The sequence below is a fragment of the Scleropages formosus genome, chromosome 10, assembly GCF_900964775.1.
Source record: "Scleropages formosus chromosome 10, fSclFor1.1, whole genome shotgun sequence".
NCBI classification, from domain to species: domain Eukaryota; kingdom Metazoa; phylum Chordata; class Actinopteri; order Osteoglossiformes; family Osteoglossidae; genus Scleropages; species Scleropages formosus.
Window position 1 is genome coordinate 12,692,808 of NC_041815.1, and position 140,166 is coordinate 12,832,973.

The window sequence follows — 140,166 nt, forward strand, 5'->3', positions numbered from 1 at the left end:
GCCAGCAGGAGGAGAACATGGGAGGAAAAGGAGGTGGAGGAGGGTATGGGCACGGGCGTTTTCACAGCTGTGATCCACCGGTAACGTCCGCTCAGCTCTCCTGCGATGCTCTCGGACGACCGTTTGCTTTGCGGCCTTCGTTGCAACTCTTACGACTGACGTAGTTTCATTACGAGAAACACCTATTTCGGTGTTAACCATCAACCCTAACCCTCTTCAGCAACGAAGGAATAACTGTCAACTCCTGTTATTTCATCCTGGGATGTGCGGGGTGGGGCACTGAACACCCACACAGGTCAACCAGCACATTAGAGACCAGCTCAGCCGTCGCTCCGGCAGCTTTTTCTAGTACATGCAAATTTCGCTGATAGCTACCAACGCCACTCTGGGGAGCCAGGCGGTCTTTCCGGAAATTTCTCTAAACTCCTTCATTCCACATCTAATCCAATTTTTCGAAAAATGCTGCTACTGGAAGAGTCACAATGGCTCGTTGTTGCTATTTAAAACGACCGCTTTTGTCTCATTTTAAATAGAAACAAACGCACACCTAAATATTTCTGAATCGTGACGTGAACATCATAATGAGGAAAACAGGTGGTTGCGATGTGCTGGTTCATACGTGTGACTTTCGTCACAAGAACGTTCTTTAGTCAACGTACGTTGCCCCACAGCTTCGTACTGTTTTATGTCCCTACTGCAGCACTGACTGTTTGCACGTGTGTTCTGCTTTCTGTTTTTTTTTTTTTTTTTTATTAAATTTTTTCCTTCTGCTTGCATCGTAAGATCCAGCTCCTGCTACGCAAAAGCCGGTGTCCCGTAGCTGTGCCTGCGTGCACCTGCTTTCGGTACATAGATCTCCCCCGCTGAAGGTCATCGTAGCCGTCGCCATTCAAAAATATCCCACTTGTATCTGCGTTATGTACACATCTCTCCGCACTTTGGGAAAATGTGAATCGTGAGTATATGCAGTTTCGTGGTGCATAGGAAAAAAGGAACGTATACTAATACAGACGGGACTTCATCGGGTGACATCATCCCTCCCCAGTGAGATATGCGAATACTGCTTCTCTATATACACAAAGGTAAACTCACATGGGAATAACGTGAAGTTAAATATGAGAAAAGGGGGGAGCATGATCACGCCCAACAGTTTGTAAAGCAAATGAAAATAAAATCCTTAGACTGACTTTGTCTCTTCACAATTGCATAGGTCTGACAAATCCTCTTTGAGGGAAGTAAACAGAAAATAATATGGCATTAATATCAAGATTAAAGCAAACACTTGTAATAATTAGAATCTTTCCAAAACACAATTTAAACACAATTAGTATAATAAGAACAAAATATCCACAGGTTTCAAACAGGACAGTTCCCCCCCCCCCCCCCCCCTCCTCCCCTTAGACAGAAGTAGAATAAACCTCCCTAATGCCCACCCTCGAGCCCCCATGGTCCTGTTACTTGGAATGGAGGAGAGAGAAGAACTTGGAAAAGGCGGAGGTGATGGTTGTGTGTGCAACGGTGTGGCTGTGGTCACGAAGGCACTAAAATGGTCCCTATCATGAAATGCGTAGGGTCCCGGGCATCGAGTTCGCTCTCCCAGGATTCCACTTCGGGCAATAACCGATCCGATCCGTTTGTCTCAAGAAACCTTACGTGGCACGAACTGCTTGCGACAATACCAAACATAAGTTGACAAACTCATGAATGAGTGCGCAACAGACTGACAGACATCTCAGTTTTTGTCACACCTCTGTGGGATGGGTGTGTCTGTCTGTCTGTCTCTCTGTGTGTGTGTGAGTGGGAGTGGGAGTGGGTGGGTGTGTATGTGTGCATGCACGCACGCATGCGCCTTGGCTTTTTGTGTACTGTTGTGTCCCCAGACTAATTGGAGAACAGTCCTGAGTTAGGTACCACTTTTACTCTGCTTTAAGAATCAGTCGCTCTGCTCTAACCCTATACTGAGCTGCTTTACTGCACAAACTGCGCAGCTGCGGCACATGCACTTTGCTGGCCCTCAGTCTGAGCCTCAGCTACACGTGTCCCCCGTCCGTTATTTGTTCCTCTCTTCACATTTGCCTTCCAGGCTGGAAGTGTGCTTCGGCCGTATTAGTGGTTATTAATTTCCCCTCTCAACTGGCTCCCTTTGTCTACCCTCTTCAGCAGGTTGCCATTTGGTTCCAGGGAGGTACAGCAGTGGAAGGTTTTTTTTTTTTTTTTTTGTTTTGTTTTCTACCCCAGACGTTAAACTTCTAGTCTGGTCCTCACCAATACGAGTTGCTTAGTTAAGCATCTCTGTTTTTTTCTCTTTTTTTTTTTTTTTTTTTTTAATGTAAATTATCACCACCTTGAAAAAGTTCCACTTAGGCTACGTGACTTTTTGGGGGAAATGTCCCTGCGTCCACGGCTCGTAAGAACTTATCTGCGTGTGATTGCTAAGCAGGGAAAAGGCCCTTGCAGGTCATAGGGCAGACCATCGTCGCTGTGGTTTACAGTACAGGGAGGCCAAGAAATCATAGCGGGAGTGAATTCACGTGGAAGTTCAGGTCTCCTTCCTACCGAGAACTGAAGCATATTTGTGGAGATTAGGGCGTGATGCAGGAATGAGGGTCCTGGGATACCGCACCTCTCTGGAACTGCGGATCTGGCTGTACGCTGGCTCCGAATTTGCGCCCGCGCATGCGAGTGTGCGTGGCCTCTGCAGGCGGCGGCGGTGCAGCCCGTGGGTCACGAGAGTGGCGGGGGGTGGACCGCGGCTGTGAAATCCTGGCTCAGGCCAGCAGGCGGTGTGAGCTGTCGGGCAAAACTGGGGATTTCACGGGGGATTAGCACTGCTCTGGACCAGCTGGGGCAGGCCTGCCTTTCCTATTAGCGGAGATGTCACATTAGCGGGTTCTCATGCGCGCGCCACTCACCCGGGGGGCAGCATCATTCCCGGGATCCACCGTGGCACAGGGACAACAGTGGCGGCAGCCCAGAGTTAATTCACACCTTTTCTATACTCTTTGGTACCATGAAATTGGTACAGAGAATATCAAGGCAATTGAACTACTTACAACCGCGATATTACGACAGTTAATTCACTGCTCAGTTCCCCCTCGTGATATCCGGCTGCAGTCTCAGCAGTCGTGCCGTATGCTATCGGTGTGGTCCCACCGCAAAGCAGGTCGAATCCCGTTCTACCGAAGTACACAGTATAGGTTAATAGTGCGTAACACTTGTGCCCAGGGCTCAGGGACATTTGTTTTACTTTTGTAACGATAATAAGAAGGCGCTTAAAAAAACACAATAAAAAGAGGAACAGCGGAAGGGTTTGGCAGAGTGGCCGTGTGACTGAGCAGTGATTGCCGTCGCTTCGTGTGAGCTTTGCCACACTCATCGCAAATCATTCATAAGAATGAATATAAAATAAATGCAGTGTTACCTAATTGCTGGAGTCAACAATTTTTCGCCCACAGTTTGCATTCCTGCGACCGATGAAGAGCTCAGTTTGGAGGCCGTGTGGGCGCAGGCCTATAGAATGGCGTACTCAGCATCCAGTACTCCGTAATGTCTTATCGTTTCATGAAGTCTTCCGATTACTGTAAACTCCAATGGCTGGCTTTTCCTTGTGTCCAAGTTCTCTTTTATTTCTGGTCAGAAACCCAGAATGAGATTTCTGTGTGCTTTTCCCCCTAACGTTAAACACAGTTACAGTTCTAGGCACACACGGTGGGACTTTGATTGCAACACCACATTATTTTCAGTCAATTTCTTTGGATTTCTGAACATGTTAAGAAGAAGAAGAAAAAAAATAATAAATTAAAAATAACTGTTTGGTATGTTTGTTTTTGGCTCGACAGCAAAACAAGTCTGTAGGATTTCTTCCCCCAAAATACGACTGCACTTTTGCTTTCTGTGTACAACAGCGCAGCATTCCTTTCAGGACGTTGTCATTTTAAAAAAGGCACAGAATCCAAGCTTCTGCGAAAAGGCACTTTTTTAGAAGAAGTCAGCATCGCTGATGATTTTCTCTCACTTTTAGGCACGGTTTCGCCGGCTCAAGAAAGGCGTGTGGAGGAAGGATGGAGCGGAGCGCAAAGAACTCGGCTCCGGTTGAACCGAGGAGTTGTCACGCTGCCTCTAGCTGGGGGAGTAGCGGTCGATGGTGCGAGACTCGGGGGGGAGCTGCTGGGACGAGAGCGGCGGGGCCTGGCTGAGAGTGTCCATCTTGTCATGACTGAGGCCCAGATGCTGGGCAGCCAGTTTAGACAGGGGGAACAAGCTATCTTCCTGCTTGAGGCCCAGCTGCTCGGCTGTGTATTTACTCAAGGGGAAGATGCCCTCGCCGAAGTCCATCTTCAGCTTGCTGTCAGGAGCCACTCCGCCCACTCCGACGCTGTGCATCTTCATGTGGCTGATGAGGTTGCGCTGCTGAGCAAACTTGCCGCCGCACACCTGGCACTCGTAGGGCTTCTCGCCCGAGTGGATGCGCATGTGTTCCGTCAGGCGATACTGGCGGGTGAATCGCATGCCGCAGGCGTCGCAGGCGAAGGGCTTGAGGCCCAGGTGGCTGCGCATATGACGGGTCATGGTGCCGCGCTGCGTGAACTTCTTGCCGCAGATGCTGCACGGGTAGGGCCGCGTGAGCCAGTGCGTCTTCTCGTGCTGCCGCAGCGTGGCTGGATCCTTGTAGGACTTCTCGCACGACGAGCAGCGGTACGGCCGAATCGTCTCTCCCAGCCCCGTCACCGATGGCAGGCTCTGACACGCTTTGCCCTCGGCGTAGGAGAGGTTGTTGACGCAGCTGTTGGCGCTGCCGTTCCCGTGGTTTCCGCCGCCGCTGCCGTTGTTGTTGTTGTTGTTGTTGCTGTTGGTGGTGGTGCTGTTGCTGCTGCCCACCTCGCCGCCCGAGTTGCTGTAGATCTCCTCCTCGGTGTGCGTCTCCACGTGGGCGTTGAGCTGCTCAGAGCTGGGGAAACCTTTATCGCAGGGGATGCACACGTAGAGGTTGTCCCCAAAGGTCTCGGGCTCATAAGGCAGGTGGAACCTCCCCGGGGGCGAGGGGCGCCCCTCGCTGCTCACGGACTCCTCGCTCCCCGTGCCGCTCTTGTCGTCCTCCCCTGCGCTCAGCCCCCCGTAGCCAGCGTCACCCGTTCCCAGCTTGTCCTCACTGCCCTTGTGGTGGTTGGAGTGCTGGTGCTGACTTTCCTTGTTCCTCTCGCCAGTTCCTTCTTCTTCTTCGTCCTCGTCTTCGTCATCCTCACCCACGTACGGTATCGGCTCATGTTTCACCCAGCGGTACACCTCATTCGCCGTCTGCCCCTGATCCACCATGTCTCCTGCCATGTCAGGGCTGGTCGAGCAGGGGTAAGGGTCTTGTCTGTGGGAGCGGTGCAGGGGTGGCAGGTGGGGGACAAGTGACTGGCTGAGGTGCGGGAAGGAGTGTGTGTTCAGGGCACTCATGTGTTCACCTGCCTCCATCTTACTGGGGAAGGTGGACTCCTTGTCAGCTGGATAGGGATCCCCGTTGGCGGTCACCATGGGGCTGTCGCGGCCGTTCAGCTCGCCCCCCTGCCCTTCCTCGTGGTGCGAAACAGCGTGGGCCAGATGGGGGTGTGCGGCAACCTGCTGGGACTGAGGGGTGGGACTCTTCTTGCTGAGGTCCAGGCCATAGATGGAGGAGCAGCCCTTCTCTGGGTGGGGTGGACGCAGACCAGGGGTGAGTGGCAGAGCTGAGCGTGTACTGTTGTAAATCGGGGGACCCTGAGAGGAGTGGGGAGCGTACAGCTCTCCCACATGTGTAGTCAGGTGAGGCAGCTCATCTGGTGGGGGAGCGCGAGAGGGGTGGGTGCTCACGAGTCCTCCGGGAAAGCAGGGCTGGATGACTGGAGTCGACACCTGAAACCTGCCCCCTCCGCTCAAGCCGACGTTGGCAGGACCAATCTTCCCATAGGGCATGAAGCCTGGCCGTAGGTGGTACTTCCCATTTCGTTTCAGCCTCTTCCTGCATAATGCCACTAGGTCCAGCAGCTGCAGGTAGCTTGCTGCCGCTAGCACTGCTGCTAGGTTGGGCTCGGTGCTGGATCCCGAGTCGCATTCGCCCAGTCGGCCTGTATAGATGTAGTCCAAGATGACCCGGAACACACCGGGGCTCACCATCTCGTGGTCCAGGTTGATCAGGTTGTCATGAACAACTAGGGATTTCAGGTAGAGGCTGCTGGCGGCCAAGATGTTCTTGTGGGCACGAAAGAGGGCGTTCTGCACCACGATGATGACATCACACAGGAAGCCCTTTGTGCGCTGTGAGTTGAGCTGCAGGAGGAGGTGTCTAGCGTGACTGGGGACTTCCATGGCATCCAGCGTCGTCTTCAGACCACCACCTGCAACAGGTGAGTTATCATCAGTATCTGTTCCAGGAAACACCACGCTGTATCAGAAACTGTTATTGTAATAAATAAAGGAACAGACCAGTCTAAATTGTATTTAACGGGGGGAAAAAAGTCAGACTTTAACTGCAGTTGACTAATGTATGACTCTGATGTTTGTGTACTGGAGCAGCAGTCGGTGCCAAGGTTGCTATTAGCATGCTGCGAGTGTCCTCCAGGCCTCAGCACTCAGTGTCTCCTAAATAAGCTTCAGAATCTCCGCCGCTTTCGACCCATGATGCACACAAACATATACACACACTTGATTACATATCATTGCAGGGACTTCACGCTGACTCCCAGTGTGATGCAAGAAATGATTCCTCACCCCACCCTATAAAAAGTTGGAAAAAAGTTGACAAAATGTTTTAGCACTTTTCGTTCTTTTTGAAAAAAGCTGACTGATATGAAAATTTCCACGTTGTGCCTCACGGGGAGGTCCCCAGACTTGTATTTTTCAGGTTTTTACTATTTTAAGCAAGTCTGCACAAGGTTCGTACAAAAAAGCGTTCACACACGCAGACAAGCCTTTCATTTACAGACCCACGACTCAAGAAGTGAGAAAATAATCTGATGAATTCCCTTTGCAAACAAAATAGTTTGAGAATGCAGGGAGGTGAGAGTAAATTCATGTAAACTGGTACTACAGAACTATTTTAAGAAGAAGCCACATTTGAATCAGGCAGTGCTTTTGTTTGTTAGAAGAGCAAGTGCCTATGTGCCTCCCAATATTCAACGTATGTGAAAGAGCCAAAAATGTAGGTGATGGGTCCTCATAACCCAGAGGCATGCTGGCAGTGTCTCTGCACAGTTTTATCATGTAACCTGGATCATTTTGCATGCATGACAAGTTACGTGTTCAAACCTGTAGAAAGAAACAAATCTGCTAAAACTACACTTGGCTTTCAACGCTGCTTTAACTTCCAACTAGAACAGGGAACTTTTTGCACATACCAAATAGTGTATAAATTAAGTTGCTAAACACAACTTGAGCTTTTCGTCAAAAGATGTGCCTGAAACTATTTTACAGCTCACTTCTGTGAATTAGCTTCTGGTATAGATAGTATGTGTAAAAGATGGGTTAAGTGGGATTTATTTTAGTGCAAGGATGCCTAAGAGCGACATATTCAACTTCCTATTGCGTATGAAGGCCAAACCACTGCTTAAGATCTTAAACAGAGAAGCAGATCAGCAGAAGTGTTGCAGTATTGAGCAAAAATGTCAGAAAACTAGATTCTGATTGAAAGGCTATAACCTTGGTTCCTGGCAGGGGATTCATGTAATGCTGTATTTAATCCAAATTTCTTTACTAAAAAATGTGTAACTGTGTAAAACGGTGAAATGTAACCGCGTAAGCTCATTAAAGCATGTGCTGAGTACTTTAATAAATTACAAAAAAAAAGCCTTCAGATAGACTGATAGTGAAAACCTGTCTTCTTTTATTTGTATTTATTGTTTTAAAGATGAACGAGCATGACTGACGTTGAACTGTCACATTTGTCCAACAGCCAGTGATTATTGTGCGCGGTTCCCCTTCGCTACCGACATTGTTCAGCAGTTTGCAGCAGGCTACATAAGCCAGATTTACACTGTCCTCTGCCTTGTCAAAGGGCTTTTCTCCCTTTTTTGGGACGGGTTTCGTAGTCTGTGCAAGCGCTGTTTGATTTGTGCTTGCGGTAACATCGTGCAGGGGCAACGGCTAGCCGTTGAAAGGACTCATATTTAATTTTGTGCTTAAACACGTCCAGAACATGCCCATCTGCAAATATCCAGATACGGATAGCAAACACCTTTTAAATATTCTTTCCCATAAAGATGAGCCCTCAAAAGCCTTGCGCACAGGCGCTTTAAATCAAAAATGTACACACGCACCAGGAGCGCGTTCGGAACTTTCGAGACACCGTTGTCAAATGTTTTTTCCAAATTAATCATGGGGGCTGGGGGGACTTTGTGCAACACTCAACTCAAATAACATGTGAAATTCTGCAGCTAGCGGGCTGGATATGGGTCAGATTTTATGGGGCTATGCAATCTGCCATGCAAGAACTTCTGCTGTTTCTGCGGGGGATTATCCAAAACAAAAAGTATTGTTTATGGGAACGGTCCTATCACGGCTCCCCTGAATTAGCGCACGAAGACAGTACTGCAAAATCTTTATAAACGCTTCTCAGTTTGTGACCTGTCCTTTCAAGAGCCAAGAAGGGCCTCGGCCACCCTTTCCATGATAAACTTACTTCTGTATACGGCTGCTTATCTTAACTATTACTTAAACGAAGAGAAGCTAGACCAAGTGAAGGCTCGAAGCAGCTAAACATAGGTGAAAATTAAGTGTCAACGAAACGTGTCCTCGGTGACGCAACACAGCAACACCTGGCCTCGTATATGAGCTCAGCTTCTGGAGAAAAATCCTCCAGAAGCTTCGGAAAACACGTCACCGCGCTGTGCGTCCGCTTACCAACAACATTCTCCCAAAGAAAACAAGGAGGGGGGGGGGGGGGAGCACATTTTAGATGTATTTTGAGTAGAACATCGACACTCTGTAAGACTGGGTGCGGGGGGCGTGCCGCTCGCACGCGTTCGGGAGAAGCCGGTCCACCTGAGCGGGCAGCGCGCGCGCCTCAAGGGCGCATGCGCGCAACGGCGCGCGGACCGCGCGCGGCCTGCCGCGCCCTTTCTAGCTTTTCCCCAGGGCACCGAAACAATTTTGTGGACAACTTAAATAAGCCAATGCGCTTAGCAGATATAATGCAGCGTGACGTTAAATCTAAAATGCATTTCGGCTTGTTTTGAAAGCGTCGACGTGCGCTCGTAAACACAATCGAACGACTTAAGAAAGTATAAAAAAAAGTGTTGAGAGGAAGGTGAGTGGTGCAGGCTGACGAGGGAGGGGGGCAGTGAGTCTGTCATTACTGCCACTGACTCTGCATCTCCTGTCCACAGGAGTCTCCGCGTCTGTCCCAGCGTTTCCACCTGACAGAAAGAAGCGCGTGTTCCCGTCCCCGTCCCCCCTCGCCTCGCTCAGGTGGGTGGCTGTTACTCCGCTGTTGACACTTGTAAGTTGTACACCTGAGCACGGACGCAGCAATGATGACCTCTTTTTGAGCCTCTCCTCTTCCCTGCTACCTGGAAGTGCAGACGTCACTAAAAGAAATGCTCACATGATATGTGTTTTATTGCGAACTGTTCCTCGAAAATTCATTATTTTAACATCGCCGCCCTAAACTCATTTATTTCACAGAAAAAAAAAAATTCGTTGCCTGAATGGGCTGTTCCTGTTTTTTTCGCTTAAACTTCGATACGGATGTTTTCCAGAATATTTTAGGGTGGGGGGAAAAATAAACAAAAGAAACTTAGTACTTTATGTCATTCACGTGTTGAACTTGGTGCGCGCGCCGCCACTCCTGTGTGCGTCCGCGTCTCCCCCTCTTTAAATGTGAGGTTTTTAAAAAAAAAAAAAAAAAAAAGAAGGAAGTGGTAACAGGACAGAATCGTGTTTTAAAATCCTTTGTTTAAACAACACGCGTACACAAACGATATCCTCTGGGGTGTGTCGTCGTTGAGAAGCCTAATAAAGTCCGCGCTCCAACACGTCCTCTGGTGCTTCACCGGGACTTGCCGTGAGACGCATGTGTTTCGTGCATTTACTGTATCGAATGGAAGGGAGGGCGGACGCGTTGTGTGTGGACCGCTTCTGTTCGGCTGCGTCGAGGCGCTGCGTGTCGCAGCCGTACCGCTGGCGAGCTCGCGGAGTCTTACCACGGCTTGGTGGCGCGCGGCGCTCCGATCTGCGCCTCGACTGCCCGCCTCCAGCGCCGCAGCGCGCGCGCGAACGAACGTACGAAAGGGACGGGTGTCCCGCTATCAACAGCATTTAGGAAGGATACGTGGAAAACACTACATGATCAGCACTGTTAGCGACAAGCTCCGTAAACACCATGGCATGATTCATACCGATGACTTGTTTTAATCGTCTCCCTGAACTTCTTCCCTCATTGTTATTCGATCACAGACTCGTCATTAGGCTGCAGTGAAGCTGGGAAGGTTCCGCCGTAGTTGTACTTGTCATCAGTGTTTACAGCCCTTATCTCGAGGAAGGGATTCCGAAGATTAGAATATCGCCTTAAAGTGCGCACTGATACGCTTACATTTGCATTGGAAGGGCATTTATAATTTCTGTGTTAATGTCGTGCTCATTACTGCCAAGTGAAATAAATTTTACAATAAAGAAAATTCAAAGGCATTTTAATCGCATTATAGGTTGGAACATAATTAAGGTGATTTGTAGTTTGAAATAACGGATTCTAAGTGGCATTAGTGCTCTTACACATTTGCTATATTTGGTATGGGAGAAAGGGCTCCTTTTGAGACATTCGGGCGTTCATTATCCCTGTGTTTTGTCTGCGGTGTCATTTCTCCGGTTTTTGGGGTGAGGGAGGGTTTAGATTCAGGGGGTCTGCATTAAGTAAAGCATTTCCCTCAGACTTCCTGTAAACCTCGCCTTTTAAACGGCCTCAGTTTCTCCCATCCCATGTGAACCAAAGATGGAACATTTACGGTCCTATTGAGGTACTTATATCTCGCGTATTTTTAACATGTCTATTTTTAAATCGTAAAGTAAGTGTTATTCGTCCATCTTCGACATCTCCTCACTACCAACAAAAACACTTCGTTACATGATTTTAAATCAGTACATTCTAAATGATTTTTTTTTTTTTTCCTTTTTCTCTATAAACATGGTTTATAGCGCTACATCTATCAAACATCTCACTGTCGGGATTTTAAAGGAATTAAACATCACTATTCGAGCTGGACACACAGTGGAAAACCGTTTATCTACGGAGGCTCAGTAAGTGTGTATATGCGTGCGCTGCGAAAGCCACCGCTGTGCTCTTATTTAGGGGTGTGTGTGTCCTCGAGAGGAGCCCCGCTTTGCATGCAATGCATGGCCGTTGTGCGAGCGGCCGTGCGCAGCCGGTTTCTGTGAATGGGATGTAGGAAAGCAGTTGAGCGTGAAACCTTATTTAATGAAAACCACTCGAGCTTCTAAAACGGGATGGAGTCCGAACTCGTGTCTATTCCAGGGCGAGTGTGTGTTGAGCTCCGGTTTTGATGGGTTCGCGTAAGACGCGCCTCGACTCACACGGAGCCGCTTATTCTATGGTGTTCTTCAGCCTCCTGTGTCATTCCTCACCTCACGCCGAAAGTTTTGGTGAGACAAATAAAAATAATACCTATGTGACGTGGCACATCGCCGCCTTGCACTGCGTGTCTGCTTAATAAAGCTTAATAATTCTACTGATTACAGTTCGCAGCCACAGTGTAATTACTGTAGGTGTAGAGTAGCGCAAAACGCTCTTTCTTTGTGCCTATTCCAGATGACGCTTCTATCTTCTATGCAGTGCTGTGTCACTACACCACAGCTCTCTCCTTCCTCAGTTGTCATTTCTGTATATAGACCCTCAGATTTCCATTCATAAATCCAGCCGTCAGCCATACGGAGCAGGGGGGTCAAACGGCATTACGGCAGCATCATGACCCCCTGCGGTGTGTTCAGCTCCTCAGCACAACGCCATCAGTGCTGGTACTTTTGTACCTTCGGCCTTTCGCAATCATAATAAGCTGCTATTATTATTTATTATATTTTTACATCCACGACAAATTGGTCTGTTCGTTTTATACAATTTTTGTCTATGACATGCCGCCCAAACGAAATATACCGATCAGTAAGTAGTGTTTAGGGGTGTTGCGCTGGAATCAGAAGGCTCTCGGTCTGAATCCCATTCCCACTGTATTATCCGTGGGCACGGTAATTACCCTGAACTGATACAGTAAGAACACCCTGCAGTATAAAACGGTAAATGACAGAAACCTAATTACCTAAGAGTGTACGTGGCCTTGAAGAAAGGCGTCAAGTAAATGAAGGACAGTGATGTTGTTCCAAGCGTGAAACAAGTGAAGGGCCATGGCTGTCAGTACAGGGATGTCTGCGAGAGGCAGCATTTTGACACCTTTGACACCTTTGACACCTTGTGCACAATCGCACTGACGATCCCAAGATGCAGGAGTCTATTTTCAGCACCAAACCCCGACGGAAGAGACGTATGAACTAATGAGCCCCCCACATTAATTTTGTTTCTTTTGGACTCTGCCTCGACACCTATATATGTCAAATCAGGCTTGAAACATCAACTGGCCATACAAGCTGTGGTAATTGTGCGACGTGGTACTCTCAGTACGACATAACTCATCTTTTATTATTCATATGCATACATCCGAAAAGACTTTTGCCTTTCCTTTTCTGCCCGTGTATTATATTTAATGAAAGATTTTAACCATAATGTTATGAGGTTTTTCTACATGAAAGCTTGTCGGCCTTCTCGAAAAAATTCCCCCACTTTTGACCCGAGAAATTAATAAAATTTGAAAAACGGTAAAAATCCGATGAACCTACATAGCTGAGTATTTGCACATCCCATCTTATTAAGCAAAATTACTTTTTACAAAAGGAAGCTCACGAAGGACGGATTCGTACCAGTAAAAAATGTGAATAATAAGCACTGAAATCGTTGCAATATTCACATTTAAAAAGTTTCGTTTTAATTCCCTCTTTCTGATAGCTTTATCAGTTAACATAAACATAACCAGAAACGCATTCGTCATATCATATGTGTCTCTGAAATGAACTGAAATCTCTTTCCCGGTGGAGGACTGTTAGGCTCTATGCTCAGCCTCAGGTAGGGAGCGCATCTGGGGCTCTGAACCTCGTGTCCTCCTATGATCTGCAGTCCCCGAACTATCGCTCTCCTTTGACAGCGTTTATCACATATAGGTCATCCACTTACCTTGTTGAAGCTTCGGCAGAATAATCCACTTATCTCTGTGACATTTTTTAAATCGGCTTCAAGTGAAAGACGAAAAACCGCATCTCCGATGCTTCGATGAAAAAAGGGCTTGTGAAAACGACAGCTCATAAATAGGCAATAAATGAATAAGCTAAACGAGAACGTATCGGTGAAAACGAAAAAAAAAAAAAAAAACTCCTGTCAATAATATATCTAATTTTTTTTTAAATCAAGCTGATTCCATGTTCACTGTAAACACATATATAAACTGTCATAAATCCGCAGCGTGACATAAAAGGGAAGGCGCTACAAAGTGTCGCTCTAATCCTGCGCTGTCATTTTGTCTAAGCATCGGCAACATTGTGAAAAGCTAAAGATCTGCAAGAGCAGGTTACCTGGATGCCCGAACTCTTCTGCCATCCCGTCTAGGTCTCCCTTAACGATCATCTCAACAGTCCACTGGAGTCATTTCTGACGTCTCAACTTTGAACTGCCAACCTCCAAAAACCATGCCAGTTTTCCGAGCTCTACTGCCAACTCTTTTTATTATTAATTGCTATGAATTTCTTTTTACTCTCTCTCTCCCCCTCCTCCCCTCCTCGTCCCTCCTCTCACTCTAAATCCCCCCACTCTCTTTCTCACCCCCTCCTATAAAATACGTGCTTAGCCCAGCATCAGTTTCCTCCTGTTTTTTTTTTTATTTTAGTAATTTCCTCGACTATTTTTGTGTCGAAGCTGTAACGCGCTAGGAGATGATAATGGGGGCTCTGTGCGGTGTAAGTGTTTTAGCGGCCCGTGTGATGTCAGTCTATAATAAAACTAAAAGGTAAAATCGAGGGCAGGAACTTGAAGTGACCCCGAGTTGAACCCTGCGGCACATCGCTGCTCCGTCTTAAAGAGACACACTCCCCATTGTATGTGACACAAGCGCCGAGGGGGGTGCCTTCGATTCTCGACACACTGGGACCTTTTTCTTCTTTCTTTCAGATATGACGAGGCGAAAAAGTAATGAGCAAAGATGCGTTCGTAGGATCGGACAATGTGTGGCTACATTTCTCAGTGAGCCACTTTGTTGTGAGGATAGCGTCCAGTTGATAAGCACCTTTCCACCAGCTGTCATGTCAGTGCTGGTGTGACATAGTCAGTGGTGTCTTGTGGAATGGTGGGCACTGATTTCCTGGGAGCCACTTATCCTGTTATAGTGGCATGCACCTATCAGTCTTCATGCACTTTCACTAACTTTTCTTTGCATCAAACTCATCTTCATGTCCATAGAATAACTGCGAGTGAAGTACGGGTTTGGATGCCTTAATTCCACCAGCCAGAATAAGGGGGCACCGCTGTCCAATTCTGAGTTTTAATGTTCTATTTATTCTGAGTTTTTCACATTCTTTACTGTCAGATTGCAAGTATTTTGCTACCAAGGACAGTTCTGTACTTTTAAAGCCCCAGAAGGACAGTAGAAAGTGGTGACTAATGCACAGTTTTCACTTGAATATGTGAGAAATTGTGAACGTGAAAAGTGCTTCCGTTTCCATAGCAATACATATCCACCATGAACAGTGCGAGGTTAATTTATATGAGAAATTATTACAGATCAAGATGTGGGTTTGATTAAGTGAAACATATTCAGTCAGTCTCTGTGATAATGTGCCTGTCGGTACCGCGGACACCGATATCGTCCAGTGTCAGGCCTGGGGGTCCGGAAGTAAAGGTGAGGAACGTTTAATACGGTCATCCGCAGTTCGCATTTATGCAAAGATGGATTTGAGACACGCGATTTTTTCAAAGGTGGATTTACACATTTACGGTCATTGATCATTTCTGAGGAACTTTCATCACCAGGCCTCATGCCTTTGTAAAGATGAAAGTGTGCATCAAAACTAAAAGATGACACTTTTTTTTTGGTGTCACTGATGAACAGACATTAATTTTAACACCTGCACCTTGTCTAAATAAATACAAATAAGCGTATTCGGGGCAACTGCTAGTGTAAGAGGTTAGAGCTGCTACCTTTGGATCCAGAGCTTGCAGGTTTGATCCCCACCTCTGGTTGTAGTACCCCTGAGCAAGGTACTTACCCTAAATTACTCCAGTAAAAAAAAAAAAAAAAAAAAAAAAAATTACCCAGCTATTCAAATAGGTAAGAAATTGTTAACTTGTAACTGTAATAATTGTAACCTTAACACTGTAAGTTGCTTTGGAGAAAAACATCAGCTAAATGTAATAAGTGGCCTTTAGGGCTAAAACAGTGTCAGTTTTCTCTTCCTGCAGCAATGTGCACATTTACTGTAAGGCAGTTTGTCTGACTGAATTTTCCGGTCTTAGGAGCCTTCATCCAAAAAAGTAACTACAAAGTGCATTTGTGTCTAAAGCAGTATTAATCTTCCCCCTCTTTTCTGATCAGTAGTGAATTCTTGATAAATATGTTAAATTTAAACAGAATATTGATACGGTCACACATAAACCAATCAGTAAGTAACCAGCCTATTATTCACTGTCCAATGAATGAATAAATCCCGGTTGGTGATTTAATCATCCCTTTCCACTGACATGTTATTCTTATATTTAAAATCGCACCAATATGAATTCTCTTGACGGCTAATCTAGTCGTCCTCTTATATTTCCCTCTTCGACTTCTTAATTTCAAATCTTTTCTTAAACTGTAAGGATGATAAACGTAGCATTAAATTAAAGTAACGAAAACAAAGTATAATGCGCGTCTTCTGGAGACCCGGCTTGTGGACTCAGTCCGCCGACCGGCCGAGGGTCCGACCGTGGGTCCGACAGTACCCACACACCGACAGAGAAAGAAATAAATAAATAGAGAGAGACGCGCGGACAGGCCGTCACAGCGCATGATCGGCAGCGGCAGCGGCAGCGCGAGTCGAACCCGCTACAACGTGAAGTGACTTTTCTGCGTGTGATACGCCCCCCTCCCCAGCACTGCGAACCTACCTGGGAGTCATGTCTGGTGTATTGGCCGTGTTTGGCGCTTCCTCCTTACGATTCCCCGTCTCAGCGCTCTCCCCGTCTCGCAAAAAAAGCCTATCCAGCTTCTCGCTTAGTTACTTGCGCCTTTTTGCGCCTTTTCCCCACTTGCCTCCCTGCGCTACGCGCCCTCCCGCTCCCTCTCTCTCTCTCCCACCCACGCGCAAAATTTTATTCCTCACGTGCAATTGAAGCCTAAATTAGACACCTCTACATTTTGTTTGGAACCGGTCGCGGGGGTTTTGCGTCTTTTTGACACAACTCTTGCGACACCTACCGGTCGACTTGCTGGGAGAAGGAGAAGAAGGAGGAGAAGAAGGAGAAGGAGAAGGAAAACGGAGAAGGGTGCAGGGCGCAGGGCGCACCCCCGCGTGCTCTAATGCCACTGGCCATAGACCGACCGCTCGTGTTCAAACAGGGTATTTTGTTGAACAAAGCATCGTTCCCACAGCGCCATATTGTTGTATATTATTGTATATTAAAGTTAACAGTTAAAGTGCATGTCACCGCTCTCTCTGTCTCTCTCCCTCTGTCTGAGTCATTACACTGTTCCCAGCTCGGCTGGAATCTGCTCAGTATTTCCAGTGTAAAATTCCAGCGTCCTGGCATTCGCCAACACGTTCTGGAAGCTGCTCTTCGATTTCTCAGCTAGAGTCCAGTTCCAAACCATTTAAAGGCTCCCAATACTTGTGTCTGTACGGTGGAGTAACCGTCGTTTGAATTGCGGTTGGGAGGTTGTTGGTTCGAGTCCCAGACCGTATTTGTACTACTCTTCTGTATACAGTCATGCGAGCCGGTGCGTTAAGTTGCCATTCCGTTTATTTAATGTACACTTCATTACACACACACACAGACACATTGTCTGAAGCCACTTGTCCCATGTGGGGTCGCGGCGAGCCAGAGCCTAACCCGGCAGCACAGGACACAAGGCTGGAGGGGGAGGGGACACACCCAGGACAGGACACCAGACCGTCGCAAGGCACCCTAAGCAGGACTCGAACCCCAGACCCACCAGAGAGCAGGTACAGCCAAACCCGCTGTGCCCCTGCACCCCCGACAGTTCATTACACTCCTGACAATTTCTGAATGCTATGGAAATCAAGCTCTCAGTTGTCAGTTAATATTTCTCTACAGAGTGGACAAAATAACAGGAACTGCACAAGAAAAGGAGTTCAACTTTAAGTGTCTGAAGTTGATTGCGATTAGCAGTATATATCAGCTGCGAAAACGTCTGACTATTAGTCAGACGTTTATATGTCCTTTTTCAAAGCAACATGAGGCTGCTAACAGAGTTCCAAAAAGTCCAAATTGTTGGTGCCCAATTTGCGAGTCATGGGTGACGAAAGCTGCAAAATTCTTTAATGTTTCAAAGGGAACGATATCAAACATATTGAGAGCATATGACAAACATTGACCAACTGCATTAAGAAGGAGGAATAATAGTTGCAAGTTGAAGATCACCAATAGGGACAGATAGACATTTCACAGGATAGTTGTTAAATGCCGCAAAAGTACACCCTCAAAAATGATCACAGAACTGAATCAGTAGCTCTGAGATCCAGTTTCGGTAAAAACTGCCCGTCTTGAGCGTCACAAAGCTGGAATCTATGGCAGGGCTCCTAAATCAGAATTGTGTATCCAAGGCCAAAGTAGGAGACATATAATCAGGTGTAAGGAGCACAAAACCTGGACCCCTGAACAATGGAAAAAAGGGATATGGCCTCTTTCGTACATCTGGACGAGTCTATGTTTGGAGAAACCCGAAGGAAGCCTTCAACCAACATTGTCTGTCGCCAGCTGTTAAACACGGTGGGTGGGTGGGGGGGGGGGGGGGGGTCTGTAATGGTACAGCCAGAAATCTCACAGGACTCATTAGGTCTGATGATTGCTCTGCTCAAGTTGTGTAACAAACAAAGCCCCTGGTAACAATATATAAGGAGTATGAGGGCATTTTAGAGGATCAGGTGCACCCTGTGATGAAGGTGCTGTTCCCTCATGATATTCTTGTATTCCAGGATGATATTGCCCCCATACGCATTGCTAAACGAATGCAACGCCTTCAGTGGCCTCCCCAATCACCAGATCTGAACATCACTGAACCTTTATATGGTGCACAGAATGAAAAGTAGATTTCCAACTCCTTTTCCTGATTTTATTACGTTGGGCACCGTAAATTATTATGATTTATATAAAACTGTAATACATTTTTATGCTTCCAAGGAACGGGTAAATCAACAAAACATTTTCTTATAATATGTTCATAGTATTGAACATGCAGCTGCTAGCAATGAATGTTAATTGGAATAATTGAATAGTTCTGTAATTTGAAACATTTAAACTGATATTACAATGAAATGTTCATTATAGAGTTTCAAAGACCGGTAGAGATTTATGACTTCCTTCTTTGTATTCCATATTCCATTATGAAAATTTAATTTAATACATTGAAACGTGTATTCACACTAATTTATTACTGTTCTTGTTAATATTAGATATATTTTCTAATTGTTTTACTTTAAGGTGCCAATGTCTAGAAGATACGATTATCCGCTACACCCCAACCAGACTGCTACGCTCTTCCACATCTGCCCACTCGGTGGTCCCACACACAAAAAGGCAGAGCACAAAGGTTCTCGGTTCTGCCTCCGTTGTGGTGGAACGACCTCTCCCCCTCACTCAGAACTGCTGAATCTCAGTCCACATTTAAAAAGGGTCTTAAAACTCATTTCTTCCAGACTCACTTCGCCCATGATCTCTTAAGTTCATGTAACGTGTACATTTTCTTGCACTATACCTTTGAGATCATGCCTGCTAAACAATGGATGAACTTTTTCGCAACTGCTCCTGTAATTTAACGTAAATGCTTATATATGTTTTAATAAAAAAAATGATTACTGAGAAGGTGACTAGGAATCGTTGATATTCAGATAAAGTTTAATGCAGCTGCTTGTGTTATGTACATTGGTTCAAATGGTGGAAAGAATGAACTAACTGCACTTAAAAATCACGCATCTGCATATGTCTGTCTTTCTGTCGATGTAATGCACACATTGCATTTTCTATGAGATGTTCGTCACTTTGGAAAAAAGCATCTGCTAAATGAATAAATGTACATGTAAATTCTGGACAGATATTAGCCGCATTTGCTTTTGGTTCTCTGAGTCACTTTTGTTTTTTTCCAAGGTAGTATTTCTTCACACTGGTTAATGACAGGAGTGACGCACTCAGACGTCACATAATAAAGTTTCACATCAATGTGTCAGTTGCTTATTTCAGTCATAGCTTTTAACCGAGGCACGCTGCACAAGCACAAGCCTAAAACTGCCTCTGATCTTCATGCAGGCATGGTGGCATTAATGGGAGACTCTCTGTATGTGTGCAGGGCAAGCTATCCAGGTGACATGCATCCTCTCTGGTGGAAAACAAAAGGAATGGCGAGGGTGGCCTCTTACCTTGCAGCATTCTGCTGGTGTCCAGGCTCCACATGTTGGGATTTCAGCTGGCTTTTACTGCACAGCCTCTGGAAAACCTGCATGCTTCTGCCTCATCACACATTTAGAGTCCTTGCGGTGGGTGGGTGGGTGGAGGGGTGAACCAGCTGATTGTCTTTCACTTCCACTTTCCCACCATGTACTTGCAGCCCCTGCGAACTGGAGCATTATGTGATGTTTTTTGGAAGAAACGTTGTCAGATGGTTTTACAGCTCTCGTTGCTTTGCCAACAGGTACGACAGACAGGACAAGTAATCACATTGTGGTCTGAGAAGGGTGGATGTGGCACCGAGTCGGAGCAGGGAGCGCAAGAGGGGAAACTTGTGTGTTCGCAACGTGTACATTGTATGAGGTAGTGGGGCTCTGCTTTTTCAGAGTGCCGTGAAAAAATTGCACCATACGTGCTTTTCAGCATGACCGTGCAACCGTGCGAAAATGGTGTACTTAAGCCCTGGTGTAGATTTGGTTTCAGAATGAACGTGTGAAGTTTCTTTGTGAGCAGCAAGCTCAGTCATGTCATCCCACTCTCACCCAACAGCTCTTTTCATGCTCATTTTTCCTCTCACTATGTATGTGCCTGGTATTGGCATAGGAGTTGAAATTCTGAATACTTTATTTCCATGACAAGTTGGGAAATGACAAAAGCAGTTTTGGAAACACTGAGAAACATAAGGCAATGTAGCTTGGTACAGTTCCTGTGGGAGGCTTCCAAGGAGGCTTCCAGTTTTCTAATGGCTCCTCTGAAGGAGGAGGAGCTCCACTCCAAGTGCCGTCCTGATTGCTGAGTCCCCATGCTTTCTGCAGTACGAGTCCTGGTACACCTTTAGAGGAATCTTGTGAGCACTGGATGGACATTTAGACTGAATGGTAAATCATGATCTTTGTCCAAGGACTCAGCTCATTCTTCACCACCACAGTTTTGTACAGTGTTTGCAATATTGCAGATTCCGCTGAGCCATTGTTCAGTTTCGTGATTCTGTCTCTTGTCATCACTTATGAAAAGGACCCTGAAGTTCTTAAACTCTTTCACCCAAGGCAGTTTTAAAAGTGCCAACCCTCAAAACTCTCGCTCTACGAATACAAGGACCAAATGTCGTGCAGAAGCAGTCTGGGCATTCCACACCTCCGCAGTACTTTCTGGGGATCACTATTATAGACCTTTTCCAGGTCAGCAAAGTTCTTTTATCCCTGAACAAGCGAAAAACTGAAACAAATTCACATCGTTGCTTCTGAATCTGAAGCTTGACAATGGGCAATGCCTCCTCTTGAGCACCCTGTGGTATAGGTTTTACAGGTGTGTGGTCCCCTGATAGTTTGATCACAATCTTTACACAGTCCCCCTTTCTGAATATGGGATCCACCCTTCCTGTCCACCACCCCAGCTTCCATGCACTACTGAAGGGACGTGTTAATCAAATCATCCCAATGACATCCAATCCTTTTAGCTTTTCCAAATGAATCTCTTCAACCTCTGCTGCCCTGCCACTGAGGAGTTGTCTAATCACTGCAGTTACCCGTACATGAGAGATGCACCCACGTTCACCAGAAACTTGTTTTACCATCTCCTAGAAGGAGGCTGTGCCTACACAGTTCAAGAGTTTCCCCAAAGTGTTCCTTCCACCTCCCCGACAGCGTACTGGCTTTAGGTCATCATAGCCCCGTCCTTGTTGAAAACCTTGGTTGACTTTCTGCTTGCCCCTCCTTTGTCTCCAGAAACTTAGCCTGAGCATCTTCTCTCAACTTTAGTCTTTTTCTTCTGCAACCACTGCTTTCCTAGCCTGCCAGTACTCATCTACCAATCTGCAGTTTTCTGTATAAGTAATACCCGGTTAGCCTCTTTCACCATTGGTGTTCACCAAAACATCTACCTTAGGTATTCAACAAAATGTGAATCTAAGATGGCTTAACTCTCCATCTCCTTGTGGATGAGCTGTCCCTTAGACCCTCAATGTTTGTCCGTCTCTTGAGCCAAACAATGGACTTTAGGTTTTGCTTGTCAAAACATCCTTTGACACATCCATTGTGAAGAAAAGTTTGGAACTCTTCATGAACTAACAACAGCTAAAGAGCTCCAAACTGACCGTTTAGGCAGTGATTGGATTAGAGGACATATAGCTGATCTGGAACACAAAGCAGGAGGCTGATCAGAGCTGCAGATAAGGGCGTCCTGGTGGGCAGGCTGTTAACAGCTGGCCGTCACCTCCCAAATCACGCAGTTCTTTTTTGTTTGTCTGTGGTTGTGTGTGTGTGTGTAAGCGTGTGTGTGTGTGGATTGAGTGGCTGGCTCACAACCAGCTGTGAATGAGTGATTGGGTGCAGATTGTTTGTTGCACTTGCAGAGTGTGCTGTCGGGGGTGGGGTCAGAATGGGGTGCAGAGAGCCAGGGGCTATGGTCATTACGGGGTGCAGGGGGGCCAACTGGCTCTGCTGCTCTGTGCGCCTCGTTTCAATTTGTGCTCCAAGTGACTAATAACATTCCAATCAACTTGTTATTACTCCATTATCGTCTGGCGGTGGGCCTGAAATCAAGATGGTGCAGAGCATGAACAAAGGACGGGGAGGAGGAGGCAGAGGGTCCCTGCAGGCCCCCTGGAAGCCTGGTCCACAACCCCACAACCCAGGCTTTGGTCAAACCCCCTCTTGGCTCACATGCTGCTCCTCAGCCTCTTTCCCTCTAAGTTTTTCTCTGTTTCCTTCTGTTTTGTCCTTTTTTTCCATTTCTCTAGAAAATTCATCAGGTCCCTCCATCATATCCCTTCGAAAACATATGGAATTTCTCCAGTTAAGGCAAGAGAAGTTTGTTGTTCACAGATACAGACACACCTGAATCGAATTTAATTGAAAATTCACAGCAATTATGCGTTCTGTTGTACACACACTAATCAGACGTGGCTTTGACAGTGAAGCATGGTTCATACTGCCAGTTTTATTTCTGAGCCCACCTGTTTGGAAAGGGAAGGGGGTGCGGTGGCACAGCAGGTTTGGCCAGGTCCTGCGCTCTGGTGGGTATGGGGTTCGAGTCCTGCTTGGGGTGCTTTGTGACAAACTGGCGTCCCCTCCTGGGTGTGTCCCCTCAGCCCTGCGCCCTGTGTTGCTGGACCAGGCTCTGGTCTGCCGCAACGCCGCTCAGGACAAGTGGTTTCAAACTGTGTGTGTGTGTTTGGAAAGGGATTATTTCAATGTTTCAATGTATGAAACAGGTCCATCACAGCTGCTGAAAATCCCACAAGAAAAGGATGTCTGATTTTCATTGTCCCCAAGAACCGATGAGAGATCTATTCAGTAGAGGGTGTATCAGTCAACAAACTGGGCTTGTGACCAAAAAAAAAAAAACAGTGTGATGAAGCTGGAGGATGTCACCTGCGCTGCCTAAATATAAATATTAAACTGTAGACGAGTGAACCAAATGAATGAAAGGAACTAAACAATGTGATAAGGGTGTGGAGATGAGGCACGTTGAGGATGAAGTGTGAGACAATGGGACGAGGACTTGTGTGTGTGTGTGATGATCACATACACCCACTCCCCACCACATGCCATACATGTGGAAAGAACAGCCCTCTTTTTTCCCCCCATGTCCTCTGCAACCCTTAGCACCCCCCCAGCCACCCTCTGTTTTCTTCTGTTCTTTACCAAGTAAATCTCTTTTCCGGCTTGATTCTCACTAAAAACCATATGGCGTGTGACATCATGAGGGCAGGAAACAGGGAGCAAGCGAACGGGAGAGAGATTGGACTGCCAGGTCTCTGCACAGTGATGTCAGCACATCAGCATTCTGGGAGTGAGGCCTGTTGGGGGTTTTGGTAACGGGGGGCATGCTGTTGCAGGGTGGAAGCAGTTGAGTTTTTGAGATTTCACTCCCACCTGGATAATCAGGGGAAAAGAGGGCGGGAAACATGGAAGTAGCTGCAAAAGTGTGTGTGTGTCCAGTGGGCTCGTGCACTTTGTGCGAACTGCTTTCCTTTCAGGAAATGTCCCTGTGCTGTAGCGACTGCAGTGTGTGCCTTGTTTTTAAAACTCACATGTATTTCAGCCTGCCTTTCCTGCTCGCGCTACTTTACACGGGTCATCATCGCGGGTGAAACGCGCAGACGCCGGCTACACGTAGCCCCGATTGCGTACAGCACCCTGCACCTCGCTCTCGTACGCTGTTTCGGGACGTGACCCTGAGAACTGACAGCGCCTTCACTGGATCTTTGAGCTCCGTCCTCGCTTCGTGGCCTTCTCACCGCACCGCACCTAACCCTCCTCGCTGTCTCCGTCTCCCTCTGTGAGCCTCAGGTCAGCTCACCTCCTCCCGCACGACACGCTTTTGTCCGTGTTAGACGTCCTTTGTCTGTCAGATGTTTTCACTCGCTCCTGTTGTCGCTCGCTGGGTGAACTTCTCAGCTTTGCTGGGAGGTCCTGGTTTCCATACCACCAGCGCCCCCCCCCACCCACCCACCCCAAAACGCCATATCAACACACACACACACACACACACACACACAGAAAAACAGCTCTCTTTCTTTCTCTTTCTGATTAATGGCAGAGGTTGGGGTGTGTGCCAGGCCATTTCCCTGCAAAGGGAAGACTGCCGCAGCTGCGCTGCTCATGGCCTGTCTCTGAGCCCCCTTTCCCCCCTCTTGCTGCCCCTCCTTGGTGGCTCCTTCTGGGACATTCACCTTGGCCCGGGCCCAGGAATCAGGAAGTCAGCACCACGCTGAAAGGGAAGGGAGGTCCAAGACGGGGATTGGATACCGCTGAAGGGCCTCTAAAAGCTAAAGGAAGAGCAAAAGGGTAAGATGTGAAAAAATGAGTGCCTGTGTGTGGTTGTGGAGGGATGCGGATGTGCTTCTGCATGATTGTTGGTGGTTTTGGACAAATACAGATTGACTTGCTGAGAAAGTGACAGGGACATATGAGAAGTGAAATGGGTATGTGTGACTGAGCTGTGACTTGGGGGGGGGGTCTGTGTCTGGCTGAAGCTGTTGCTGACACTGAGTGTGAAATGGTGACGTATGTGATGTGTTCTGTAACGTTTACATGAACACGTGAAGAACATGCAAATTCCCCACAGCGTGCAGGCATCGAACCCTCGTCCTGTGGCACCATCCGGGCGCTGCGAGCCAATAGCACTACCCGCTGCACCACCGTGCCCTGATTTCGCACATGAAAATCACTCCGGTTTCCTTCCTCGTTGCAAAGACAAGCAGTTTGGGTGAAGCGGTGACCCCGAAGTGCCCGGTTGATTTCGGTGTGGACTGCGGCGACCCCGACCGCGGCGAGCGTTACTCACAGCGACTTTGCGTTTGTTTACCTATAATAGAATTTGATGTGTTGATTATGGGACCAGCAAATACCAGGTGTAAAGACTCAGTTTGTACAATAGTGGGTTCAAACACCTTAACCCTCCTGTACTGAGCTCAGCATTTTGTGAAGTACCTATCGCTGGTGCTCAGGGAAGGACTGAACTAGACGCCAAGCTTTCTCCATTTCCTTTCTGAGTCAGTCATGTGGCATGTTACCTGAGTCCGGGACTGCTCTCCTCTAGCAAAATACTTCAACCTTGTCCAACTTGTCAGGGTCTCCTGTGCATTGTGTTTTCTGTCATTTTATGTCCTTCTAGCACATCGCTCATACAATTCCTCTTAAATATGTTTGTAGAAAGACTATTTTACGTGTCATTAACTTATTCTAAACAAAATTAATGTTATAACTCAAAATCTGGCATAAGTAATTTGGTTTTACTGTTATTGTGGGTGGGGGGTTCAGCTGGTGCCTGCTGTGTGGCGGGTCTGGGGTTCGAGTCTTGCTTGGGGTGCCCTGTGACGGACTGGCGTCCCGTTCTGGGTGTGTCTCCTCCCCCTCCGGCCTTGCGTCCTGCGTTGCCGGGTTAGGCTCCGCTCCGCCGCGACCCCGCTTGGGACAAGCGGTTGTTGATGATGGATTGATGGATGTTACTGTGGGCCATAACTTTGTTCACAGGGAATTTGTTCTCCAGCGTAACGAATGTCAGCGTGATAAAAAATTTGCATTTTGAAATTGCTGAATTCCTGCCATAGTGTCCTGGAGTTGGAGTTAAGCTTGTGATCTTGACGTCTGGTCATTACTGATTGACTGAAGGGGCTGGGATGTGGCAAATATGGGTTCTGTTTTTGTTTTTCCTTCCTCGGGAGACCTTCTCATGTTTCTATGTTTGAGATTCTTGTACAATTTGGGATCAAGATGCTACTCAGAAACTGCCATTACACAGTTTTTTTTCCTACCAAAAATGTCTCCATCTTGGAGTGGAGTGCAGCGCTTCACAGCGTCTTTGGATAAACAGGAAAAACACTTGACGCCGGGCTCAAAGTCAAATCTGTTTTCCCTCCACATTCTTGACTTGTGCCATCCAGTGCTGGTTTTGCTTAGCATGGAAAAGGAAGCAGGATTGATTGCATGTCATACGTTTCCCACCCTGCTGCAGGTTTGCCAGAACCGCTGGGATGCGTCTTCAGTTCTGCAAGCGCGTCGGGCAGTTTCCCCTCTGCACCAGGGAAGACCTTCGTCACATTGTGAGTTAACGTTGCAGTTTTGTCAGCAGGGGTGGCGCATAGGGGGCGCACAGGGTGGCACCGGTACCTTCCAGATGCTGGGCTCTGGTTTTGGGCACGAGATTGAATATGCCTTAGTCGGTGGGGAGTTTGCATGTCGTCCCTGTATTCGCATGGGTTTCCTCCCACAGTCTGAAAATGTGCCTCGGGAGCTGGGAAATCTAAATTGCCCTTAGTGTGTGTATGTGTGAATGAAGGACAATGTGTGGTTGTCCTGTGACGGACTGGCATCTCACCCAGGGTGCTCCCTGTCTTTCTAGGGTCCAGGCCTCCAGCAACGATAGACACGTATGCCTGCTGATGTCTTCCACGTCCACAATTCATCATACCTTCATGAGCACTATGTGGGACGACGGAAGGACGGCTCTAGGAATATTTCTGTACGCGATCCGTCTGTCGCTGGTTGAGCCTTTCCTCTCTGTGCCCGGCTTCGAGGTCCGCATGCCCCCCACCCTGCAACTTTGTGCATTTTACGGGCTGTGTGCTGCGGTGCACTGACCTCCCACTCACCCCGGTGCCACCCAGGCGCGCCCAGCCCTGCCAAAACCCCACAGCGCCACATCTGCTATCCATAAACGCTTGCCGCTCCCGCTCCCCCTGGCCCGCGCTCTGTCGGCTGCCTCTCTCTCCTCCCTCCCTTCTCCTCTTCCTCAGTCTTTTCTTCTCCACCTCTCTCGTTCACATTATCTGACTAGATAAGCTCTTTCCTTATTTTTCCTGTCGCTTCAGTGGAGCAAAATGTTGTGCTGTACATTCTGTCCAGCCTCCTATCTCTTCCTCACCCCCCAGGACCCTACGTTCCCATCCAACGGAAAAATCTCTCACCCATTATATATGCAGCACAAGCCAGCTGAATGCGATGGCAGTGAACTGGGAACCACAGGACATTCCTGATCCAAACGGGCCCAAACCACTATCTTTAACTCCTCCTTTTCCTTGCTGTACCAAGATGAACCTCAAAAATACTGTGGGAAGCATCACTTAAAAGCTGTTTTCTCAATAACTGCTTGTTTTGCAGCATGCCTTTCGTATATCTTGCTTAACATTTAGATATATCTCCACGATGGGCACGTCAGCTTCCCTCCTTGTAGTCATGCCTGCTTTCTTAAGATCTAAGCCGCTTGTCTCCTAGTGACAAGCACATCCCTTCAGCATGAGACTGAGAAGTTCCACTGTTAAGTGTCTCTCTCACACACTCACACAGGTTCACGTCCTCCAGGCAAAAAAAAAAAAAAAAAAATTTCAGTGTTGCAGAGAAACTGGCCAGATTTTAGCTTGCCCCCCTGACAATAAAGCCATATTAGAGTTGTATTATTATTTTATCATTATTTTGACTTCTTCTCAGTAATCAAATTTACAAAGTGAAAAAACATGCACACATTGAACTTTTGATCCCATCCTTCTTGGCTGAAGCTTGTTCCTCAGGGCCCAAGCCTCACCTTCTCCTCACTCAGACGTCCTGGCATGCTGCCGTGCTGCAGTCCCAGCAGAACCTCGGCATGAATCATGGAGCTGCAGGCATGCAGGAATGCCGCTTACTGATAAATATTACCATTCATAAATCACTGATTTTCAAAAATGCCCAAAGAACTGCATAGAGGGGGTGGTTCTCTGTGGGTCTTAATGAGAAGGACTGCTTCAGGGGTGAGGTGTTACCAGCAGAGAGGTGTGCGTGGAGGTAAGGGGTTCATCAAAGACTTTGATGTGCAGTAGGAAGAAAAGCCTGCTGCTTCGGTAACAACAGAGGATGAGAAAGGTACCTGCACCTATAAACAGTGTGTGTGTGTGTGTGTGTGTGTGTGTAGAATGTATAAACTATCAGGCATAGAAAAATAAGCTTTGTCCTGACTCAGGAGTTCACACAGAAGATTCATATGTTGATGGACTTGTATTGTGTTTCACTTTAAAATATCTGCAGTGTGTTTTCACCAAGTATAAGGTCTGGTTTGTTTCTGCGATGAGATGGTGAACCCAAGTGCCGTGACCTAAGGGGACAACTAGGAGCCGTATGGTGAAAGCACCAGAAACTGGAACTGGGCCCAGTATCCAAGTCAGATAAGAACTCGTAACACTTGAACCAGCTGTTATTGCATGTGACTGCGAGCGAATCACTGGACTTGCTTGGGAACACAGTTGTGTCTCATAGTATTAGTAAGAAGCATCTTAAGACACTTTAAAGCGCAGTGGCCATAGTAAACAACCAGAACAGAGTATGACAGTCATCACTGCTTTTTTCTTTTCCTTTCTCAGCCAAAACGGAGTAGGTGTTATTGCTCATGTTGCTGCTAAGGCTATACGTTTGGTGCAGAGCTCACACAGGCTTAGTTATACACGCATACTGGATTGACAGTCTAAAGATGTTGAAACGCTCAGGACTGCATCATATGGACCATGGTATGGCTACACTGGTACCCTAGTTTGTCCTGGTCTGTGCTGCAGCTGAACCCTGCACTGCAGGTGCGAGGGACTGAGTCCTGTAGGATGATTCTGATATATGTCTGCCACCTAGTGGTGAGAAGCAGCACTTCATCTTAGGGCAAAGCGAGTGAACGGCGGAAATGTCAACTCCTCTCCTGCTGTCCTGCACTGGAGGGAAAAAATAGAGAGAAAGTTCATTTTCTCTGACAGGTTTTAATCATTTTAAATACACATAAAGCACTTGTGTTCACCATCATCCATAGGTACTCCAGTTCCAAAGTCCATATCCCCATCCAGGATTCTCTCTTTCCTGTCAGAGCCTACTCCATATCGATGTTGTTTGCTTCCACAGCTCCCTCTCTCTTTACCCAGGGCAAGGGCAGAGGCACGTAGGGGTCATAGGTCCATCTGGGAAAAACTCTCTTGTACAGGTTCATCAGTACTGTGTCCTGAGATCGCAGCTGATTGTCAAAGACACACTTCATGTGCCCGTGGGTGCCTGAAACACACACACACAGGTAAGGACAGAGCAGAGAATCGCACAAATGATCTTCTACCATAATGCCATGTGCCCTCTCCCTGACTGTTCACTATTCTTACCCAGAGCTTCCTTGATGTGGCCTCGTCTGCCCCACTTGGTCCGCAGCTCCACAGGCTTGAACCACATGATGTCCTCTGTGGTGGAGTAAGGAGACAAGAAAGGGGTCAGGCATGGACAGAGTTTAACACAAATCACTGCAGCTGGGTATGTCTCTGTAGCCTCGTTTCTGCACTGGAACCAGTCACAGGCAATAACATAGCCCATTACAGAGGAATGACAGTTGTAAGTATATTTAACTACAATCAGCCCCAGCTGAGTCACCCTTGTACTGTAGTTTGTCGTCCCGCCCCCGTTTCCCAGTCTGCGTGTGTGGCTGACCGGTTATCATCAGTAGAGGGACACCTCACCTCTGTTGAAAAACATGTATCTGACAACGGCAGAGCGGCGATTGATCTTGAAAGGGTGTCCGCTCAGAACGATTCTCTTCAGCACCACTCTCTGGGGGGCGCTGCCCAGCAAAGTGCCAGTTGCTATGAGATCCTGTATGCCTGTAGAAGTGAAGGCCAGAAAATGACAAAGATATGACTGCAAACAAAGACAAAACAAATGAGGTTATTCTCTACCAAGACTATTTGGAAAGACTTAAAATGTTGTACTAATTCATTGATACAGCTGGATGTTTTACTGAAGAATTGTGGGCAAACTTCAGCAACTTCTTGGTATGTCTGTCACCGCACAAAGAGGAGCAGAGGTCTGTCTTGCCCATTCTCTTTCAGGGCCTTACCATCATCCCTCTGTTTGAAGAGCAGCACCCCTGCGGAGGGGAAGGTGATGGGGGCATACACGGACACCACCGTAGGGGCGTCCACTCGTAGGAAGCGCTCCATCTTGTGCTTGTCACCTGTGGGCAAAGCCACATGCATGTTACAGCCCTCAACAGAGCAATGGGCATCCTGAAGGTGACCACATACACACTGCGCACAAAATGCTAAGGATGGGTAGCCACGGAATCAGCACTATCCTGTTTTCCTACCTAAATATATCCTCTAGTGTTAAATGCCACCATTATCATTTGAAACATTGTTATTCTTTATCTGACACTTATCCAAAGTGACTTACGATATTAATCAACTTTATAATGATCTGTTCAGTAGGGTAAGTACCTTGATCAAAGCCACTGCAGTAAGACAGGGGTTCAGACCCAGGTCCTTTGATTGCAAGGCAATCACTGTAACCACTACACTATCTGATTGTTTGTTTGTTTCTATACTGCTTTAAATGGCATTTGGAAATACCACAAAAAATATTGAGAGAAAGGATTTGCTTAAATTAACTGCCATGGAGGTAGGACCCATTAAGGGAAACCAGGAGCAGCAGCACACTTTTATATTAAATTTATTCATTTTGCTGATGCTTCACTTCAAAGCGACTTACAATATTCAGCTACTTAGTTATTTACCCATTGAAACAGCCAAATAATTTTAATGGGAAAATTTAGGATAACTACCTTTCTCAAGGGTACTACATGTGGAAGTGAGATTCGAATCTGCAACCTTTCAGTCCAAAGACAGCAGCTCTAACCAGAACACTACCAGCTGCCTTGCAGTTAATGTCATAATTATAACGCAGGGCAGTGACTAAACTGGGAAAGTGAACCAGTGACCTCTGGCTGTACCTGATGTGTGCTGGGAAAAGATGGGGGAGGCACGGAATCGGCGAAAGCCGCAGTGGAACACCAGTTCCTCCTTGGACTTGATTGGTTCAGTGTTGCTGGGATGTCGCTTCACCAGCATGTGCATCACTGACATCTGGAAAGCAGGTAAGGAAAGGAGAGTAAGTGTGTGTTTGTATATACAATGCCAGTCAAAAGTGTGAACGCACTTGCCGAAATCTTCTCCCCCCCACAAGGCATTCAGTTAATTTTGAACTGGAACTGAGTTGATGTGTCTCCCCTGTTCTTTGGCAGCAATTCTCAGAAACGTAGGATACTCATGTACTGTTTTTCTCTCACTCTCCTCTCCAGTTTGCCCCACCCAGGTGTTGCCCGGGGTACTCACACTCTTCATTGGTACTGTGTGCATACACTTACAAAATGCACACAAGTGTGCATTGAGGTACACACCTTTTGCTCATGGGGGAGCAGGGAGACAAGTACCAGGGGCCTGCCAGCTTGGAAGCTCTCCATAACTGAGGGTGGGACCTCCATAATGTGCAGGGTCACATACCAACCCACCTATACGGGGGGAATCAGACAGTCAGTTTAGAGAGGCACACGCTTGTTCTCCATACTTCTATACACATGACTTAGAGACACACAGAACCCTCACCATCGCCCCTTCTTCTTCATCTGCCGCATCGGCCAAGACCCTCCGACGTGTACGCTCAAAGTTCTGGAACTGGAAGATGCGGGCATAGTCAGGGGGCAGGTTCTCTAATGGGTCCCAGGGTGAGGTGCGGAAGCTCTTCAGCCCCCTGTAGCGCTGGAACCTGGGAAGGGAGACAGTTATGTAAGGAAAAGGAGTGAGGGTGTGACAGTGATCCCTCAGTTAGAGTCATAAGTCATCTGTGCAGCCACCATTACCTAGTTCTGGCAGGTGTGTCCAGGGGAGTGTCCACTTCATCAGGGAACACATCATTGGCACGTGCCTCACGGTACCGCTTCAGAGCTTCGCTTTCCTCCTCTTCATTCATGTTCTCATCATACTGCTGTTCAGCCCCACTGCGCCCACTGGAACCCACCTCCACCTCCTCCTCCTCCGAGACAGAGGCACCATCCTGAAACAAACAGAATATCAATAGAGCTGTGGACCTTTCCATGTGTTTTCAGAGAATGCCTGTCCAACACAGGCCCATGGTGGGACAGGTTACACCGCTGATGAGAATACAAACATGGGGAAAACATACAAACTACACAGTCTGAACAAACAGCCCAATAGCTGTGAGGCGACTGATACTCGGTGTGTCACTGGGCTGCTCTGGTGATGGAACCAAAGCATGTGAAAGCTAAGCTTGCTTCAATAAGCATTAAGTCCCTCGATCTAAAAAGTTCAGACTAGCTGGAGGTGAAAGGCGGCACATATTGGGAATTCCAGAGATGAGAGGCTGGGCAAGGCAGCGGGGGACAGCGCATGAGAATCCGCCCTACATGCAGGTCCGTACCCTGCCCTCGGAGGAGCCACAGCTGCAATAATAAAAAACACGCTCTGCTGGCTCTCTCCCCATTGTTCTCGACCTGCATTCAGACCCTCTTTCATGTGCCCCTCCAGACATCAAACACACATTAAGGCCCACTTGAGAAAATAAATGGTGTGCGACCTGCATGTACGTAGAGCCCCCCAGGCAGGTCTTTCAAGCATCGGCACTGTAAATAAACGGCCGCCCCTATCCCTCGGCTCAGACGGGAAGCTGCGTCCGAGGAACAGGAAGAACCCGAGCCTCCTCTCGGGATGTCGCGCACCCAAACACTATTGTTGCGGGGAGTGGCCTGGCACAGAGGCTCAGCGGCTAACGGCGAGAAAACAAACAGTGCTGCCGCAACGGTGGGCTGCGCACAAACACAGGGTCACGTATACACTCTTCTGCTACCCCCTCATCCTTACCTGCCCCGTGTTTGCCAATTACAGCCCCCCTGCTAGAGCGCACACACACACACACAGCGTCATCCCCATGTCCTTTACAAGTTGCCCCGTTGCTATGACAGCACACAAACAGTGGTCCACAAAGGCCTTGGCCAATGAGTGACCAAAGCTGTAAAGTGGGAAAGTGAACAACTTGTTCTTGTGTTTGTATACAGGATGTTTCCACTCGCCATTAATCTGGTTACTAGCAACTACTTATTTATTTAACAGAAGTATTTATCAAGAAGCAACAGGTGTAGCTCACAATGTCCCAAAGTTAAACCTACAACCTTCTGTTCACACCACCCTTTCCTTAACTATTCCAACTGTTAAACTTTTCTTTTGAAAATATAATCCTGTTTGTCAGACAGCCATTAAAGAATTTGGATACCATCTTAGTAAGCACAACAAAATTTTCCCACTGCATTGGGGCATAACAGATGACAAGTGATCAAGCTGTGGCAGTTAGCAATATGACTATTTTTTATGGACATTTATTTGAATGATGACAGAAAAAATTGTGTTTATGCTAATGACCTGATGAACCATGTAATCTCTCCTTACCTGTGAATCCTTGTCATCTTCCTCTCCATCCATTTCATCTTCCATCATTGCTTCATCATCACCAGTACTGCTTTGTTCATCATCATCCTCTTCCTTTATTCCCTCCTCTTCCAAAATCCAGGCTGCTTGATAATCTGATGTTCCCTTTGGTACCTTTATCACCTTCTTCTTCATGCTCTCTGAAAATGCAAAGGCAGTAGAATACATCAGAAAGCATCTACATACATTCATTCATTCATTCATTTTGCAGACACTTGCAAAGCCACCAAGAATGATTATTAACTCATATTTAGCTGGCACCTTCGCCCAATGTGACTTACAGTGCTAGAAACACTAGGGTTCCTACAATCATTCAGCACACAGCAGTGTAACACACTCACACATACATAGAACAAGGACAATTTCCAGTTACCAGTTCATCTGAATTGCATTTTTTTTTTTTTTTTACTGTGGAGACAGGAGCACCCAGAGGAAACTCACGCAAATATGGGAAGAACATGTAAATGCCATATAGACTGAGCCAGATTCAAACTCACACCTGTACACGTAGACCAGGTGCTGTGAGGCACCGGCGCTACCCATTAAGCCACCGTACCACCCAGCGCATTGAGTTTGCGTGAAACTGACAGACCGCCTCATTCCATCGTACAATCATGACTTCGAAAGCAGCATGTTTCACAGGTACCTTCAGCCTCCAGCAGTTCTGTGTCAGTGGGCCAGGTCTGCTCCCCGTCCATGGGGTCTACTTCAGCCTCAGCCTGCAGGCTTTCAATGCGAGAGGGGTCTGCTTTCATCAGAACCCTCACAGCAGCGCTAGCCATGTCCTGCAGGACAAACACCCTTTAGTGACACAGTAGTCATGGAGAAAACTGAAGACAACAGGTAGCCAACAACCCTTGTGTTTAGTTCACCAACAGGCTCACCTGCATCTCCACATCACCTTCCTTGCCCGACTTTAATGTACGCGGTGGTGCCGACAGGAGGGGCAGAGGGTCTGCAGGGACATCGATCTGTTTAAGCTGGAAGTCCCCGTGACCCACAATGTGTACCAGTCGGTTCACCTGCAGGGGGCGCCCGCGGACATACCCAGAGACACAGAGAGTGCCCAGGCCAGCACTGACAAGTGTGTAGGTAGCACGCTGGGCCAGCACGTGAGCACGGCGGGAGCGGAAGCCTAAGCGCCGTTGCCGCTGTTCTCCCAGATGTCGCAGGAGCGATGCTGCATCTGTGCCGCAATCCAGAGGGAACAACCGTGCTTCAGGGAAACGGCTTTGTGCGACACGCGCCAGCGCCCGCCGTGACTCCACGCGCTTCTTCACTGGCAGAGCTGACACACCCTGGCACACCAGGGCTGGAGGGAAAGAGAGAGAGACATGAACAGGTAAATTACACTGCATTCCAGTATTTGTTTCTACACCGTTATCGTAAAGAGAACGAAGGATGCCCAAGAGCTGCACAAGCCAGAAAGCACACGCTTACTCACCGTGGCTGGGCAGTCCCTGGGCAAACAGGCAGGAGAGACAGTAATCACCATAGCTGTCCCAGCCCACCACTGAGTCCAGAACAAACACCAGACTGTCTGCCACCTTTGCAATGTCCAGGAGGGAGTAAAGATCAGCTTGGGGAAAAAGTTGGGGGGGAAAAAAAAAAAAAAAAGGATAATTCTCTTTAACCTCAAGTATTTCAGCACAGTAACTATTACCAACATGAGCTACTTTTTCCACTACAGTGAGCTACTCTGGTGTTATTCAGAGTGGAGAACATGTGATGTCAGGTGTCACAGCTCTATGTTTCTACATCTTTCTGATGTCCCTACAGTAAGACATTGTGGAAACCAGTCAACAAGCATTTAGATTCATTAGCACCAATGGTACAAGTTTCAGTCTCAAGGGGAAATACCTACGGGTATGACAAAATTTGTTCACCTGAACCACTTAAAAAATGCCTCATTGCTTTGAGAGTATGAAATGCAGAACTGTTAAGATGCATTAATGTAATCATCATCATTCAGGGCACATCTGTGTACTGCTATGCATCATAGCGTACGAGTGGTACCTATGTCTGGCTTGACGAAGGTGAACCTCTGCTTGAAACGTGGAAGGACAAGGCCAAAACTGTCGCCGTTTGTCGATACCCCTCCCCGCTCGTGCACAAGGCCCCCGGCATCCTCCTCCCGGAGAAGGCGCATCACAGCGCTGGCATCGACCCCTGCATGCAGGCCCACGACTGCCACCAGGTGAGGCGGACCGTCCCTGCTACCCAGCCGCCGCTTTTCGGTCAGCACCTGAGGCCAGCAGCAAGGACCGGTGGAGGGAACATATACTGTCATTCTTCAGGTGTTCCACTTTCAAAGTAATTCTGGAACAGTAAGTGAAGCAACTTCCTACCGCACTTAATACTCTGATTCCACAGTCAAGGTGAAACTACAACAGTGTGGCTCAGAGGAAGGTACAGGGAGAGGAACACACATCACCTGGTCTTTCTTATTGCGCCGCAGCTGGTTGGCTGTGTGTCTGCGATCCGTCTTCCTCTGTTCTTTCCTTTGCTTCTTGGTGAGGGTGATCACCGACACTCGACCTGAATAGGAACATGAGACTACGGCTAATGGCACACATCTCAATGTTTGGACTTCCCAGTGCGTGACACTGATTCTGCACAAAGCAGAAATGGTGCCACAGACAGCGTTCAATTGTCTTTATCAGTGTGTGACCATGAGACATTTCATATTTATCTTGCCCTCATTCGCTTAGCAGACGCTTGATGTACCATGATGAGTATTTCACGCACTTACAGCGCTAAGAACACTACGCTAAACTCCCTGCAATCATTAACCTATTTACGCAGCGGAACACACTCGCTCATTCTAACACTCACATACTAAAGACAATGTAGAGTGAACGCTTCACCTAAATCACAGTCAGCCTTTGGACTTTGGGAGAAACTGCAGCACCTGGAGCAAACACACAAATGCAGAGAGAGAACATCCACGCAGTAAACTTCACACAGACCGAACTGGATTGGAACCCGCATATGAATGCTCTGCCACCATGGCACCTGCATTTGTGACAACTGACAGCTCATGCGTAAACACACCTACACTCCAGGTAACTGTGGCTATATGAATATAAACACTAAACACTGTTTTGCAAAACATAAAATGAGGCTGACGACGAAGTGACAATCTGAAGCTGGACTGCAACTTTCAATTACATTTACTCATTTAGCTGAGACATAAGGTTACAGTTAACATTACAGTTACAAACTTACAACTAGTATTTACCCATACAGCTGGGTAATTTTTACTGGAGTAGTGGGTAATAAGTACCTTATTTGAGTCAAGGTAGAACAGGCGGAGGTGGGGATCGATCGAACCTGCGACCTTTCGATCCAAACCAAAGAAGGCAGTACCTCTTGACACTAAACGACGATCCGATTTCGAAGCAACTAACCAGTTCACTTGCAAGAAGTTGAAATCAGCCCATGTGTCATTGAGCCATCGGCATCGCGGCTAGTTAACCACCACCAGCTTTAGTTTACCAAACACGTCTGACGTCATGACATAAAAGTGCAGGGTTTACTTAAGTGGGCTTCAAAACTCGCTTCGCGACACACGTCCACACACTGACTCCTAGCTAACACACGTGGGAGAGCGCGCGCTCTTCCACACAAACACCGCCACATGATGATACACGGTTAAACTCCCCCCCGGTTGGCAACGTTCGCCTCACCCTTGTTCTCCCTTTCTATCTCTCCCTTGGTGCGGTGCTTGCCATGTTTGTGCTGTTTATTTTTCTGTTTATAAATCCCGGGTCTGTGACCCTGCTGCTGTTCGCCGCCGGCAGCCATTTTCACCACGCGCGACCGAGCGAGAACGTCATTTCCGTCGCCTGTGACGTCGTGTCGAATTCACGCGACAGCTCACGCTTCCTCGCGATCATATTTCTCGTGTGTGAAACTTCCGCGGCCGGTTGAACTCCGCTCGCTGTAAACCCGTAGCGCCACCTAGCGCATAGGAGTTCACTTCACCGCACTGCGAATCGCTGGAATGACAGAAGTCGCGGACGCGTGAAGAAACATGCAGTCGGTTATGTCCTTTTATGCGGGATGAGAAGCTGCGCTCCGCTAATTCAGCTCACAGCGCCTCGGAATTGACAGAAACAAGAGTTAGTGAAGCGCTTACATGAAAGAGTATTTCTTACCACAGTCATACAGATCAAATATCAGGAGGAGAATTGTTGTTGCATCCTTGACAAGGTACGTACCTGAACAGACAGGTAGGATCCAGCTTCAGAAAACCATGGATAAATGTGTATGTATGTGTGGTGAGCAAACAAAAGTGCCTGTTTACCTGTTACATATCTGTGTGTGTTGTTTACAGTTTTCTTGCAAACAGTTATTTCACACGTTTGACATTAACCGACTTGCCTGTGTGTGTGCTTTCATGTTAATATACAATAATATGTAAACCTTAATATATGATTGTGAAAAACAGTATGCCCAGCAGCAGGTTAATGACATGCATGCCGCATGCACTTATAACATGAATGTTGCTGCTTCAAACCCCACTCTCAGCCACTGCTGTAGTACCTTTGATCAGGGTACTTACACTGAACTTGTCTAGTAGAACGCCTGTACATGGGTAAAAGACTCTGTGTTGTTTGAGTGAGGGGACGTGATGGTTCGGTGGGTAGTGCTACTGCCTCATAGTGGCGCGGTTGTTTGGATGTAGGTTCGAATCACAGCTCAGTCTGTGTGGAGTTTGTATGTCCTCACTCTGTCTGTGTTGGTTTCCTGCGGGTGCTCTGGTTTCCTCCCACAACCCAAAGACATACAGCTGTGGTGAAATGGTGATGCTAAATTTCCTGTACTGTGCATGTGTGGCTACCCTGTGATGGACTGGCATCCCATCTACGGTTTACCCCTCCTTGCCTGGTCCCCAGTGATTCTGGGTTAGGCTCAGTCTGCTTTCCTGACAGCGACAATCGGTTTATGAAGTTGAGCAAGTTCTTTGGGTAAAAGTGTCAGATAAATGACAGATTGATCATTTAATGGTCTTGCATCAGTCGGTCCTCTGTTTGCTTTTCATTTACTGCTGTTGAAAGACATTGTTTGTTTGGCTGCCTACGATGTAGGTATCCATGCAAGCTTCTTTAGGCTCCGTTCATTCAGCGGGTCTCGTATGGCTGACTTTGAGCTTACAAGTTAAACAATATGTCAGTTGCATCTGAACGCATCCTTCCATACAGCATTGTCCATTCTCTGTGTACTTTGTGATGGGGCACATGGTGAATGTAGGGTGAACTGGAATTCTGCGTTCATGTGGGGTCGTCAGGGATGTTAAGTAAACCGGTTCACTCTCACAAAACGCTGCACTACGGCCCCGTAGTTCATTCAGGAACACAGTCTGAATAAGGCTCCTGTTCGCCTGGATACAGAGACGCCACATTCCCATTGGCAGGCTGAGGGTGGGTGGAGGAGAGCCAATCAGAAGTGCCGGCTGCCCATCCTGCATGTTCATTGGCTGCCTGTGGCTGGGAATAGAATGTTGCTGCCATTCTCTCCTTCTGCACCTCCAGTACACATTTTAATATCATCATTATGAATGGAAGATATACAAACATTGCTTTGCAGACAGAGTGAACTTAATGTCAGTATTTAAATGTGAATGAAAAAGACATAGTTCTCATCAATCAACATACAGCTTTACAAGGACAATCGTAAAATATTAGTGATAAGTTTGAAGCATACTGTACTTACATATAATACCATAACTTTTCGTTGATCTTGTATAATTGCCCCTTATGTGTTGACACTTTGCAAGTTTGACTTTATTGAGTAATTTATTCAGTTTACTATAAGGTATCATTCTTTACAATGTTGCACGGATATATTACTTCCCGGTGAATGGTTATCTAAGCAAATTATTTTGCCACTATTTAAGTTATTCTTTCCAGAAACAGGGTACTTCCTCCCCCTGGACAAATCCTGCTGTTACCCAGCAGTAGTGGATGAGTGAAGATGGGGGGAAAAAAAAAGAGGCCTATGGCATCAGCAGGTGGTCTGGGAGTCTTGGAGCTGCAAGTGCAGTCAAGGCTCCAGAGAATGGACTGAGAAGGACGAGGGGAAACCGGTAGCAACACACGGGGTCTCTGTGGTTACGAGCTCATGCGTTCAGGATGGGAGAAGACCTGCATCTTACATCTATACTTATTCATCTAGTAGATGCTTTTCACCAAAGCAAGCTGGGTGTGTGTGTGTGTGTCCATGGTTTCTGTCACTGCTTCTCTGGTCCCCCATCCGAAGTCTCTTCATAAAACATGAAATACACACTCGGGATGTGCCAAACAGGTTGTTTTTGTGCACGTGCGCACCACACACAGAGTATATATATATATGTATAAGCAATAAAGGTGACAAATCTCCCCACACAGGCAGTGGATGTGTTACTCTCTTCATTTTTTGTAAGGTGATGGCATTTCGTGCATTTGCTGTTTTTACGAGTATAACACGTATATTGCCTGTTGAACTGTGAGTCGGAACTTGTTTTTCACCCATATTCCTGTGTGTCGGGCTAACTACTGTGCTGGACCTGCCTGGTCCGGAGCGCAGCTCGTAACGGGCGCACTGCGTTTTTCTTTGACAACACGGTCCTGTTGTAGGAGCCCCGACTCTCTGAATTCTTCTCAATATTTGCGCTTAAGCGGGTTCTGATAAAAATGAACCGTCCTTCAGACGACGATGTTCAGTAGTTTTATTATCGGCGCCGCTCCCTCCCCGTGAGACTGGAGCGCGCGGCGCTGCGGCCGGTAGAGTCAGTCTGTGAGAGGGGAGGAGGAGGGAGCTCGGATCGGATCGGATCGGCTCAGCTCGGATCGGCTCGGCTGCCAGGAACCTGCCTGGGCAAGACGACGGAGCAAAAAAAATTACAGCCGGGAATAAACAAACAGCAGAACACCTTCCCCGGCCGAGCTCAAAGCGGGAGCGCTGTGTCGTACAGCGCGCGCACCGAGACGAGGGCGTCGTCACTCGCGCGCGGAGGGCGTTCCACGCCGCCGTTTGGCTCCTTTTCCCCGTGTTTGTCGCGCAGGGAGGCGGCGGAGCGCGCGGCCGCCATCTTTGGGGACTCGCCTATGAGGGGAAAGGAGCAGTCGGGCCACACTTAGCCGCGGGTTGCAGTTCCCGCACACGTCGGACGGCAAGAGAAGCTCGGGCTGACAGCGCACGGTCGGGACACGGGAGGACCGGCAGAGAGGAGGGGAAAGCGCGGATCCGAAGAGGAGTCAGTGCCCCTACGTGTCTACCGCTCCAGCTCCCGTTGCCACGCCGGGCCTGGAGGAAGGTGAGTGTCCGCTGCGCTCCGCTCCTCACTCACTCCGAGTCACGAGTGGGCCCGACTGCCCGGCGGAGCTCGGCAGCAGGACGCCAGGGAATGGCGGGACCGGCGCTCTACCTGCGCGGAGGGAGGTAACGAGGAAATCATGTCACACCGGGCTGAAGCTGGGAGCTGAGCACGAGTGGGCGGCGAGGGCGCGCCGGGCCCAGAACCACCATCCGAGTGCCGAGGCAGGCGAGGGTCACAGAGGCTGCGGGGAGTTTCTCTCCACACAGTTCGTGCTCCATCCGTCCACCTATCCGTCATCTCTGTACGCTCACTGTTCGCTCCTGCCAGGCCGTCTCTACTGAAGCCCTCTGGCGCCTGGCTTCGCGACGCTGCGCCCTTTATTTCACTCTCATGCTGGTGCTGCTTTGTGATTGTGGACAGTGTGCTGCCCGCTGCCCAGCGAGGACGGGCGATGTGTCCTTTGCCACTGCGGTGCAGTTTAAGTTTCCCCCACTGCGACATAAGACGCCTCTTCAGGGACTGGGTGCCGTGGGCTCTACTGCTCCGACACTCACTCACTCACTCACTGTCCCCCAGCGCATGGAGAAAAACACTGATTATAATACTGAGAGAAAACCTGCCTTCCGCCTCAGCCGTCTCTCCTCCCCTCTCTCAGGCGTCGCCTCTTGGGTTTTTCGTTTTAATTTTCAGTGAACAAAGGTAGAGCCTCGTGCTGAGGCGCAGCGGAGGGAGCCGTGACCACCCAGCACCAGGAAGTAGCGCCGTAAAACAGCCCCATCTCGTTTATCTTCTGCCTGAACACGCTCCATCGCCATGATTTTATCATTTACATTTATGCATCTGGCAGACACCTTTATTGCCTGTGTTATCATTTAGGTAGTCTGGGTTATGGAGGCAGACGGGTTATCGCGTCAGAACATGACATCGTGTGGTAGTGAGAAGGCAGAAGCCATTATTTCTACTGGAAGAAACCGCCGTCGTTTGTATAAAAATACCGTAGCCGTAGGTATATTCCTTAAGTTGTGTACGAGGAATTGTACCGATGGGGAATTGAATCATCATGTGTTTTAATAAAAGGTAGCGAAGTGTGCACATCGTGCTGCACCTGCCTTGGCTTGGCTTGGCTTGTGCGTCCGGGAGCTGCTGGACGCCCCCGGCTCGAGCTGCCTCGAGACGAGCTCCTCTTTCCATGGAAACCGACGGTTAGAACTAAATAGCGTAACGTGGTGTCACGTGCGCGTTGGCGCTCGAGTCTGGCACGCGGACGCTGAATGGCACTTGTGTGAAAGCGGGCGGTGACCTCAGTGCTGTGGCTCTATCACACCCCTCCCCCTCCCCCTCCCCCACCCCCCGCTGGGGTACCCCTGGTTCCCTACTGGGTCCAATGGCTTTTTTTTCTGGTCCTTAACATTGCTGGAAATATGTCTTTGGTAGGTATTTTTAGTTGTCCTTCATTTCGCCAATGATTTCCTCCAAGACGACTTAGTGTTAAGCTACTTAGTTATCTACCCATGTATACAGTTGGGTAATGTCATTAATTTTTATTCATTCAGGCTAAGACCCTTACTCAAGCGTACAGTTTTAAACCCCTGTCCTCCTGCAAGGTGGCAGCTGGGGTGTAGTGCATAAGTCGAATGTTTGTTTGAATCCCATTCTGGCCTCAGTTTTGTATTATTGTATCCTAGAAGATAGTTTTACACAACTGGAGTGTTAAATTAAACTTTAGACTCACTATTAGATTAATTTTTTTAGTTTTTTTACTCGCTTTACATATATTGTATTTTGAAGTCCCAATTTTGGCAGAGATCAGATCTTTATCATATTGTACGTTGATTCTGACTTGCGTTGAATTTTTATGTGGGCTATTCATCAGTTTATATTAAAACATTTCTTGCAACATCCAAGTCAGTAGCTAGGGAAATTTTTGTAGCCTTGAGTAGAAATTTACTTTGCTTTACATTTGATGTATTGGAACACAAACACTTGGAAGAAAAGGCACCTTGAAGACAGTTTTAATTCAGTTGCACTTTTAATTGCAGTGCTAATTTCTGGATGTCAGCTAAGCATGAATGGACAGAATCGACACTGTGATCACACAACGGAGGAATTCCAGCACTCCTCTTCTGTCACCCTGTCCTGCTGCATTCCTGCTTCTCCTGCTGGAACCATAACCTCGCCCCTCTGGCCATGTCCCCACACCCAACCGACTGGGGTGGACAAGGCTTCACTCCTGCTGGGATGCAAGCTGTCACAGCATGGTTTTGTGATAGAAGAACTTGGAAGGTTGTAGGTTTAGATCCTAAGACAAGGGGTCCTACTGCTTGAGTGTGTAAAGCAGGGAACTGCTGATGTACTTGAACTGATTCAGCAGTAAATCCTGCCATATAAATGGTTATAGAGGGGCAGCGGTTTGCTTAGCAGACATGGACTTTTAAACAGAAGGTTACAGGTTCATGCCAGATTCCATGTCCCCCATTCCTGTCTGCTGTTGTGTGCCTGAGAACTGTGCCAATAAAAATACCAACTTCTGACAATGGGTGAGAGTTTAAATCACTTAGTATTAGAGATGTAAGTGGCTTTTGGAAGAAATGTGTTGTCAGCCAGACCTCTCATACTGGGCTGCAACCTGTGCTCAACCATACATAAGAAGTGAACGCTATAAGGTAATGTACTGCGGTGCAGTATCATGTAAGATGAGTGTACAGTACAAATGAACCAGGTGTCTGTCAGTGAGTTTGGGCCTGTCTGGGCATGGGAGGGGGGTGAGGGTGAGAGAGGGAAAGTCTTGTGACCCAGGCGTGGATTCCACAGTGCCATTGTTCTGTCTGAGTGAGGCTGGTCATCTGAAAAAAGGTTCTGTTGGGTGGGGGGCAGGGGGGATAGAAGACTGACTTTGCTGTTCACTGAAGGCAGCGTGATAAAACCCAAGTAATAATTGAAGCTTTATTTTAAAATGAGCATGCTGTGTGTGTGTGTGTGTGTGTGTGTGTGTGTGTGTGTGTGTGTTGAGCAGTTTCAGAAGAGCGGCGGCTGGAAGTTTGGGTTTTTCATAAGAAGCTGGTCATGAAAAAGATTAACATATGAATCCCTAGCCAGCTCACTTGTAGCCCTTTGCCACACACACCCTGTCTCTGTCAGTCTTTGGCCTCTGTTTGTGTGTCACTGCAGTTGCCTTTGCTCCTGGCCTTCTCTGTTCCTCTTATTCTCTCCCCCCCCTTGTGCTGGAGATGTTACCCTCCCAGCAGCTGAACAATCCCTTCTGCTGTTTCCCATGCAGGACCGGCTTGAGTGTGTCATGGCCAAGGGGGGAAGGGACTGGTGTGTCTGGGGTGGCAGAAAAGTATAGATAGGACCCATAACTGTACTGCACTGGTTAGTTGTGAACTGGAGGAGCAGCTCTTGCCCTGAGCATCACTTATCAAACACACAGCCCAGTGTGTAAGGATGCACAACCGCTGTCTGCATTGGAGTAGTTGTTGCCGTGACAACAGAGATCCAGGTTGTCGCATTGTTCCAATGGGCTCCTCTCCTGATGTATTGACACCCTGCACCTGCTTCGCACACATTTGGCCTCACCTGGAGAAACAGGGTGTGCTCCTGGTGAAATGGTTCAGATTAGACAGTGTGTCATGAGCAGCTCGGCTTCCGTGTTCACCTGTGTCATCTGTCACGTCTTTTAGAGTGTCTCAGAACACCTCTGGCGTACGGTCTGTCTGTCAGTCTTTCTGTCTGTCCAGGGATGGAGACAGCAACTTGTTCGTTATCAAAAAGCCTTTCTACAAGTGTTTAAGGCCTTCTAAAGCTGTGCATAATGTACTCACCACTAGGTCCAACTAATACCAGAAAAGGCTTAGCCCTTCACAATTTCCACATCTCTCTATGGTTACAAAACATTCAAATAGGTATAAAATCTGTTCTTTGTGTTTTACGCCTTTTCATGTTTGCTTGTTCATTTTATGCGTTCAGAGGCTTTATATGCAGCCGTTTTCCAATATTTCTACATGTGGAAATTAATTTGGACAGCTTTTTCTTATGTTTCCACGATTACGCTGTTCATGCTGCAAGGACTGTTTTACAAAACTTTGATACTTGTCTCATTCAAGGACAAATTGTTTCAGATAGTGCTTTAGTAGCAACACTGAACCTGAGTTATTTACATTGTGACTTTAATGGTGCTCAAGAGAAGTGGTCCAAGTGTGTGTGAGGGGATGCGGGGGGCACAGGGATGGGTGTGTTGGAGGCGTGAGGAAGTGTTTGATGCTCAGCTACCAAGGTGAGGCCTTCCCTGCTGACTAGGGAGAAGTGGCCGAGCTCTTTGTGGGTTGTTGTCATCAGCTGAGTGCTACCACAGCTTCGTGCTGCCTAATCTCTTTCGACCTGTTTCCTTCCCCTGCTGTGTGTCGTTCCTGGCATTGTCAGCTTCGTAGACTCGCGCTCAGGCTGCGCGCTTGGGCCAGATGGACTGTGTCGCTCCGATGTCTGCGTGTTCCATTTCCACTGATCATTCTTTGAACCTGCCTTTTTTTGTGCTTTTGTGCTCTTGTGCTAAGGTATGGGTTGTAGGGCCCCCGGTGTGTTGTCACACATCGTTGCCCTTCCTTTTACAAACATGAGATTAGCCCCATGTGTAGAGGGAGAGAAGATGATGTAAATACACACGCAGCCTCTGTATGTCCACATGAGCCCAAACTGTGTTGCTGCAGCAGGGACACTAAACCAGTGGAGAACAGGAAGTTGTTGACATGACCTTGGTTTTGCATGGTAGAACTTCCTGTCTTGGCATGAAACGCAAGCGTTATGTTGTGTTGGGAAAAACTGTATGTGAATAATAATGTCATACATCTTACTTTCGATATTTCATCCTGAACTGCTTTATCACAAAACAGCATTGAAAATGGATAAAGGAAGATAAACTGCTGAAACCTGCCGAAGTATATACTGTAGCTACAGCTATAAAGGGCCGTGTCCTGAAACATGTCTCATCCCCACCCCTTTTTTTCCAGGTACTCATGTGTACAAGGCCTCCGTCCTGCAGATGAGCCATCGGCGCAGGTTGTCGCGTCGCAGTCGCAGACCTAGATAGTCTCCCCCCCCCGCGGCCGCGGTAGCATGTCCACTCCCAGTCGGGCGGGGAGTCTGAAGGACCCCGAGATCGCCAACCTCTTCTTCAAGGAGGACCCAGAGAAGCTCTTCACAGACCTGCGTGAGATTGGCCATGGCAGCTTTGGTGCAGTTTATTTTGTAAGTGCCATTGCTACCCTGTCCCCCACCCACATCGTGTCGGTCTCCGCTGTACTCTGTCTCTCAGAAGATGCAGAGTTTGTCAAGAGATAGTTGTCATGTATCCTTCCACTTGGCCCGATGCAAACAACTCTCTCGCTTGCGCTCAGGCAAGGGACGTGCAGACCACCGAGGTGGTGGCCATCAAGAAGATGTCTTACAGTGGGAAGCAGTCCAACGAGGTGAGCTGCACAGTGAATGATGGGTGTGCTGGAATGGATCTGAATGTTTCCGTTCTCTCGAGAGATGAATGAGTGTGGCAGCTGATTATAGGTAAACCACAATAATAAAATGCCCTTTACCCTTTTCACACCTTTTTTTGTTTTGTATCTCTTTTCTGACTTAGTACCAATGTTTTTAGGCAGCTCTGATTTGGCTGTGATGCCATACAGTGTCATTCTCAGGATATCCTGCTACATTGCAGGTTCCATGACCTGTTACACATTTATCGATCATTTCCTCACATTAAAAGCAGCCCAGACTTGCATCAGGTGATGGCGAGTCATTCAGCTGCTTTCATAACTCAGTCTGGCGTCACCCGGCACTTCTCGTCTGGGGAGAAAAGAGTCATTGAAAGCTAATCTGGGAAGACTCTGTCTCTCACTGAAAAAATGTTTGTTCCTCTCAGCTCGTTTTATCTGTGTATTCAGGGCAATTAGTGCTTAGAAACGGTGCCATAATCCTGTTCGTACAGTTGTATTGCGCGGTCACATGTTTCTGTTCCTACTGCTTTGGAACAATGTTTGTTTTTTCCTTTCAAAGCTACATCCATAGCATTACTTATGGAAAAAGACAACAAACAGGCTTTAGCATTAATAAAGTATCTTAAGGAGATGGGTGCGGAAGCGTGTCCAGCGGTACTCTGTTCCCTTGCCTTCACAGAAATGGCAGGATATCATCAAGGAGGTCCGCTTCCTGCAGAGAATACAGCACCCCAACAGCATCCAGTACAAGGGATGCTACCTGCGGGAGCACACAGCCTGGGTGAGACACAGCCCCCTGCCCCCATGTGCCACGTCATCGGTCTTGTGATGGAAAATTGATAGCCACTTCCTTTGGGATAGAAAATGTTTGCATTGGAGCGGTAAAATCTGTACGCTGTGAGTCCACTGTACGAGTGCTGTTCAGTGGCCACTGATGTATGTGAACATCCTCTTTGTCTCCGTAGCTTGTTATGGAGTACTGTCTGGGCTCAGCTTCGGACCTTCTGGAGGGTAAGCTGTGTACTCTTGCAGAGAAGTTTAGGCAGTACAGCACAATTGTGTTTAAACACAATCTTCCAAGTGGCTGGAGCATGTGACACAGAGTTTTTAGATGAATATGTATTTCATAATGAAATTAAAGCGGCATACAGCACTGCAACTAAAGGAAAGAGGTGAAGAGAAACAAAAATTCCAAATACATTGAAATTTAAAATTTTCTTCAGAGGTCCTACAAAGTTTGCATGTGGTGTTTATGATTAGTAGCATATAAAGCAATAAATGATCATTTGTGGACAAAAGTGAAACTTGTGATTATGTGGAAACTGGCACATTGAAGGCCACTGGATTCTGATGCTTTTCTTTTTTTTTTTTTATTTTTATTTTTAATTTTAAAAAAAATATCTTAGTGCATAAAAAGCCACTCCAGGAAATAGAAATAGCAGCCATTACCCATGGTGCTCTGCAAGGGTTGGCCTACCTTCACTCCCACAACATGATTCACAGGTGAGTGTGTGGGTGGAGTGTGTGTGGGGCTGTTGTACATTCAGCCGCTGTCTGAGACATGGGCAAGAAATGGAACTGGGAATGAATTCAGAGAGGATCTGTTGAAGACAGGCAGCTTCCAACATTGTCTCCCCACATAATGTGCTTCAGGTATTTGGACTGAGACTGAGAGCCTGTACCAACCGTGCCTTTTGTTGAGGTCCATTTTTAAGATGTCTAAGGGCAGTTGATTGTCTGTGTTGTAATCAGCCCTTGGTGTTATAATTTAACTGCCTCTTGCCTTTCCTGCATAGGGATATCAAGGCTGGGAACATCCTGCTGACAGAGCCAGGCCAGGTCAAGCTGGCGGACTTTGGCTCCGCCTCCATCGCCTCCCCTGCTAACTCCTTTGTGGGGACACCATATTGGTGAGCGCAGCTGGGTTCCACAGTTGAACCTGCATTACTGCCATTCCCTCTGATGCCGATGATCAGTTTATTTAGATGAAAATGGATTGGTAGTGCTGCACTTTGCAGTAACACTGGGTGCTGCGTTGCAATGGGCACAACTCCATGGAACGAGGTACTGGTGGACAGCACAGTTGTTAGAGATGTCACTTTACGATCTTCAAGTTCCAATATTCAAATCCCACTCCTTGAATACCTTGCTGTGGTAGTTGGTAAATAACTGAGAGATTTGTTACCGGTTATTGTGTGTCACATTAGACAGAGCTAAATGAAAAATAAATGGTGAGTCGGCAGGCCCTGCCTGGTTACTCAGTAGAGCCATGAGTCTTCCTGCATTGCTTCTAAAACATTTTCATAAGCATTTTTCCTGGTTGGTCCAACGCAGTGTAGTTTATGCTGGTCTTTGCATGTCCATGTTCTCCACACTGCCACAGACCTCCTGTGGTAGTGTAGGAGTCATACTGGTTATTTTTTTTTTTTTTTTTCTTCTCCCTTTCCTGGACACAGACGTATTCACGCTTGCTGACTTGCCGTTTTCAGAAAACAGGATGTTATTCTTGAGTGTGAGCTCTCGCTACTGGCTGGAGAAACGAACTCTGTTTGGTAATCCCTTTGCGCTCCGAGAGTGTAAATGTGAAGATGCTGTCCCTGTCTCTCCCAGGATGGCCCCAGAAGTTATCTTAGCTATGGATGAGGGCCAGTATGATGGCAAGGTGGACGTCTGGTCCCTGGGGATCACCTGCATCGAGTTAGGTGAGGTGTTGAACCAGTCAGTGAGATGTTTTGGTGTGTCCAGAGGTTGTGTCCATCGTTCTGTCTCTCTTTTTAATTTTGCTGTCTTGTACAGCCTTATAGTTGTTTGCTCTGTTACACTATAACTGTGTAGATTTTGAAACATTGGGTGTCTGTGTCCAATAATTTATTTGCTATACCCTGCGACTTCATTGGTTTTAGTCTTTTATCCTACTCAGAAAAAGTGAGGGCATTTGTTTAACCCCTGCTGCTTTGGTGCTCCACTAGCGGAGAGGAAGCCCCCCCTGTTCAACATGAACGCAATGAGTGCCTTATACCACATAGCGCAGAATGAGAGCCCCGCTCTCCAGTCCACTGAATGGTGAGTCTCTTGCGGACATGCTGGTCGTACATTAGCCATCTAAGGAGAGGCCTGGTTACCCAGCACCTCTGTTGAGCATATTTTAGGAGCACTGTGTGTAGATTTACGTGCATTTTCACATATTTGTGTACACTGACAATTTTATGTGCCATTCAGTGTCTTCTGAAAATTGAATGTAAAAATGTAATCAAATTTTATGCGATTCTTCTCATCTCAGCCGTTGAGGCAATATGGAGCCGTGCTAATTGTTCCTCCTCCATTCAGGACGGATTACTTCCGGAACTTTGTGGATTCCTGTCTTCAGAAACTACCCCAGGACAGGCCCAACTCTGAGGAACTCCTGAAGGTGAAGCAAGGCCCATTTGGTGGTGGATTCTCACACTCAACATCTCATGACAGCAGTTTTCCCAGGGAACTTTGAGTAAAAGTGTCTTCAGTTTTGAGCAGTATGAGCATGTTACCTGCTGGAAACCTGCAAGGAGTTTCCATCTGTTGGATAAAGTATATATGTGTTAGAATTACTGGGTTTTTTTTTTTTTTTTTTTTTTGGGGGGGAATTTCACACAACATAAAGACACAACTACCTATGTGTCCCTCTCACCCTTTCCCTGTGTCCTCTTCTGGGCTATGCTTTTGTCTCCCAGCATGCCTTTGTGCAGAGAGAGCGGCCCGAATCGGTGCTGGTGGATCTGATCCAGCGGACCAAGGATGCCGTACGTGAGCTGGACAACCTGCAGTATCGAAAGATGAAAAAGATTCTCTTCCAGGAAGCCACCAATGGTCCTGTTGTTGAGGTCCCTGATGAAGAGGAGGTGAGAATCAAGCTTGGCCATGCCCATTACCCTCAGCCTACTGTCATTCCACCTCTTGTCATTAATGTGTTTTACTTCTGAGTTTTACTCATTTTACTTTTCACCGTATGACCCATTGTTTGGGTCTCGGTTAACAAGTGTAGGTAGAAGCGTGAAACTGCGTGACCTATACCATTTGCTTTTGATGGATGAACTTCTCATTGGTGATATTTCCCACCTCCACCACCAAGGAGCCGGAGCATGGGGCGGGCCGCACGGGCACAGTGAGCAGCGTGGGCAGCAACCAGTCCATTCCCAGCATGTCCATCAGCGCTAGCTCCCAGAGCAGCTCCGTCAACAGCCTGCCAGACGCCACCGCCGCAGATGAGCGCACTGAGTTGGAGCTCATGGAGGGCGACCACACTGTCATGTCCAACAGCTCAGTCATTCACCTCAAGCCGGTGGGTAGCTTCATGCTACAGAGGAGAGGACTGGAGTGCAAATGAGGGGTGGCTGAGGAACTGCCTTATATGATCTGCATTGTGCTGGTGAGGCATTTGCCTGCATGGTTTCTGCTTTCTGTATCTCAACAGGATGAGGAGAATTACCAAGACAACCCAGATCCCCAGAGCCAGCCCTCAGAACCACAGTCCCCACCTGCACAGGCACCACGGCCCAAAGCTCACTACCGCAACCGCGAGCACTTCGCCACCATCCGCACCGCATCCCTGGTGGGGAGCTCACTTTTTTCTTCCCTTCTCTTTCCAGGCTCCCCCCCCCACTGCTGTTTCGTACTGCTCTCAGTGTTACCCTTTTCTTTTATTGGTGCTTTGTTTTGTGCTTTTATTAAAACATTTTAGTCTTTTTGTAAATTGTGAAAGAGGTCTAAACATAATGCAGATACTTTGCAACTGTTTGGGTTAAATTCAGTACTCTTCTGTTGGCAGATGCCCCACTCACTTCTTAGTTTGGGAAATAAAGGCCGCTGCACAACCAAACAGATTTCGTTGTTACCTGCTGAATTGCTAAAATTGCTAAAAACGCCCAACAGTTTGTGAAGATGTTTAACAGCTCTCGCCGTCCTGTTGCTCAGGTGACTCGGCAGATGCAGGAGCATGAGCAGGACTCAGAGTTGCGGGAGCAGATGTCTGGCTATAAGCGCATGCGGCGGCAGCACCAGAAGCAGCTCATGGCGCTGGAGAATAAGCTCAAGGCGGAGATGGACGAGCACCGACTACGGCTGGACAAGGAGCTGGAGACCCAGAGGAACAGCTTTGCAGTCGAGCTCGAGAAATTGGTCAAGAAGCACCAGGCCGCCATGGAAAAAGATGTAGAGTATCCCGCTTGTGTACTACATGTTTATCTGTGGCCGTGACGGTGCTTTTTTTTTAACGGGAATCGGCTACATTCCCAGTCAGTTGCTCTTGTTATATATCTGATTGGAACTGTGCTTGCCATGCTTCAGGTGAGAATACCATTGAAATATTCAGTCACAACGTAGTTGCGCTGCAAAATAAGTTTTTACTGGTCAAGTACACTTCTCATTGTGAGGCTCATTCCAGTACTGTTTTCAGTATTCTCTCTCTCTCTCTCTCTCTCACTGTCCTTGTGTGATTGGTTTGATAGATCAAGCAATTTGCCAATGATGAGAAGAAGTTCCAGCAGCATATCCAGGCCCAGCAGAAGAAGGAGCTGAGTAGCTTCCAAGAATCACAGAAACGGGAGTACAAGCTGCGCAAGGAGCAGCTCAAGGAGGTACAAAACACAGGAGCACAGCATGATACAAAGAGAACTTGCTAACTTGCACTGGCACTCAGTTGCAGGGATAACTGCAGACAACATGCAGTGTAAAAACATTTGCTGCACACATCTCTACAACCGCTTAAATGGAAGCAGAAATGTAAAAATGGAGAAATGCATCCTCGGCTTCTTTGAATTCATAGTGTAACATACATTCTCTGAGTCTGTTGTCAGAAGCTGCACACACTGCAGTATAATGTGCTGGTGTAAACTATGTTCACAAGGAGCTCAGTGAGAACCAGTCAACACCCAAGAAGGAGAAGCAGGAGTGGCTTTCCAAGCAGAAGGAGAACATCCAGCACTTTCAGGCAGAGGAGGGGGCCAACCTGCTGCGGAGACAGCGCCAGTACCTCGATCTCGAGTGCCGGTGTTTCAAGAGGCGCATCCTCATTGCCCGCCACAATGTGGAGCAGGACCTGCTGCGCGAGGTGAATGCACTGGGTCGGGAGAGGGGCGGGTGGCTGCAGCTGGTGCTATATTCACGAGTGGTTTCTGATTTGGATATCAGGGAGGGGACTTACTGTTTTTGAGCAAACTGCACAGTTTTGAATTGCTGGTATTCATTTGCTCTGCAGCTTACTATGGATTAAAATAATGCTGTGAAATTCAATTCAGTTTATTTTTATACAGTAGAACACTCTCCTCACATATTGATACACAGAGCACTTGAACACAGGCACAGAACAAAGAAAAAAATGGAAAAACGTGAAAGGTCCTTATTCTTGTGGCCCTTCTCTGCTCTGTACCTGGGCCTGAATTGTTCTTGCCCCACTCTCTGCCTCTGGCACCCCACAGGAGCTGAATAAGCGGCAGACGCAGAAGGACCTGGAGCATGCCATGCTGCTGCGGCACCATGAGTCCATGCAGGAGCTGGAGTTCCGGCAGCTGAACTCTGTGCAGCGCATGCGGGCCGATCTCATCCGTGTGCAGCACCAAACAGAGCTCACCAACCAGATGGAGTACAACAAGCGTCGTGAGCGTGAGCTGCGCCGCAAACACGTCATGGAGGTTCGGCAGCAGCCAAAGAGCTTGAAGGTGACAGTTTCCACACCAAGAACCCTGCACTGCCTGTGCTGTGCCAGCAGGGGGAGTAGCGGTTAACCAGATTGAAGTCATACCTACTGTTGCAGAAGTGTTAAACCTGATTTTGTTCAGTGGTCAGCTTCAGGATAGAAGAAATTGAGTTGTTGGATAAAAGCAACAGTTTTTCTTTATGTCACCCTGTCTCCTGCCATTAGTCCAAAGAGCTGCAAATCAAGAAGCAGTTCCAGGACACTTGCAAGATCCAGACCCGGCAGTACAAGGCACTCCGGAATCACCTGCTGGAAAGCACACCCAAGGCTGATCACAAGGCCGTGCTGAAGAGGCTGAAGGAGGAGCAGACCCGCAAGCTTGCCATCCTGGCTGAGCAGTATGACCACTCCATCAACGACATGCTTTCCACGCAGGCTGTAAGTTGCAGAGATTAGAGCAGGCCTGGGGGTGAGGTACTCAGTCTTTGAGTGGGACTGCCTCCTGTGTGTACAACTCCCTTCATTCCTTGTCCTTTTTCTGCTTGCTCATGTCAGATGGACATTGCTGATGGATTTGTCCACCTTTCATGTTGCTCCCTCTCCCTCCATCCACACATTGACTCATTTTTGTTTTTTTGGGTTCCTTCTTTGTATTTGGTCCTCTGTTCTTACCATAATGATCCCTAATCTGGTACAGCTGCGTCTGGATGAAGCCCAGGAAGCCGAGTGCCAGGTGTTGAGGATGCAGCTGCAACAGGAGCTGGAGCTGCTCAACGCCTATCAAAGCAAGATCAAAATGCAGACGGACGCTCAGCATGACCGTGAGAGGAAAGAGCTAGAGCAGAGGGTTTCACTCCGCAGGGCCCTACTGGAGCAGAAGGTGAGGGAGACGGTGCCAAGTGGTGTGTTGTTTCGGGGTTACTAGGTCTGTTAAAGTGGATGAGCACAGGCCGATTCTGGCTCTCCTCTTGTTTGGATCGTTAAACTTGATCCACTTGGGGTAGGTGGGAACGTGGGTTGGAGGGGAACACGCAAGCTGTCCTCAACTTCCAGGGAGAAGAAAAATGGCTGTCAACAGGGTCTGACAGAAATAGTCAAAATGTATGAGTGAGAGCTCGCTCGGGGGGGGGGGGGGACTCGGGTGGTATCCCCGGACATTGAGGTTGGTAGCATAATTTTGCAAGTGCGTGGATCTGTTTATGTCTCTGTGCACTAACCACCACCACCCCTTCCCTGTACCCACAGATTGAGGAGGAGATGCAAACGCTGCAGAACGAGCGATCCGAGCGCATCCGCAGCCTGCTGGAGCGCCAGGCCCGGGAGGAGGAGGCCTTTGACTCGGAGAGTATGCGCCTTGGCTTCAGCAGCATGGCCCTGTCCAGCCTCTCCCCTGAGGCCCTTAGCCACAGCTACCCTGGGGCCCCTGCCAGCTGGGCCCCCCATCAGCAGAGTGGCTCTCAGGGTCCACACTGGGGGGGTGCAGGGGCTGGGGTCACAGGTCATCACCTCTCTGGCCAGGGAGGGGGCACATTGCCACAGGCGTGGAGCCACAGCAGCGGGGGTGGTTTGGGGGCCCTTGGGGCACACTCTCCCTGGGGCCACACATCTGCGGGGTCCCTGGGAGCGCTGCCGAGGAGTGGGGGTGGTGTGGTGGTGCGAAGCAGCCCCCAGGCACCGAGGAGGACGGGCTCGGCTGGAGCAGGCCGTGGTGATCCAGGGATGAGCCGGAGTACCAGCATTGCCTCGCAGATCTCCAACGGGTCGCACCTGTCCTATACGTAGGGGGCGCTCTTCTTTATACTTCATTTCCATTTTTCCCTCCCTCCCTCCCTCCCTCCCTCCCTCCCTTTCTCTTGTCCAGCTACGCACACAGGCATGTTTGCATGTGATAAAGAGTGCTGCTCAGGCCACATGCCTCCCCATTCTCGCTTTCCGAATCCACTGCACACATCTGCAACGCTCAACGAAAGTTCACCTCACATCAGGCAGACAAACTTGTCCTCTTCCGAGCTCAGATTCCCATGTCTGTCATACCTAGTGCGCCGATGGAGTCGGTGTGTTCAGAGGTTTGAAGGTACACTCTGCTCCTGACCAAGGTCTGTTGAGAGGGGGGTGACAACTGGTTGTGCCTTTACTGCCCTGGGTCCCTGCGAGCCTCTGCCAGTGTGGGCATGTTCTCCTCACTCATGTTCAACAGTTCCACAAAAGCAGAGGACAGGGTTCGTCCCAGCCTGACACCGTGGGCCAGTCCGGCGAGCGGTGGCCATCGTTTAGCCTCAAACACTGTTCCTCTGCCTCTAGGCAATGAGTGCACCCATCCAGTGGTGAAGGGTTTGCAAGGGGGCTGTGTGTGTGCACGTTTGTGCCCTTACTTCAAAGCGCTGTCATACTGCCTGTTCTCTCAGGTCCTCAGTTACACTTTGCTTCACTTTGCTTGACAAACCAGGACATGAGTAGAGGACATAATACAGTGCAGTAAAGAGCCAGTGTTTCACTCTGTCCTGTTCCTTCTCTGGGTGGTTTTTAGCTGCTGTCTCAGAGCCACACAACCCAGAGTATAAGGGCATTGATAAGAGACCGTTCCAATGGTGCGTGTGTGCGTGTGTGCGTGTGTGCGTGCGTGTGTGTGTGTGTGTGTGTGTGTGAGAGAGAGAGAGATTATACTGAGCTGCTGCTGTGCTTCATTCGGTGAAAATGCAAAGTGAAGCTGGAACAGAAATGAAAATGGAGTGATTGAACAAACACTAAGAGCTCGAAGCAGAGGTCTGTTGTGGGGGTGGCTGCTTGTATGCGTGTAGTCAGGGGAAATGGACGGTAACATAAATACATACAGAGCAAGTGCTGGAGGGACTAAACTGCTGTTTGCTTAACTGGCATTAATATTGTGTTGCGTTTCTCAGTAGGAGGTGAAGAAGAGCTTGATGCTCTGTAGCCAGAGTGAAGCTTCACAATCCTCTGTGAGCATTGTCTACTGCAGTGTGCAGTGAGAGGAATACATTTGTGCGTGCGTGCGTGCGTGTGTTTGGAGAGAAGCTGTGAGGTGAACATTGCTGTTTCATATTTAATATGCTGCTTGTGACACAGGGGGTTTGTGCAGTTTTTCTGGTGTGAGGCATCATCAGATTATATCAGAGCCCCAGAATAAAATATTTTGACCCCACCCTGTATTTATAGTGCCTTCAGAAAGGAGCACAAAACTTGGACCTTTTGAATGTTTTTAACCTGACTGAATTGGTATTTGAGAATTGCGGTTGAGTGTGAGGACAAATATGAATATGCAATTTTTATTTATTTTGCTTATGAACAAAGAAAGGGTACTTGGGAGCAAGAATGATGTTAATGGGTTGTTACTAGATCATCTAATTTGTTGTCCTAATAAGACCTTATTTGACACTAATTTTGAGAATCTCTGCATAAGTAACGTGCAAGGAGATTTTAACAAATTGAGAAGGTAGTGTGTAGGGAACAAGGAAATTAGGGAATGGAAGACGAGGATGTGATTATGGGTAGGAACAGTAGTAGTGCAAAGGTCAGATGGACGGATGTTGCTCCTTGACTGTAACGGTGTGAAGACTACGCGGCCGGTCTGACTAGGTCACACCAGGGAGCAGGACGTCCACGGGAGGAGAATGTGACCGTGTGGATGTGTGCGTGGGCCCTGTCGTGGGTCTGCATACATCTGCGTAGTGAAGACGTGCAGAGAACAACCAAGTTGCCTTCAGTGGCAAATCTGGCACTTTAAGCAGCGGAAGCAGACTTTCAATATGCAGAAGCCATAGGGCCTCGCATCAGGCCAGAAAGCATGACTAACAGCAGTGAAGTTTTTAGAGACTGAAAATTACCCTGAAGGGGCTGGAAATCTCGTGAGTCTGTGCACTTTTTAGGGTCTTTTGTGACCAGTCGGCCAGGAGGCCAAGGGCTTTGCTAGCGTCTCAGGTTTCCTATGTGCGGGGGGTATTCGGGTGCGGGAGGTGCAGCTCCCGTCCCTCCTCTTGTGCTCTCAGCAGCAAGGAAAGCTGGAATATCAAGCAGAGCGGTTTCCAGAGCGGCGCTTCAGTAGGTCAGCCGACAAGGCCTGAGAGTGCAAGCGTCCAAAGGAGTTTCCAGGTGGGCTCTCACACTGGCACTCCTGTTTAGACATTCCTCATAAATAACCCCAAGAGGCAAAGTGGTGTCACTGTAAAAATGTATATACTGTAAAATGAAAATGAATGTAAAACCAGGTTTCGTCAGATCAATGTTAGAGAGGGATTGCTGGTGGTGGAAGAACTTGGTTCCAGTGCAAGTACTAACTGGAGACGTGTGTGTGTGTGTGTGTGTGTGTGTGTGAGAGAGAGAGAGAGAGAGAAGGAGGGAGGATGGGAGCAGGGACAACACCTCTGCACGTCCTGATGTAATGGGTTTGTTTGCGTCACTGCACACAGGGCTGTGCCGTCATGTCAAGCATCACATCGCAAGGGCAACGCATGTCGACACTGGCAAAGGCCTCGCATCACCAGAGCAACTGAAGACACTGGTCAGTGGGCTTATTGGTCAGAGCGAGGGACAGAGTGCATCGGACTAACTCGTGCTAAACACCACGATGCCAAAGTGAAACTGGTTCGTTGTCACTGAATGCCAAAAACGAACTCTCCGGTGATATGCAGTTTAAAGTGTGCTGCCATTAGAAATTGCTGCATATTCAACATATTCTGTTGCCAAAAACGTAGAGACACTGCTGTGGGGAAAAAGGAGCTGTTGATAGGCACCTAGCGGAGTCGATCTTCTCCCTGTACTGTCCTTCCTCTCTGCTGTTCTGTACTCAATGAATTGAGCCCCCTTGTCCTCTCCAGCCTTGGGGTGATGGGGTTACCTGCCGTTTTTAACAGGCTTAAAAAAATGAAAAGATCTTCTGTGTAAGAAAAGCAAAGATTATATAGATGAGTGGTTCCCAAGCAGTTTTGCGTTTTGTGTACAAAAAAAGTTTATAATTTGTATATTTGGAACTTAAAAAAAAATAGAATTTTAATTTAAAATAGCATTGTATAGTTCCCATAAAATAAACTAACTGGAGAAGTGTGACCATTATTTAAGAACAGTGTAATGTGGGTGAATGAAGTCCCTTTGTGTGGGGTGGCAAAGTGTCATTGAAGACGTCCACTGGAGGGATTGTCCCCAGCGGGTGTCTGCCCTCGAGTGCACCCTTCCACACACCTGCCTTCTGTGCACTCGCTGGCTCTCGGTTGCTCCCTCCGCTGCTGTTCGGCCAGCAAGCCGGTCTTCCTTCCATTATTCCATCTGTCCCTTTTCAGAGCTATTGCTTCCTGTTTATACTTTCACCAAGTAATTCCTGTACTCCACAGAAGTGGGTATCCAACTGGGCCTATTTTGACTTCCTTATGTTTTTTTTTTTTAATTTTCCCCCCCTACCCTCAAGCTTGTGGTTGGGCCAAAAATCTTTTTGTTGCCACTGTGCTTCAAGAGGGGAGGCAGGTGGGGGAAGAAACTTGACCCTGCTTTTACCCCGCCACCATCCCCTGAACATCATCATTCTTCAGAGTGCGATCGTTGCCCAGTCAGACCTTGACATGCAGTATAAAAGAGCAAGGTGACGGCCAACCCGGCCCCTTCCACGTTGCTATGGGGCTCATGTCACTCGTGATTCTAAACACGTCTTTCTGCCAATAGTGGGCTGAACCCAAATATGTGCAGTTGTCAACTCTTGTCCTACTGACTGAAGCTGTAGGTTCGGGAGGGGTGCACAGTGGAGAGTGGGGACACAAGTGTCCTCGCCTTTGTCAAACACTGTGTCAGACTGGAGCTGCCAAGCGTCACCTACGCCAAAGTCACTTCCCTCTTCACAACTCTGTTCCTGGGCCAGAAAACGGTGGGACAGGTGGCTTGTTCTGATGGACCGAACGGCCGTACCAGTCCGTCTAGTCCATTGGAGATAGACTTGTGTGAGTGAGGGGAGGAGTGACAGGCTGAAATAAAGGGGTTGGGGGGTGTGATTCTGTACAGTGCATTTGTCAGTATTCCTTTTTCATTTTATGACCCCCCCCCCCCCCCCCCATCTATACCCCTGACTCACAGTTACCACTACAGTCCATATATAAGATGTATTGAAATGTATAGATTGTGAAACTTTGTCATTGAATGTCCAAAAGATTACAAAAATATTATACATAATTACAAAAGCAAAACAACTTAATGGAAAGTGTATAAAAGATGAGAGGAATTTGAGAAAATTTAGGATCAAATGTAATATTTTGTTTGTAAGTACTCTTGTGTTTTGGAGGAGGGATACTGGACAAAAATCATCTGTAATAAAATAATTTTAGTAAAACGTTGAGTTCTGTCATCCTTATCACACAATGTGTGGGGTTTATTCTTAATTCATTTTTGTAGTTATATTTTTAAATGGGGATTTGTAAAAAATATCATGGAATGCATAATTGTCAAAAATACAACTCGGTTTAAACCGAAATGGATCACCGCGTGATGCTGCACAACTGTTCTTTGTTCTTTATATATGTTGCACTTGACATGTGAGCGATGAATCGATGTGTAATTTCCTCCAGTGTGTCATCCTGCCGGGGCTCTCGGCTCTTCTCCATGACACCAGTTTGTTGTGCTCTGTTCAGGTGACTCTGGCAGGTGCTGAAAATTAGATTGTTGTTATTGCGCTGGATCTCAGTAGTCTTCTTACAGCATGGCGGATATGTCACAACTAATAATTAATAGTACTCACCAGCAGATGGCTTCATCTGAACTAATGTATGCAGCTCAGTTTTTAATTTTATTTTTTTTGAAACTTTAATTTTTTTTATCAAATATATCAAAACATCACAACACATAAACCAACACATCCACAACTATGTACAAAATAATCTCACAAAAATAAATAAAACCTCTCCTTGTACATAGTAGTGTCAGCGTCCCTTCTCCCTGTTCTTTATTCAACAGAAACGGCAAAATTTGCCTGCATAATTGACAAGCTATCAAAAAGCCATTTACTTTTTAATTTTATTTTTAATTTATTTTATTTAATATGTATGCAGCTCACGTAAGATTTAGTAAAGGGACTATGTGCTTTGTCAGGAGTTACAGCAGAAATCCCTCCGAAACGTGGGGCTCTGACTGCTGCATATGGCAGAAGCTTGTGGTGTCCGAAAGGGAGGTAAACTACTATTTGGAGGTTTTACGGAAACACAGCACTGAAAATCTTTACACGGATAAAATAGTTTATTGAGAACAACTGCTCGTGCTACTTTTTCTCTGTGAAAACTTTTTGCTCCCGCGCGAAAAGCCCCTGTGCGGCCTGTAACAATTTCCCGTTTCAATCAGGGACTGAACAATGACCGTTAAGCACCCTTTGTCAACTTACACCTTACAGGCTGGCAGCAACCTTTCTTTTACAAAACTCTAAATGATTTGCTCTTGGTGTAAAACACCACAAAGCTGTTCCCACGGTATCTTACGTATCTTAGCTTACCGTCCAGTCAGTGCACCAAAGATCGGACTCAGGACTCGTACTGTGAAGAAACCTGTGTTAGTAAACAGCTAGGAAAACAGGCTTTACCTAAATATTATTTTGGCTTTCAGTGGCACCTGTTTTAATCTAGTGATACTAAAAAAACGCAAAGTGTATTTCTTAGGTGAAAAGCGTTATTATTATCAAATGCACATTTTTTCAGTTGTTTCTATTGTCAGCAAACATCGTAATGGGCTCATAAACTGTTAATGTCAGGTATTGTACTGAACAGCGAGCTGTTCATTCTTAACTGCCCAAGAGAAGAAATTAGCAACACGGTATACATTCCATGTAGTGATATATTTGCATAATGGAGAAGATGTATTAACATTTACGATACACCTTTCAGCCTATCCAGTTAACGTTTTTGGAAGTAGGAGGAGGAGCAGTTCGACACGACAGCGTACAACGCTCTTTATGACGACACCGTGTAGGCTGGATTCCCGGAGCTTGCGAAGTTTGACCCTCAAGGGCCGCCGTCGGCCGCCTGCAGGCAGTCTGTGTTGCAGACTCGACTCTACGTCACAGACGTGAAAACTGAAAGCGTGAACAACTTTCTTAAAAGCTGAAGGCGTTTAATGCCTGAACTTCCGCGAGGCCGCGGAGAGCCGAAGGCGCCGAGCTCTTCATGGCGGTTCTGGTCGTGTCACAAGTCGGCTCGGTGGATGAGGCAGCTCGTCGTCAGCGAGCGAGCGAGAGAGAGATCATAAAAAGTGTTTTATCTGTGAAGGAAACTTTTAATGACTCCCGATGGGAATGAATTACTGTACACTGCCACACGTTGTACTACTTTCAGACTTTGCTACAGCGCTGTCGCTCCTGTTTTTTTTTTTCTTTTCTTCTTGTTCCTCTCTCGATTTACTAAGAGCCGAACTGTCATATATAGCGATCGTGGTAACTGATCCGAGGTAAGACAACAGCGGCAGGAGGAAGGCGCGCGCGCGCGAGCGAGCGAGTGAGCGATGCTGTGACCCGCGTTCCAGCGCTATGTCCGTGCGGAGACCCCCCTCCACCTCCACCCGGAAGCCGAAGCCTCTCCTCCGGGCGCTCGCGCTCCTGCTCTACGTCTCCGGCTCCCTCTGTCCGGCGGTGGTCGCGGAGCCGCGCAGCCGCTGCGACGACGGAAAGGTGACAAAACTCGAGAGCAGAAACGCTTCACAACATTTACCAGAAGCTTTTCTCCAAACTAACTTAAGCGACTTACGCCGTTAAGTTACCTACAGTACAGCTGGGTGGGTCATTTTACTGGCGAAATTCAGGGGGGGTAGTACATAACAACATAGTTGAGGGCGCTGTTCAGTTCAGTTCCATGATTTATTAGCTCTTCTCAAGCAGTGACACAGAGCAAAGAAACAAGTCAAATGCATCAGAGAAGGAAACAAAGACCCGGAATTAGCATAATACATTGTCAACGCTTATAAATAAAGCTATAAGTTTGTCTGTTGGCCACAGAGGACAGCGACAGGTACAAAAAACTCCCAAGTGAAAGTCGAGGGAGGAAAAAAAACCTCTCTGGGGGTCCAAGTGCCACTGGGCTGTACCCCCCCCCCCCCCCCCCCCCCGGAATAGGAGGTATAAGTCAGTTTACAGGTAATAATAACATTGTTGCTGTATGGTGGCTTGATCTCCCAGTTCACATAGGTATGTCTCGTCACATACGTACATCAGTTTATACTTAATGTTTAATATGTGTTGACAGAGAGACGTAGGAAAAACTGAAACGCAGCCAAGTGGAATTATTAAGTGTAACGTGTAAATCTTTAGGATCTGAAGACTGAGACAGACGGGGCAGTTCTGACAGTAACTGGTAAACTGTTCCACAGTTGAGGTCTCTACAGTTAAAGGCACGACTTCCTACTGAGGTCTTATCGATCACAGGTACTTTAAGGTAACCCGTATCCAATGAACAACGATATCGTCCTGGGATATAAGAATCGTTAATCTCAGAAAGGTAAGCCGGAGCAATACCACGTACTGCCTTATAGGTCCGAAATACGATTTTATAATCATCTCTAAATGTAATCGGGAGCCAGTGCAATGATTTCAGTACCGGTGTTATATGGTTGTTCTTTCTAGTTCTGCAGCTGGAAGTGGGATTCAAACCTGCGACCTTTGGATCCAAAGGCAGCAGTTTTAACCACTACACTGCCAGCTGCCCCCAGATCACAGAATTGCATCTTATTGGCACCTGTTATTACCTGTATGTACACTGAGTGGAAAGCATGAAGTGAAAGCACCTGTCTTCTGTGAGCAAGTGTGTGTGTGTGTGAGTGTGAGTGAGACGGAGAGAGAGCTGGTTTGGCACGGCCTCAATTTCCATGTGTTTTAACAGCTCCTGCTGCACAGGGACCTGATCCCCCCCTCCAAGTATCACTGTCCTGGGCCGCGCTGGGCTGAACCCCGCCAGGTGGGAGTGTGTCCCATAGAGCGCACCCTAGCGCCCTCTGAGCGCTTCACACCTAGTCCGCATCTTAATTATTATGATGATGATAACTGTCTCTCTCTTCTGGCTGCTCCTGTTTGCAGAAGCTCGTCAGTGTGGATACAGCGTTCGTCCCGCAGGTAGGAACTGACCGACCTTTGAAATGCCGAGCTGCTCCTCTTTGTGTCTCTGCGATGCGACCCAAACATCTCGCTGTGTACCTGCTGGTGCTGCCTTGTGTCAGAAATTTCTTTCTGCTTTTCCACTCTGGGGGATTTTTGGTAACATGCATGTATTGAAATTTTTACATTTCTTCATGCTGAGGTAGGCAATTATGATCAGTTTGTTTTGCTTTACATTTACATTTCTACGATCTCTCCTGCTTACTCTGACTCCTGCCCCCTCGTCTCTCCCACAGCCATCGTCCATGGTCTGCATGGACTCTGCCATCTCCTACAACCACACCATCCCCAACAGGTGAGAAGTCCATCTGGTGTGCCCACTGTGGGAGGCTGACACTGGTCACTGACACCAGTAATGAGTAGTATGATCAAACCAGTGTGTGTATGGATTATGGTGAAGGGGCAGCGCATGTGTGAAATCTCACTGTTTGGATAACAGGTTGCCGTGCTAACTGTCAATGGTTCTCTCCGCAGTGGTTTCTACCGGCCGGTGGCAGCCCAGAGTGGGGAATACCAGTACTGCCCTCCCCAGCGCTGGCTACACAACCTGCAGGTGCCACCCCCACATCACACTGAGCAAATGACTCAAGGAATATAATGAACTGAGCAGAATGAACTCCTTTCAGCTGTAACAACACTTTTGTGGTGGTGGTACAGCTAGAATTGGCACCTTGTAGCTCCTGGGCTGTGGGCTCAGACATGGGTTTGTATCTGGCTTAGCATGTGTGAAGTTCACACGTTCTCAGCATGCCTGTTTAGGTTTCCTCCCACAGTCCAAAGAGACGACAGACCTGTGTTTCAGGAGACTCTAAATTGTCGTTCACTCTGAATTCCCACGCATATTTCCCTTATTCACTTAAAGAAACAGTGTGTATATGCTTTTAAGTGAATGAGTGTGAGAATTTGGGTGATTCCCTTGGCCAGGGTGTACCCTGCCTCACATTACATCCTGCTTGTGGGATAGGATCACTGCAGCCCTTCACTGGGCAGGCAGTTATTGATGATGAGGGGAAGGTTTTATGTATTAGTTTGTAATTTTAATGTAGTCTGTATATAGCTTACAGTGTTTGTTTTTGCAGGTGTGTAGTCACTGCAAGGAGTTTGTCTATGAAACCTTAGAAACTCTTCTCATAGGGCCAGAACAGCACTTAATAAACTGCTTGTTCATGACACATGTATCCCATGTGTGTGTTTACTTTTTCCAAAGCTTGGAGCTGTGGCCTTTCTGTACCATCCGTGTACCTCGGTTGCCCAGCGTGCGCTGCTGTCTGTCCTGGCACACTCCTGTATGTCCCATTACATCATCACTCCATTCCCACAGCTGAGCAGGAAAAGGGTCAGTCTTATTCACATTTTCCAGTAAATGAATTGCTCTTATTTGGTTGTATTGCTTTGGCACCATTGCAGGGTGACTGTTGTGAATAAATGTTGCTGATTTTTGTTCTAAAGCCACTCGCCTTAGTCGTCTGGGGGCGCACGTTGGAGCTGTCCCATGTGACCGCGTCAGACATCTGCGATTGGCTCAGCATGAATGTCCGTGACGGCATCCGTAGTGAGGTGCAAGGAAAAGTGCTGTACAGCTTGCTGTTGACAAGGGCGTCAGAGTCCCAGGGGCTGAGATCCCCAAATCAAGAGGATACACAGCAGGTGGGGAAAATACAGGGAATGTCAAGGGTCGCTAACAGAGGGCAGTATATTTTATTCGCCAAGGTCTAATGTTGTGTCTATCTCTTCCAGGCTGTGAAGCACTGCTGCGCAGAGACTCTCTCTATGCTTCTTGAGGATGGTGGTGGGGCGGATATAGAAGGTTGGAAGAAAAAAAGGAGAGCAGAAGTGATGGTCAGTCCACTGGTGACTGAGGGGACAGTGAAGGAGATGGATGGGAATGTTGAACTACGTAGGAAACGTGCCGCTGTCCTAGGCAACAAGGTGGAAATGGGAGACACAGGGAAGCTGGAGTCCAACAAAGGCCAGGACAACACCACAATTGAGGCACGAACAAACTCAAGCCATGGAGAAACACCAGGGGGTGCTGCAAGAGCAGGAGTGCAGCCTGCCGGAGGACAGGAGAAGGGACTGCAGAACAGCACATCTGACACAGCTGAAGGAATCAGAGCACCTGAATTGAAGGGGAATGAAGAAGATGAACAAGGTAAATCTAAGCCTGGAGACTTGAGGATGCAGGCAGCAGAGGGACCCTGGAGGAAGGGACTGAAGAGCAGGGAGAAGCAGCTGAAGGAGGCGGAGTCTGACGGGAAGCAAGGTGAACAGCAGGCGGAGCACGTGCCCCAAATACAAACCAAGACACTTCGGACAGAGCAGCAGGCGCCGCAGATGGTGGACGAGTCCCGTAAGCCCGACTGTGGGAGGACCAAGGAGGGGGGGGCAGCCGGGGCAGCCGGGCCAGTCCAGAGGGTGCCCACGGCACGCACGGATGAGGCAGTGTGGGCGGCGGCAGCGCTGAGCTTCCTGCTGGCTCTACTGGCGTTGTCTGTTCTACACACTAGGCTGTACCGCAACTGGCGCAGCCCCCCCAGCCTGTACTGGAGAGACCCCACAGAAGACTACGACAGTGTGGCAGGTGGGCGACTCGTCACGCACGTTGCAGCTCAACGGCTAAACACGCGCAGGCCTCAGGAGCACATCTTGACCTTGCCTCACACTGGCATTTTTGTGGTGAATGGTGTAGGCAAGGTGATGTCAGAACTCTTTGTATGCGATAAGTGCTGATGTTAAATACAGAAATAGTTTATGTATCATACTCATTTTGTTGTTTTCAAAGGGCTCGAATGCTTGAGTCCAGTTTTAGTTTGGTTTTGAATCGGCTTTCTGTGAGCTGGGTGCGTATCGCTGATGGCCTTGATCTTTCCTTATGATATAGTGCCAGCTCACTTTGAGAGTTTTCACTGCTTTAAAACATATTGTGCTGCACCCTGCATTCTGGTCATAATGATGCATCACTTGTGTTCTCTTTCTGTTCAACAGTTTTAAACTGTACACTGCAGAGGTTCCTAGCTACAAAGTTCAAAGGCTATTGGTAATGGAAAATAATTGCTATATTTAAGACGGAGGGATGTGGGCCAGAACAGCTGCACAGGAGAGCCTGTGTTCCTCCCAAAGGAATGAAGTCTTGCCATAATGCATTCATAGTTGACTAAATCAGAATATTAAAAAAAAAAAACACCAGAACCCTTCTGGAAGAGTTTAATAGAGATAATCAGGATGCAAAAATGAAAGCAGCTTGGAACCTGGAAAGAAATGTTTCATGACCTGCTTCTGTTTGGGTTCACGGAGCAGCTATAATGTTCAAAGTGGAAATGGGTCAGAGGGGGTGGTTGCTGTGCTGCTCGCTGGACGATGGCCTTTTAGTTGTGTTTAGTGCTGCGCGCCTCTCAGCGGTCAGTGGTCCACAGTATGCTGGGCTGCAGAGGTGCTCACATCACTGAAGTGATAAGCAAACTCTTCCAGCTCCCAGGGAAGTGTAAACCTGTGGTTCTTCCCTAATATTTCTTCAAATGTATTTACATGCTTATATGCACTTGACAGACTTTGCGTTGGTGTGTTTGGGGCTGTGAACATGAACCTGTCTTTGTCTGTGTGTTTCTCAGAAGTGATCCGCCGGAGGCTCAGAATGGTGGGCCAGAGGAAGAGGAGAGGCGTTGCGAGCCGGAGGCAGGAGTGCGCCTTGCTCCCCACCTCCAGCAGTGAAGACTCGAGCTGAGAGCTTCCCCGAACCTCTCCTCACAACTGCCTGTCTGAGGCACAGTGAGGAACAGCCAGCACTTCCCTCAGACACTCAGTATCTTTCTTCCTCCAGGGGTCTCGTTTGTTTTGCTGGGCAGGGGTCAGGGAGAGCGCCCTCACCTAGCCCTGTGCTGCAGCCATACATAATAGGAGTGGCCTTCCGCCATGTGATTTCCACATGGATATCCACGTGTTGGGGGTGCAGTGGCGCAATGGGTTGGACCGGGTCCTGCTCTCCAGTGGGTCTGGGGTTTGAATCCTGCTTGGGGTGCCTTGCGACAGACTGGCGTCCTGTCCTGGGTGTGTCCCCTCCCCCTCCGGCCTTACGCCCTGTGTTGCCAGGGTAGGCTCCAGTTCCCCGTGACCCCCGTATGGGACAAGCAGTTCAGAAAGTGTGTGTGTTGTGTGTGTGTGTGTGTGTGTGTGTGTGTGTGTGTGTGTGTGTGTGTATCCACGTGTTGGGCATTTATAAAATTGCTCTGTGAGCAATTTTTGCCTGTGTGAGCAAGGATCATTGTTTCAAGTTTCATTGTAAAACTTGTAGAAACATGCTGTCTTTTAAAGGAAAGACTTTTTAAAAATCATTTTTATATTGACTCCTGTGTCCTGACACCCTGGAATGATGATATAGGCAAGTAAAGCTCTAACGAAAATTTCTACTAGTTTGTATGTGCGTGTAACTTGAGAGTTTGGACTATGACAATGTGTACAATTAGACTTAAGGGTGTCGATACCCAGGGCCAAAGTTGTATAATGTGGCAGTGTGATGCACAAAACCATCAGACACAATCTTTGTTATTCCAACTAGGTCCTTTGGTCTCCTTTGGGTATCGTCAAAGTGGCCATTTCATGTTCGTACATGTTTTCCATTGTTTGTTTTTTTTTTTTTTTTTTTCTGTTGTTGCTATGGCATGACAGATGCATGCGCTGATGTAGCGTTATCACTGTGGTGCCGTAGGGTATTGCACGTGTGAACTGTTCAGACTGTTTTCTCGCTCTCCACCAAAAGCTAACTGTTCTGGAAAAGGCAGCCAGAAATAGCTTCTGTCAGGTAAATAATTCTGTCTGCTAAGTGCTCTGCAGGATCAGAGAGACACATGGACTCCCAGGGCCTCAGGACTCAGCTGTTTGAAGGGAGGACTTATTGCTAAGGAGTCCACAGACTCCAGTTGATCTGCAGATGCTCCAGTTATTCAGTACTTGTACTTTTTATATGTATTTTTAGACATTGTAACATCTGAAAAGGTTTGGGTGGAGTGAAAATGAATAGCTGATTACTTGCATAGTTATTTTTTTTTTCCCCCTGTAGGTTACAAGCTGAACACTACAGCACCTCCCAGTTCTCAGTCCTGACCCTTATTCACGATGATGTTTAGAGTTTGCTACATAAATGAACATATTTTAAACTAAGGAAAAGTTGAGAAAAAAATGCAGGATGTGATCTGTATTGCTTTTCTATGTATAAAGTATTTTGGTGTGGTTATGTAGTCACACTTGTCCTCTAATGCATTTTTATCAAGTGGAATGTGAAATGTGTGCAATAATGGGAAGACAGGGGAAATCAATACTACATACCCCAGCATTTGTACCACAGGATAGCTGACTGATTACAAGTAATGGCAGGGATATTAATCTAGCGCCAAGCCAGGACAGGAAGTCTGCTGACACAAGAAAACATTGGGAAAGTATCCAAACACTGCTGCTTTATTGAGTGTCCTGTGACAGATATAAAGGCCAGTGTGGTTATTAACAAGGCTTGCAGTGCGCTCCTGTATCAGTGGTGCCCAGATGGTCGACGAGGTATCATTGCTGCACTGGAGCTTTCAGCCTTTCGTTTCCATTAGCGACTGATTTATAAGCACAGCAGGTCACATGACCTCTTACCTAAAAGATCTACTGCAATTAAACGATTAAGAGGCAATTAAACCGTTAAAAAACCTGCAGACTCCATAGCCCTCAAGGGTTATTAAAGTAGTAGATGTAATAGCACAGACATTAATCTGTTTTACAACTAAAATGGACTTGGAAACCTAGTGTTTTTTTTTTTTTTTCTAGCTCAAGTCCCATGGGGCTCACTCAGGCAACATAACCCTACTTTTCCAGTAAACAAACACATGTAAATAGATGACAGACAAAAGTAAGATTAGACTGCTTTAGATAAATGACTCATGTCTTACTGATTAGCCAATGACCCACACAAAAAAAACCATAAGACAAGTAACATATTTATTACAAATGTACAGTTTGTCTATTAAGTCTAAGATTTTTTTGAGTAATTTTATTTCTGCTGTTTTGTACAGATTAACTCTGTTTAGAGCATTTCTCCCCATCACCACCCCTTTGCCCAGTGAAGCCTTGAGACCAGTTGAAAAAAACAGGAGTGGGTAGAGTGCAGTACCACTCTTTGGCCAGCAGGGGGAGGGGGAGCCCAAGTGGGAAACTTCTATACTGGATGCCTGCTTGCATCTGGTTGTTCTTTTGTTGTTGTTGAGCTGGGTTTGGACCTGGGTGGTGGTGGTATGTGAGCAAGGGGATGCAGGGTTTGGACTATATGCACAATGAACTATCCTGGCCACAGGGGGAAACAGGCCCACTGGAATACTGATCTAGTCTGGCAACCACTGACCTGCACCCCCACACCAACTCCCACTAACCTCCACACCCAGTCAAGTGGACAGTGCTGTGCCCTAGCCACTCTATTAGAGAACAGCAAATAAAAATGAACGATGTAATGGCTCCCAAATGCGTACATAGCTTATTAAAAAATATAATGAAAATATATCTTTATATATTTATATATCTGCTTCGACTCGGTGACCATGTTTGGGGAAGTACTAAACTGGCACCAGACTTGCAGTGTTGTATTTTTCTCCCCAGTTGAAACAGTGAAACATTGGCATATATTGTAAGCAAGTGTAGCAAGCAAGAGTGCAAAGTTTATCGCTCAGTAAAAATGAAAAACAAAAAGGAGTAAAACGAGTCCTTTCATAAGGATACAAAAACTGGATGAAGCAACACGAACTTGCAAGAAAACAACATTGGCAAATGCTGGTTCGCAAAATAAGATTTCATAGTTTAAGGCTTTCCCAAAAAAAAAAAAAAAAAAAAAAAAAAAACTAGTACAAACACAAAGATTTAACTAGTCTTAATAGAGCTGGAGTTGAGGACTGAGGGTATCCTGCAGTGGTCATGGGACTGTGTCTTGAGGGCGTGGATAAAATTGATCTAAGGACCCCACTTGCCCCCTACTTCCAGCTCCTTTGTTTGGCTTTTTAATATTACTGGTACAAACAGGATGCAAAAGGTTGGCATAAGCAGGCAGTTTGGTGAAACGAGTATCTGAGATCACAGAGCCCCGCCCAGCCACCATCAAACGCCTACTGAGTAGAGGCCCAATGCAGACACCACAAGTGGTCATGCTACAGATAAACAATGAGGTAAAGCCTACTGTTAGCATTTTACTTTGACAGCATTTCCACATAAATTCACCCACATTAAAGGTCTTGTTAGTTTAGTGCACCGCTGTAACAGTGCTGTTAATAACCGCAGCCCTCAATGTCAAAGTCAGACAGCACTGGCCCGCAGACCCCCAGCTACCCTCTGCTACTCCCACTGAGCGAGGCGTGCGCGAGAGGGTCTGCCACATTAAGCCTCCGGTAGAAATTCAGGCTTGTTTTCCACTTCGACGAAAAGGGTTTTGGGGGTGGGAGCAATTTGCTGACAGTAGAAATTCTTGCCCTGCAATATCAAAGATCAGTTTTTTTTTTTTTTGTACCAGGACCTATCACACTCTGGTCATCCTCATCTTTTACCCATCAGTCTATTTATGAGCTCCTGGTAATCATCCACCTCACACTTGCTAGGAGTTTCATCCTGACACACCTGCACACACCCCCCAACACCCCCAGGAAAAAAAGATTGGCCACTGTTCAAGTGATGCTCGATACACATTAAAAACTACTACAAAGACACACCACCTCCATGAAGGGGTCTGTGACACTGAGACACACGTCCTCTGGGAACTGTGCTTGGCCCAAGGGCCTGTCCAGTCAAGGAGGAGGACAGGCAAGAACGTTGAATTAGCACTGAACGTTCCTCTTGTTAGAACCGGCTAAGAAACATAACATGGCATAAACAAGTAATAAAAAGACAGACAGACATCACTAATGATACAAAACAATAATAATAATAATAATAATAATAATAATTATTCCAGTGTTTAAGTGTTTCTCCATCAGCAATTTTGTCCCAGGAGGTACAGGTCAACAGAAATGCATACAAAAATAAACACAAAAAGACAAAACACTTGCAAATTCCACAATGAAGAAAAAGATTTTTCCAGACAAGTCTTGCTTTCAAAGCCTCTCTGCCATCCAGGGTTTCCACCCTTAACTGCTCACCTGAGAGAGCTGAGCCTCAGAGCAGCGAGTCTCTACTCCACTCCACTCCCAGGTCGCACTCTCAGCCCAGCCTGGTCCTCAAAGTTTCGGTCATGGTATTTCAGTGAGGGGTTTTCCAGCAGCAGAATTTCCACAGGATGAGAGGGAATACATTTGACAAGATGAACCCAGCCAATTTGCTGCTTCAGCCAGTCTCACCCCCGCCCCCCTCCGTCCGGTCTTTTGCCATTTGAAGCTCCTCGGTGACACACGAACTGCCCTGTATGACGGGTGTATGCCAAGGCCCTCAAATGGATCACATCATCTGTGTTCTCTATCAACCCTTAGTGTGCTGCCTCTAATCTTGTGCACCTTCCACAGTTCCTTTAGTCTCTACTCAGTTGTCCTTCGCCCCTCAACTCTCCTCCTCTCCGAATCCTGCATCTGCCGTCCACGACATTCTCCATTCCTCTCCTGCACCCCACCCCCCCCCCAGACCCCCAGCTCACTGTTTCTTCTCACGGGTTGTAATGGTGACCAGCTGTTTGGCAGCCTTAGCGATGTCGTAGGCGCACTGGATGACCTGCTGAGTGAGGAGCTGGTAGTCTACGGGTGTGGCTGAGGGCTCAGCTGGCACAGCCTTACGGCACTCCCCCTGCAACCGGGAGGCACTGGCTGCCAAGAGGCGCAGGGAGCAACGTACCGCATCCAGCGCCGGGCGCTGCAAGAGAGGATGGAGGTTACATGCCAGGTAAGACAGACACCGCTATAAGACAGGATGTTGTTGGAGGGGACAACAATACAAACAGAGCCGGGTGGAGTAGTAAAAATACAATACTCAAATTAAAAAAGTAAAAATAGCTTAAGTTGAAAGAGGTATCAGGTTACAAAGACACTCATATACAAAGTTACTTTGGTTTTAACTTACTGAACCACTACTAACTTTGACACTTCCCTAAGCAGACAATATCTTTTCAATAACTTAAATCTGCTGTGCCAATAAAATTATATTTTGTCAGTTACATTCATCAAATTAATACAAATACCACAGTTTGACAGGTTTTACCATTATCCTTTATTTTACTTTGCCCAAAGTAACTTCAAATGTCAGGTTTGTATACTAAAAGTACTTCAGTTACGAAGCTGGGTAATTTTTACTAGAGACTAAATGATCGGAACCTCGGAGTACAAGCTAAAATCTTTAACCCCTGAACTACTACCCCAAATGAACAGTTGCTTTATGATTCATTAGCTGACACCTTTATCCAAAGTAACTGAAAAATATTTACCCATTTGTACAACAGGCTATGTATACCAGAACTGCTCAAAGGTAACACAGTGGCAGCAGGATTTGAACAACAAACTTTCAATCACTAATCTTTATCCCAAACCTACACCACCTATCCCACAGTAAGAAAACCAAGGCACAAAGTACCAACACCCAAATAACTAACAAATGAAAAAGGTCATTAAGTTCAGATTCTCAAAATGAAAATGTTAAAACCCTACAAGGTTATTCAGATAAGACAGCTGACAGTGAGGTGGTGTTACTTAATGTTCAATGTAAAAGTGACTTGACTGGTTCAAGGAAGAGTGTTAGAACACTGGATGCAAAAAATTCAAAAGTAACAAGAACAGGATGAGAGAAATGCAAGTTTAACTTTCTTCACAAACATTCTCACATAATACAAAGTAGCTTTGATGGCAAAAATTACTGTGAAAAGTACATTTCCTCCAGAAATTTACATGTAGTAATTTAAAATGGCATAAATGTAACTTACTAGCCATCTCTGAGTATAAATATGAATAAGAACTTTTTTTTTTTTTTTTTTAAAAAAACCTTGACCAATTAGAAGGAAGAAAAGATGTCAAACAAGTAGGGCATAGGGAAGAGAAACGAGGGGACAGGAGGGAGAGCATCTCTTACCTTGGGAAAGAGCGAGGCCATCTCTGTGACTGCACAGTGGATCTTCTCTGAGCACGGTACAAAACTGCGCGCGCACACACACACACCAGTTAAGGGGCATCAAACAAGGTATAAACTAGAAGAAAGGTGTCTAGTCAGAGCCAGTTATACTACTAAAGAATAAAATGCCAGTTCAAAATTTAACAAATTAGAAAAGACGACATGGACTTGTGCTGCACACAGACAACAGTGGAAACTAATATGTGTGGGAAATTCTGTCCAGAAGACAAAATACAAATACACAGCAGGTTTACAGGGATTCTATGCCGAGCGGACACAAACTGGCCTCCTACCTGTCATGTTTGAACTCCTGTGCGGCTCGAAGTAGTTCCTGAATATTCTTGGTCACCTGCTCTGTCTTCAAGATGACATCCTCAGTGCACGGCAATGTGGGGTCTGGTTCCCCACCCTCACTAGGCCCCTCCTCCAGGTCGGCTCGGCTCTCCTCCTCACTGCTGCGGCCCACACTGCCAGACACACGGGTATCCATGTATGTATACAGAGGCACAACAAAGCAGACACACAATCACATATAGAAAGAAAAATAGGTTTCATATGTCTGTCTTTAGTTTTAATCTTTTTAAGTCTAGAATCAAAACTAATTTTTACTTTCTTCAGATAACTGGTTGCTGGCAGACATGAGACAAGGTAGATAACATCACATTTAGTGGCATAAAAACAGACTCCCAATGGCGGTGGCTCTGCGACTGACGTGTAGATGCACAACACCTGTACCCACCTGAGTGACAGATCATATGTTTGAGTGTTGTCATAGTCACTGTCGGTGCCACTCGTGTGCTTTTCTCCCTTAGGGGCCTTAGGAGAAAGACCAACACAGTTAGCGTCCTCTGGCAGTCAGCACTAAGGACTGTACATCACTGCTGCAGTCCTGCCAGAGCCTAAACCTCGACAGGGTGAGTAGGTCGGGACACAGAGAAAGATGAGGACCTGCTGGGAGGGTATGCGGTGCCGGATGGGTACACAGTGGGAATGTACCCATCCAGCACGTCCTCCTCTTTCTCTGAATCCTGGCTTTCTCCAAAGACAGGTTGGTATTTTTCCAGCATTAACTTTTTTATTACTTTTCCTACATTATATTAGTCCTGTTACAGAATGCCAATGGGTAAGGAAGTGCCGGAGAAGTCTCACCATGTACCGGCCCACTTCAGCTGATCCAGAGAGGTGCAGGCTGCTGTAGGGGGCGGGAACTGTGGACACACCTTTCCGCACCTGACAGTGACAGCAGCACGAGGCAAGAGACAGACAATGTGGTGGCTGAAATTACAGCATGGTACTGCCGTAAACACAAACCAGCCCAGCAATCCCAGTTAAATTAGCAACACAACAACCCAAAACTAAGATCACCTTGCACCATTCCCTTCTCTGAAGAGCTTTAAACAGCTCAACAGTGTACATTTAACTACCACAGTTTCAAAAAACATGATTAAAACTTAAACATTATCAGTCCATGGTTTCTGTGAATAATCCCAGAGTACTGACGATAACAGTGGAAATGATGGTTTTCAGCCACAGAGTGTGGTAATGATACCTGAGAATGGCCAGTGTTGCAGTTTTTACTGGGATTTTATCCTTGTGTATGTGTGTAGCCAAAAAAGCAGACTAGGCCCTAATTACTACTGCCCTAGAGTCCTAAATCATCATAAAGGCAGTGATGAGAAATACAACACTAAATTTAATGTTCAAACCTTCCACTTCTAGTAACAAGTCAGAAGCACTTGGATTCTATTAATCACATTATTTAGTATCTGACAAAACGCACTAATCCAACCTGGTTTACACAGGTTATTGTTACAGACTTTAACCCATTTACACAGCTGGGTTCTTCTGCTCATGCAACTATCACAATATGGGCCCATTTATGCTTCTTGAGCCAGCTTGTCCAACATGTGCAAACTGTTCTATAATTTATTTCACTTCAAATAAATTATCTTATTTAATGTGATCTTCATTAAATGGTCCAGTTAAAGAGCAAAACAAAAGTGCTTGGAAATTAGAGAAGTATTTTCATTATTTTTACTGCTCATGCTTTCCTTTTATTAACCTCAATCCATGTTATATGAAAATTAAGAATATCCAAGTTTTGCTTATGTCAGTAAAAATATATTTCTTCTGTATTTATTGAAATAAGGTATGGGCCAGATTTATTTGTATGTGCTGAAACAGATGACAAATCTTCATGCATTTCCGTTAGGCTGGAGTCTTCCTTCAATGGGACTACTTTACATACACAATACAAAAACTGACTGCCACATATTTAGCCAGTTATTGACCCACAAAGTCACAAACTTTGGAATTTAACTGAAAACATAATTCTGGCTTCCATTCATTTTAGTGTGAAACACTGCATGCATTATAATTACATCTGAAACATAAATCAGAGTTTGGTAAGCTGCTCCACAGTTATCCAGCCAGACTCCTCCTGAGGTCTCAGCTCAGGTCTGCTATAGAGGCTGCACACGCATCCCCCGCTAGCCCTTCTTCCCCGCCACACGGACAGGCCACACAGACACAGACCAACACCCAAAAAACAAGGGACACAGACACACACAATGGTACTATAGGATGGCCCTGACTATTCTGTGGATTTTCAGGGAAAGGGCCCAGCCGCAAGCCACAACCAGCAGAGAACTACGATAGGAAGAAGGCAAAGCAAACTTTCCCCCAGGGATCTGAGCTAAGGATCTGGCAAGCACAGAAACACTGTGAGCCAAAGGGAGTGTCATAGGCCAAACTAATTATGAGTTCAATAGGACACAATAGATCCAAGTCAGCAGTAAGCCAGGTGACCTTTGACTGCTGGTCGCTCAGATGAAAAAATGTGAGGCGCATTCACAACAGAGAGATGCGCCATTTTTCAGACTTGTGAATTCGCAGTTAGGTCTAATCATGTGTGGTCAAAAGTCAGCATCCCAGGCAGATGGGTAGCATTTAGACACCAAAAGCCCAGGGCACAATTAAACAGATAAATCAATTAGTCTGATACCAAAGTCATCAGCCAAGATACAAGACTTATATATGCAAAATGCCTTGTGTATAATTTGCCAATATTTTTATTTATTCATGTAGCTGACACTTTTCGCCAAAGCAACTTAGAATGTTAAGGTTACATTTATTTATCCATTTTTACAGCTGGGTAATTTTACTGGAGCAATTCAGGGTAAGTACCTTGCCCAAGGATACTACAGCTGCAGGTGAGCCTCAAACCTCCAACCTTGGGGTCCAAAGGCAGTTGCTCTAACCACTATGCTACCAGCTGTATTTATGTGAAAACTGCTGTTTGTGAAATGCACGCATACATACATACAAACAAATGTATATATATTGCAAACATACAAATACTGTATACATTGAGTTTTGCATCACTCAGACAGTGAGGATGAAATGCAGGGGTGTTGGAAGGTGGATGCAAAATAAAAAAAGCACATAAAAAATACATGTGTACAGTATGCTTACAGCCTACAGGAGTGTGGCTCTGCAGCAGTGAGCAACAGGCAGACAGAGACAGACAGACATTGACTTTAGTTCTCAGCCCCCATGAAGTGGTGGTGAGCAGGGGAGTGCAGGGTGAGAACACGGCTTTCGGAGGGTATGGAACGTGGGATTGCGGACAGGAGAACAGTGCTTTCTGGGTCAGAGTGCTGGGAAACTAGTATTGCCATTAGAAGGCACGTGTCAAACATAAACAGTTAGGGAAAGTGGTCACAGGGGAGTTGGAGCAATTACGAAGAGTGTTAGTGAGGCCAAGGTGACCGGGGGCTTGAAAGATGACCACAGTAGCATACTGGGGGCTCAAGGCCTGCAATTGAAATTGGTGGGAGAAAGAGGGCAGCTATATTATCAACACCCTTGCCATTGGTTGGGGGGTTCACACTTACACTGGGGTGTAGGGGCTGCAGGCGGCTGGCAAGGGGGTCCAGGGCTGGGGAGAGTGGCTTGGGTGGGGCTGCCCCAGGCTCGTACATGGAGATGGCTTGTCTGTCCCTCCGGTGGACAGGGGCTGACGACACACCAACACTGGCATCCCCTGCCCCTCGTATCCCCCCAGCCCAAAGCCCTGACCCACTGCCCACTCCCAAAACGTCAGTTCCCCCTTCCTGGCCCCCCCGCATCGCACTGTTCTCCATCTGCATCCGTGAGATCTACAGGAGAATGGGAGGGAGGGTGGGATGAGGGTGGATGGGTAGGGGGAGGTCAACCTGGTTTTGTCAAATTAACACACATAAGCATAAATAGAGACTTTGGGATCTGTACCCAACCCCATGTCTTATTCTACAAAACACTTTTCTAGTCACACAGATCCTTTAGAACAATCTGCCATTTATGTTTAGCTTTTAGTGCATAATTATATGTTACTCAGAAGACACCTTTATTCAAAGTGACTAGTCAAGCTTAGATTTTTTCTCTGGACCCATTTTTACAGCTGTGACTTCTCTGAAGAAATTCAGGTTAAGTATCGTTGTCAAAGGGTTGAGCAGGTTCAACTCATTCCTGAATATGAACCTGCAAAACTTCCATTACAATTCAGTGAATCCTGTGATGCCTTCTGCTATCTTAAGATGGACAGAAAATTATATCTTTCTGAAATGGTAGGACCAAGTGTTGAAACTACTAAACCTATGAGACAAGCTCATCTTGGTCAGCTGATGGACTGTAAGTTAGGAAGATGGGGCACAGCTGATGTGTTTTAGCGAGCAGTGATGGACATGGGAAGCCAAATGGGCAAAGTAATAAAATTTACAAGGGGGAAGCAAACAATGACATGAAAATCATAGCACTGAGCAATAAGACACTGGGACTGTGGAGGATGCAAAGATATGCCAGATTTGCTCTGCTTTTTTACTGTGAAATTACACAGAGCAAAACACCTAACTCTAACAGTCCAGCATACTTTTACTCTTACCTCCATTAATCTTGCAAACCCACAAATTGACAGTTACTTTCCAAGTGCTAAATAACATTCAATTCCTCTATGGCAAATCAATTTCTGCTTTATTAAAAAACTTCAAAGGATAGAGTTTTATATTCCTGTCTGTATGACAATAACCATAAATGTGTCTGTAAATGAGGAAAAAAATTCCAATAAGTGCACACTTCTGCCTTTTTGCATACTGAAACAATTGCAGTCTTCTTGGATTCTGAGATCTGAACTCCCAACCATTTGGTCATAAGCCCTACAACCACTACAATTACTACACAAGCAGAACTTTACAGTTTATATGAAAACATGTACCCATTTAGCAAAATGAAAGGAAATTAGCTTTCAGACTTCCATTCCCCAATCATCCCATCCCAAATTATACCTCCTTCTGCAGACGTCGGAGCTCCTCACTCAGGTTGTTGTTGACTTTCATGAGCTGCTGTACCTTGGCTTCAGAGGAAGCCAGAGCCCTTTTCACCTCCAGATACTCCTGTAATGTGATGGGCCCATCCGAAAGGTCTGAGGAGTCCATACTCTGAAAAAGAGTAGAGGGGTTGTGGGAGGGAAGAAGCGAGATTTCCATTGCAGTCCTAAACTGCTAACCTACTTAGCTTTCCAAATGAACAATAATGAGGCATTCTCCATACATGAGCAGGGGTTGGCAACTGGCCTCAAGGGCTACAGCCCTGCAGGTCTTTCCTTTCAGAGGGAGTGGCACCTATAATTTCTGACAAGGGATACACTGTCTAAATGAAGGCTTCAATCAAACCATTAAGAGCTGAGAGAATAAAAAGCAGCACAGCCTGAGTGTAAAAGCAAATGCGATGGGTCAACTTCACACTGGTATCCACTGGAACATAAAGCCTGTAATAATGCATCACACAAACAACCGTTTATGTCTTTCTCAGTTTGTGTAAATACTCACAAGCAACTTCCTGTTTCTCTCTCCCTCTATCCTTCCTGTTCAACTCTACTCAGCCTGCAGAACAATGCTCTCACTGACTGGGTCCAGAATAGTGGTGATGTCAACATATAGGCATGAGAAAGTACAGGGCATGCTGGGACAGGCAAGCAGGACTGACAGCCTATAGACACATAGCTAAAATGACTAATAAAGATCAGTCTTGAGAATCAGCTCTCTTTCATTCCCTTGCCTCCCTCAGCCAGAGGCTTCTCCATACCCAGGGCCCCAGAAGCCTGCCAGTCACCTTGGCACGATTGTTACGTTGGGCGTTGGTGTTGTTCTGCGTTGTCAGCTCGCTGTCTGTGTCCTCATCTGATGCTACACTGTCATAGTCATGCTGGTCATCATCACCATGACCCAAATCCAAGGGATCTAAAATGAAAGGACAGAGAGCAGCTACATTACCATGGTAACCATATAAACCTACTTTGGGCATTAAGAAAAAAATAAAATTTAAAATTGCTTTGTCAGACTAAGATGTCTTTGAACATTTCCTCCTCTTCCTTCTAGCTTCCAGCATTTCCTGCTCTTGTTTCCTCTTAGAACTGCTTTAGCTATAGTATAGCTCTACCCCACTGTTCAGGATTACCAACTGCCAAGCTCCATTGCCCGCCCCAGATGCACCCTGCTCACCCACAGGGCTCGTGAGTCCCTTGCCCTGCTGACGTCTCTTGGCATCACTCAGAATGTCGATGATCAAGGTGGCAAACTCCCGAGCATTAAAACGAGCTAGCTTCTGTCGACCCTGGTGGGGGATGAAGGTTATTGGAAAAAAGGATTTTAAAAAACTTTTTAGGCAAACATGTGGCCCGATAGCTTGTTATCTGCACTTAGAAATTCATGTAAAGTTACTTATAGCATTCAGTTAGGAACAACAGGCCTGTATTGCTCGGTGTGAGACTATGAGAATCTGTCAGTGTCTCTATAGCTTCATGTTTTGCTAACCTTGTGGGTATATTACCAAGAGAAACCAAATAATACTTTCTACAATGTTCCTATGAAACACATTTTTACCTTTAAAAAAAACTAAAAGGGACAAAATGTTTTTCAGAGGTGCCTTGAAAAAGATTTCTTGCATTAAACCTCATTGTGAAGCTGTCACACACTTTGTAAGCTGATGTAACTTTAAGCTACATCAATCCTGACTCCCAATGTTAGCCAACAGCAGCCCAGAAAAACAGCTCACTGTGCCAAACCTCTGACTCTGAAGGGAAGCTGCTGTTAAGGGTTAATCCAACAGGTCAGCACATTCAAGGGAAGCAGGGAGAGATGAGCGAGAGAAGATGCCAGTGGAAAGCCTGGGGGCAGGGTTTCCTCACATCTCTCAGCCCCCTTCTCCTCTCCCTAATATAATACACAGCTGGAAACACCAACCCTCCGTGCCCACTCCCTCCAACATTCTGTTCCATCCCTCTATTTATAGAAATGTTTTGTCATACATTTACTGTGCGACCATCTTTGTCCTTATTTAGTGACCTTAGTTCCAGACAATCATTGTCTATGGTGGCCTGCCCATTTTATGTGTTTATGTTTGTATGTGAGAGCGAAACAAAGATGACAAAAGATGGACATCAGCAGGTGGAAGCAGAAATCTCCAGTATACTTTGTATACAGACAGTGATAACTTGCCAGGCTTGGATATGTGTTTGACAGGCAGGTCGAAGACCCAGTACAGGAAAGATACCTGATTTCGTGTGGCGGAGTATTCTGGGTTGACTGGTAGGAAAGGAACAGCACTGCGCTCTGTCACCAGTGTACTGTGGTTCTGTGTTGTCAGCCACACTGGTGTGATGGCAGGAGGAATGGAAAGAAATGCCATTAACTTGGAACAAATTGTAATGACAACATAAAATACAGACAACCCTAGTGAATGAATCCAACAATACCGAGCTTTTAAATTATTTCTGTATATACTGTACTCACAATACATCGACTAGTAAGTAAGTAAGCCCTGGCCTTCCATTATACATACAATCCAGCTAGCATTTGAGACAGCAGAGTCATCTCTGCTGGAACAAAGCCCCAAACATACCAGGGCAGAGTGTTTAGACTTCCACAGCTCCAGTGCTGCAAAACTCTGCTTTTAGTCACTGTCTGTGGGGCAGCCAACCTCCATCTCCCTCTCTGCCAGTCCATCTCTCTATCCCACTTGAGTCTGTTGCATGAGCCCCCTGTCTCTTTCTCTCAACCCACCTTAACTATAGGGTCTGACAGCAAATTTCACAACTACTCCTGATTCTGTAAAAGGAAGCAAGAGTGAACGAGGAGGCAGATTTCAACAGGGAAGAATGGAGGTAGCTTTCTACAAGCGCCTCCCTGTTTTACCAACTCCCACTTTAAGTTTGTTCTTCAAATGCCACGGTTTTTTCCTCTCTGAACAGTTCCAAGTCATAGCAGTTGGAATGTTTAAATAAGTGAAAAGCAGGCAGACCGATTTCTATCCATGAAATGAACCTCAGTCCTGGCTGGGTTCTCACTCACTGAGTCCTTAACCAGGTCTGCCCAAACCAGAGCAAAAAGAAGGACAAAAGGCAGATAGAAGAGCTGACATCATGAGCATTACCATGAACAGGATAGAAAACAGGTAACCAAATGCTGCTGATAGAGAAGGCAGAGGGGAAGATGAAGAAGACTGTTCCTCACCTGCATCATTTTCCCTGCGATCCACCTCATCGTACACGTCCATGGCTAGTTCTTCAAACAGCCGGTTGTTGAGCTGTTGTACAAACAAATACAAGCAACCAAACGGTGACACACACGCAGGGCAACATGCAAGCAAAAAAGCTACAGCCCAAGGATTACAGAAAAGAAAGTGGCAGACCAAAATTCAACACACTGGATAAATGGATAACACAGGAAAATTACAGGCACAAGTTATTCCAGTGGTAGAGCAGTTATACAACACACACCCACCCTTTCCATTAGCATGTATGTTTACTAATGAAGAGGAAAGCCTGTTACTGCAAAGTCATTCTGCCTTTTACTCCACCTCCACTGTCCCTCACGAACACCTATCTGCCAGGCTCCTTGACTGCAGTGTGATTCGGAGTGGAGAGGTCCGATGTACAGTCTGGGACTTCGGTATTATTTGAATGGATGACACAGGTGACATGCAGGGTGAAGGCCTTCACCAATTAGACTTACTGCTTGGAGTTTCTTCTTTGCTGCCTTGGCCAGTTCCGACAGGTCCAGGCTGAATAAACGCACGCATACACAAAAACACAGAGAGGCACGTCAAGACAGAAATAGGATGCAGAACTTCACTTCATTGTGTCAAACGTGGAGGTACGTGAAAAGAGGGAGTGCTGGTGGTGGAAGATGGCAAAGGGGCGGAGTCAGGGAACTCTCACCATTTCAGTACTGAAATCAACAGCTTACAGATAACCTAATGGGCAGAGTTAACTAAAAAGTCCTCTCAGAGAAGAGTGTAATTCAGGGTTATAAGCCTAGCTGTGTTTCTGGTTAAGGACATTGATTGCATGGTTATGGAAGTTACAGCTGGCAAACAAGATGCTTCCTGTTTCCTTCTTTCTGCTCCACAGCAAAGAATAAAGGGAATGTGTGAAAAAAGAAAAGAAGGTCTGACGGTGAGGAGGGGGAATGACAGATGAAGAGGAGAGATACCTCTGCGTCGGACACTTGGGGCGAGCTCTGCCTCCGCCAGCGCAGCAAGATGGAGAGAACAGAAAACGAATGAGCGAGAGAAAAGAGGGGAAAGGAGGAAGGGGCAAGCAGGAGGACAGCCAGCAAAAGAGAGGGATACACTCAACATAAACTCATCAGCTTGTTATTCCTCCACCTATCCTCTAGTTCACTACAGTAACACAACTTAAATGCTTTATTAAAAGGAACTTAGCTCTAGAGCTGCTGTGGATTCTGTCATGGTCTAACTAGAGTCTAACTTACAGTGTGGTGCAACCTGGTGGCCAAATTGTGAAACACACCAAAGTGTTCAGATTAAAACATACAAAAAATGCCTAAAGACATAACATTTATATGTTATGCCCCTCATCTCTGGAATTGGGTACTGAATTGGCCAAAGCATGAGACAACTTGTAGACACTACCTACCCTACACAAATACAACTATGTTTCTATGAACATTACCAACAGAAACATTCAAACATACTTCTGTTCACACTCAGAGAAATGCAATGTTCACACCTTATAGCAGGAAACAAACCTAATCAAATTCTCTCTCTCTCTCACACACACACACACACACACACAGTTGCTTACCTGTCTGCCATCTGTGGTATGATGTAATGGCCATTTTTGTGATCTATAGGGAAGAAGTACAGGGTGTATATTATCAAAACCCTACCAAGATGCATCCTAGTACAATGTTCCCCCACCTTATGAAGGTAATGCACCTTCCACATGCTGAATTCTCATAACTCAGACATAATTACCTTTAGCTTGAACAGTTGTTTTTCTTTTTTTAAAAAAAATTATGTTCTGAGCCTTAAAACCAGTACCAATTTAAGCTAAAATATCACCAAATCCAATTAAAATGGACACTACAATTACTCTGAAATACTGTATGGCCATCTACCTGCGCTCCATTAGCTCATTCGTGGCTATTATGCACCACACACTGAATAAGGTGAGGTTTCCTCCAGCTGCCCTAATTTTCCCCACATTTCAGAGACATGTATGTTAGGTAAGTTGGTATCTCTATAATTGTCCATAGTATGTGAATCTGTGTATGTAACACTGCTCTGCTTCTGACACCGTGCATAAAGCTGAATACCGTGTCTAATGCTCTCACCACATAAACCTTATGGGATTTGTTACAGTAAACTTGTGCCTACACACAAATACAGCCTGTAATACAAACTTTTTCTACTACTGTTGCAATTGCTTATTAAAGAGAAACCATAAAAACACCAATATAATCACAATAAATTTCCATATACACGCAGTCCCCGAGTTACAAGTGTCCGACTAACGTGCAACCCATACTTACGAACCACCCCTTTAGTGACCAGAAGTTGATCTGTCACCCTTAAATAACAATCAAATTAAAACTTCATAACTAAGCCTATTATATTAAAAATTAGTGTTACTGTATATACAATGGTTGGCAATAATAAATGGGTACTACTTTGCGAAGCGCATCAAAACATTGTGCATCTACAGCGGTTTGTTGGCTCATGGGCGGGGCGTGTGAACCCGAGGTAGGACAGACTTCCTTCTTTTCCTGGTAACAGTGTCTCGTATGTTACTGTACTTGGCTTTAATTTTTTTTTTGTTTTTACCCTCCTAACCATGGCTCCAAAGTGTAAATATGATGCAAGTGATGGTGATGCATCCAAGAAAAGGGAAATTATCACAGTTGAAACTAAAGAGGAAATGCTAAAGCAAAAGGTGAAATGCCAACGAACAATGGAAAAAGGGAACATTAAATTTTCTGCACCCGCAAAGGTGCACACACACACACGCACGCACAGTCCCTCTCTCTAAGAGAGCACTCGGCTACAAAAGACACTTCACCACTTTTTGTTATTTATCATTATCATTACATTGTATTATTACTGTACTGTTATATTAAAGATGTTTTAGTGTAGTCAAAGCATTTCTTTAATGTTTTTTATGCATGGAAAGGTACACAATATAATATATGCTAAGACAAATAACTGACAAATTGACGTTAGATACCCACCATACCTAACTGTTCTGACTTGCATGAAAATCTGACTTAAAGACCGACTGAGGACATGGAACTCATTCGTAATTCAGGGACTGCCTGTAAATGCCCCACTGCAAATAATCTCCTGCATCTCACTGAATTTGCATGGGTTTCCTCCTGGTGCCTCTGCTTCCCCTCATAGTCCAAAAACATGTATTCAAGAAGAATTGGTCATTCTAAATTGCCCTTACTGTGTGTATGTGTGTGTTACATTGTTCTGTTCTATAAAAGGATAAAATGACTATAGGAAGTTTACTGCAGTGCAGCATTTTATGCCATCTCAGACAAAGGTACCTAAATACTACATAATGTAAGTTGCTGCTACTCAGATGTCAGGAGGCACACAAAATCCAAATTCAGTCCTCATACATGCAAAAAAATATCTTGCATCTTGTAATATATCTAAAAGTAAAGGTGGCTGGTACAGTGATACAGTGAGTAGTGCTGCTGTCTCACAGTGCCTGGGTGGTGTGAGAGGATGTGGGTTTGAAACCCGCTAAGTCTGTGCAGAGTTTGCATGTTCCCCCCATGTCTGCGTGGGTTTCCTCCAGGTGCTCCGGTTTCCTCCCACAGTCCAAAGACATGCTGCTCAGGTTCCCTCACAGTGTGAGTGACAGTGTTTTTCACTGATGTATGGATGAGTGACCCATTTTAAGTAGTGTATCTAGCAGTGTAAGTCACCTTGGCGAATAAGGTGTGTGGACTGATGATACAACACAGAGTTCGTTGGAAGTTGCTTTGGAGAAAAACATCTGCTAAATAAAATGAAGTATTTTGTAAGTAAAAATATCTTGTAAGTTGAATGTGTATTATATGAATCTCTTTGTGAAGTTGAATTCTTCTATTCCTATTGCACACCTGAATTCTTGCTGAAATTTGAATTGAATGAACTGAATTAAAATGAATTGAATATTAAATTCTTCTATTCCCATTGCACACCTGCACTTTACAAAACTGCATGATACACTTATTATGGAACTCATTTTTGCTGATACTTAATACTTGTTGTTGCTCCACTTCAAAACAGTTTACAGCCCATGTCCTGTTATTTCCCTGTGTATCTACTGTACTGTTCTGTGCATTCATTGACTTGTACTCGTCTCACACTTCACACTGTTGTATATTTGCACTTTATGTAGTCTTGCGTACTGTTCTGTGTTGTACCATGGTTGCGGAAAAACAACATCTTGTTCCACTGAATACAGGCTATATAGAGGAATGACAAAAACCCACTTGACTTCTAGCTCAAATGAGTTTATCTCAAAAGATGAGTGTTTTCTGAAGGTTTTCATACTTTCTGATGATAATTTTACATATGTAGTGCACTGACATGTCAGGGATATATAGAAATAAGATTTTGATTTTTAAAGTTCTTCACTAATCAATCACATTTATTTAGGAGAGGCTTTTCTCCAAAGAAACATACACTGATTAATAACTAGTATTTACTTATCTTTGCTGAAGGCAAATTACAATGTTAGATATGCTGCACTAATCATCTGCACATTTATAGAGCAGAACAGTGTAACACACACACACACACACACACACACACACACACACACACACACACTCTTGCATATACCCACAAGGGGCACTTTAGAATGACCAATTCATCTAATCATTTTTGGGCTACAGGAGGAAACCCACAGAAAAACAGGAAAAAAAATAAGAAAATTCAGACTCCAAAATGACTTGAGCCAGATTTGAACTCATGTCCAAACCCACAGCCTATGAGCTGTGAATTACCAGTGCTACCCAGCGCACCACCACACTGAGCAATTTCGATTTAACACCAATTGTTTATCCTTGTGGAGCAATAACACAAGTGTGCACTTACCCGGGCGTCGGCCGCACAGATAGAATGCCAGCCTGTCAGTGAGTTCATACTGGCACTCGACAAGTCGCTCGGCCAGCTCTACCTGCCCTGCCTGCCTGCGGCACAGAAGAGGATAAGCTCAAATAGAGCCTCAGCACACAGGAGTAAGGCAACATCACACAGGAACGGGGCCACTTGGCAGCAGGCAGCATAGCAGTAACGGCCATTGAAGAGTAACATAGGGGTTGCTGATTCAAGTCTCTGGAGAGGCCCTGCTGTTGTACTCTTGAGAAGTGTCCTAGTAAAAACATCCAGCCATATAAATTTGTAAAGCTGTAAGTTGCCTTCAACTGTCAGCTAAAAAAAAAAAAGAAAAAACTCAAAGGACAAACTTGCACTTTTATTGAATACTTCCCAGAATATAACAGTACAGGAAAGCATGCAATAAACCTACAAAAATCTGTGTTGGAGGGGTACCTGGCATAGTCCATGGGTGTACGACCATTGATGTCAGGGGCTCCAGGGTCAGCACCATATACCACCAGCAGCTCTGCCTGGAGGATTTGCCCTGCCTTGGCAGCCACATGCAGAGGGGTTGTGCCCTTCTCCTAAACAGAAGGCAGGGGGATTACAACCCAAAAGCATACACCTCCTGGTGTCTCCTCCCTCAGTTTTCAGAAGGTAGCAGTAACACTGAGAACCACTCAGCCAGCCACATAAAACTAAGGCCTACCCTCCCACAGCTCAGCAACATTTAAGGTGAGCACTGGTTCATAGTCCTCACCGGGTGGAAGAAGTTGGCCTGCGCACCCAGGGACAGGAGCCGCAAACAGGTTTCCAAGCTACCAGTTCGCACGCTGGAGTGCAATTGCTGGGGAAAACAGAGGCACAACTGCCCATCAATCGCCTGCATGTAAACAGCTCAATATGCTTACAACCTAGCCCATTACTAATTCATGCCTGTATCATTAATTTGTCCCTCCTACATAGAATGAGGCTGTTAAAGGCTGCAGAGGGATGGTGCTCATGGAGGAAGGGGGGGGGCAGAGGCTAGCTCATCCTTCCTTATGTCTTTTCCCACCTTGCTGAGATCCTTGGTGGTAACACCGTCGTCATCACGACAAGGCAACTTGTGCACAAATGCCAGCATCTGGTACTTGGCCCGAATGAACTCTGACTTGGTGGGGCTACAGAATGGGGGGAGAGATAGTGAGAACAGTGGAGGGAGTAAGGAGGGGAAAGCAGGAATTGAGACAGCTAAAGTGCAAACACTATTCCTTTTATACAGCAGACAAAACAATCATTGCAGCCTCATACACAGGCTATTTGGCAGCTTACAGCTGCAGAGGACTTGGAGGAAAACTACAACTATAACCTAGCAAAAGCCATTATTTCCTCTCTGCACAACTGACATTTGCTTGTTAAGCAATTGCATTTTTATTATTAAAATGTAAATATATCGGCCCACTAAAATAATTAAACTGAATTTCACGGGCATCCCCGCCATAAGGGTAATTAAGGCAATTCTAATCTATTTCTGTAAAGTGTCAAAATTAAGCTAAAGGAAAAGTGAAAACTAAATGTATATTTACAACAGTCACACAGGTTATCTCCAAAGCCTATGTACAATACATTCTCAGCGGAATTTTCACACTATATATAATCCTACATTTGCCAGGGATAATATTGCTATGAATAAGCATAACATTAGCTACAGTATCTAAGGAGGCCTGCCAGTCAGGTAGGAGGTGAGGCTCTACTGATGCATTTACAAACACCAAATGTGTCGAAAAGCTGTGTCCTTTACTACATTTTCGGGCACAGGCATTTCCTGAAGAAGGATGCAGAGAAAGTGGCATTTTCATCAAAAGCACCTTCCCCTCACTTATCCTCACCGCCACCACACCACTTACGGTTTACATCTATGCATCTGGAAATGCACCCAGAGTATAATATGAAAACTCACAGCATTTATGGCCTGAAAAACAGACAATGTACAGCAGTGAAAGAGGACTTACACTGGTGACAACAACACACATTCTCATCGTACAGGGACAAGTGGTGAGTCCCCAAACACACACAGTTACTACAGGTGATTTTAAAATACACTGATACAAGTGATGGTTCATTTTTAATTTACAGAACGAGAGCACAAATATGAAAAAATTTGTTACTATAAGTTTTGTTTAATATAAACATAATGCACTACACCTATTAGCTACACATGTATCAGCACTGTACAATTACAGTTTAAATATAGTGGTGAGAAAAAGTAAATACACCGCATGAAAAAATTTCGCACAAAGTATTTTATCATTATTTGAACAACAGTGAAAGGTGATCCATTTTTAAATAAAAAAAAAATTGAAAAATCATGTTTTGCACTCAATGCAATTTCCTTGAACAGAAAAGTTAGTACACTCTGACTGCCATTATTGAATGAAATGCCTAAAATTAGAATGAGGTGCACCAAAACAGGTACAAAATTACTACAATATCATTAGACAGTAACTTTGAGGGGAAACATCAGAAAGCTGTGGTTGGGTTTGATGCTATGAATTGAGGTGTGTAGCTACTTTGTGCCAAGATCAAAAGAGCTCTCTGAGGCCCTCAGAAAAAAGTCTGTTGACGCCTATGAGCTTGGGAAGGGTTTTGAAGCTATTTGCAAACAATTTGTAGTTTATCGCTCCACTATCCACAAGACTGTCTACAAATGGAGAAAATTTCAAACCAATGCCAATCTATCCAGGCCAGATCATGTCACCAAATTCAGAACAAGAGCTGACTGACAGACACTACAGAAAGTCTCCAAAAATGCCAGGATAACATCAAGGGATTTATACGCAAGTTTTGCCTCAGTAAATGCTAAAGTGCATGAGTCAACCATCCAATGCTGCCACTCAGCAATAAGAGGAATGAAGGAACCTCTGCTCTCAAAAAAGAATACAGATGCATAATTAAGTTTGCCAGACAACACCTAAGTGAAGATCAGGCCATTTGGAACAATGTGCTCTGGACGGATGGCACAAAAGCAGAACTGACTGATTGGCCACAATGCCATGTTTCGTGAAAACAAGCCCTCAAACATCACACAGTTGAAGGAGTTTTGCAGGACTGGGTAAAAATTTCTATTTCAATGTAGGACACACACACACACACACAGTAAACAACCGTCTGTCCCAAGCGGGGTCACGGTGAACCAGAGCCTAACCCAGCAACACAGGGTGCAAGGCCAAAGGGGGAGGGAAACACACCCCGGACAGGACGCCAGTCTGTCGCAAGGCACCCCAAACAAGACTCGAACCCCTAACCCACCACATAGCAGGCCCCGGCCAAACCCGCTGCGCCACCGCACTCTTCCTCAACGTAGGACAGTAATACACAATTACAAGAAAAACCTACAAGAAGTGATTTTTGCTAAAGGGGGCAACACAAGGTATGGAAACTAGAGGGTGTACTTTTCATTTCAGACAATTGCATTTCTGACTATGTTGAATGAAGGAATGAGTGGAAAATAATTTTCATTGTTATTTGTTAAATTAGACCACCTTTATTAGTATTGTTGAAATGAAGATCAAATATTTACACATGCAAATGCACAGAAACAGACACCTTTACTTAGGGTGTATTCACTTTTTCCACAGCACTGTACAATATTTAGTGGGGTAATGTTAAGAAGGGTGCATCTTTCCTGTGTGACTTGTTCTGTGAGAGTGTTATTCTCTCACACACCTTAAATACTTACTGCACTTTGTCCTGGGGATTGGGTTTCCTGCGGCCACTTTGGACTTGAGCAGGGTCCAGCAGGGAGTGCTCCCAGATGGAGTTTGCCCCATTGCTGGCCAACATCTGTACCATCTGTAACACACACAGAACCACCCTTGAGGCATCTACAATATAATCACCACACAGAATAAATTTACCTTTAAAATTAAGAGAGGAGCATAAATGGGATTACAGAACTGACAAGAGTACTACTGCAGTTACTTTTTTCCTCTGTGGATATCATTAGTGGTGAAACATGTGAAACCTATGACACTGCAGGAAGTGCAGTTTTTGTCAAACAAACATGCACCCCACCGCAATCATGCTACCTGCAGCAATGTGGGTGGCCAACCGCTGTGTCGAAGGTGTTTGACAATGGAGATATGGCGACCCAGACTGCGGTGAACAGAACAGCACTCGTCACAGATCAGCACCCCCCGGTTAATACTCGTCCAGCCAGGGTCTGCCAAAAGGAAAGGGGAAAGGACGTAGACAGAAAGGGATAAAAACAAATGTGTAGATTTCACAGCTGACCGAGCACACACCACCTAGACCACGACCAGAAACATCCTCCATAAAAAGTAATACCACATTTACTGCTGTTAACCTTGCTGAGGGCTAAGAGCATATGTTTTTGTCCATAAGTTAAGGTCTTGAACCAAACTAAGATGCTACGAGACAAACTTCATTCGCCCTATGGGAGACCTAATGAAAAACAAGACCTTAACTGTAAAATGTATGGTCTAAAACACACATTTTTACTCATGATAGTCAAAGACTGGGGTGGTCAAATGACTGAGGATGACATTAAACAACATGTCCAGTTACATTAAAACTCAATTTCCTCAACAGGAAATGGTCATACAAAAATAACTTCAGTCAGGAAATCAGTTTGAACATGCAACAGTAAATGCAGAACCTCCCAATTGAAGACACTTAGGACATCAGTTCATCTCACACAGGAATGAGGAATGATAAACACCTACAAATTTAAGAAATTGACAGACATTCACAAGAATTACGCAGAAGAAACAAGATATAAGAAATAACAGAACAATGATCCATAAAAAAAAAAAAAGAGAGAATACAGGACATTAAAAACAAGACCTATATATATATATATATATATATATATATATATATATATATATATATATATATATATATATATATATATATATATAAATAACTGTGCAATCCCTAACTCCAAGGAATCTTAATTGCTACATTTAAAGCACTATTAATTCAACTGACACTTCAAAACACAATCATGAACAAACTGCAGCAAAAGGAACAACTAGTGCTACACCGAGATACACACCAATCAGCCAAAACATTAAAACCGCTGAGAGGAGAAGTGAATAACATTGATTATCTTGTTACAATGGCACCTGTCAAAGGATGGGATATATTAGGCAGCAAGTGAACAGTCAGATCTTGAATTTCATGTGTTGGAAGCAGGAAAAATGGGCAGGCATAAGGAGCTGAGTGATTTTGACAAAGGCTAAATTGCAATGGCTAGACGACTGGGTCAGAGCATCTCCAAATGGCAGGTCTTGTGAGGTGTTCCCAGTATGCAGTGGTTAGTACCTACCAAAAGTGGTCCAAGGAAGGACAACCGGTGAACTGGAGACAGGGTCATGGGCGCCCAAGGCTCATTGATGCGTGTGGGGAACAAAGGCTAGCCCTTCTGCTCCGATCCCACAGAAGAGCTACTGTAGCATAAATTGCTGAAACCTTTCTGTCATGGCCAGCATTAAAGTTGCCAGAACACAGTGCATCGCAGCTTGCTGTGTACGGGGCTGTGTAGCTGCAGACAGGTCAGAGTGCCCATGCTGACCCCTGTCCGCTGCCAAAAGTGCCTACAATGGGCACGTGAGCATCAGAACTGGACCGTGGAGCAATGGAAGAAGGTGGCAGGGTCTGATGAATCACGTTTTCTTTTAGATCATGTGGACGGCCGGGCGCGTGTGTGTCATTTACCTGGGGAAGAGATGCACTATGGGAAGAAGGCAAGCCGACAGAGGCAGCGTGATGCTCTGGGCAACGTTCAACTGGGAAACCTTGTAACCCAGTAGTGTCACTTTGACACGTACCACCTACCCAAAGATTGTTGCAGACCGTGTACGCCCCTTCATGGCAGTGGTATTCTCCGACGGCAGTGGCCTCTTTCAGCAGGATAATGCACCCTGTCACACTGCAAAAATTGTTAAAAAAAATTCAAGGTGTTGATTTGACCTCCAAATTCCCCAGATCTCAATCCCATCGAGCATCTGTGGGGTGTGCTGGAAAAACAAGTCCGATCCATGGAAGCCCCACCTCGCAATTTACAGGACATAAAGGATCTGCTGCTAATGTCTTGGTGCCCCATACCACAGGACACCTTCAGACCATGCCTTGACGGGTCAGAGCTGTTTTGGCAGCACTATATTAGGCAGGTGGTTTTAATGTTTTGGCTGATCAGTGCATAAGCAATTTTGCCATTTAATCTGCAGTAATTTTAACACCAATGACCTGAACAGACTCTAAGATGGGTGATTAACAAACACTCACTGTTGCCCACAGCAGAATTCCTCTGCCAACCAAGATTAGTAGGCCTTGTTGCAACATTGTAAACCCACTGCACAAGTACAGGGCAATCCTGAAGTGAGGGTGTAGACCTGCACAGGACTATTCTGAACCGAACAGCTCCCTCACGCTCATTAGCTATGGCCCAAAGCAAATGACTCACCTCTCTCTATGGACCACGCAGAAGCATACCATATATGGAGGAGATGTAGAACCAATGCCACTTTTATTCACTAACTTTTATGTAACATCCCAACTTACCAAAGCAGATAGTAGAACATCATATTGCATATATATGCAAATGTATACACAATATACATAAACTATAATAACATAATTATTTCCTAAACAATAAGTTGAAACACCTCTATACATCCTTTATTATGCTTAGCTTAATAGGTGTGAAATGAGATTTTACATCAGCACATATGTTCCAACAGATGAAACAGAACCACATAATTATTCCCATTTTATATTAATGATCAATTTGTTAGGTTTCTGATTTGACCCATGTTTGGGTTTTATTTTTTGGTGTTGTGAATGAATGCACCTGAGGATGGTCTTGCCTCAGTACTATGCTGGACTGCCCGCAGTGCTGGTTGCTATGGAGCCCAGGGACAGATGAAGGGGACTCAGCACATGCAGCTAGGTGAAGGTTATACTCAGGTAAAACGGTGCCCCCCAGTGATAACCCTGCACATGCAGAGCTGTGGTGCTGGCTCCTAGATGTCCTTATACTCTGACCAAAATTAACCAGCTTCCTATTACTCAGCTCATTTTTACAATACATGAGAAAAAAGGTAGTGTATCCTTACTGTAATCATGCATTCATTTTTCTCCTAAGCTGTTGCAAAGCACTTTCTCAGCATAATTTTTAACACCTGCTATAACCCAACACTGGCCAAAGATAATGTTTCCATCAGTAATGTTACTACAAACAATACTGGAACATTTGTTGAATTGATAAAGGAAACCTTTTTATTTTTATTTATTTTTTTTTAAACACTTTAGAAAGAAAGAAAAAAAAACTTTTTCCTTTCTGCTATATTTTTAGGGTAACAACAGGCTTGGCAGATGAGTAATCAGAACTGAACCAGATTCAAATTCTGCCACAAAGATCCACCACTGGCTCATGCCAGCAATCGCCAGAGTGGACTGGACAGGTCCTGGGAATTTCTGGATGTAACAGTAGACTGAGGAGCAGATGGGGGTGTGGGGTCTGGGAGGGTACAAAGATGTGAAGAGCGCAGGATTAAAGTGAAAATTACTTTAATGCTATCTTTTTAAAAAAAAAAAAAAAAAAAAAAAAAGTTTAAAAAAAATTTTTCAGTACTAAATAGTAGTCATCCACTGGCTCTAATGATTCATACATCTCATATCTGGACCTTTCCAGAGAGAGTCATTTGTACACAAACTACAGACACAGCCAGCAGGCCCACACAGACAGGGTGATGACTGCACTGAGAGCACATCACATGTGAAGAACAGACTAGGGAGATTGCAATACTTTCAGTTCCCATGTAAAGAGTAAAGGCTTGTTATTATTTATGTATTACAAAAGCCCTGAACCATCTGCATCTCTTTCAAAAATTCCAGTCAGAAAGCCAGTGACTAAAATGTTCTCACACACATGCACATGTGCACACGTGTTCACAGTTACTCCAAATGGTCCACTGCCCACTTATGGCTCACTCTGCAGAGAGACTACCTTGCAGGAAACACAAGCACATATACAAACAGTAAAGTTTAGACTGTCGCACCTTATATGCACTAAGGTTCCTGACACAAAACATGTTCTTTTCCCCCTAATCCCATAAAAATATTCCTACAAAAGCATCATTTTCATATAAACCTGGATGCCTCAAACTGGCCCCTGCCTAGTCAGTCCACTACAGCATAAGCAATCAAGGCCACAGTGAAAGCTGACAGTACCAACAGGGCCAGAAGTAATGGAAGCAAAGTTGGAGCATCAGAGTCCAAGTAGTGCCACCAAATCCAAAAACAGAGGTGGGTTTGTGAAGCCACTTAAGGCACACATAGAGGAAGTATATGGATGGCGGTAGCAACCTGGCTGATGATGCCAGACTGCAGCTGGATTGGAAAAATGGCCTACCCTGTGAAGGTGGTCACTAAGAGTCCTGCACTTCGCCTACACAACCATGGTGGCCTTAAGAGTATTACCACCCTTGGCACTGAGCTCTAACTATTCCCATAGAGATGACAAGTTATATCACATGTGCAAAAGAGTTGGCATGTAGGACTGTCCATTTTTAGCAGTATGCTTTCAAATGACAGACCATTTAACCAGAGCTGTTCTGGCCTCTATATAGGGTGTGATCACATGTAAACCACTCCATGTCACACAGCGTTTTTCTCCAGAAGGCTGCCTTTGTCAGGCTGTCCCACTGCGGACGAGAACTGGACTGCCACCCGCAGACTCAACTGTTCCTAACCATCTGTGCCCTTTCTCTGTCTCCATTCAGCCTCCATTTGTCTCTCTCTCTCTCTCTCTCTCTCTCTCTCTCTCTCCCTTTCTCTCCCTGTCTGCTTTCTCAGAGACCTGGAGGGGTGCACTACAGGTGGGACACAGGACACGGTGCTGGAGGACACCACACGATACATTGCCTGACTCCGTAGTCAAAGACAAGGAAGACAGAGAGACAGGTGGGATGTTCCGTCAGCAGCAGCCTAGGAAAGGAGCCTTGCTCACCGACCATGGGGTTTTCACTCACAAAGCCAAGAAAGGCCACAACATCACCCAGAGCACCATGCCGTGGGCGGACCCAGCGCCGTGACCCGCAGTGTGCGTGGATCCACACTGAAAGCAGAACCAAGACACCCACTTTCCCCATGACATCCCATTCGCCCCACCAGTTTACCAACACAAGCGGACAAATTCTACTCCAACTTCATGCACAGCGACATCCTTCCTGCTGACATTCAAACACATCATGGAATTTCACATAAATGACAATGCAGAACAAGTTTCTTCCAAAACGCTGTCTTGATAGATGAAGGAAAAGACAGCATCATGATGATGATCGACAATATCATGTAGTAGAAGTACTGTCAACTCACGTCGTCACGACACGACAGCGTGGAAATGAGAATTTCATTGAAAAATACCCGTTAAAAATCGATACACTTCTACTGCTGCAGTAGCTAGACCAGTCGGCTAATAAACTAAGGTTTGTAATGTAATGGTGCTGTAGCCCAACTCCATCATGGGAGAAAGGGCGAGGTAACGGCGTTGTGACTTGTCCACGCCGGTGTCAATCCCTGTCACGCAGCGGACTGGTAGCTCGTAAAGTGACCGGACAGCTCGCAAAACAAACGGCTGCTAACGTTAGCATGACTGTTAGCATGACGGTGTAGCCACCAGGGAGTCTGAGTCCTTTAAACAGGAATATCAAAATCATTCATAGTGCCATCTATCTGCCCTTATTTTACCAAAGCGCATTCTTCGCAAAATAAAGCGACACTGACTGTCGGAAAATTAAAGAAAGACCCAACAAAATCAATGAGAAAGAAAAATAAATGAGCTCGTCAGCCAGTTAGGCCATTGCGCTGGAATCTCGGCCATTTTTCCTGACTTGGGAAGCCGGGATGGGAGCGGTGGGCGCCGGTCTCCCGTCCTCCACCCACTCGCCCTCCCCGCTGCCAGCCCCGGGTGTCACGCTTCGCCGCGACTGCGCTGCTTTCACGGCCCTTTTCCTACCTGGGGCGCTGCAGTCGGCGCACACCTCACTCCTCTGCACTTTCCTGGACATTTTGAAGGCCGCTGCCGAGTCCCTCGACGTCCCAGCTGCGCTCCGACGTTAACAGTGCTCGTCCTTCCCGTGAGCGACGTCCGCAGTCGCCCGCTGCCGCCCCGAACCCCCGGAAGTCGGCGGTGTGCTGTCCGCGTCTCGCGGCCCTCGGCGCTGTTTCCCTCTCTCTCTCCCCCCGTCTCGAGCCCCAGTGCGACGGCCTTCTAAGCGTCCGCCGCAAAAACGGTTGGAAAAGGATCCGCAGTGTTGGTGGCCGCAAACTGGTATCGAGTAATTTTCTAAAAAGCTCTACTGTCATCCCGGAGTTACCATGGTAAAAAGAGAGGTCTGTCTGTGGAGGGGGAAATATTGTTCCTCCGGGTTTATTTATATTCCAGAACAATACAAATAAAGAGAGCAGAAGCTGCTTGTGCTCCGTGTCCGTTTCCAGCAGCGCCCGGCAAGTGAAACCGCAGAGGCTCCGACTAAATCAGCCCCAGCCTTCACCGACACACACCGTCACCTGCACAACAGCAACACTCTGACGCAACCGCCACACAACCTACAGACCAGCACGCACCGAAACAACGGACACACACAGTAACGCACACTTCCACCTCTGCTCACACACCCAAGGCTGGCCGCCAATCTCTTTTAACAAAGGCGCACGACAAATTGGCAAAAGTTAAAGCCTCTGACAACACGAGCGCTGCTTTTTTTTATAAAAAAAAATAAAACACAGAAATAAAATAAAAAGTCAGCTTATTTACAATTTCATCATGTGGAGCTTCAAAGATGACGTGCTTGCTGTGTGGAGCACACAAAACATCTTCAGTAGTTTACTGGAAACGACCTGTGTGTGATGTAACGCCGGCAAGTAACTCTGCACAACTGCAGTATTTGACACGATCATTAACGCTTTGGCGAAATTATTCATTTTGCGAAGAGAGAGTTTGAAGCTCGGATCGAGCGTCCCCCCCGCGAAGCACAAGGCTACAAGCAACAGTATCGTCTAGTTGAGCCTGCGCGAGGGAGGGGGATCAAAGAGCCATCTGAGATGGGGAGTTCATCCTGAAGGAGGAGGAGAGAGAAAGGAAGAGTGGAGAGACGAGTCGAGAGGAGAGAGAGAAGGGACCGAGTGGAGGAGAGAGAGGAGAGAGAGGAGGGCACGGGGTGGGGAGCGAAATAGGGAAGGTTTAATCAAAAGATAAAAGGAAACGGAACCATTCAGATGGCAAAATATCATAAACAGAAGCATTACTACTGCCGGCGATAGAAGACCTGCTGATCTATCGCTGTATTATATTCATATATTTATGCATACATAATAATATGCAGGAGGAATCTTATTTGAGGTGGCAGCTGCCACGATAAGAAGAATGAGCTCCGATTTATAATGGTTTACAAAAACGGGACTGGTTTATTGAAAAAGTGAGGAGGAATATCGGAAGAGAAAGACGAAGTGGTGGGGAAGAGGAAAACTATGCATTTAGGATGATTTCTTCAAGGAAAACTCCCGAAAAGAGTCGCTATCCCCTCCACTACCTGGTCTGGCACAACAAGCATCGGCAGCTGGAGAAGGAGCTGTCCGTCGAGCAGGTGAGACGAGCCGGGATGGGATCCACGGACGGGGGATGGACAGCGGTGGAGCGGTCCGTGGGAAAGCTGCATACCCTGGTCCGCCCGAGCCGAGGGCTCCCACGGTCTCTCATTTTGTATTTGCCTTCGAAACGTTGCATAACACAATGAAATGTAGAGATGATGATGAGCGCGCCAGGTACACACACCGCCGCTCGTGCTGCCAGCTGGCAGCTGCTGTGCTGTTTTTTTGGGGAATCACTCAGTGGTGAATAAGGACTCGATGGTGCTTTTCGGGTGAATGGGGGCTCTATAGACTATTCTCCCCTCCCCGTGTCTTGGGCTTATTATCCACGCTGCTCTTTGATCATGTGAGGAGAACATCCCTGCAGAACAGCTAACCTAACCAAACCGGTGCCTGCCGCCGCCTTCACTCTGTTTCCTGTGTAAAAATCATGAGTGTGTGTCGTTAGTGATCATCCAGCGGAGGTCCATCGGTGCGCGAGAGGTCCACGCCTGTCGTGTCGCTGCGGGTTTGTCACGGTGTGACTGTGTGTGTGCGTGTCGGCTCTGCGGTTGTGTTGCACGCAGCCGAGGGCATCTTCTTATTTCCCATCGAGGAACATCGAAAGGTGGAAACCGGAGGAGAAGATGCGGACGGCCATGTGGGCGAGCCTGGGAGCGCTCCGGCGGCCCGCTTCTGCTCCGCTTCTGCTCCGCTTTTGCACGCAACTCGCTTGTTTTGCGCAGACGACGCGACCCACGACAATTAAAAACCAGAGAGGGGGAGAAACACGGGTGGGGAAAACAAGGCGTGCCTTTCACGAGCTCCACTTCTTCGCATCGAAACGTAACTGAAGGAAACCCAACTGCTGAAATCTTTACTCCACCGAGGATCGAATTAGAGGCTAAAGTAACGGGGGGGGAAAGTGAAACAAGGAGCGTGTGATGATCAGACGAGCTAGTGATCTGGGAAGAGTTGCGATCATATATGGGGGCGCGCAAACAGATGTAATTTCATTTATTTTCATACTCACTTTGGGACGAGACACATCCGCGTTCATAGATTACTTCACACACACAGAGTTACACATTTATAATAAGCGCGATCACAGGAGGAGCACACGAGCACGGTGGTGATATCATGATATAGGTTATATTTTAAATCACAAACAGAAAATACAGAATTTCCAGAAAAGAAAAAAAAAAAAAAAAGGCACGAGCACAAAAATAACCAGGATCCCGTGCGACGAAAATAGGCAGTGACTGCGAATAGGAGAACCTGTCGTTAACGGAAGGTCACGTGACCACAGCGCGCGCCGGGAAGGTGTTATCATACCTTAGTTCCTGTTTTTTGCTGCATTGCCGCCGGTCTAAATTGGGAGCGCAATGCCTGTCTAGTGTCAACAGAAGTGCTTCGGAGTCTGAAGGTGTGTCAGATGAACAGCTATCATGAGCCCTCAGCAACTCTGCCCACAGTCCTACACCCATCATGGCATGGCAAGATGGACCTTCAAGTACCACACAGCACTGTAAATGACCATGCTTCTAGGGTGGAGCACATTTCCTATGTGTCTGAACGTCATGGCAAAGCTTGTGTATTTAAGAGAATGACACAAACACACAATTCATGTTGCACGTTCACACTTGGGTATCATAGGGGGTTGACAGTTTGGAATTTCACGTCCACTTTGTCCGTAGGGCTTGCATGTCCCATCTAAGCTATAATGTTGAGCCTGGTGTGCAGAAAGACAAAGAGAGAGAAATACTTACGGTCCTAAAAGGCTGGGAAATGCTAACTGTCCTTCATCTGGTCAACATCCAGCTGGACTTTGGCTTGTACTGTGTGGGTGTGGTGATAATTCAGCTGTAGCCCTACTAATGATTACTAAGTGAAGCGTCCCAGTTTACATGATTTATAGGGTTGTGACAGAGAAGTCACGTTCCAGTGCTGGCTGAGAGAAGTGTTTGTGTGTATGCGCCTGTGCTTCAGTGGTTTCCCAGGGATGGATGGATTCAAAGTGGGAGTGGGTTGGTGGGTAATGATGTCTGTTTTTCACCCAGGGATTAGCACTGTATAAGAAAGAGTGGAGGTATCCACCCAAAGACCCACAGGCTCAGTGGTAGTGCTGAGCATCCGTAAGAGGACAGTGAGTGAAATGGGACTGAAGGATGAAAAGAGGAAAGAAATGACAAAGGGAATAGAATGAAGAGAAAGGGGAAATGCTGGCTGACTGAGATAGAAGAAACTGATTTGCATGTCACCCTGCCTGTGTCATAAATAAAAACAGAGAGACTCTGTGATGGGGAATGTGACAGGCAGTGGCAGAATAACACACCCTGGATGGAAACTACAAGGGAATGGGCATCCATCAAGTGTGTTTGCTTGTGTGTGGTAGGAGGTGAGGTGATATTTTATGTATATAATTCAAATTATTTAATTCTTCAGATAATACACATTTCGTGTGAGTACCATCCTTTATCATTGTCTTTGTTCGGTTCCATAAGCGCGGGCTACACGGACTCGGGCCTTGCGACAACATGCTGGAGCTGAACAAATGAGAGCTGTGTGACTGAAACATTTTTTAAGCACTTCTTTGCTCCTTCACTTCCCTCTCCCACCTCCCTCAGCCTCTCACCCATCTATCACCATCTGAAACTCTCCCAGATAATGGGGCTCATCCTCTTCTATCTTTCCCCAGGTTCCCTCACTCAGTCTCAGTCCCTCAAAGGAGCTTTCTCTCTCCATCCTGGAGACTCCACCCCCAGCCCCCAGCCCCCATGTACCCCCATGTCCTGAAACCCTACACTAATAGCAGCAAGATGGTGTCACCGTGGAGGGAACCGAGGAAGATAGAGACTTAGTTAAGAAAAGCTCTCAGTGGGAGTTTGAGGAGGATATGGAGCCCTCAGACAACAAACATGGTCCCGACTCTGTGTGCGTGAGGGCCAGATAGACTGTCGGCATGTTTTATCTGTATGATAGACCCTGATAAACAGGATTTAAATGGTCTCTGATTCATATCAGTAAGAAATTACCTGTGCCCTTAGTGAAATATAATAAAGCTACAGTTAAGTTAATTGTTTCATAATCAGATTTAACGCATATCTAAGAATCATGACTATTAGTAAAATGTATGAGTTCAGAAATCTCATACATTGTTACAAGGTTGACTGATTTACATTTACTCATTTAGCTGATGCTTTTTCTGCAAAGCAACTCATAATCTTTAGTTACAATTATTTACCCATTACCCAGCTGGGTCATTTTACTGGAGCAATTTAGAGTAAGTACCTTGCTCAAGGGTACTACAGCTGGCGGTGAGATTCGAACCAGCAGCCTTCAGATCCACAGGCGGCAATTTGAACCATTACGATATCAGCTGCTCTGATCGGTATCATTGTGAATATGATTTATTCGTGCATTGTGTGGTACCAGTATCTATGTGGTCTAACACTGTGAAACATGCTGAGACTAAGGTTATATTCTGTTTCCCGATATTCAGTTATCTTTACAGATGGGCACCAGTTTACACAGCTTGCTGTTCCGTGCAGTCCCAGTTATATAATTAGATCTGCAACAGTGGGAATACCTTCCCGCGGGCAGAGCTCGTGACTGCGCTGGGCACGCACCGGCTCCTTGACAGGCACTCGGCCACCACGGTGGGCAAGTCACCTGATTTAAGAGCAAAGTCAGGTATGCTTTTTTCTTCTAGAGCCAGATTTCAGTGACATTCGGTCGTGCGGCTCTGTAGTCCACCTTCTGTGTAATTGGAGAACAATAACAAATCCAGTAGGAGCGAAGGCTGCTTCCTGCACTCTGCACTGTTCCATTGTCAGGGGCCTTTCCAGTCCTCGTGAAGAGTGGTGCCTGGTGTCCCGACCGCCAAGGCACAGCAGTGCTGGGTGACTGGCACTGACAGCGGTTTGGCGGTGACATGCAGGGAACACAGCTTCGCAGCCGCGCTGCTGTTCTCATGTTGGGTGAAACGTTCGATTCATTCCTTACACACAACAGTGGGAAGAAAGACATTGGACTTTGCAGCATTTTACTTCGCTGACCAAGCGCAGGCCCTGTAGCCTTCCAAGGCAGCACCTGTTCTTCAGATCCTGTGCTCTTCCGTGCATGGCTTGAGACACTTTTGAACAATAATAATAAATCTTAATGACTATTCCATTGATGGCCCATATAAACGGCTAACTGTATTCACAGTTACGAGACCTTTGTACTGAAAGACAAAATAAGAGACGCGTGGAAGGGCTTCACTACATATGTATTAATTTGAAATCCAAGATTTCCAAGGAATATGTCATTTGTTTGCTCAGCATTACTGATTTTGTTAGGAAGGCACTGTAGATTTTGCAGTACAAGCAATAGTTAAAGTTGCACATAACTGTGGTTTTGTGGTCTAGGAAATCATGACCAATGGGTTATGGGATCCAAACCATGAATGATCATTGAAGGACTTGTGGACTGAGTCCAGAGCCACTCCGTTATTGTTTGCTTTGGACTGTTTGTTGCACAGAATAGATGGCATTAATCAGCAGAGAACCTGTCTGCCAGGCCCTTTGTTTCAAGGTTATTTAAAGAATCCGTGTTACTTTCCCCAGTTTGTCGACTTTCATCTTCACCGATTTCTACAACAAATGATCCTTTCCGTTCACAACGTTTGTCTGCACGGACAAATACGCATCCGCTTTCTCGCATTCACGTACACACGTACAGGTGCATTCTTATACACACACGTGCAAACCAAGACATGTGCCGGCACACAGGACACTCTTCTGCCCATGCACGCAGAAAAAGATGCATGCATACACACACACACACATGCTCAGCTCTCAATGAAAGATTGATGCTGGTGTAAGTGGCTGCCAGAGAGCATTAGCCAAAGCAGCGAGAGCGCAGAGACAGAGATGACCATCAATAATGCAGCTTTGTTCCAAGCCAGCTGCTTGGGGGATATGGAAGAAGCGACTGTGGTGAGGGTATGGATGGTCGGCAGGAGGTCTCTCCGTGGCCCACGACTGCACGGGATCGATGAGGGAAACGGGACACTGTATTTACACAATCATTCCAAGCATCAGCAGTAACAGGGCGGGTCCTTGGGGGAACTCCCTGTGAGGGGGTGTGTGTTGCTTTGGTTCCCTGTGAGAGTTTGCAGTGATGGTCTAAGGCATCTATTTTGCATTTACTGGCAGTAGTTTGACTATGTGAAATAATGCTGAAGGCTGGTCATATGAAGTGCAGTGCTGGGTAGGCATTCAAAACAGAGAATGTATCCCTCACCCGCCGCGTTTCAGAGGAACAGCGTACCTGGGCAGCGGTGTTTGCTGTGGTATAGACAGTGGGGACCAGGATCAAGAGAAAGCCGGCTGTCTATAACAAGTGGAGCTTCTTGGTGTCTCAAAGCATCTCACTCTGGTGTAGCATCTCGTCGCTCTTTACTCTCCAAGTCTTCCCCAGTTTCTGTTCCTCCTCCCAGCCGGAAGGGAGGACCCAAAAGAGGGAGAGCGTAACATGTACGGAATTGTAAAATGTTGCTCAGCAACAGCTGGCGGTGCCTGGTTCCAGGTTTGGCTCCAGAACCAGACCGTAATTCTCACCAGGGCTCTTTGAGAAGGTCCCTTTTCCTACAGCCTGCCACAACAGCCCCTCCCTCCCAGCAGCCCCTGGTTGACTTGCCGCCGCCGCCTCCTCCTCCTCCTCCTCCTCCTCCTCCTCCTCTCCCTCGGTTGCTATAGTGATCCACCTTCAGTTCCCTCACTCCTCTGCACCCACTCCTTCACCTCATCAGTCTCCAGTCCCTGCGGTGGATCTTCCTGTTTTTCTCTCCATCCCCTCTCGCTTGCATCACTCGCCCTGGGAGGTGCTGCGTTGTTAACAAGGGGCTCCTTAACTACAGTGCTGGGCGTGGCTGACTGGGGCAGCGTGGGGAGTGGGGCTATGTCACAGGGGAGGCAGCAGGGGCTGAGGACCAACGTCTTTGTCTTGCGCGTTGACGGACGAGCGCTACCCAGACACAGGCAGCCTGAGAGACGAGCGGTCCGTCCTTCTGCTCCGGGCGCTGCGGCGAGTCCTAAGGCGAACCCTCGCAGTCTGGACCACGGCTGCAGTTTTCCGAGTCTCTCGATTAAAAGAAAGGCAGCGCGATTGTTAAGATGCCCCCTTCGCGAGCCATTGTACTGGTAACAATAGAGCCCTCGGAGGCAGCGCGGAATGTGAAACGGAGATGGCTGCCTCGCTCATATTAATACTCGGGATAATGGCCACGTATGGATACACAGGCCATTTCGCGTGTTGTAGCGGGAGCGAGGGCGAGAGTGTGAGTCGTGTTTGTGGGTGAGAGACGGAGTGGGGGGAGTGGGGGAATGGGGGGGGGGCGGGATGCCGCTTCCGTGTCTCTCTGCAGTGACTCCGTGTCACACGCTACAGCGCGGAACAAGATGGAGAACCGCTGATCACATATCAGCAGTTGGGGAAAAAATGAGATGGGGAATGGGTGAGCTGCAGAGTGAGGGAAAGGTGAAGGAGAGAAGGAGGGTGTGGGTAGTCTAATTTGGCTCAGTTACATTAATTGCAATTAATTACGTTATTAATTTTTCTCAACGTTATAATAGTTATCCAATGCCACGGGGTGTCCGTGAGAGAAACCTGGGCTGCAGTAGGGCTCACGCACATCACTCACTCCCTCACACACATACACACACACGTGCAGGTCTGCTGTAGTCCCCAGATAAATGGCCTGCGTACCAGTCGTGTGATGGTCTAATTACCACCTGTCCATCCCTCTCTCACTCTCATTCGCTCCCGCTGATCCTCCGACGCCCACCTTGGCCCACCAGCTGCATCCCGCACGCGCCTTGACCGGGGGAATGGGGGGTGGGTACGCCTGGGGGACTACCTCTTGCTTGCTCCCTGCCTCTCCCAGCTTTGCGATTACTAACGTTGTCCGGTCAGCAGGTGCTGTAGTGGACTAGTGGCCCACAGCTTCCTGACTCAAATCCCAGCAGGACGACACCATCCAGGTCTCTGCCAGTACAAAGGAACGAGTGGCTTCCGCAAAATACCCAGCTGCATAAATCTGAAATAAAAAGTAACACCTATAAACTATTTTCGGTGCAATATTAAGCTGTCATCGAAATGTTGTGCCTGTCCCCCCCCCCCCCCCCCCCCCCAGGTGGATGTGGAGGCGATAGATCCCCGAGGGCGCACCCCGCTCCACCTGGCTGTCACGCTGGGGCACCTGGAGTGTGCTCGCTTGCTGTTGCAACATGGAGCCGATGTCAGCAAGGAGAACCGCAGCGGCTGGACGGGTGCGAGGGAGAGGGAATGAGGGTGCAAGGCGCGGGGACTCGGGGGGGGTGAGTACAGAACTGGGGCCGGAGTGGCTGCAGCTCACAGCTTCCCACGCCTTCCTCCCATGTCTGAAACAGTGCTTCAGGAAGCGGTGTGCACCCGGGACCCGGAGATGGTGCGCCTGGTCCTGCGTTACCGTGACTACCAGCGTACAATGAAGCGACTGGCTGGGATCCCCCTCTTGCTGGACAGACTACGTCAGGTGAGAGGATTAAACGTGCTCCGGCACAGCTTTACCTGAAGGGCCACCTGCGGTCGCGCACTGAGCACCGTTAGGCAGCCAACGACTCTATTCGGAATGTGTCCCTGATATTTTTCGCATCATGTAAAACATCCGTTCAAGCTTTTTTTAATCCTTCTGCTCGTGCAAAGACACAGAGATGTCGACATGGCTTGGAGCTCAGCAACATCTCTCTAAACACGTTATACGTACAGACCACGTGATGGAGGCGTTTTGCTGCAGTCGGCAGGGATCGCTCCGAGCTCAGCAGAAACACCCCGAGACCCACCTGCGCGCTGCCTTGCGGAGTTCCACCGAGCACGAGAAGCTGTAGCTTCAGCTCTCCCAACGATCGGTAACGTCCGCAAAGGTGTCGAGATGGGAGGTGCTTAGCTCAACGCCCAGTCGACAAAAGTAATGATTTAGGAGCGTGCTGCCGTAAGAGAGAAATTCACAGCTCCCCCCGAGCAGCTTCACGCCGGAATATAGCAGGAGTGAGCTTCCTTTGTCGGAAGAACAGAGCGGTGCCGTAAAGCGTTTTGCATAACGAACTCCCGTGATTCTGCGATGCTCCACCTTGTCAAACCTCCTCGTCGTAGGACATCACCTCTGCGAAAGGCCCTCTCTGCCTTTGAGCTCCGATCTGCACCCACGATGTCAGAATGTGTGAGAGGTGTGAGCTTTTGTCCCGGTCACTCGACCACGTGCGCTTCATCTGTTGGCCTTATTATCATCTTCCATCAAGAGCTGCTCCCCCGCACAGTTCGTTCCTAACATGCCACCCCTCTCTAAAAACCCCTTTTTCTTGTCATATCCCCTTCCTCTCCCTTTTCCCCAATCAGGCTCAGGACTTCTATGTGGAGATGAAGTGGGAGTTCACGAGCTGGGGTATGTATTTAATATAGGACACAAACTCAGAACTGCCTGTCCTGAGTATTCAGATCCACACACACACACACAGGTCACACATCACTCTAATAGCAATACTGTTACTGGGCTAAATACCCAGTCTGCATGGCTGAATGGTGCAATCCTTTCAATAATCTTTTTCAAATTAAGGAACGTTGTCTCCCACTATTTATGTTTTGTGACGCCGAGTGCAAAGTGTGTACTTTGCAACGCGAACGCAATTTTTGTTTGCCACAGCAGCTGCTGCAAATGGGTGAAATGCCTTCGGTGTGTCGGCACCCTCCCATGTGATCCTGTTTCCCCGCAGTGCCGCTGGTTTCTCGGATTTGTCCCAGCGACACCTACCGAGTGTGGAAGAGCGGCCAGTGCCTGCGGGTTGATACCACGCTGATGGGCTTTGATCACATGACCTGGCAAAGGGGCAACCGCAGCTTCATCTTCAGGGGTCAAGGTGAGGCCGTTTGCGGTTGGGTTTCGGCTTTCCGGAGCTCGCGGTCGTGCTGGCGTGGCTATCCCTTTTCGGTCGCTGTTATTCAAGGCGTAGGACTCTCTTACCGTTATGCTTTTTTCATCCCCACAGACTCCAGCGCTGTGGTAATGGAGGTGGACCATGACCGACAGCTGGTGTTTTGCGAAACCCTACGTGTGTCCTCCTCACCTCCGTCCTCACCGCCTACTTCCTCCCACCGGGGCGGCACCAGCCTTGGCCTCTCAGGGGTGCCGCAGCCCACCGAAGAGCAAGTCGCCGCCCGTCTCTCTGCCCCTGTCGTCACAACACAGCTCGACACCAGGAACGTGTCCTTTGAGAGGTTAGGGGTTCTGGGCTGTCCGTGGGGAAGGCGAAGGACTCGAAAAGTGACGGAAACAGAGGAGAAAGAGGGGAAGATCTGTGAATAAAGGGGAAAGTGAAGTGACATCAGCGCAGTCATCACGTCACTGCTCACCCAAGCAAACTGAGATGGGAAGTGGAGAGGAGTCGGGGAAGGGCTGGCGGGAGGAGACTGTGGGATAATTACTAGAGTTATTTCAGAGCACAGATCACGACCCTGTCTGAGAAAAGCATTTTGGGACGGGAATCGGTCAGGGCCATCGGTAACGGGCTGATCTAAGACGACGCTCGTCTGGTCCCCCCTGCAGGAATAAAACGGGAATCCTGGGCTGGCGCAGTGAGAAGACTGAAATGGTGAATGGGTATGAGACAAAGGTACAGATTCTAAACTGCAGAGAGCTAAGCGCAATCCCACAGATTTACACAGATGTACACACTTTCTCACAGACACTGGGTAAAGTCCATGGTCCTAGTTCAGTAATATAGTATGGAGCAAAGTCACAGTCCAGATTTTTTAATTCCAGGTGGCTTACCTGGTGTTTAAAAAATAAACCAGTTCTGGGAAGAATCAGGCATTTCCTCTACCAGAAAAAAAAATTACACAAAGTAAAAAAAAAAAAAAAAAAAAAAGTTTTAATGTCACCATCTTTTCAAAATTCCCTCCTGTTTTCTGTCTTCTTCCCTCGGTCCGCATCGGTCTCCTGCCATCTGTCAGGTGTATGGGGCCTCCAACGTGGAGCTGGTCACTCGAACCCGGACAGACCACCTGACGGAGGCACACAAAGCCAAGCCCAGAAGTGGGTAGCACTGCCTGCAACATGCTAAGACTAACAGTCACACAACACTGCAAGGGTCAGAATCCGGAGAGCCCGTTCACTGAAATATAAACGTTATTTCCTTCTTATTAGCTGCACACTAATGCCAACTAGTGGGTGAAAAGCAATATAGCATTTTTAAATCTGTCACTTCACCTTATCTAAGTACTCTGAATACTTCATGTACCTATGTGATACTACACACACACACACCGTCTCAACCGCTTGTCCCATGCGGGGTCGCGGGGAGCCGGAGCCTAACCCGGCAACATAGGGCGCAAGGCCGGAGGTGGAGGGGACACACCCAGGATGGGATGCCAGTCCCTTGCAAGAAACCCCAAGCGGGACTCGAACCCCAGACCCACCGGAGAGCAGGACCCGGCCAAACCCACCGCGCCCCCCTATGTAATACCGTCCCTGCCTAAAGTGAGGTCAAGGAAATGTGTTTTTTTTTTATTAACTTCAGGTTCCTGATACTTAAATCTTACTACACTTTGGTTATATTTACGTTTCCTTTCCCATTTCACTACCTTCTGTCCACATCTGCCGCTACTGTGTGCCTAACTGTTTGGAATGGCTCCATGGCTCCAGTAACACACTGTGGGCGTGTGCCTTCTTTCAGGTAGTAAGACGCCCCTGCAGTCCTTCCTTGGCATCGCCGAGCAACATGTGGGCTCCAACAATGGGGTGAGCGGCGTACTCGGCGTCGGACACCTCTCCTTCGCCAGCACCGCGCATCGAGGCACGCCGCTTGTTTTAAGTGCCGCGAATCACGGGCCATTCATCGCTGAATTACAATCGGCGTTCACTTGGACACGTCACCTTCTTTCCGTCTTTCACAATCTTGCGAGTCCAAGTACAGCGTACGGTAATCGTTTCTACACAGAGCAACAGAAGTCATCATGTTGACGATTTCTTCTCACTATATCGATCACTGTGATAGCAGCGCTATTACCATTTCAAGGAAAGACAGGAACGAAGAATAGCTTAAAAATTAACCAGCACATAATCGTATAATTGAATTAAGAGCACTAAATACATTCAGGGTCATCATGGGTAAAGGAGGAGGTTCTGACCACAGAGTGCTGTGGGGCAGACTTGTCTCTTGTGGCCTAACCCTAACCTTAACCCTAACTCTAACCCTAACCCCAACCCCAACCCTAACCCCCTCCCATTCTCTTGCTTTCAGACCTTGGTCACCCAGATGTCCTGCCACCCCAGCAACCCAACAGCCCTCACGGCAGAGGAGTACTTCAACCCCACCCTGGCGTTAGGCGCCCGTGACATCGGACCACCCTGCCAGCTAACCACCAAGACACAGAGGTGACGGTTTCTCGAGAAATAACCTCCCCCTTGTCCCCAGCAGTCCTGCTTACATTGCCGTAAGCTTTCCTCTAACAGAGCTTATTGTGCCAAAATCGGAAGTCCGCACACTATTTTAAGTTTTTAAAATGCTAAAAAATTTGTCATAGCATGGATAGCAGAAGGTGGATCTGGATTTTGTGCTAGAAATCCAGACGTATTTTTGGGGATGGCCCTGATCCAACGTAAGCCAGCAAGCTCCGTTCTCCTTTTGTTCAAGCAAACAAACAGAATTCTTTATTTTCTTTTTTCAAAAAATAAATATATAAATAAATACCGTACAGATGGCTTCAGGGAATGAATCTGAACTGATTTTTTTTCAGATGGTTTGATTATTATAGCACAGCAGCGGGGGAGACCCTGCCTCATTTTAGTTTTATAACATCTGCATAATATGTATAAAGAAATGTGTTCAACGTTATTACAAGAGTAATAAAAATGACTGCAATGAGATGCATGGGTTGCTGGAAAAAAGATGCATAAGAAGGTGGGTTTCTGAAGGAGGAAAGTAAAGGAGACTCTCTGTGTGGCTGCAGATTCAAAGCTAAGCTGTGGCTGTGTGAGTCACACCCCCTGTCGCTGGCGGAACAGGTCGCGCCCATCATTGACCTCATGGCCATTTCCAACGCCCTCTTCGCCAAGTTGCGTGACTTCATCACGCTTCGCCTGCCTCCTGGCTTCCCCGTCAAGATCGGTGAGCAGCGCTGGCCGAGAGCCCTGGGATGAGCTCCACGCGTGAAGTCGCAATCCTCCTGGACGTTTCCCCCGACCCCACATTTCAAAGTGCCCATGTCCTGTTCCCCATTCCCATCTTTTCGCAGAAATCCCCATCTACCACATCCTGAACGCACGCATTACCTTTGGGAACCTGAACGGCTGCGAGGACAGCGGAGGGGCAGGAGGCGTGGAGGGCGAGGGGAGCGGGCAGAGGGACATTCCCAGAACAGACACTCCCTCCCCGGGCAGTGACTCCTCCAGCGTCTCCAGCACCAGCTCCACTGGTGAGAAGCCATTATGGCTGTGGGCAGGGAGCTGCACCGAGAAATAAACAGTCACATACATGCAGCTAAACCATTCCGCCCAAATGCCAGCGTCCTCTGTTTTTTATCACCAAATAGTACGTATCATTTGGTTCACATGGCTAAACAAAGTTGACACCGGACGCGAATTCTGACGAAGCCCGGTCTTGGAAAAAGCCCCGGCCGTATTTCCATCGCTTGAGATGATGCAGTTACATTTACATTCATTCATTTAGCAGAAGCTTTACTCCAAGGTGAAGTACATCTCATAGAAAAGACAATGCGTGCATTACATTAGCAGAAAGAGGTATGCTTTAATTTAAAACGACTACCTCGATTCACAGCGGTCAGCAGGGGTCCGTGCTTCTCCAGGCAGAGGTGATCCAGTCGAGACATACATTCACCCCCGCTCACCATGTCCCCCCCACCCCCCACCCCCCACTCACCTACAGCCTCGTGTCGAGGGGGGGAGATCCCACCGTGTGTGTTCGAGGCTCCTCGGGGCTACAGCATTCTGGGCTGCAGTCACCGGGACACTGTGCGTGACGAAGAGGAAGAGGAAGATGATCTGCTGCAGTTTGCCATCCAGCAGAGCCTCCTGGAGGCAGGATCTGAGTATGACCAGGTGGGCAGAGCCAAGAGATGACACGCTGCGCGCTTTGCGTATGCGCGCGCATGTGCACCTGGGTGCTTACGTGCGTTTAACCTCATTCTCCCCCCCGTCTCTCCTCTCCCTACCCTGTTTTGCGTAGGTGACCATCTGGGAGGCTCTAACCAACAGCAAGCCTGGGACGCACCCCCTGTCCTGTGACTCCAGCCGCCTCGAAAGGTTCGCAGTCAGTATTCTCTGGCTCTCTTTACTATGGCACGGCATGGTTAATGCATGCAGTTCTTACCCAGCCTATGCTACAAACACCTCGAATTCACGACACCCAGGCTGATGGGTGAAAACATGTTCTCACCAGACGGTAGACCTTTGTACACCGTGTTGACCTGTGTTCCCTTAGAACGCAACACCACGGTGTGCAGGTGCTCGTGAAACACCTTTCTCGGTAACCCTTCGTTAGTGCGAGCGTCACGGCGACTTTCGCATCGCCACTCAGTTTGTCACTTTGATTGTCACTTTGTCCCCATTTGTTCACGGGTACCTGAATATCGTGCTTCTCGTTAGCCAGCCCTACGCGTTCCTCCACTTTGCTTCAGCATGGCCCTTCTTAACGCCCCCAACGGGTGCGCTCAGAACGGATCTGCGCCCTTCTCCTATCCAGGACTCCACAGCACAAGCCTCGCCCCGGAGGCAGCCCTCGAGGCACACCGACCAAAAAGCCACCACGTAGCTACGACGAGCAGCTACGGCTGGCCATGGAGCTGTCGGCCCGCGAGCAGGAGGAGGCGGAGCTCCGGCGGAGGCAGGAGGAGGAGGAGCTGCAGCGCATCATTCAGCTGTCACTCATGGAGAAGTGAGGCTCTGCTGAGAGGAACAGAGGCGGCGGCGGCGGCGGGGGGAGGGGGGGGGTTGCCAGAGCGGTAGTGGTGCGGGGGCTTAGAGGGGGTTTCTTACAAAAGATGTGGAAGTGGGACAGGGACTTACCATTGGCTGAACGCCTGTCTCCTGTGTCCCTGCGGGCTTCCCCACCTCCCACCTCTACTCCTCGTGTAATTATGCCCGCAGACTCACGCCGTACGTTCCGCAGGGGTACCGGTGCCGGCCGACGTGCCGCTGCGGCAGCGTCCCCTTCCGATCACGTCCACGCTCGCGCGCTCCCCCAACACCCGCTCCACGTCCCCGTGGCACTCGGCACTCACTGAGCACGTTTACGACGAAACCTCTACGTGCGACTCTCCCGCTGACCGCCAGGGTGGTGCTAGCCGAAAAAGAGGAACGCGTGTGCGCGAGCGTGTATGCGTGCGTGCGTGAGGGAGCGTTGAACGGAGCTGCTCCGGGCAACTTCGGAGACACAGCTAGACAAGCCTCCGACGATTCCGACCGCTCCTTTTCGGAGAATCGGTCTCGTAATGGGGCAACACGGGGGGTGGGGGGTATGGAATGGGGGATGGAGTTATTGTTAAAAAACTTTTTCTTCCTTTGTACATCGATTTACTGGAATATTTCATTTGCACAGAATCTAATAGTACTGTACCGAGATTGTACTTGTATAGCTTTTACGACTGTTACTGGAAGGAATAATAGGCGAAACTGGGTTCTCGGTTATTGGCGGTCATGTCTTAAGCTTTAGTTTTAAGGAAATGGCAGCAGTAACACATACCTCATCATTTCTACTGGGCCTCGAACAACTCTTATCCAGTCGCCCCACAATTCTGCCAACGTTCGACCCAGCTCGTTCACCGCCCGTCACGATCTTGGAGCGAATGAACAAATGGAAGACGAAGACACGGATAACTCAAATAAATAGCTCCGGTTCCAGGAGGGGACCTGCTCTTATACCTTTTAGAAAGGTAGTAAAACGGGGAACGGAGTTAAACATCTAACTGTAAAATGGATAAAAACAAAACCTATATAGATTCACAATAGATGACCACTTCTGGAAAGCAATGACTATTAAAGGCAGGAAGACGGTGTTACCTTTGATGACCAACGTACCAGATGTAACGTACTTGAGTCTGAAGATGCTTTGTGCCGCATGGGTATATATTTATCGGACAGTGTTGGACTTAGGAATGCGTAGGCCTTATTTACTGTTCGCGAGCCACAATTTAAACGACTAAGGTTTAACTTCCGCCTCGTCGAATGAGCAGGAAAGCAACGGTGACATAGTGGTCTGTGTGAAGTGTAACTTGTGTGTGTATGTTGTCACAGTATGGCATAATGGGGTATCGGGCTACATTTATTCTAAGCGCCGAGACGTTTCGATAAACTTTTTGGGTGGGGTAGGTGATCACAAACGTTTATTTTGTCTTTAACCTTGCATTTAGAAATTCCTCCATGAAATGTTAATAGGTCCGTACAGTGGGAATCCTGGTCGACGTTAGTGTAAGCATGTTTGGATAAGCAAAGTGCACAGCCTTGATGTCACACTACAATTCAGTGCTCACAGAAGGTCACAGAGCGAGTCAGCAACTCTTTGCTAACATGGTTTGTTAGATTTTTCTGTTTTTTTTTTTTTATTTAATTTTTTGGCTTTTTTAAATGAGCAAAGTAAGAACAAGGTACTTTTTTTAGAAAATAACAATTTCCACAGAGAACGGAGTGTTAAAGCACTAATGAAGATGCTGCGGAGCTGTGCTAGAAACTCAAAATAAATGGACTGAATTGTATCGCTTTCGTGCGGATGTTTTCATGTCATGCAAAATGCAGATGCTGGTTTTAACTTAATGTCTGAAGTTGCACACGACCCAATATACCGTCTATGAATTTTCATCTGCTCTCTCGAGTTACGGAGCGCTTGATGCTATGGGCTCTACAACTTGTTATTCGAACTGCAGGGAAAGCGCTGCACTGAAGACGGGATGTGACATAGTTCGTCCCGGTATGAATCACCGGCATTAGGTGGGCGTTTCCGCAGACACGGATGAGTCAACCCCAGCGAATGCGTTTAACCCCCCTCGAGATGCGGAGCAAAAACAGGGAAAGAATACGCTTTAAAATCGATGAAGTGAGAAAGCGAAGGGGTGCGTGATCATCAGTATTCGAAAAGCACAGAAGGCGAGGTTATGAATATGAGACAGCGGGGCGGGAAATGTTAGCGGAGACAGGGTCGCGTGGCAAGTTTCATTTTTACACCACCCTTTTCCATGGTGCATTCTGTAGAAATTAATTTAATTTCCTCCTCCCGGAATCTGGTTCAACAAAACATGTTTTTTTCTCCTCTTCGACTTCTCGTCCCATCCATCGACTCCCAGAAAGGACTGAATGGCACTGAAGCTAAACAGCCAGGTCGCACTAATTAAAATCACTATGAAATAACCAAACGAAAGGACATTTTCAACTCTTAGTGAACGCATGGTGAATGTATGCGGGACCAGCAGGTTCTTTTCTGTCACACCACTTTACAAAATGCTTCCAGGCAGAGAGATGTACAACCAGAAATTCTTGACGTTGGAAATATTGGGCACTTTAGGGCATTCCTCAGAACATCCCCTAAAAACTAACATGTCAGAACAACACGGGTGACCATAAACGTAAAAAAAAAGCGCTATCTTTAATCAATGTTTTCAAGTGTCTCTTGGGGGATTTTTCGAGCACACGGTGTTTTATATTCCACTGGACTCCTTTTAATTTTTTCTCCAGATTTTCATATGTACATTGCCGTGATCAATTTATCAATTTAAAAGTTTACTTAAAGGAGCGACACGGAATCGTGGGAATCAGGAGGAGCCACAGATTTCAAATAGTATTTATGGGCTGTGGACACATGACCAGAAAGGGGCTGTTAGGCTTTGTAGGCTGGGTCAGGTCGAACCTGGGCCCAGCGTAGAGTCCTTGGGGAATCTACGCGGTGCCATTGGTGAATTTGGAGAGCTTGTTCTCCAGGTCACAGATGCGCTTCTCCTGTGACAGGACCGTTGCCCTCAGGTTATGCACCTCTTCCAGTAACTTCTCGAGAAGCTGAGGCTGCAGGACAGGAAAAGGACAGAAGGGCATAAGAAGGAGCAGGACAGTGAGGTGGGATACTACCTACCAGGCCAAGAAACATGAGTGCAAAATGTAGAAGGAAAAAAAAAAGAACATTTTACTGAACGAACGTTATAATGGAACAGATCTAATTCCGTCAAGAAAACAGGAAGAAAAAGAGTCGAGTCCCCCCAGCTCACCGCAATGTTGCCACCGTCACAGGAAGACATGCTCCGTCGAGGTGCTGGCCGCGTGTCTAGCACATTCTTCTTGGCCACCTTGAGCTCCCGGCTCTTTGGGGGCACGTAGCCCTCTCGTAAAGACACCAGTATCGGGTCCTCATCCCTCCCCTCCAGCCACTCCTCAGGCTCCAACGCTGGCTCTGGTCCAGCTGTGTCTGGGTAGAGGTCATCCTGGAACAGGTCCGACTGCCAGCGGCACACACAGCGAACAGCCAAAACTACATTATGATTATTATCATCACACACACACGCCTACTGGCTGAAACCGCTTGTCCCGAGCGGGGTCGCGGCGAGCCGGAGCCTAACCCGGCAACACAGGGCGTAAGGCTGGAGGGGAGGGGACGCACCTAGGAAGGGACGCGAGTCCATCGCAAGGCATCTCAAGCAAGACTCGAACCCCAGACCCGCCAGAAAGCGGGACCCGGCCAAACCCGCTGCGCCATCGCGCCCCCTCATCATCGCAAACATTTTTTAGTCCAATGCAACTTGAATGATGTTGGGAATAAATGTGACGCCCAAATAAATACATGATGAATAACACTGCTATGCATTTGGAGAAGCATAACCAGAGAAATGGCACACAAAGGTGTCTAGGGTGGGCAGACGGTGCGGGAACTGGAGATGGGAAGACGGGAAATGGAGACAGGAAAAGAAGAGGAAGAGCACACAGGAAACCCACCTTTCTGGGCACAGTCATCATGATGGGCTCACACTTCCTCTCGTGCAACTTATACAACCTGTGTTTGAAGAGAGGAGCGCGTTGCCCAGTCTGACACACACAACTACTCATCACAACACACAGGGCTGATTTAGCGAACAGCCCAAGACGCGGGTGTGTACACTGGGTCTGCATGCAAATGGTGAAATAATGGTTAAGGAACTGGATCCATGAGCGCAACAAAGCAGACTGAAATACTCAAAGGAAGCCTCCTGTTTTAAATAGCTTAAACCGCATCAAGGAAAACATTCACATATATAGAAATGTGTATCTAAGCGGGTCCGTGCGCTTTACGTTCATTCGTTTTTTTTATTCGAAATTGAGAAACAAAATGCGGATTGGGACGCTTTCGTTCGTTTTTCGTTTTACAAATGAAAAACAAATCATCAATTAACTGTGTTTAAAAACCATTTTTTGCTCACAATGTGAAATATTTCAAATATGTCTCATTTATAGTTTATTGCCGTCTTATTTTTTTGACTTTGAGTTATTTTGTTTTGTGGTATTCTTGAAGAACCCGCGTGTGAACGAATTGAAATCGCACATAATCCATCGGTGGCTTCATCGAACATGCTGGCTTCGCTCCGAGTTATTGATCATAAGTTAATACGGATCACTAGGTGCTTTTCAAAAGCGGCAGGTGAGTGACAGTAAGGGAAGATGACGTGTCCACCGAAAAAATCGGCAGGATTTTTCAGGTGCTACTTCTTTAGAATCTGTTGACTAATTAAGCACAGGTGTTAAAAGCGCCGTGAACTTCTAGTTTACATTTATTTATTCAGCAGACGCTTTCCTCCAAGGCGACTTCCAATGAACACTATGTAGTGTTATGAGGCCACACACCTTATTCACCAAGGTGACTTACACTGCTAGATACACTACTTACACACATCAGTAGAACACACTCTCTCTCTGTCACTAACACATTATGGGTGAACCTCAACAACATGTCTGTGGGAGGAAACCAGAGCACCCAGAGGAAACTCACAGAGACACAGGAAGATACAAACTTCGCACAGACTAAGCAGGGATCGAATCCACATTCTCTCACACCACCCAGGCGCTGTGAGACAGCAGCGCTACTCGCTGTGCCACCGTGCCACCCCTTCTAGATTAGGCTCCTTGTTAGACTGGAAATATTGGGCACTTTAGGGCATTCAGCATATTTGGTATTTTGAGATTTTGATTTCTACACTTTGTATGATTAAACGAAAAGAGGAAATTAATAAACAAGTCCTTTTCATTTTTGTATGTGCTCAGAAACAATAAAAAGCTGTTTTTCCTCATTTTTATGCTTGCAGTATTAAATGAAAAAACGAATGAAGGCATCGTAGTTCGCATTTTGTTTTTCGATTTCGAACCAAAAAACGCAACGCACATGGACCTAAGTGACTTTAGACGAAGGTGGTCGCTAAGCAACGTATGAGCGACGTGGTTGATTCCAAGGTGCGGACATGCTGACTGACAGAGCTTGCAAATGCTGCCTGACCTGGCGATCTCACATTTGCTGACGTCCACGCCTCTCTTGGGCATGAAACCCATGCCTCGCTGGGGCTCCTTGCTGCTGTAGGTGCTGAGGTAGTGCACGTAGGGGGGCTCATCCGTGATTTCAAAGTACCGGATGCTGCTGTCACCCTATGGGGGCACATGAGGCACATGTATAAATTAACTAAAAAACCCGTTTATCTACTGAGGGGCTACAGAAAAACCAAAAGGGTCTGAGTAAGATTACCTTTCCACAGAGGTATACGATGTTGGTGTCAGGATCATAGAATGGCAAAAGGACGCCATTACTGGTATCCATCTCCTGTAGTGCAATGGGCTCCTCAAAACTGGTCTGCGGAAGGTGAACGGACAACAGCCAGGTCACGAAGGTGGAAAGACAAGGATGAAAAAGAAATATGTTGCATAAACACTGCAAGGGACAATTGCACGCAGAGTCCGAAACCGCTTGTCCCAATCAGAGTCGCGGCGAACCGGAGCCTAACCCGGCAACACAGGGTGCGAGGCTGGAGGGGACACACCCAGGATGGGACGTCAGTCCATCACAAGGCACCCCAAGTAGGGCTCGAACCCCACACCTGCCAGACAGCAGGAGCCAGCCAAACCCGCCGCGCCACCGGGTCCCCAGACAATTACACGCTAAATCCAGTATCGTATTTATTTCTTTGCTTTAAAATGTGTGTATGACAATGACTTTGTGAACATAAGCATGTTCAAATGTGTATAAAAGTTAAAAAAAAAAAAACACGTTTATGAGTTTGTAAAAAAACCTAAGTGTTTCTACGGATGCGTTTACAGCCACGTAAACGTGTACAAGTGATAATAATAGCGTTTAAACATATCAAGCACACTACCGGGTCCCACAGGCCCAGCTCACGCTGGCTCATCCTGGTGAAGCCTGTGGTGAAGATGTTCCCATCCCTGGTGAAGATTGCTCGCATGGGCCTGATGCCCTCGTGGGGGGCCAGCCGCTCCTACAGAAAGCGAACGGTTCGGTTTAGACACCCGAACAACCGAACAAAGCCAACAACCATTTCCTGTCAAACACGACTGAAGAATGGGAAACTGTGGTAAATGGCTTCGTGATGAGTGCGAAGCCCTCAGACTAATGGATCACAGACCTTGGACACGGGCATTAGCGTGAGGAGTTATGCGAAGGATTTGCAGAAGGTAAAGAGCGTGTGGGTGGTTTCATGCGCGCCGACCATCTTTGTCTCTGGCGTTTTCTGGTGGGAAGGGAGACGTCAGTAAAGTCCCCTTGAGCCGTCACCCACTTCCCCTAGGTAAAATGCCTTCCAAGGCTGTTAAAACCCCATTGAAAGCCATCAGACTGCTCTGCTGCCCACATATTCTTTCTGCCATTTATCGGCTTGTCTCTGAAGACGTAGCTCATCTTTTCCAGCGCCGAATGTGTAAATTCGCCGCACGTCGCGTGACCGTCGGCGCTTCTCAGAGCACCGCGGTCAGAGCCGATCCATTCCGATCCAACACGTCCTTTCCTCAATGCACTACGCGGCGCTCTGGAAATATCTGCCCCCTTTCCAATTTTATCTACGTTGGCAGATTTTTAACATAACATTTACACACACACACACACACACACACACACACACACACACACACACACACACACACACACACTTTCAGAACCACTTATCCCATACGGGGTCACAGGGAACCGGAGCTTAACCCAGCAACACAGGGCTTAAGGCCGGAGGGGGAGGGGACACACCCAGGATGGGACGCCAGTCCGTCGCAAGGCACCCCAAGCAGGATTCGAACCCCAGACCCACTGGACAGCAGGACCTGGTCCAACCCACTGCGCCACCGCACCCCCCTAACGTAACATTTATTCAGATATTTTTGTCAGTTTTAGAATGAAACCTGAGAGGGGGAAAAAAAAAATGCTGTAATGTTTCAATTTACTTGCAGTAGCGGATAATTTCAACTGGAAAGGCTGCAAATACTTTTTTTTACCACACTGTATAAACATGGGTAACTTTCCTATTTAAAAGCAATTTAAAGTCTTTTTTTTTTTTTTTCCTTTTCACTTAGTATTGCAGTTCTGCGACCAAAGACAATCAACGTCCACCGCAGGACTAAAATCTGAAACTCTCTGCCCTGTAGCCCGTCTTCATCCGCCCCGGCATCTCAGCACCGTGACGAGAATGCTCACCGCCACCACCTCCCTCCTGCGGGGGTCACACACACGCAGCCTCCGGTCCTTGCAGGTGGTGCAGAAGAGGCTGCCATTGCGGTTCCAGCTGACGTTGTAGATGAGGTCCGGGTGGTCGTCCATGGAGATGAGGGGCTCTCCAGTGCCCACGTTCCAGATGATGATCAGGTTATCACTGCCTGGGGGAGGGGGGGGGGGGGAGAAGCAGCCTCTAAAGCACAGCCTTGTCTATATGGTCCACCGGCCACAATTCGCTGCGCACGGATAGCGTGTTTATTCCGTAGGTGTCACTGCAGAATAGTTGTCAGCGTTGACACCTGTTGTCAGGTTTAACGTGATCGTGTGGACAGGTGAGCACGAAGAACCGGAGACAGTCTACAGATGTGCACAGGTGAACGGAAAGAAGTAGGAGCTGATCGAGCAGGAGAAGGAGCTGTGTTCGCTTGTGGAGGTCAATGGACTCGAGGAGGGGCCGTCTGTATGTAGGGGCGGGTGGACAGGACAAGAAGCTGTATCACGTGAGCAGGTGGCGGCGGAGGTGGCGACACACCTGCGGTGAGGATAATGTTCCGTGCTGTGGGGTGCCAGCTCACAATGCCCACCCGTTTCGAATGGCCCTCCAGGGTCACAATGGGCTCCGAAGTGTGCCGTGCTGGGCCGTGGTCTGGAATCTGCCATACCTGCGCATACACGCAAATGGGCCACAGAGCATAACTTCCATGGATCTTGAAAAAACCACTTAAGCAAGTACCAGCAGTATTGAAAGGACAACAAAAGGCAAGCAACCAACAACCAGATGCCTGTAACAGAGAAGAGGCACAAGACACACAGTAACTACTACAGTTGTCTTACATTGCACTTTCACTTTTTAATCATCTATGACCTTGGATACTGATATGATACCTCTTTAGAGACTACTGCGTAATATAAGCAGGAAGGAGACGCAAGAACGTAGGGACTTATCAGCCAGTGAGCATTTGGGGCAGAGGACACAAATGGAGAAACGCTTTTTTGTACAGGGACCACCGACACTAAAACTGTTAAAAAAGAAACAAAAACAGCTCAATACAAATATTCTTTAAGTGCCCCCCCCCGCCAAAAGCACACGACACACATATCACAACATCTCATCAACTTACATTAAGAATTCACCAATATTCTTACAATGTGGAACATTTGACTGGTGGAAAAAAAAAAAACGAAGGGTCTCTTCTGGAAGTTAAACTTACCGCATCCCACTGCGATAAGCTTCGCAGCGAGGTTGTTTACCCCATACCAGAGAACAGCAGCAGCTGCCTCCAGGACTCGGCTGTCTCGATTCCCTACTCATATCTCCATCAACGCAGTCCAAAGTGGCCCCGCAACAATAAACGGGAAACCGAAGATCTTCCTCTAGAGACCGAGATGGCACTCCAAGGTGACCTTTTCACTTTGTTGCATCAAAACAGAACACTGCTGCACAGTAACAGTATTATGCCATGGCTGTGATTTTTTTTTTTTTTTTTTTTTTTAAATATACAATGACTACACCATGCTGGAAGGTACCGGCAACACAGAGAGAAGCCTGCTGTTGACGACAGAGCACCATCAGTGTCCGTTTCCCTTTCACCCACCTTTACCGATCTGACTGCCCCCAGCAGAGTCACCCAGTGTACGAAACCAGAGCGTCCGGCCCCTTCTCACTCACCATGGCAGTGCAGTCCTCAGAGCCGCTGGCCAGGATGTTGTCATTATGTGGACACCAGTCGATGTCCAGCACGGGTCCCGCGTGACCCGCCACCAACGGGTGGTTCTTGTCCAGGCGGCCCATCTAGAACAAAGAGCGAGCGCACCTGACTCACGCAGAGCCCCCCCGGAGGCAAACCGGACAGTCAGCAATGGCACCGAACGTGTCAGAAAACAGCGCGCGCTTGTTTATTCGCCGCGAGAGTCAGCGGGTGGTACCTCTCCTCCGACCAGAAACCGTGACCCTAAGGACACACGTTCAGTTCCCAGAAAAAGGAACTTGGTTACCAAGCAAACTACAGGTGCAAAACGATAAGATATCCAAGTGGACAGCAGTACATTTGGGTAACAATCTGCGTGTCCAGAATGCAGAGCAACAATTCTTAGGGCCAACTGCAGCGCTCCCGTCCCTCTGGGCCGGCACGTGGGCTTACGGATCCTCTGCTGTCCTTTGAGCAGGGATTCCCGTTTTGACGGCAAGAACATGTGTCTGTTTCAGCCCCGAGCAAGTTCCCCCCCCCCCATCCCCCTTCTGCCTCAGGGAGATTTATTTATAGCCAAGTGATGAGGTGATGAAAAGTGAGTTTGTCTTTTTGCCGCTCAGAACACGGACAAGAGGTTGTGGAAGGTTAGGAGGGTATATATAGCAGACTGTCCCAACCAGGTGATTTTTGAGAGCAGCAGGAGAGAATGTGCGAGAGAAATAATGGAAAACTACAGCACTTAGGTGGATGAAGGACATGTTAACAAAGCTACTCTTTTTTTTTTGTCCTATATATTCTGTTCCTGCACATTAGTCAGGGGGTGGAGTAAACACTAGTAAACAAGAGTTCAGTTCCATTTTAGTAATATGTGAATTTGATACATCTGCCTATATTTAACAACAGCAGTGTAGAAAATATTAATACGAGACCTAAATTCAACATTTGATTCATTCATGCGTCATTTATCATCTTTGCTGTCACGACACACATTAATCATTCAACTCTGTTACATTGTGGTGATAGAGATGGACCTCACATGTAAGCGAACAAATGTCCCAGGTAGACGAATGCATGGATGAAGATTATTTGATGAATAGCTTGACTTATTAAGCTGCACAGGCTGGTCAGCCAAGGTGCATCGCTGCCAGATCGCACCCATCAACCACAAACCAGGCAGGATCATTGCCGGGTTCACCAGTCACCTGCGTGTTTAGATAACCGAGGAATAAGAAGCTCACGCCAAGCATATGGCGAGGCGGTCTAACTAGTGTCATTCTGTTATGAAATGTCATTTCATTTCATACTGTTTGCATTATGGCAGTCTGCTCAGTAGTATTTCTGTTGTTTTTCTTCCTGGCCCAGTTCCTGACATGGTTCAGTGGTGCAGCGGGTTTGGCCAGGTCCTGCTCTCTGGTGGGTCTGTGGTTCGAGTCCTGCTTGGGGTGCCTTGTGATGGACAGGCGTCCAGTCCTGGGTGTGTCCCCTCCCCCTCCAGCCTTGCGCCCTGTGTTGCTGGGTTAGGCTCCGGTTCGCCGTGACCCCACTTGGGACAAGCGGCTTTGACCGATGCGTGAGCGTTCCTGACATGCTACCGTATCTGGTTGGGTTTTCATTTTGACATTTTTACCTCTTCTGTCAAAGCGATCTATCTGGTACGTTTTCCGTTACCACGTTTTGCAAGAGTCTTCTGTTATGCGGTGCTTCCGCGTTGCTGCTACTTTGGTGTAACCCAATTAGGGTTTCCGGAGACTGCGATGCGGGTTTTCAACGGTGCTCCTTTGCCTCGTGTCACAGAACCTGAACACCTTTGGGAAGAACGGTGCGCCGGGACTCCTGAACGAACACACAGCCACCCATCGGCCGCTAACTCTTTTCCCCGAGAGCATTAATGCCGGAAGCACAAAGTATATCCATATAACACATTCATATGCAGTGATGCAATAGGAGTTGTGCAGCAGCTCTGAAACGCAGACAACGCGCGAGCGGACGGGAGCACGAAACTATATGGCTGTGCACAAAGAATTTATATTTATGCAGTTAGCCGACACTTTTCTCCAAAGCAGCTTACGATGTTAAGGTCACCATTATTACATGCTTATAATTATTTACCGAGCTGGGTAATTTTACTGGAGCAATTTAGGATCGGTACCTTACTCAAGGGTATAACAGGCGGAGATGGGGAGCAAACCTAAGACTTTTAGAGCCAAAGGCAGGAGCTCTAACTGCTGTGCTACCAGCTGTCCTCCAAAGAGAGCAAAGAGAGCGATACCTCTAGGGTATAGACGTTTCACTCAGATTTGGGGCTTTAATTTGGTGTTTCTCTATAAGTCTGACTTTAGAATAATGCAGAAAAGCGAAGAATGCCTGTGGAAGTCACCCAGAACATGTGTGGTCTCAAAACCCGCCCCCTCCCCCTCCATATCACCCACCTTAGACAGGGGCAGGACAAGGATGGCACCCCCACCGCCGGACTCCACGACGACTGCTAGGAACTTGGGGTTGACGGCACAGAAGGAGCTGTCCCAGGTGGCCTTGGACACGCGAATGTCATCGTAACATTGCTCCGCCTTCGCCGCCTGGCCAAAGACGTGTCGGAACTTGCTCTGCCGCACCACCTTGCGACTCATCGCTGCTGGGACATGGGGGGGGGGCATGACAGCAGCAACTTGAGCTTTTGTTAAAAGATTCTTCAACAGGTTTTACCCCATACCAGTAACCCTTCGCTGACAGTGATTTTGACCATCTAGGTTTCCTCCAGTGCCTGTTTTTTCAATACATACTAAACTACTGCACCCCCATTTCATTGATAATCGCAAAACCCCTGGAGACTTGACAGCTGGTAGTCAGAGCAGCCACAGCCAGAGCTGCTGCCTTTGGACCCAACGGTTGCAGGTTTGGATCCCACCCGGGGCTGTAGTACCTTCTTTCCGGCACATTTGGAGTAACACACGGGCCAAGACAACGCGAGCACAGTGTTTGTCATAATTAAAACCACAATTATTAATTGAATTAATTACTGTAACTTCCTAACCGGTAGAGACGCAGCATGATAAGTAATAATTAAGCGGGGGAAGGGAGTCAAACTCAAAGTGGCTGAAAATGAGCCTCTAATGCCATTCGGCTGAGACCAAGCACAGCCACGGAGGACACGCGTGGACGCGGTTGTCTTCGCGCGGTGGGGTGGGCCGTGGGGGGGAGCCGTTTGCGGCGTGTCGCGAGCCATGCCACACGTCTTTTTTTTTTTCTTTTTTTCCTTTCGCGCTCCTCGGCTCCGCGGAGGAAAGAACGACAGCGAGGTCACTTTCCTAATATAGAAATGGAGCTCTTTCTGTGCCGCCACCAAACCCCCCCCCGGAGCCCTGGCCTGGCCTCGGCCCGCGGACACGGCGCAGACAGACACCCGCTCGGGGGACGCGCGCGGACCGTCACGCGTGCAGCCCTGCCTGGCAGCGACATGTCAAGTCCTGGATCCTGGACGCAAGAAGCAAGAAGTGTCGCGAAGGTGCGGCTCGGTAACAACGACGCTCATTTAGAAGAAGTACGGCTCGGGACAACTCGTAAACCCACCTGTTAGTTCTTGTCCGAGGGTCCCGGCCCCGCTGTGCCGCTAACGGTCGTTTTCTCCTCTCTGGCTCAACTATTGTCTTATTATTTAAAACTTCAGTATGTCCGTGCGTCCGGGCCGACAGTGTTTTTATGGCTCGAAGGAGCGGAACAGGCGACGGAGGCAGCGCGAGACGCGCGGTCGGCGAAAGAGGGGCGGGGTAGGAGTGTCACTGACGGGGTGGTGGGTCCCGGGGCGAGGGGAGGGGGGGGGGTCCCGTTTATTTTAGACTTGGCCCTTCGCTGTTGCATTCTATCTTAAAGTCTCTGCGAAAGCAAGTACCCGCTGCGGCATTAAAGACAGCGCCTTTAACAACGGGACAGCGCGAATATACAAAGGAATAATATATTATAATAACAATCAAACTAGCCAAAGAAAGTACATTATTACTTAGGAGACCACCGCTCACGTTATCTTAGATAAGTTTTGTGCTGGAGGAACGCCAGTTACCGTAAACATATTTCCATTCAAGAAAACACGCCGTTTAGGTACCAACAACAGAACTCTACTGGAAATACTATCAAAAACGTGTGATATACATATATATAAAGCTCCCATTAAAATGCGGTCACTTTTTCGCCGACTTCTAATACAGTACAGTACATGTATTTTACTTTGCCACCTAGTGGTGACAAAGGGAACCGCTCTATAAATTGCAGAAAAAAATAGATTACCTGACAAAGCCCTTCCAAGAAAAATAAAACAGGTTTCCACTATTTTTAATCTTTAATAGTCACAGCTAAAACATAGCATAAAAAAGAAAAAATACAAACTTTGTCTGGTTTTAAAAACAACACCACCACTTGCATTCCTGTACAACACATAATACACAAAAAGGCTATCCTTGACACAGTGCAAAAATACTCCCTCAGGTTAAAACAGATATGAAAACAATCTGATAAAAACAGTAAAGTGCATGTTGAGAGGAAAAAAAATCTGATTTACTTTTGTCTGAAAAACCCTGAAGGAACAGATGGCTGTGACAGACAAGCCCATCGAGACATACGCGTTCAGTCAAAAACACGCCGAGGCCCACGTTCAACATAACATTGCCGCGCTGCGACACACATTTTATACAGACTCGAGGACACACAGCTGTACGGAGACCATACTCTAGAACTCGCACCCCTTACGCACAACAATAACCAAAATACAAAATCTAACAGTCAGTCATTTCCTCAGCAGTGCAGGCTCAAACGGTGCGTGGAGCTCACTGCTCGGTAAGGATCATTCATTGAGGGCCACATACTGAGGGTCACATGGTGTTGTAAAGAAACGCAGCAGTCCGTCTTTTTTCCCCTGGTTTCCTCAACCGTCGCAAATAGTGGATTTTCCCTTGCTGCTGCCGTGTTGCCAAGGAGACTGGAAGTGTGGCTACCTGAGCATCCTGGGCCCCACCCCCATCTCTGCATGGCAAATCTGAGGAGAATGCAGAGCGTACCAGTGAAGAGTCTGCTTTGGGCTCAGGGTCACCAAGATGGGATCCTACAGACTTGGAACAGTCCTCCAGTGTGCAGGATTCCACAGAGAGGCTGGGAGGCTGCGAAGGTAGTACACGCTGTTTTTTGGTGGCATCATCCTGAATGGGGTGGGGTTGGGAGGCAGAAGCCAAGGGTGGCTGCTCTGGGTTAGGGGTAGGGGGGGGACTGAAGTCCCAGTTGCTCAGGTCACTGGTGGAGAGCTCCAGGCGATCCAGTTTGGCCAGAGAAGCAGAGCGCTTCATAAGGGAGGGGGGTGTGAGTCCAGCCTGCCGGATCCGGGCATCCAGCTCTGAAACATTGCGCTGGAGTGTAGCTTTGCTGGACACAACCTCCTCACTGCTCTGAGGACAGACCCGCTCACCGGCCAGCCCTTCAGTCTCTCTCTCATGCCCCCCTGCCTCACTTAGGAAGGCCTGCAGTTCCCGCAGAGTCTCCTGGATTTTCTCCAGGTCCTGGCTGCTGTGTGCTCGCTTCCCCAATAGCTCTGCTCCCCCCTTGCAGTCCAAGACCTGTTCTGTGTCTGTCTCCAGCTCCGTCACACCTTGCAGATTCACCACAGATGGGAGTGGATCAGGTTCGGGGCTGTTGGTGTTGGGGGCATGAATAAGTGACTGAACTGGAAGTCCCACTCTCTCACCAGAAAATGCTCTACCATCATCTCCATGCTCTTCCTCAGCTTTGTGATCATCACCTCCCCTTTGCTGCTCTTCTTCCTGCTGTACAGTGACAAGCCCCTCACCACAATTAGGATGACCTCTGCTGGATGTGGGGGGAAACTGCTGACATGAAGTGGAAGGTAGGGAGGAATCCAGCTCCTGCCTTAGTCTCTGCTCTAGTTGTTTGGTCACACGGCGTACAGAGCCTGAGGGCCAGTCAGTAGGAGGCATGGAGAGGGACTGTGTGGAGGGGGAAGGCAATGGATTACTAACAAACCCATCTCTTGTCTCTGGTTCCTCCATACTTAGTTCCTCCTCTCGCGCCACCTCTTGCTGGGAACACATAAGGCTGGTGTGGCAAAGAAAGGGCACAGCCTGTGATATGGACTCCAGCTCGGTGACGATGTGGCGGACGGAGACTCCATTCGCCTGATAAGGTTGTGAGGATGCTGTAACCCTGGGGCTGCCACCTCTGGTTTCCTCCAGTTGAGGGGACTTCTGTTCGGCAAGAAAACAGAGTGAAAAAGAAAAAATGGGAATAAGAGTAAGTCAAGCTTTCATAAGTGTTGTTTATAATACAGTTCAAAGAGAGTAGAAGAATGGCTTTTCCTAAAAATAGAAAAATCTACACTTTTTACAAATGTTAAAATTAAAACAATACAGAACTAACTTTTATTACCTTTTCAATGATAAAAATTACTTTAAAAACACTAATTGATGCTGAATGCATATTAAGAGTATTGACTTTAAAATTATTTAAAAATCATTTAGCACAACTTCATTAATTGTGTCTTACTATGTTGGGTATTACATATTGGTTCTTGGAAAAACCTTTCAAACATTGAAGATATATCTGAATACATTTTTATGTATGTCAGAAAAGACAGCATTATACTGATATATGAAAAACTTGAAAGTAACTGAAGTTACAAAAAGAAGATATATTTTTCCAAGTTTTCCATGTATACACTATCAACTCAGCTCACAAACAACTGGGGCAAGAAGTCTTTGCATAACTAATTGCAAAGTTGTTTAAACAGCCAAATCACAATTTATAAAAACTTAATAGGTACCTCAATTTTTTCACAGATTAGACTCGGTAAAAGCCTCAAACATAGCTATATTAAAACTACTTTCACTTGAACTATTTTAATAGTCTTATTAACTTAGAGTTGCATTAAAATGACTGAAATAACATGCCTTTGTGTCCACAAATTCCTGTTCAATCCTGAGTGTTGACCAATTCATATTATAAACATGTGCAAGGTTTATAATCTTGTTATTGATCAAGATGCAGAAGAAAGAACAGAGGCAGTTCCACATTCTTGTGAGGGCACTTTAGTGCCAACTACCTTTTATGAGTGAAAATACAGGTTGCAACTGCAATACAACAGGAAGAAGTTTTGGCAAGAGAAAGTGATCAAAGCACAGTGAAAATATAATGGAAATTGCCACATCTTGTGAGATTTTAAATATGAAGTCAGTGCAGCCGGGCCTCCAGTAGGTGGCACTGTCGTGTAAAAAGTGTTCACAGACAAACTGTACATTGATTGCCTATGTAAGAAAACATGTTAATGACTGACAACATAACCCACCTTGACTTGGTCATCTGTGCTTGAAAACCCACAAGGCTCCTCCAGACACAGTGGCTGCAGATCCAGCCTTGGGCCGTTAGCATGGGGTGTCTGGGGAGCTACTGACTCAGAAAGCAGGCGAGTGCCACCATCCTGGCTCAGTTCAAGGAACTTGTCCCGAGCACTAAAAAAGTTGATACTATCTGTGTTGAGACTTGAGGAATCAACCTCAAAAGTGGGAAGATGAACACTGTCCAACTCTGTGGTATTGGGGTTGTTGTTACTGTTACTATCTTGAGATGGAAATGGCAAACTGTCATTTCGGTTGCAGTCATGGGCCAGTGCAGACAAATCACAAAGTCCTGAAGCTCTGAGCTTGGAAGCTTCAGGCAGTGGCTCAGAGCTCTTTGTGTGAGGTGCAGCCCAAGGCAAACACACAGGCTTCAAGTTTTGTTCAGGCACATAGGTGGATGGCTGTGAACAGCCAGCACTGGTTATATGCAGTTCAAGGGATTCCAGAATTGACTCAGAAGAGGAAGCAGTGGGGATGTGAAGGGATGGAGATGAGTTGGGGTGGACTGTCACTGGTGAATCATCTGTGCTCTCCTCAGGCACCATGGTGGTTGTCAGCAGCCTCTGCGCAGGAGGTAGGTGTAAGCACCGGCCTGAAGGTGATGCTGGTGAAGGAAGGGTCTCCTCAGAGATGTCCAGGCAGCTGGACTCCAGGAAGTTCATGCACACCCCAGGCATGACCTCTGTTGCGGGCGATTCATTCCCCCTGGCATCAAGGAGACCCTCCTCCTTGTCGACAGCTAGCGCCTGTAGCACAGCCATGCCTAGGAACTGTTGCAGCGAGGGAGGGTTGCTGTTGTTGTTGTGCGGGTCTGAGCGGCCCAGTGTGTGCGGAGTCTTGCACAGGGGTTCGTGTCGTTCGGAGAGGTCGCTGTCAGAATGCGAACGCCACAGTTTATTGTGCCGCTGCTTGCTGTTAGATGAGTTGGAAGGAAAGAGGAAAAAGAATGTTAAAACACCCCACACACATGAAAAATGCTCACAGACAAACTCCTAACTTGGACTGCCCCACTGATCATACAAAATCTCAGACTAATGTGTTCCAATAAATGACCCAGAACACATATGTACGCTGACTAATGACATGCTCCTGGTGCAGTGTATTACATGTGATGGCAGCAGATCTGGATACATGCCAAATATAGTTATGTACAGCTGTTGTGCAGCATGGCATTTGCCAAACATCTGGTATTTATTGAGCAATCGGTACTGTAATTGTGTTGCACAAACGTGTATTACAACTCTGCCTATACATGGCTGTGAGAAGATGATGACAGAGTCTGGAGTAATGGAATGCAGTGGAACTGACAAGAACATGCAGATGCAGGTGTAACCTCCAACTCACACTAGGTGGTAATTCAGAGCAGGATCTCACCTAGCAAGAAGTATGCCCTGGTATTCTTCTAGCTGTCGCATAAAAGAGGGGTTGGGCTTTGTGACAGCACGGCGCTCCTTTACGTGATCGAAGGCACGTTCCAGGTCCCAGCCGTACTCCTTCATGGCATAAGCAATCACAGTGGAGGCAGAGCGGCTCACACCCATCTTGCAGTGCACCAGACACTTGGCACCTGCTTTTCTAGGTGGTAAGGAAAAAGAATTTATTTATTTAAAAGAAAAAAGAAAAAAAGACACTTGTACAGAGCAGCAATGCTCATGTAACAGCAGTGACAGGCCAAAGAACAGTTTGACACACAAGACAGGTGAAGACCAGCTGAACACAGATCACCTCTCAGAAATATACTGAAAAAAATTGTGTACACATACACACAAACAGTCTTACTTGGCCTTTGAGATGAACTTGTAGGTGTCATTCCAGTACTCTAGGAGATTGGTGGCCTCCTCATCATACACACGGATGTTGTGGTACTCAAACAGGCCAGGGAAGAAGTTATCGATCTCCCGCGTCACGTTCAGGATATACCGCACCCTGAGATAGAGTAAGCTATAGCATTCACTACAAACAGACCCAGTGGACATACCAGGTACACAGTCACTGGAGGCCAGAAGTGAAACGAAAACCAGAACAAGAGAAGAGCACTGCTCACCCACTGGTCTGAAGCTCCTCTAGGTTGGAGGCATTCCATTCAGAACCCTGGCCAGAAACACAGGAAGGCCTGATGTTCAGCCCAGTTTGCAAGGCACTGCCTATGACATGCATCAAACACTATGGCCACTGGGGTCACCTACAACTTATACCTACCAAGTAGACATGGTCAAAGATCTCAGTGGGGCTGTCCATCTGGCCCAAGATGACAATCATTTCATTGTCGATGAACTCCTTGAACTCACGCAGGTTACACACCATTTGCATTTCCAGCTCATTGCGAATCTAGAAGACACGGACACCATAGTGGTTAATATGAGGTTTGGGTTTCACAAAAAGACGAAGAAATTAAAGAGGAAACAGAGATGGGAAGTATGGGAAGGCATAGAAAGATTCACCTCTTTGGAGGTTACGTTTTCCAGGTCCTTCTGCATCATGATCTCCCTCAGCCGCATTTTGATCAACCGCTCAGTGCGTTCTCGCTCCGTTGGCCTGTATACGCAGACACGCAGTTAATAAGGACCTGCCAACACTCAACAGCATTATGGCAATATTCCACTCTAGATTCAAACCTTCTTACTTAGGTACAGTACATGTTGTATTGATGTTTAGTCTTATTTATCTGTGATCAATACTTTTCCATATGCACAAAGCACTCTGCTTGGCTGTCATGGCCACTGGATACCCGCATGATTGAGATCTTGGCTGCAAACTCTTGGACTGATGGGCTGTTATGGAGATCTTGTTTACACACAAACACTGCCACCCTTATGAGACCCACACTGAGAAACCTAGTCATTTATTTTCTCATTGGGGTTATTGTGGTGAGGTTACAGTTCAATTGCCAGTCTGCCCCAACCGGTGCTGATCAGCTCAATCCAGAACTGGACACAGACATGCTTAAAAAAGACTTCTTTGGAACCAGTAGCCACTGGTTACTTAATGTTTAATTTTGGCATGGAGATCGGGAAGGGCATAGGTTTGATATTTTAGCACTTTAACATCTTGCTGTGACTTGTGACAACTGATTTCCACGTGGGTGAGAGTCAGGTTGCTTGGGTGCCTCGGAAAGCAGTTTGTGTCCCTGTTTTGGCCTTGACCTGGCATGAGCAGACTCAACATGGCCACCCTTTCACCTTAGTTCAGCACACTTTTGATCATGACTGTGTTCCAGTCTTATGAGCTCCATGTCACTACCCAAATCCCCCTCCCCATGTTGTCTTCCTGTCACCTGCTTCCATCGCTCAGTCCACATCTAATTGCCCAGCACATTTTCCATGCCTAAATCAAATTGCATCAAAGAAGAGCTGAATATAGCTTCAATGACCTGCCCTGCAGGGTAAATACAAGGGAATAGACAAGCAAAAAATGTATTTTCAGAAAGGAAACGTCAGCAATTTGAAGTTTGCTTCATTCTGCATTTAGGTGCTTTCAGTGCTGCATTATGGGAAATATATCACTCACACATCAGTGAAAAGCACAGGGGAGTCAGAGCGGTGCGACTGCACGTCCCGCATGGCATTCCACTCATTGATGCAGGCTTGGTCTGAGGTCACCCGACTCTGGTAGTAGCTGACCCAGGTGAGGAAGAGGCTACCTGGGTAATAGTTGTGGCACCGAGCCACCTCACAGGCCTTGTGGAGAGACTGTAGTGCTGACCTGAAGGAAAGAGGGGGCACAGGGAAGGGAAATTACTCATCTGGATTTGACTGTGAAGGGGGCTATGGTGCATATACTTGAGGAAGCACTCACCACATGGCCTGTACTGAAACTGGCTTGAAGACATGGACCCTGTTGACTGTGGACACACTGAAGCCCCTGGAAACACAAGAGAACAGACATGAGACTTCTTTACTTGCACTGAATCACATAAACGTCTTATGCAATCAGAGAGAGGCCATGTTTTAGGAACAGCATAAATGGAAGAATGAGATGCCCTCTTACCCATCTCCATCCAAGTGAATCAGAGTGTCACTCCACAGTGGCAGAACAAGTCCTACCGAGCAGGAGCTGTAGGAGACAGACACAGCTGTTGAGAACCAGAGCGTGTAAGAAGAGGGGAGGAAGAGAAAGACAGAAAGAGATGCTACAGACCCATTACTTGAGCTGAAATCCATGCCCAGGACCACACTCTCCTCTGTATCCTGTCGCCCATTGGTGGAGACCACCACCATGTAGCGGGTGCATTGAGGGTGTACGCTCTCCAAACGCACCGCCTAATGGGGAGAGAGAGATGGTTGCTGGCACATAGGTTAGGGATGTGGCTACACCTGGAGGTTAGCTTGTGAGCAAGGCAGCAGGGCTCACCAGGCGGATGGTGTCCTCTGGGCGCAGCAGCATGAACATTGTCTGCAGGTGCTGCTGGAGGTCACCTATGGGCACACAAGGCAGCGTAAAGAAGCCTGGCTAATTAAACTGCACTTACTTGAATCAGTCACTATTATTGTAAATAACAAAGCAGAAGTAGAAAGCTACACAAGAATATGTGACAAGAGACACAAGTGAGCTAGATGCTTTGGGTACCTGCATGTTTGTTCCATCGCTGTGTAATACGAGGGACTGAGGAAGGTGAGGAGCCATTTCCGCGAGGCAGGAAGACAGCTGCACCCTTCACAGTTAAGAAGCTCTCGCTGATGCTGGGAAAGAAGAAGAAGATCAATGAGAACAAGACGAGAGGCAAAACCCTAAGCTTTAAGATGACTCCTCAAGACACGCAAAATTAAATGGTACAGTCTTCACACCCCGTGCTGACATGTAACATGCTGCACCAGTCCTTGCTCAGCATCCTGTCTCTGTTGTCTAAAGCATCTGTGGCAGGGTGCTGCCAGGCACTGGGGGCAGCATGTTTACCACAGAGCAGCTGCATGAACTGACCAACTGTGCAGTCCTCACCTCAGCAAGTACACAAAGACGAAAGGTGCCGCACCAGTTCTCTGACAAGGTGTGCACACACAACAATGCTACTGAGCACAGACTGGAACTGAGGTGACCACCACACACTACGCTTGTAAAGCACTATAACATACAGAACATTACAGTGTACCAGACCTACAGAATAAGAGATGGCACAACGTTTCAGTAGCTTTCCTTGTAACTGGAAGATTACCGGTTGTACTTTTCACGACAAAATTCCCATACATAAATGGGTGAGAAGCAGCACTTTTATTTCATTGGTTAAAAACTAAGCATACTTGTGCTAGCAGTAAAACACTCATAAGCACCCAGACAACATTCTTTTCCAATTTCACAGCTATGGACACACATTGCTTCTGTTCATCTTCTGTGATCTCCTCCAGCAGCTGTAATAATGTTTGTAACAAAGATTTTGTGCAAGAAATCTCTTTTCTGTATTTCAGTAAAGCCTCTCTCTGGCAATACAGCACATGTATTACGTTGCACCAACTCTGTGTACTCTGATGTGTCAATTAAGAAAAAATTAAAGATTACAAAAGTTTTTATTACAAAAGGCAATATAAAAGTATCAAGTCACAGCCCTGCTTCATTTGTGCCCCTATTCTCATAACTCTCAGGAGGGGGTTACCTGAGAAAATGAAGCAATGAGGAAGTTGTGCAGGCTGAGTGATTGAACCAGTACCAGTGGTGCTCGGTTGAGCTCATTTCCCACAGCCTCAGTGAACTTCTGACCCAGCTGCTTCCTGTCGATCTCCATCACTTCCTCCTCCACCATTGTCATTGCCACACATCATACTAGCATGGGCCATAGTACACTAGACATACCGGCAGGCACAAGAAGAGAGGAAGCAGAGATTGGGGGGATGTTCTTATTTTGAAGAAATTATGAAATTTGGCACCAGCTCACACCCATTTACTGTTAACAACAAAACTACACAATAACCTAAGACTCAGACACTTGGAGTGCTCCTTCACGTGCGCGCGCACACACACACAAAAGTAAATGCCCAGCTCACTGTAATTGTCACAGCTGGATAATGACACACAGAGATCTGCTCATTTCAAACAATAATTTAAAGTGTTCAATAGGGTGTCTGCTTGCCAGATGATTCAACTGCAACACAAAGGAAACACAAGAAGGTGGAGACCTGCTCAGCTGATTCAACACAGCCAGCAAGGGTCTACAATTGGCCAGGTACGGTTTGTAATTCTGCTAAATCATTTTCAGGTTTGCAAAAACAACAATGCTGCTGAGAACAAGCACTAAACACCAGAAAGCCATTACTGTCATTGGAACACAGCTCCAGCACAGAGAACTGTGATAAAGTAGAAGGCACGAGGCCAAAGGAATTTACAGGACATAGTGCTAAAAAAGCCTGTTATAAACAGAGGTCAGCTTTATCATGCATAGAGGACATGAGAAGTGTGGACCCTACAAAAGGCACTGCCCCCTCTGTGACACGCTACTGTAGGACACATATAAGGACATGCTCGGTCACAGACAGACCAGTCAGTGCATGCCAGTGTGGGTCACGTACAACAAATAGCTTAACAATGCTGTTCCCTTCAAATGGAAGTTCTAAACATGGAGGTGAGAATGATGTTGGATTTGGTGGGTGGTTGGACAAGCATCGTTTACTGAACAGTACATGTTAGGGAACAGACACAATCATTGCTATGTAAGGTTCCAGACATACCATGATTGCCACCACCTGTTCCTGCCCATAATGGCCAGCCCCTGGTGAGGGGTTGCGATAAATATAGTGTCAGGATGTTGGCCTCCAAAGGTCTTATGAGTGCAGGTTAGGGAGAGACAATTAGAAAGGTGCTGGTACTGGTTCATTCAAGCACCTTTGATCAAGAGAATATTCCCAAACAGAGAGAATGTATGAAGAGAAATTTATTTTTTTTTTTTTTTAGTTCTTATAGTTAATATATTCACTGCAACACTGAACTGGATGACCGGTTAGTGAAAATGGATTAACGAATGGATGATGATGATATCATAATTGCTAGTAGTTTCAGTACTTTTGCCAATATACAAAATGTTCTGCTACAGCTAAACAAAATAAACACTTTTCATGTTTATAAATCCATTTCATTTTAAATCTGAAACAGCAGCACACAGGACTGGAAAAAGAATACAGGCAGAAGGAGGACAGTGGTGGGAAAATGATGCATATAGTAACCAAAAGATTATTCTGAGTTATAATCGGAGCAGAAAGTCCAATCTGCCACTAAAGTCCATCGCTAAGGAGAGCTGAGCTATTTTGGAATGCAAGTCTTGTCCCATTATTGGTCTAGACCACACCATGGCCAGCCAATCAGAAACAGGAGGCTATTCTCAGGGCGGTGGGGGTATTTCCCAAGGAGGGTCACACAAACGAAAGGAGGAGAGGAAAACACAGAGAGCAGAGAGCAGTCTGACTGTGAGCGACAAGACAATGAGAAAACACACTGGGATGTAAAACTCCATTCCTCCAGCCTCCTTCCACAGCACAAAGCTCTGTGGTGACCCAGTTCTGAATTACTCACACCCACACACGCCATAACCATATCACGTTCCTATTGTCTATTCATTCGCTACAGTACTTTCTGTGTGTGTGAGAGAGCGTGTACCAGATTCATGACTGACTGAACACTATCACGTTGCCAGTTTCCTAAGATGTACTACTACTGAACCAAAATGGCAAAATTTATGTATTCCTGAGCCCCAAAATTGACATCCATTTTTGCAAAAATATCAATAAGTTCCATTAAAATGAACTTGCTAAGCCCCTTTGTAGTCATTGCATACTGTACCCTTAAACACTCACAGATACTCAAGTGTTTATGTATCAATTCAACCTTTAATGCAAAAAAATCAAAACAGTAAAGTCAAACGAAACCTTGTGTGGATAATCCAAATGTGGACCATGATTACTAAAATTACAACAGGTGAACTAACAAACAAGAATTAACAGAGAATGAGAACTTAACGCAGCACAAGCCAAACTATAAGTGCAAAGACATCATGGTGGTGCAGGTCTCCTGTTGGGGAGGCACGTGAGGCAGTGGGTAGCGCTAGTATCTCACATCGCCTGGGCTGAACGATGCGATATGGGCTGCAGTCCTGTTCAGCGTGCGTGGAATTTTCATTTTTCATTTCCACTCTTCTTGTGTTCGCATCAGCTTCCTCCCTCAGCCAAAAGACATGTGCTTCAGGTGGACTAGAGACTCTAAATAGCCCTTAGAGTATATTTCCATCTGCGTGTATAGGTGGGTGAATGATTGTAGTGTATCTAGCACTTCAAGTTGTTATATATAAAGCTGTGAGTTACAGACTACATAATAATCATTGGAAATCGCTTTGGAGAAAAGCGTTTGTTCAATGAAACTCCTTGTAAATTCATAATCTCGTAACTCCAGTGGGCGTATCTCAGAGTACGACTGTACTTAAGTGTACCATTTCTAGATGTTTATATAAACAAAAACTGACAATATAAATGACATATTAGATTTGAGAAGTCCACAACAATATCAGACAATACTATCCAAGCTCCCAGCAAAACTGGTAATGCAAACATACACACCATATTAGTGCCAAGTCTTCATACAGCAGATTGACCGAGGCCTCACCCAGGTGAGTCTGACTGGATTGACAACTCCAGATCTGTTGGCGCAAGCAGCCAGGCATTCACAGGCTCTTGACGCAGACAGGTGACTGCGTAACAGCTTCATGTTCACGTCATATCCCGTCATCAGGTTGCATAGCCCTCCACTTCTATCATTTCCTGTAACCTATTTCCACAGCTGCCTGAGCAGAGAGGAAGTGCTACTGAAAAACCCAACTCTACAGGGAACAACAAGAAAGCTCTGCTTCAAACCTGAAATCCCAAAGCACTCAAAGTGTTACTGGCCCAGCACTAGATCTCCCACTCCACACTTACCTACTAACAATGATCACTGCTGCCCATTTCAGGGACTCTGTCTGCCCAGCAGTAGATCAGCATGTGGGGTGAGTCAAAGCCGATATCCACCATGTATCCATCCATGTATATATAACAATACTTATTCAAATCAAATGAGCAAACAAATGTCTCCACCTTAACACAGACAATTCATGAAGGTCCTGTCATCCCTTACAACACTGTCACATCAAATTTTTAAATATTTAAAACTGTGAACCGTATATACACAGCTGGTGATCATGTAGTTGTATAGTTTATGCAAATCTGAATCCCATCCCTGGCACTCAGTGCTCTGAGGACAGGTTAAGATGCTGGAAGTCAGGTACATTTTATTTATTTAGTAAACATTTTCTGCAAAGCAACATACAACTAAAAGAACACAAAAATGCTCTTAACAACAGACCAAGACCAATGGATACAGACACACAGTTATGAAAACACCTAAGTAGACTACATATGAGTGGCAATACCTTAACAGAACTTGCTGTACATGACAGAGCGCTTACATGGGAACAGGGATCTGAGTCTGCACTGCCATATTTTGCTATATGACAACACAAGAAAAGTCCCACGAAGACCTATGCTCTGGTGTATGTGTTGTATACATGAACACAGTGCAGGCGTTTGTTTACCAGCCCATTACATGCAACTGGGCAGTAAGGGCGTCAAGACACATAAACGGCTCCCGAAACCTGATCTGAGGCATGAGAGAGGTGAAGTAAACAAATCAATGTGGCCTTTTTGTGATGCAAGAACAGACTATGAAGAGATACACACAAGTGCACTTTGTTTCAAGCGCTTTCTTCTGCACTTTCATGTCCTTCCTAGAGAAAATGCCACGGAAACACAACTGGATGAGTCACGAGTGGCCCAACACTATGATTTCACAACAGGGAGGAAGTTCCAAGTGTGTAGGTCCAGGACATCCTCTTACACCACTCACTGTCCCATAAAGTTTGAATTTCCTCTAATTTCACCGCTGTACCATCATAACCAATACGAATACATTTCGATCAGATTAGATCGTTAACTAAATGAAAAGACGGCGCTGCTGTCCCAGGCAGTTGCTTAAATTGAGGGGAGAGCGCCAATGAAATACTATGTTTCTTCCTTCAGTCTCTCTGTCTGGTGTCCCTGTGAGTGAGTGTGATACAACTGAGACGGAGTAGTTTTATACTATAGTCAGTGTACAGTCACAGTGCAGTACTCACATCTGGCTGATCTGGCTCTGAGAGAGCACCGCATTCTCCGAGAAGTAGGGCGTCATCCGGGCGCCACAGCACGAGCACAGCCCGCCGGCCGGGGGGCGCCTCGGGGCGGCCGCGCTGCCCAGGGTCATCGGTTGGGCCGCTTGTTCACTGCGGTCCTTCCATGGCGACCCGGCGACAGTCCGAGAAACACGCCAGCGAGTTGACGAGTATCCGTAGGAGAAAATTATTATATCGCCTTTTTTTAATCACTCTTTAATAAACTCCAGCTGAAGGTGTGATCGTCCAACAGACTTCTTCGGCTAGTGGGAAAAACCCACGGAAAAAAACCTAACACAAAACACACCTAAATACACATATGGTATCTAAAATAAAACTTCCCGTCCGCGTGCCAAAACTGCCACGCCGCGCGAAGGTGATTTGAGAACAACGCTTCCGGCAAACGAATTAAACAGAGAAAACAAACGAACTAGTCAAACAAACATCCTCGGCTCTATGTGCATTTCTCGCGGGTCGAGAGAACCGGCTCTCGTGCGGGCGCAAACGGGACGGGTGAGAAAGCGCGCGGAAGAGCTCAGTCTCACCGTGCTAATCACTGTCACCGTCGTAAAGACCGGCTCGAGCCATGCGCGCGCACCGCTTCTTCAGCACGGGACTGAGCGGAGGGCGATGAGCCGCGGCAGTGAAGCGAGGAGGAGGAGGAGCCGCTGCCACGCGGGTGACCGGGGCCCGCCGACAGGAGAGGGGAAGGGTACACACAACGCTGTTGCCTCCTTCCAAGTGACAAACACCCAAGTACGACAGGATTTAAGAACTACTCCTCCAGATTTGTCCTTGGCCAGCAGGCCTCCTTTCTCACCTATTATATAAAACCCCATTGAAATAAAATGTGATGAGATCAATTTATTGCCTGACACCTTTGCCCAAAGTCACTTGCAGTGTTAGGCTTGTATACTAAGGCTAAGCTACTTAAAATGATGAACCCATTTATACAGCAGGGTATTCTTACTGGAGC

The 140,166-nt window shown here is 47.0% G+C and overlaps 8 protein-coding genes and 1 long non-coding RNA gene across 16 annotated transcripts in view; 4 read left to right on the forward strand and 5 right to left on the reverse strand.

Annotated features, from left to right (window-relative positions):
- Positions 1-2,305: 2,305 nt before the first annotated feature.
- On the reverse strand, positions 2,306-14,239 carry hic1 (hypermethylated in cancer 1). The gene is given in 3 exon segments (XM_018748260.2): positions 2,306-6,359; positions 13,642-13,697; positions 13,699-14,239. Coding segments are annotated over 3 exon segments (2,355 nt in total). The 5' UTR covers positions 13,758-14,239; the 3' UTR covers positions 2,306-4,119.
- On the forward strand, positions 8,929-28,060 carry LOC108932079 (uncharacterized). 2 transcript variants are annotated; one of them, XR_001965970.2, is made up of 5 exons: positions 8,929-9,265; positions 9,345-9,426; positions 26,177-26,264; positions 26,564-26,683; positions 27,093-28,060. It is a non-coding gene; the product is annotated as an uncharacterized LOC108932079 (long non-coding RNA). The 2 variants fall into 2 exon arrangements; XR_001965969.2 differs by having other exon boundaries at positions 26,564-28,060.
- A 70-nt stretch (positions 28,061-28,130) lies between these two features.
- Positions 28,131-37,365, reverse strand: tsr1 (TSR1 ribosome maturation factor). Its single transcript, XM_018748186.2, has 15 exons — positions 37,172-37,365; positions 35,917-36,020; positions 35,499-35,727; positions 34,927-35,061; positions 34,367-34,794; positions 34,129-34,267; positions 33,444-33,622; positions 31,844-32,037; positions 31,590-31,749; positions 31,385-31,495; positions 30,938-31,070; positions 30,047-30,163; positions 29,670-29,810; positions 29,322-29,396; positions 28,131-29,220 (listed from the first exon to the last, which is right to left on the reverse strand). Exons 1-15 carry the CDS (start codon positions 37,287-37,289, stop codon positions 29,042-29,044), a joined length of 2,442 nt encoding a protein of 813 aa, XP_018603702.2. The 5' UTR covers positions 37,290-37,365; the 3' UTR covers positions 28,131-29,041.
- Positions 37,366-39,908: 2,543 nt separating this feature from the next.
- Positions 39,909-59,241, forward strand: taok1a (TAO kinase 1a). The gene is made up of 20 exons (XM_018748239.2): positions 39,909-40,782; positions 45,789-46,026; positions 46,176-46,247; positions 46,948-47,049; positions 47,234-47,279; positions 47,675-47,771; positions 48,065-48,178; positions 48,879-48,970; positions 49,238-49,331; positions 49,596-49,677; positions 49,976-50,143; positions 50,374-50,583; positions 50,716-50,853; positions 51,216-51,452; positions 51,749-51,877; positions 52,147-52,350; positions 52,718-52,957; positions 53,161-53,373; positions 53,633-53,815; positions 54,181-59,241. The coding sequence occupies exons 2-20, from the start codon at positions 45,895-45,897 to the stop codon at positions 54,715-54,717; spliced, it is 3,090 nt and encodes a 1,029-aa protein (XP_018603755.1). The 5' UTR covers positions 39,909-40,782; positions 45,789-45,894; the 3' UTR covers positions 54,718-59,241.
- Positions 59,242-61,435: 2,194 nt separating this feature from the next.
- tp53i13 (tumor protein p53 inducible protein 13) lies at positions 61,436-67,050 on the forward strand. The gene is made up of 9 exons (XM_018748209.2): positions 61,436-61,576; positions 62,781-62,855; positions 62,975-63,010; positions 63,289-63,347; positions 63,527-63,605; positions 64,260-64,388; positions 64,502-64,699; positions 64,790-65,633; positions 66,661-67,050. Exons 1-9 carry the CDS (start codon positions 61,436-61,438, stop codon positions 66,771-66,773), a joined length of 1,674 nt encoding a protein of 557 aa, XP_018603725.1. The 3' UTR covers positions 66,774-67,050.
- Positions 67,051-67,201: 151 nt separating this feature from the next.
- On the reverse strand, positions 67,202-97,187 carry git1 (G protein-coupled receptor kinase interacting ArfGAP 1). Of its 3 annotated transcripts, XM_018748235.2 has the most exons (21): positions 96,606-97,187; positions 90,649-90,782; positions 90,300-90,412; positions 87,636-87,741; positions 87,339-87,425; positions 87,032-87,162; positions 86,576-86,670; positions 83,283-83,325; positions 82,669-82,695; positions 82,189-82,237; positions 81,688-81,760; positions 80,729-80,826; positions 79,678-79,789; positions 79,289-79,416; positions 78,463-78,615; positions 77,038-77,301; positions 74,291-74,371; positions 73,881-73,957; positions 73,435-73,608; positions 73,103-73,166; positions 67,202-71,896 (listed from the first exon to the last, which is right to left on the reverse strand). In XM_018748235.2, the coding sequence occupies exons 1-21, from the start codon at positions 96,655-96,657 to the stop codon at positions 71,681-71,683; spliced, it is 2,277 nt and encodes a 758-aa protein (XP_018603751.1). In that variant the 5' UTR covers positions 96,658-97,187; the 3' UTR covers positions 67,202-71,680. The 3 variants fall into 3 exon arrangements, with proteins under 3 accessions (XP_018603751.1, XP_018603752.1, XP_018603753.1); XM_018748236.2 differs by lacking the exon at positions 82,669-82,695; XM_018748237.2 differs by lacking the exon at positions 77,038-77,301.
- A 616-nt stretch (positions 97,188-97,803) lies between these two features.
- Positions 97,804-114,688, forward strand: ankrd13b (ankyrin repeat domain 13B). 2 transcript variants are annotated; one of them, XM_018748202.2, is made up of 15 exons: positions 97,804-98,235; positions 105,396-105,531; positions 105,652-105,776; positions 106,637-106,682; positions 107,011-107,154; positions 107,284-107,512; positions 107,841-107,907; positions 108,248-108,329; positions 108,970-109,034; positions 109,537-109,670; positions 110,246-110,403; positions 110,531-110,710; positions 111,181-111,353; positions 111,481-111,557; positions 111,997-114,688. In XM_018748202.2, the coding sequence occupies exons 1-15, from the start codon at positions 98,131-98,133 to the stop codon at positions 112,190-112,192; spliced, it is 1,917 nt and encodes a 638-aa protein (XP_018603718.1). In that variant the 5' UTR covers positions 97,804-98,130; the 3' UTR covers positions 112,193-114,688. The 2 variants fall into 2 exon arrangements, with proteins under 2 accessions (XP_018603718.1, XP_018603720.1); XM_018748204.2 differs by having other exon boundaries at positions 111,481-111,564; positions 111,997-112,134.
- Positions 114,689-114,762: 74 nt separating this feature from the next.
- On the reverse strand, positions 114,763-125,408 carry LOC108932063 (coronin-6-like). 3 transcript variants are annotated; one of them, XM_018748229.2, is made up of 11 exons: positions 125,217-125,408; positions 124,079-124,278; positions 121,628-121,750; positions 120,491-120,620; positions 119,941-120,119; positions 118,619-118,738; positions 117,994-118,098; positions 117,751-117,896; positions 116,223-116,280; positions 115,502-115,729; positions 114,763-115,301 (listed from the first exon to the last, which is right to left on the reverse strand). In XM_018748229.2, exons 2-11 carry the CDS (start codon positions 124,274-124,276, stop codon positions 115,179-115,181), a joined length of 1,410 nt encoding a protein of 469 aa, XP_018603745.1. In that variant the 5' UTR covers positions 124,277-124,278; positions 125,217-125,408; the 3' UTR covers positions 114,763-115,178. The 3 variants fall into 3 exon arrangements, with proteins under 3 accessions (XP_018603745.1, XP_018603747.1, XP_018603748.1); XM_018748231.2 differs by having other exon boundaries at positions 124,079-124,281; XM_018748232.2 differs by lacking the exon at positions 124,079-124,278.
- Positions 125,409-126,001: 593 nt separating this feature from the next.
- The window catches only part of LOC108932062 (protein phosphatase Slingshot homolog 2-like), a 23,821-nt gene continuing 9,656 nt past the window's right edge, over positions 126,002-140,166 (reverse strand). Inside the window, exons 1-14 of one of the 2 annotated variants that reach the window (XM_018748228.2) lie at positions 139,155-139,916; positions 133,604-133,716; positions 133,388-133,452; positions 133,175-133,296; positions 133,025-133,090; positions 132,833-132,898; positions 132,545-132,739; positions 131,479-131,572; positions 131,237-131,365; positions 131,082-131,128; positions 130,817-130,963; positions 130,412-130,612; positions 128,986-129,949; positions 126,002-127,888 (exon numbers count right to left, since the gene is read on the reverse strand). In XM_018748228.2, coding sequence (XP_018603744.2) covers positions 126,509-127,888; positions 128,986-129,949; positions 130,412-130,612; positions 130,817-130,963; positions 131,082-131,128; positions 131,237-131,365; positions 131,479-131,572; positions 132,545-132,739; positions 132,833-132,898; positions 133,025-133,090; positions 133,175-133,296; positions 133,388-133,452; positions 133,604-133,716; positions 139,155-139,282 — 3,717 coding nt within the window. In that variant the 5' untranslated portion in view covers positions 139,283-139,916 and the 3' untranslated portion in view covers positions 126,002-126,508. Of the gene's footprint in view, positions 127,889-128,985; positions 129,950-130,411; positions 130,613-130,816; positions 130,964-131,081; positions 131,129-131,236; positions 131,366-131,478; positions 131,573-132,544; positions 132,740-132,832; positions 132,899-133,024; positions 133,091-133,174; positions 133,297-133,387; positions 133,453-133,603; positions 133,717-139,154; positions 139,917-140,166 lie in introns of those variants that run through there. The other variant, XM_018748227.2, reaches the window with a different exon arrangement.

Coding starts and splice junctions, on each gene's coding strand:
- tsr1 (XM_018748186.2), bottom strand. CDS start 37,289: ATGGCTGCCGGCGGCGAACAGCAGCAGGGTCACAGACCCGGGATTTAT. Junction 35,062..35,498: donor CTTCGTCAAGCCAGACATAG/GTACCACTCGTA, acceptor TTTTTCCCCAAG/CTGATCTTTACTCCCTCCTG. Junction 31,071..31,384: donor TGCTCCCCCATGAGCAAAAG/GTGTGTACCTCA, acceptor CCTGCTTTCCAG/ATGTCAGTGATGCACATGCT.
- taok1a (XM_018748239.2), top strand. CDS start 45,895: ATGTCCACTCCCAGTCGGGCGGGGAGTCTGAAGGACCCCGAGATCGCC. Junction 47,050..47,233: donor TGCGGGAGCACACAGCCTGG/GTGAGACACAGC, acceptor TTGTCTCCGTAG/CTTGTTATGGAGTACTGTCT. Junction 53,374..53,632: donor ACATGCTTTCCACGCAGGCT/GTAAGTTGCAGA, acceptor AATCTGGTACAG/CTGCGTCTGGATGAAGCCCA.
- tp53i13 (XM_018748209.2), top strand. CDS start 61,436: ATGTCCGTGCGGAGACCCCCCTCCACCTCCACCCGGAAGCCGAAGCCT. Junction 62,856..62,974: donor GCTGGGCTGAACCCCGCCAG/GTGGGAGTGTGT, acceptor TCCTGTTTGCAG/AAGCTCGTCAGTGTGGATAC. Junction 63,011..63,288: donor ATACAGCGTTCGTCCCGCAG/GTAGGAACTGAC, acceptor TCTCTCCCACAG/CCATCGTCCATGGTCTGCAT.
- git1 (XM_018748235.2), bottom strand. CDS start 96,657: ATGTCCAGGAAAGTGCAGAGGAGTGAGGTGTGCGCCGACTGCAGCGCC. Junction 80,827..81,687: donor TCGCAGGGAAAATGATGCAG/GTGAGGAACAGT, acceptor CCATCACACCAG/TGTGGCTGACAACACAGAAC. Junction 73,609..73,880: donor ACATATGATCTGTCACTCAG/GTGGGTACAGGT, acceptor TGTGTCTGGCAG/TGTGGGCCGCAGCAGTGAGG.
- ankrd13b (XM_018748202.2), top strand. CDS start 98,131: ATGATTTCTTCAAGGAAAACTCCCGAAAAGAGTCGCTATCCCCTCCAC. Junction 107,155..107,283: donor CTTCATCTTCAGGGGTCAAG/GTGAGGCCGTTT, acceptor TCATCCCCACAG/ACTCCAGCGCTGTGGTAATG. Junction 108,330..108,969: donor ACACAAAGCCAAGCCCAGAA/GTGGGTAGCACT, acceptor GCCTTCTTTCAG/GTAGTAAGACGCCCCTGCAG.
- LOC108932063 (XM_018748229.2), bottom strand. CDS start 124,276: ATGAGTCGCAAGGTGGTGCGGCAGAGCAAGTTCCGACACGTCTTTGGC. Junction 118,099..118,618: donor AGCTGGGCCTGTGGGACCCG/GTAGTGTGCTTG, acceptor CACCTTCCGCAG/ACCAGTTTTGAGGAGCCCAT. Junction 115,302..115,501: donor GTGACGGTGGCAACATTGCG/GTGAGCTGGGGG, acceptor CCTGTCCTGCAG/CCTCAGCTTCTCGAGAAGTT.